Source organism: Erythranthe guttata, chromosome 8, assembly GCF_056151865.1.
Source record: "Erythranthe guttata isolate IM_541 chromosome 8, IM_541, whole genome shotgun sequence".
Classification (NCBI taxonomy): domain Eukaryota; kingdom Viridiplantae; phylum Streptophyta; class Magnoliopsida; order Lamiales; family Phrymaceae; genus Erythranthe; species Erythranthe guttata.
This window is the reverse complement of record NC_142540.1, coordinates 18,886,462-19,005,428: the sequence shown is the minus strand read 5'-3', so window position 1 is coordinate 19,005,428 and position 118,967 is coordinate 18,886,462. Positions and strand designations below refer to the sequence as shown.

Here is a 118,967-nt window from a genome sequence, read left to right as displayed (position 1 = left end):
CCACGATGGGAGCAAATGCTCCCAACGCGATACCAGCACCTGCTCCACATGTGGAGCCACCTATGGCACCACCGCCAAAATATTTCGCTCGCCAAGGGTTATCGACTCCCTGTGGGCTTACATCTGCCCCCAAAATATTTCGCTAGCCAAGGGTTATCGACTCCCTGGGGGCTTACATCTGCCCCCAAAATATTTCGCTCGCCAAGGGTTATCGACTCCCTGGGGGGTATACAGTGCCCCCAAAACATTTCGCTCGCCAAGGGTTATCGACTCCCTAGGGGCTTACATTTGCCCCCAAAATATTTCGTTCGCCAAGGGTTATCGACTCCCTGGGGGTTTATAGTGCCCCCAAAATATTTTGCTCGCCATGGGTCATCGACTCTCTGGGGGCCTACTTCCGCCCCCCCTCGAACGGTTCAGATAACCGAAGAGGACCTTCAGCGTATGATCGCCGAAACTTCAACAATATCAACTTCTATTTGCTCCTCTAACGGTTCAAATAACCGACAATGACCTTCAGCATACGACCGCGAAAACTTCAACTCGTGTTGTCACTGAAGCAACGACACAACCGTGTGCATTCACCTCAGACCATAGGTCTCGAGCGCCTCATCCTACAGTGGGTGGTTAACCCTTCCCAAGGTTGGGCATCACCCTTACCTTTCAACCCCAAGTAGGTTCACATCACATCGCAAGAGACGACTATAATCTTCTTACTAAAAAAATAGAACATCCCAAGGGGTGAACATAACCCACCAAAATAAAAAGAAAAAGACGTAAAATAATAGAAGAAAAAAGAAGAAGATGAAAAAAGAGAAGAAGAAAGAAGAAAGAAAAAAAAAAAAAAAAAAAAGGGCAAGAGGCGCGCGTGCACAGCACGCGCGCGTCAGCAGGAGAAAAAAAAAAAAAAAAAAAAAAAAAAAAGAGGAGGAGGAGGAGCGCGTGGAGTACACGCGCGCGCGTCAGCAAGTAGAAAAAAAAAAAAAAAAATTAATTGGGGCGCGCGCGCTTTCCCAAGGCGCCCTTGGACTACGCGCTCCCATTAAACCGCTCGGAACTTTCACCGCCCTCCACCAAATTGCGCATAGATTTTGACTCTCTTCACCAAATCGCACGAGAATATCAACGCGCTCCACCAAATTGCGCGAGCTCTTTAACGCACCTACCAAATTGCGTTCGCTATCAAATGGAAAAAAAAAAAAAATATATTTATCCACGTCATGCCAACGATTAACGCAAGACTACAGCACCGATCTACTCTCAATACGATCCGGTACCCCTTTCGACCTGGCTCCCACATCGTTTCGAGAGTGGGGGGCTTGCGAGACAACTCCCACGAGGAGCCAACTCGCTCAGTACTACCACCCGCAGCGAGATAACTCCCACGAAGAGCCAACTCCCTCGGGTCTCATAACCACAGCGAGATAACTTCCACGAGGAGACCACTCGCTCCGTCCTACAACCCGCAGCGAGACAACTCCCACGAGGAGCCAACTCCCTCGGGTCTACGAAACCATAGCGAGATAACTCCCACGATGAGACCACTTGCTCCGTCCTATAACCCGTTGCGAGGTAACTCCCAAAAGGAGCCAACTCCCTCGGGTCTCATAACCACAGCGATATAACTCCCACGAGGAGACCACTCGCTCCGTCCTACAACCCGCAGTGAGACAACTCCCACGAGGAGCCAACTCCCTCGGGTCTACGAAACCATAGCGAGATAACTCCTACGAGGAGACCACTCGCTCCGTCCTATAACCCGTTGCGAGGTAACTCCCACGAGGAGCCAACTCCCTCGGGTCTCATAACCAGAGCGAGATTACTCCCACGAAGAGTGTTGGATGCTAAATACCAACACGCAAGTGTACGTATCGCAAACAAGTAGTAAAGTAGACTCATGAGAGTCAGATGTCGATCCCACAGGGAATACGCAAATTATTTAATCCTAAGTACCAAATCCTACCAATTGTGATTTTTATCCAGCCTACGCAGGGTTGTCAAATTAATTAACTAAATAAATTAAACTAATTAAGAGAGCAATTAAACACGAGAAAAATATCAATATAAAACGGATCTAGGATTTTATCTTCCCCCTATGCGATAATTCTTCACCCAATTAATCTCCTATCATGCAAGTTACGATTCCCGATTATTAACACAAGACACGTAATTATTCATAACCAGCTGTCGCTGCGCTATAAACCTATTATTCATAAAAGATTCACTATATGTCTATGCAAACCTAGTATAAATAAAGCATTAAATAGCAAGTCTCGTAAACGGCTACCTAAGGTATTATCTGTATGTCTACGATAATACATGCAATTAACACACACATTCGGTGAAAAACTACTCGAAAGCTCTTCTATCCCTGTTCTAATTATTAAAACGATCTGTCAATCAATTCTAACAATAACTAATTAGCAACATAAGTTAGCTACGCTCATGCACTAAATACGATCAAAATAGAAGAAATAATCGAAGAATTAAACTTGCATAAAAGTAGAAAAATAGGTTCGAATAACCACATATGGTTCCAATAAAATCCTAGAATAAAAACTTAGCTACTCATGTTCGTTACGAAAAACATAATAAAAATACGAAAAATCATAAAAGCTATAAATAAAAATCAAAGAGGAGAACTAGGATGAAGAGTCGTCAAGTCTTCGTCTTCGTTCTTGTGCTCATTGATTGCGTGTCGAAAGATGAAAGATAAAAACTAAAAATAAAGATAAAAGGTAAAGATTCCATCTAATTGTGTGCTCTTGGCCTTTAAATAGGGTGCAAAAATATAATAGGGCGGGTTTCCTTGTGTAATTAAAATCCCTTCACTGCGCCATCACGACCATCCGGACGGCCGTGTGAAATATAAGCTAAAAAACCCGCACGGCCGCGCGGTCTTCAGTTCTTCAGAATTTTGATTATTTCACTTTTGGCCCACTTTTTCTCCGAATTTGCAGTTTTCACCCCAAAAGTTGACAATTCTTCAATTTGCACCTAAAATACAAATAATAGCCATTTTAAGCACCAATTATCATTAAAACACACCAAAAGCTTCTATTAAAAGGTATAATTAAGTGTATAAATATACACTTAACAAAGAGCTACCAACTCGCTCGGTCCGACAACCCGCAGCGAGATAATTCCCACGAGTAGCCAACTCGCTCGGCACTATAAATCCGTTGCAAGACAACACCCACGAGGAGCCAACCCCCTCGGATCTCAAAACCACAGCGAGATAACTCCCACGAGGAGACCACTCGCTCCGTCCTATAGCCCGTTGCGGGACAACTCCCACGAGGAGCCAACCCCCTCTGGTCTCAAAACTACAGCGAGAGAACTCCCACGAGGAGACCACTCGCTCCGTTCTACAACCCGTTGCGAGACAACTCCCACGAGGAGTCAACTCGCTCGGTACCACAACCCGCAGCGAGACAACTCCCACGAGGAGCCAACTCGCTCGGTACCACAACCCGCAGCGAGGTAACTCCCACGAAGAGCCAACTCGCTCGGCACTACAAATCCGTTGCAAGGCAACTCCCACGTGTAGCCACCTCGCTCGATAATAAGACTCGCCGCGAAACAACTCCCACGAGGAGACAACCCGCTCAGAACGACCTCAATACGCACACTCCTCAGTCGCGCGTCATCCAATGCTTCTACAACTTCGTTGCGAGACAACTCCCATGAGGAAACAACTCGCCCGAAATTCACTATATAATCGCAAGCTCAAGATAGCACGATTACAACCCTAGAAACACTTAGAAATATAATGATAATCTATATAGCCTGGTCAGCTTGATTACTCAAATTTATCTACTTGTTTTCGATGGGTCCTTCATTAAAACGTGGCCACGGTCCAAACATACTTACGACCCACGAGGTCTAACAAGGGGCACGATCCCCATATAAAAATCTTGAGAGCCTGATCCCCTCCTCAAGTACATCACGCACAAGGCTATATGTAAACACATATAAGCAATGCGTCAAAACATTGACAATGTCGAAAAATAACAACCCCCACGAGGAGAATACTAGCTCCGTGCTACTACATTATCGTGAGACAACTTCCACGAGGACATAACTCGATCAACTCTGTTACCCCAGAGACAACTCCCACGAGGAGATTACTTGATCCGCGCTACTACATTATCGTGAGACAACTCCAACGAGGAGATAACTCGATCAACACTATTACCCCGCGACGAGACAACTCCCACGAGGAGATAATTCGCTACTACATCGTCGCGGGACAAAACCGACGACTCAATTAACTTACATCGCGACAACTTGGTCGCGCTATGCACCAATGCGCATTCACGCCCCTCCGACACACGCTCCAACGCGTTATCGCACACCATCGACTACTACAATTTTTACTCTCGACACGATATGTCACCCATTTCAACATGGCCCCCACATCGACTCGAGAGTGGGGGGCTTAATGATATGCCTAATTGGCCCAACCCAATGGGCCTATAAATTATTTACCTACTGGGCCACGAGCCCAATATCGAAGACCACTATCACCGAGGCCCAATCACCTTCAAGCAAGGTTTGGGCCCGACAATCTCAACTAAGCTATAAATACACATTTGAACTCATTCCATAAGGTACGTCCGATTAATTGAGCAATACTATCAACTGTATTCTCTGGACTATTCCTATGATCTGCACGTCTGACTTGAGCGTCGGAGGGGTTTCCGCCGGATCAACCCCCGGCTTAGTTCATGTGTTCTATGATCGCAGGTACCTCGGGATCATCAAGTTGTCAAGCTACTGATCCGCTTTGCTCTCCCAGTTCATTTTCTACACTACCCCAGGTGATCTAAATAATTAACATCATCAATATATTATAAATTTTTTTCAAGTAAAATGTACGATATTTGATGGGTAAGGTTGGATCAAACTCCTCATATTGGACTTATTAAAAAGTATATAATAAAATATATAGGTTCCTAGAAATTTTTTTGGATCCACAGGTTCAATACGTATCAAAGGCATGACCTCTTTTAAAAGTTTGTCGAAAAAATGCTCGTTAGTACCAAACTCGATAAACAATGTCCCTAGGATATACAAGCAACAAGCTCGCTAGTCCTTTCGAAGAAGATGTGAAGATATTCTCCATAAATAGATAAAGAAAATATATACATTATGGTCGATAATTACACAATCCATGCAATCAGACCAATTAAGAGATTCTAAATTATATGTCTAACTAGAAATTATTTATACAAACGAATGTGTCAAACTCTACACATGGACAATGATTGAACATCAATAATACACTTATTTTTTCCCTTTAAAAAAAACTAGTAATTCACCCGTGCGATGCACGGGAGCGATGCACGGGATCAATTTAAAAAAAAAAAAAACATTTTGGATAAAATAAAACGAACGAAAACTTTGAATAGTTGCCATACACGTTAATGATACCCCAAAAAAAATGGTTTATTGAATCAAAATATTCATTTGTTTGTGATTTACCTTTATATTCCCTGAAAATCTTTTGTGCACACAACATTGCTCGTAATTTTAGTTATATCGCCCGATTCTGAGTTGATAAATACCTTTATCTCAACTCTACTTTTAACACTGGACATTGCGGCGTACAATTGCCTATCCACCCTAATATTAACACTAATATTACACTAACAACAACTACTACTACTAATACTAAAACCAACATTGATAATATTAATACCTATACTAACATTAATACTAAAACCGACACTAATAATACTAATATTATTACTAATCCTAATATTAATACGATGATTAATACTAATAGTCTAATACTAATATTAATATCAACACTAATATTAATAATAATAATACGCCACTTCTAATACGAATATTTAATGTTTAAACTAATACGCCAATACTAATAAGAAAACTAATACTAATACTAATAGTCTAATACTAATACTAATACTGATACTAATACTAATACTAATACTAATACTAATACTAATACTAATACTAATACTAATACTAATACTAATACTAATACTAATACTAATGCTAATGTTAATGCTAATACGCCAAGACTATTATGAATTTGAATACTAATAATGATAATAATAATAATAATAATAATAATAATAATAATAATAATAATAATAATAATAATAATAATAATAATAATAATAATAATAATAATAATAATAATAATAATAATAATAATAATAATAATAATAATAATAATAATAATAATAATAATAATAATAATAATAATAATAATAATAATAATAATAATAATAATAATAATAATAATAATAATAATAATAATAATAATAATAATAATAATAATAATAATAATAATAATAATAATAATAATAATAATAATAATAATAATAATAATAATAATAATAATAATAATAATAATAATAATAATAATAATAATAATAATAATAATAATAATAATAATAAATAATAATAATAATAATAATAATAATAATATATAATAATAATAATAATAATAATAATAATAATAATAATAATAATAATAATAATAATAATAATAATAATAATAATAATAATAATAATAATAATAATAATAATAATAATAATAATAATAATAATAATAATAATAATAATAATAATAATAATAATAATAATAATAATAATAATAATAATAATAATAATAATAATAATAATAATAATAATAATAATAATAATAATAATAATAATAATAATAATAATAATAATAATAATAATAATAATAATAATAATAATAATAATAATAATAATAATAATAATAATAATAATAATAATAATAATAATAATAATAATAATAATAATAATAATAATAATAATAATAATAATAATAATAATAATAATAATAATAATAATAATAATAATAATAATAATAATAATAATAATAATAAATAATAATAATAATAATAATAATAATAATAATAATAATAATAATAATAATAATAATAATAATAATAATAATAATAATAATAATAAATAATAATAATAATAATAATAATAATAATAATAATAATAATAATAATAATAATAATAATAATAATAATAATAATAATAATAATAATAATAATAATAATAATAATAATAATAATAATAATAATAATAATAATAATAATAATAATAATAATAATAATAATAATAATAATAATAATAATAATAATAATAATAATAATAATAATAATAATAATAATAATAATAATAATAATAATAATAATAATAATAATAATAATAATAATAATAATAATAATAATAATAATAATAATAATAATAATAATAATAATAATAATAATAATAATAATAATAATAATAATAATAATAATAATAATAATAATAATAATAAATAATAATAATAATAATATAATAATAATAATAATAATAATAATAATAATAATAATAATAATAATAATAATAATAATAATAATAATAATAATAATAATAATAATAATAATAATAATAATAATAATAATAATAATAATAATAATAATAATAATAATAATAATAATAATAATAATAATAATAATAATAATAATAATAATAATAATAATAATAATAATAATAATAATAATAATAATAATAATAATAATAATAATAATAATAATAATAATAATAATAATAATAATAATAATAATAATAATAATAATAATAATAATAATAATAATAATAATAATAATAATAATAATAATAATAATAATAATAATAATAATAATAATAATAATAATAATAATAATAATAATAATAATAATAATAATAATAATAATAATAATAATAATAATAATAATAATAATAATAATAATAATAATAATAATAATAATAATAATAATAATAATAATAATAATAATAATAATAATAATGATAATAATAATGATAATAATAATAATAATAATAATAATAATAATAATAATAATAATAATAATAATAATAATAATAATAATAATAATAATAATAATAATAATAATAATGATAATAATACTGATATTGGTATTGATACTGATACTGATATTAATATTGATACGAATATTAATACACATACTGATACACATACACATATTGATGCCGATACCGATACCGATACTGATACTAATACTATTATTAATACTAATACCAATACTAATATCAGTACTAATACTAATACTAATATTCATACAAATAGTCATACCAATACTCATATAGATATAGATATTGATACAAATATTGATACTCATACTCATACTGATACTGATACTATTGATACTCATATTAATACTAATACTAATACTAATACTAATACTAATATTAATACTAATATTGATGCTGATGGTGATACTAATATTGATGCTCATACTAATACTAATATTGATATCAATATTGATACTAATACTAATACTAATACTAATACTAATACTAATACTAATACTAATACTAATACTAATACTAATACTAATACTAATACTAATCATAATACTAATACTAATACTGATATTGATACTGATATTGATATTGATGTTGATATTGATATTGATATTGATAATGATATGGATACTGATATTGATATTATTATGATACTGATATTATACTGATACTTATAGTGATACTGATACTGATACGAATACTGATACTGATATTTATACCCATACTCATACTCATACTCATACTCATACTCATAGTGATATTGATATTGTAATTAATATTGATACTAATACTAATACTAATACTAATACTAATACTCATAGAGATCTTCCTCAAATTTCAGTTTGCAATCTCAACAAATCCGTAATCGAGACCGACTTCATAAAAATCAATCTCGTAATATTGTACGTCGATCACTACACCATATGGAGTTTTTTCTAACAGCCATATTTTATGATTTCTAACGGTCATTATCCATTAGAATTTTCTAACAGTCAAAATCCGTTAGAACTGTAATTTATCAGTTAGTATTAATAATGAGTGTTATTTAATATTTATCTAATTATTCCTAACGGTTATAATGTGTTAGTAATACATAAACTCCGCTTATATCCTTTTACTATTTATTATTATTATTATTATTATTATTATTATTATTATTATTATTATTATTATTATTATTATTATTATTATTATTATTATTATTATTATTATTATTATTATTATTATTATTATTATTATTATTATTATTATTATTATTATTATTATTATTATTATTATTATTATTATTATTATTATTATTATTATTATTATTATTATTATTATTATTATTATTATTATTATTATTATTATTATTATTATTATTATTATTATTATTATTATTATTATTATTATTATTATTATTATTATTATTATTATTATTATTATTATTATTATTATTATTATTATTATTATTATTATTATTATTATTATTATTATTATTATTATTATTATTATTATTATTATTATTATTATTATTATTATTATTATTATTATTATTATTATTATTATTATTATTATTATTATTATTATTATTATTATTATTATTATTATTATTATTATTATTATTATTATTATTATTATTATTGTTATTATTATTATTATTATTATTATTATTATTATTATTATTATTATTATTATTATTATTATTATTATTATTATTATTATTATTATTATTATTTATTAAGAATTATTCTTTTATTTATGATTAATTAAAAAACCGACCATTCCCTTGCCTTGATATTATAGTCTGGGAGAAAAGAAACGATGTTAAGAAGGTGAGAATTGAAGCATATCGCACGATGCTAGCATCGGAAGTCCGGAACGGCAATGACACCGCCAACACCGCAAAACAGGCCATCGCCCTTTCCTCCTTGACACGGCCTGACTTACATCGTCACCGATTTTGGTTCTAGGGTTTGGGTTTCTACTTTCTCTTTAACCACCGGCAACAACACACAACTCCTGTTAAAAATTTGCATATACGAACAACAGAAGTGGCTGTGATAATAACAATTGAGCGACAATTTAAGGTAATTGTGTAATTATAATTCGCATATTCTTTATATTCAAGCTTTAATTTCTCTGTAATGTATTAATTTTTCCGTACAAGAAATCTGAAAATTAGGTTTATAATTTTCATGATTATTTGATTTGTTGGAATGTTATGAAGTTGTAGATTGGAAAAAATATTATTGAGTCCTTAGGCATTGAAGTATAGACTCGGTGTGTAATTTAGTGTTTATATTTGATGCTACCATATAAAATTGTTTAATTAATAATCAATTGTGTGTTGGTTTCCTTAAGTTTCATTAACTAAAATATGATTCCTGGAATTCTTCAATTATTTGTATCTAGAAGATAAATTGTTAGCATTTATCTATGTCTCTTAGTTGTTCTTATTGTTTTTTCTTTTCAGATTTTTGCTCTGATTTGTTATTTTCCTATGGTAATACTTGCCAAGTCATTTGCATCTTTTGAAGAATGAGGTCCAAGAAATGTATGGGTGATAATTTGGTACCTTTTAATTTTCCATCATTTATTATTTGATATTCATTTTCAGTAGAGTTCTCACACTGTTGGTTAAAATTGGTTCGCTCTTCTCACTAGATTAGATGGTTCTCTTTAAAAGACGAGCAAATGTTAAGCTTTCATGGTTTTGTTTAGTGTTTTTATATGTCCTTTGCCATAAAAAATGTCAAATCTATATCAAGTTGCTTGTATTTATTCCCTTGCTTGTATTAGCCAATGTTTTATTTATGGGCAAGGATGAACATCACCTTTTGCCAGAATAAATATTTGACTCTGTTTATGGTTGTATTTTTTATAGGTGATTGTATGTATCTTTTTTTCATAAGAACCCATGGATATTTGGTAATGTTGAAGATCATACTACAAACTTTAAAGCAATCTACTGGTGAGGATGATGAGCATTTTGTTCGTGACAAAAAAATATTATTGGATACTAACCGATGATGAAGATTTAAACAAAAGGTATGTGCTATTTCAGGGATAAGTATCCATTTTATTAATGAATATAAGGCCTCGTTAAATGACAGCAAATTATGTTTTATGTTTGAGACCTTTTTGGCATACCAAATGACTATATTAATATGTTGTTCTTGAGTATGTCACGACATGTTAATCCAGTTGAAATTGTTTCTCTCTTATTCAGTATTTGAAGAATGGGGGCGAGGGGTTCTCCAAGTTCGATCTCTTTGATGATTTGTATACATGAGTATAACCACTGGATTCTGATGCATTCTTCAACAAGGTAAGATCATAGCACTGTCTTGTATTATTTTTCTCATGTGTTTTGAAGCTTGCTCAAAAGTTCTTTTGCACACAATAGTAGTTAGTTAAAGAAAACATTGCTTGATTAGTATAAATTAAACCCATTCATCCAATTAGATTTTAAGTGGAGTTTGGTTATGTTTTATATGTATTGATATTTTGTTGAATTTCAACTTAATCAATAAACTGTCACTGTCTTTGAACCGTCTAACTAAATTTGAATGGGTTGAAGTTCAAATTGTCGGTTAGTCCATATGTATGCATTTAAGTGCCTCACGAAATGATATTTAATATTGTTTAGTTTCGAATTGAGCATAGATGAGCGTTTTGATTTCTTATTTGCCTAACTTTCTCTATATAAAATTCAGGTCAAATTGCTTCAAGTACCACAATTATATGGAAAGTAGTTCACTTGATGGCTAATGGAAGCATGTTTAACAGCCTCAACTCTAGATGGTGATATTATTAACAGTTTGATATATAGTGACTATGTGATACTCTGGCCAGGCATTTGCAGGGAAATATGGGATTTGACTCGAGTTAGTATGTAATTAAGTTTATTTACTCCATTTTATTTAGTTTTTGATAAATCTTAAGGACTTGGATTTAATATGTATGAATGGTGGTGGAGGATTTATTGCGTGGAACTTTTTTGTACTTTCAGTCAATTGTAATATATGGCTATTTGACAGAATAATTTTCATTCTATTATTTATGAATAATTATTATTCGAATCATTTATATTTTCAATATTGTGATTTTTTTTTAATTTATTTCGTTAATTATTCTAACAGCCATATCCGTTAGGACATTAGGTAGAGGTGTTGCAGTAAGAACCGTTACCAATGGTATTTCTAACGCACTTAAGCGTTGGAAATGATTTCTCTCCCAACGTTTATTTTATTTTTTCTAACGGATTTTTTTAATTATTCTAACGCTTTATATCCGTTAGAAATGTTTTGGACTCTATTTCTAACGCTGATTTTTTAACGGCTTTACTCCATTGGAAATATTTTTTCTAACGGATGATAACCGTTAGAAAAGGGCCTTTTTGGTGTAGTTGATTTCTTTTCATTGGAATATCAAACCATTTTGTTTTAGGGAAAGAGATAATTTCTCTAAAATATTTTTTAATGATCCAAAGAATACACACGCATAATGTCCTCGCTGGATTGACAACATCCATTTTCACATATGTATATTTTACTATCTATTTTGCACATTATTTTTAATGTGTTTTTTCCTTCCCTGATCAATGTAGAATTTTTGCTATATAATTTATATATTTCTCTAGTTAGTATAGATTTTTCTGCAAGAGCAGTACTTCTAAATTCTAATATGCTTGCACAAACAATTATTCCTATTTCAAAACATACAAAATCAAACATTGTCACAAATACATCTAGGCACAATGTTGCTAATATATCATAATATTGGAATTAATGTGAATGAAGAAGAGTGAATCTAGTGTCATGTACATAAAGATTCAAAAAATTAATAGCAAAAAATTATTATGAACGTACAAACTAATAATATTTTACGTAAATATTAAAAAAATGATAAAAATAAAAGAATTATTACGATACGTACAAATTAATATTGTAACATGAAAATATAAAAACTAAAGAAGATTTATTTAAATATATTCAACAAATTATATAAGAATATCTATTACAAATAACGAAATACATACATGAGTTACTTTAGTATTTTTTTATTACATTATCACATTCATTTAACTCAACTTCTTCTTCATCGAAACTAAACTTACAATTGTTGAATGTATAATCAAAGATGGAAAAACAGAAGTAAAAGTTTTTAAAATTCATCCATATAATATATCTAAATCATATCTTTGCATTCTACACAACGCCACAATGCTTCTCTCTTGCGGATGTCGCCGCATATAACACACACGATGTTATCCATGGATCTGAAAATTAAAAGAAAAGCAAAACAATGATTCGTTAGATTATTATGCATACGCATACATAATAAACGTATAACGTAATAAACATTTGACGATAAATAAAATGCTTCAAAGCGAGCATGCACATCGCACAATACTGATCGCATTATGAAATTACAAAACATATTGATCGCATTATGAAATTACAAAACATAAATATGACAAAAAAAAGTTTTAAGGTGAGGGAGGACCTTGGTTTAGCATGATCATAACAAAATGTGTTGATAAAGAATGAGATAAATGAGTTTGTGTTGATGGTATTTATACTTAATTTTCACATAATAAATAAGTTAATAAAATAACTGTAAGCAAACAATATATTTTATTATTTTTTGTGTTACTCGGTTAGAACAAATCAAACAAATTCAAACAATTAGAATTAATAAGAATCTGAAATTATTAAGATGCATAATAAATAAATGCGATTGTTAGGGGTTACTAAAAAATTATTCAAATCACATGTATTGATTTGATAATAACATTAAACAGTAATGTATTAAACAGAATCAGAAATAACATAATCAAGGAAACATAACAAAAATAACCAAACAATCAAATCAATTAATCTACCTCGTAAAAATTGGCTAATGGATATAACAAAGTCAAATTAAAGATATGAAAGTATGGCTTTTAAAATATTACCATTTTTACGTGTTTATTAGGTACAAAATATTATGCTCATAATTTATTTAGCATAATACACACATTGATTTGATACAGTAATAAATAGAAACCTAAATAATATCAATTTGTATATAACAAAGGCAAACATAACAAAAAATAAATAAACAAATAAAATCAAGTGATCAGTCATATCCTTAAAATTAATACTTTTAATAAGAATATCAAACAAATCAATTCAAGTCATTAATCATATCCTTAAAATCAATACTTTTCATAAGAATATTAAACAAATCAAATCAAATTATTATTTTATATTAATGTAAGACATTATTTTTTTTCTTCTAAAGTATAAGTTGATATGCAAAATAATCATTACAAATACTTATGTTACAACATTATCCGGAAAAAAAATCATAATGAAAGATGCGAGGAAAATTAAATAAATAAAGTAATTTATATAATTAATTAAAATAATTAATTCGTAAATAAATGTAATAAAAAATAAAAATCTAGTTAATAATGCATTTTATTAACTAAATAATTCATTAAATACTTAATGGAATAATATTGAAATATATTAATACTCAACATTTCAATGTAGTTAAATGAAACAAATCAAGAAAAAAAGACGAAAACAATAAATTTCCAAAACAAAAAACGAACAGGTGATCCAACTTTACACAAATTAAAAAATGAAATATAGAAATTTTTAAATAGCGAAATTGCATATATAACCATATAATAAATGAGCTTGATGAAACAATATTAAAAATAATTACAAACATATATAAATAATAGAAAATTGTTAGTTACGTACATATCATGTTTTACATTTATCACTTCGATGACGGTCTTTTAAGGAATGAAAAAAATGAGTATTTTTTCTCGCACAATTCATATGAGATTCACGAAATTCTTTCTATTCCTTTGACGCAACCGATGTCGTCACACATAACACATAGGTCGATGTTATCCATAATATCTACAAAAATAACATGAACAAACAACAAATAACATGTTAGACTAAATACATGTATATGTGTAAATAACCATTACACACATTCATTATATCAAAATAATGAAATAAAAACATGTAAAACTATGAATATATGAACAACAAAAAAATACAACATTTCCTCTTTGCAGCCATTTCGGGAATGACCTATTTTTTTTATTTTTATGTGAGTGTAAAATTCGGGTAGAGAGTATGAGTGAATAAAATGGATTGGAATGAGGAGTATTTATACTTGGGTTTTATAAAATAAAAAAGTAAATAGTAAGTTATTATGGAAATACACATTTAATGTTATAATCTTAACCAATTATTGTTGATTAGATATTTTCCATGAATTAATTAACCATATGAATCAAAACCAATCAACTTAAATAGGTAAGAAATCAAATTATATGACATAAAATTGGGGAATTGATTGATAATTTCTAGTAAAAAAACATTTGAATTCAAAATTTGGAATCCGAAAATATAAATTTCAAAATTTAAATGTTGTTTAGTTATTAATATTTATAAAATTAAATTAATACATATAAATTATGTTGGCAAAATATTTAAACAAAAAAAATCCATGTATGATGATTAATTAATTTATTGGTATATTTATTTGAATTATTAATGATTTGTAAAAATAATAATTATTAGTATTATATTATTTTTGAATATTATTATGAAAAAAACTAAATTCGAAAATATATATCATAAAAAAATGAGTGCTCTGTTTTTTTTTATAAAAAAGACATTCGACAAATATATTTCAGAAAATTAAATTAAAACGTGCCATACAAACAATTAATTAACCGTGTATAAGTAATTAAATATAATTGTGATTATTTTGCAATTAAAAAATAGTGTGTAAAATATGATATAAACAATCGAATACTCGTTAAAAAATTGAGTGTTCTGAATTTTTAAAAAAGAACAGGCGAAAAATATAGTTCAGAAATTAAAATTATAAAACAATAAAATATTTTTAAAAATGATAGGATATTAAATTCCTGAAATATTATATATAAATATGTGGTAATTAATAAATGATTGTGTAAATGTGAAATAGGAAAGAACTTAAAAACATACCTAAATAAAAATGTCACATAATCAATTGAGGAATCCACTTCATCAATTGAACTCCAACTAAGCAATTTTGATAAATGACATCATCATTTGCCACATGTCAATCATTGAGGGCATAGATCCTCTTTTTATATTATATATAGATAATACACTTATTTATCAATTTTTCTCTCTTGTTTTTATCTTTTTTCGGTCGATTAGTTCGCCTTCGCCGGCTAAATACCGGCGCTGGACGTACTCTCCGACAAACGAAGAAGCTGGATTTAGAAGAAGATCTTGAGGATGCAAATATTGCACCATCAATAGTATTTCTTTTTTTTTTTTTTTTTTTTTTTCTTTTTTGCATGTACATAATATTTTATTCGCTAATAAGGGTAAAGGGCCATTTGAAATCATGAAAAGGGCCCATATGATATTTAAAGTGGCCCGATTTTGAATAAGTGATTGGGCTAAAATTGCTTTGACCAAAAGTTTGGCCCGATGTATTTTCGGAAATTTATGACAATTTGCATCCAATTCTCCTAAATGTTAGTTCTTCGATTATTTGTTTTTGTGCTCGGGCTCGAGCTATTTTGTGTCTCATTTTTAGTATTCTTATTTATTAATATTATTAGAATTGTATTATAAAAAATAAAATAAAAAACTCAAGCCGACTTGTGAAAAAGCTCAGTTCATTTACATCCCTAATTTTAACATAGAATTAATCGATAAATTTGTTATGTGTGAGCTCATAAATTCCACTAAATGAACTTGCGCATTATATTCGGTATACATTCATCGAGTATTCGAGTGTGGTTTACAATATTGAAGATAATAGAATTATATATAAAAAATAAATATTAAGAATTTTATTGGATTGCAACTTGCATAGCATGTGAGTGTCACGTGCCAGTGTCGATATCAATTGATTTGTATGTATTTGGATTTGAATTCCATAAAAAAGGCCATTTATTTAATTAATCAAAAGTGCATGGCAATAGTTGACCCAAAAGTCACTGTCAATTGGGAGTTTTTAATTTTATGGCTCAAATTTTCCAATAGTGAATGACTTCTACACGCGCGACGTGGTCGTGGCTCCACCCATGTTAAGTTATTCCCACACGCTCGACGAAATTTCTTTCTAATTTTAAACTATGGGTAAATTACAATCACCCCCCTGAGGTATGGTCAATTTACGAAAAAACCCCTCTTGTTTGGATAATTACATTCACCCTCTCAACTATGATTTTTTTCTTACACCTCCACCCTTATGGTGTCAAATTCAACATAATCATCTAGATTTCGTGGAATGTACTCTAGTTTGTACTCGTTTTGTTTAAAAATACAGTTTCTGATGCGTCACAATCTGATATATACAAGCCAAAAAACACATATTATGATCATTTTGCTTCGAAATGTGGAGTTCGAATAGGATAAAACGGGTACAAAAGTGATAATATTTCATATAATCTAGAAGATTCTACTAAATTTTATAGTTGAATGGGTGGTTGTAATTACCCAAACAAGAGGGGGAGTTTTGTAATTTGACCATACCTCAGGGAGTTGGTTGTTATTTGCCCTTTAAAACTATTTAATAATAAAATATGCACAAAAAAATATGATATTAAGGATAAAAATGTGCTCACTTTGTAATAGGTCAAGAGTTAACTCGTGAATTTTGTTTATTTATTATTATTATTATTATATAATACAAAATATGAGCAATAATATTACAAATAATATTAAAAAATATTAATTAAAAAATTTAAATTTAAAATGCACCAAAATATATTAATTTACACACACACACACACACACACACACATATATATATATATATATATATATATATATATATATAATACAAGTTCACAAATAAAGATAAACCAAGTAATTATTTATGTCGATGCACAAAAAAAAACAAAAAGAGTAGAAGAAATACAATAAAGGTAGGCCCCACACCAAAAGTACACAAAATCAGAGCCGCTCACACTCAAGCCACAAACCACAGCCACATTCTCTCCTCCTTTCCCCGCACTATATAAAACCCCCTTTTTTCCCCCAAACTGTGTAATTCAATTCATCCCCAATTTCAATTCCACAAAAAAAAAAAACCCTAATCCCTAAATTAATCACGGCGTTTCTCATCAATCTTCTTCCCAGTTCCATCGATTGGGGGTTAAAAACCCAGGAAGAAGAGTTGTCGACATCACGGCTTTATTAAGAGTCAATCGATCCCCGACACATGTCCGTACAATACGACGGCGTAACGACGGTGTAACTGAGAGCAATCCTTCGCCGCACGGTGGACGTGGAGCATTGCCTTCTGAAGGCGGTAGCCCCTCCGATCTCCTCTTCCTCGCCGGCGGTGGTCGTTTTTTTTTTTTCTTTTTTTCTTAGTTCCTAGCTCTGTATATATATTCGCCTAGTATTTATTCGATCGAGCAAAAAAAAAAGTTGGTTTTTTTTTTAATTTTTATAATAATTGTAAAGAGAAGAGATATCCGAAGATGATGCTGAAGATTAAGAGGGTTCCTACTGTTGTTTCCAACTACCAGAAGGATGAGGCGGAGGAAGGTGTCCGCCCTGTTACCGGCTGCGGCCGCAATTGCTTCAGAAGCTGCTGCCTTCCTGGTAATTAAATTTTAAAATTTAATCCCCCGATCAAATTAAATTCTAGGGTTTTTTCTTCTCGATTTATCTTCAGGAAATTAACTTTGTAATTTTGATTTGCTCAGGGGCCAAACTGCCTTTATATGCTTTTAAGAAGGCGAAGGATGGTGTTTGTGAAAAGGTCTCTGAGAACACAGAGCCCCCAGTGGATTTCCTTGATTCCCTTCTTATTGCTGGGGTAAGATTATTTGCTAACTAATTTATCTACTTAAACCGGAATTTCGCGATGATTATTATCTGAAATTGATTTGTTCTTGATATTAGTGGGAGGATCGCATGCAGCGAGGACTTTTCCGCTATGATGTCACTGCTTGTGATACCAAGGTCCGTTGTCTTCTCCTCCGTTGCCTGAATTTAATGTAGTTTTTTTTTTTTTGTTTAATAATTGTCTAATTATTTGTCGATGATAATGATTTGTATAGGTGATTGCTGGGAACTATGGATTCATTGCACAGCTGAATGAGGGGAGGCATCTCAAGAAGAGGCCGACGGAGTTTCGTGTGGACAAAGTCCTGCAGCCATTTGACGAGACCAAGTTCAACTTCACTAAAGTCGGACAAGAAGAAGTCCTCTTCCAATTTGAGGCTAGTGACGATAACGAAGTCCACTACTTCCCAAACGCCCCTATTGACAGTGATAACTCGCCCAGCGTTGTCGCCATTAATGTATGTTCACAACTTCAACACCCCTTTATCGACTTTTTGGAATTCATATATTCTTTAAGCTATGTAAGCATCAATTTGATAATGTTCTTGTGTATGATTTTAACAGGTTAGTCCGATTGAATACGGTCATGTGTTACTCATCCCTCGCATTCTCGAACAATTGCCCCAGAGGATTGACGGCGAGAGCTTCTTGCTCGCCCTCCACATGGCTGTAGAAACAGCGAACCCCTACTTCCGTTTGGGTTACAATAGCTTGGGAGCATTTGCAACTATCAACCACCTTCACTTCCAGGCCTACTACTTAGCGACGCCCTTCCCTATCGAAAGGGCCCCTTCGAAGAAGATAACCACTACAAGCGGTGGAGTAAAAATCTCCGACATCCTTAACTATCCTGTCAGAGGCCTTGTTTTCGAGGGCGGAAACACGCTCAAAGACTTGTCAAACATTGTCTCGAACTCGTGCATTTGTCTGCAAGAGAACAACATCCCCTACAACGTGCTCATTGCTGATTGTGGAAAACGAGTTTTCCTCTTCCCACAGGTTTGATTACACTCTCACTATCTTTGATGTTTACATATGATTTGGTTCGATTTTCTGATTGTGTGCTGGTTTTATATACAGTGCTATGCGGAGAAACAGGCACTCGGGGAAGTGAGTTCCGAGCTTTTAGACACTCAAGTTAATCCAGCGGTTTGGGAGATTAGCGGGCATATGGTATTGAAAAGAAAGGAGGACTACGAAGAGGCGTCCGAGGAAAACGCTTGGAGGCTATTGGCTGAGGTTTCACTGTCTGAGGAGAGGCTCGAGGAAGTGAAGGAGCTTATATTTGAAGCCATTTGCTGCAATGTCGAGGAGGGGGTTCTGCCCCCCATCACTGTGGAGGAATCGGACGATGCAGCTGAATCTCATGACGACGCGGATGCGCTTAAAATGCTTGCATCCTGCTACGGTGCATGTGTTGTAGAATAGCTCTCAGGTGGTGTGTTTTCTCTGTGCAGCTAAATAATGCAAAACTGCGTTTTGCGCTGTTTGTTAGATTATGTGTCTTAAACTTTTGGTGTTTGTCTTTTTTTTTTTTAATATTTTGGTTTGGTTGATTAACCCAGTGGCTTGTGCTTTTTGTGGGTTAAGTGTAGAACACCATGTGTTAATGGTCTTCTTTTGGTTTACTTGTGAATTGAATTGTTTTTTATTTTAATGGTTTTATATTATACAAATCTTGAGTTGAAACTTGAAAGTAATATTAGTTTATCCCTTCATAATTGATCCAAAAAAAAACAAAAAATAAATAAAAAATACATATTTATATTATACAATATTTTTTTTTTGATAAGAATATATTATACAATATTACATAGCCTATTTCACCCAATTTAATTGATCTTGACCATAATTTGAAGTTGTGGATAATGTAGATAAAATTGGCAATCCAACCAAACTTGTGTCACGTGAAGCATCACAACCAAACAAGATTACTACATCAAAGAATTTAGAAAAATACTTTTAAAATCACCAAGAGAAGTATTTAATATTTTTTGTGTGGAGGGATATATGACGTGAGCAATGAGATAAGCTAATTGTGTAGCCTTTTTCATGGCCATATATATATATATTGTTGTGAAATAATTCCCATTAGCTCGTTTATCGATTATACGAAATTGAATTCAATAGATATATAATATTACTCATTTGCAAGAGATGGTTATGGCTTGAGAAATGCATGATGAAATTCCCACTATGGTAAATTAATTAGAGATATATATATATAAATATAAATATAATTGTGTTAGTGGAAAAGCCTAGAAACACAATATAGAGCAAAATATTCTTTTTCATTAGATGATATATAAGTATACAATACATTTTTCTTCCTCATATTTATACACAAGAAAATGCTTAGTCACTAAGGACACATGTCCACACCTAGTTGTTCATTGCTCTAAATAGTTACACATGTAAGGACACATGTCAAAGTCATATTCTCCAATGTGCTAAAGTCCACAATATTATAATACTCCCCCTTGGACGTAGCACTATTGTATCGACTGAATTGATGCCTCATTAAAAACCTTAAGCCGGAAAACCCAGTGGGAAAAACCGATCAGAAGGAAAAAAGAGTGCATGACTAAAATCCAAGTCGTGTGCATAAGCTGCCTCGTTAAAAACCTTAGCTGGAAAACCCAATGGGATAAAAACCAGTCGTAAGGGGAAAAAGAGTGCAACGCACTATTGCTCCCCCTGAAATGAGCAATATAATCCCCCAATATGGGCTATCAATCAATTTGTAGGTTGTCTCATTAAAAACCTTGAGCTGGAAAACCCTATGGGAAAAAACCAGTCAAAAGGAAAAATAGTACAACACATCATAGCATTATGTGCTCACCCTAAAACAAATAATATAGGCCTCCAAATGGGCTATTTAATAATCATAAGTTGCCTCGTTAAAAACCTTATGTCAGAAAAACCGCATGGGAAAAAGACCGAACAAAAGGGAAAAAGAGTGCAACATATTATCACTTCGTCTTTGCTTTATGCATTTTAAATCCACAGGAGTATAACAAAATTCAGTGAACCATAAATATGACATTAGAATGTCTGTTAGATGTATGTCCATTCCCTCATGGACAACCCTAAGAAACGAAAATTGATAGTATTCATAACCAGTAAATACATCTAATATAATCATTCCCATACACTGGGAAGAATCAATATTTTTGACAAGGCACACATTATACCGAACAATTTTGTTGTCATTATTCCTCTTACGAACAAAACCCCATTTATATCCAGGGAGTTTATATTGTTCGGAGTTGGTACCATTAGTCCGTATTTATTTCGTTCCTCTATGAAAGACAATTTCGATTTAATCGCTTTCTCACATTTAGGCCAAACTCGGCTCTGCTGACATTCTATTTTTTGAACGTGATTCACTGGATTAATCATCCCGAAATTTTATAATTGTAATTGCCCTTAGTCGAGAGGTTAATCTCGACATATTTATCCAGAGCATGTTTATCATGACTCGTTTATTCAGTGGATTTAATTCATCCATATGAGTGTGAGCGTGTGCTACAAGGTACTGATATTTATCCCAAATACTGCACAAAATGTATCAAAATTATTTTGATCGAGTTTCTCCACCACTATCCATTCTCGTATGCACGGAGTATAGTAACTTGTGCAGAAAACGTGCAAAATCGTATTGCACGTACATAATAAACACACGCGAGATCATCTATAAGATGCTTCTCACAAAATCATAAATATTTAAGATATTGTTCCACTTGAAAGGTTGTATTGGTTCATAAATATTATCAACCCTTTTGCACTAAAGGTAATATAACGAGATTTCTATAAATTACAGAAATTCTCTTCGGACATAATGATCCTTATATCGTACGAATGTCCGTATTATATTCTTTAATTCAAGGCACCGTAATATTTTATGGGCGTCCCCATATTAACAAGTCAAAACCTGAATATTTCAGGATTAACCATTTTATTTGACATGGTGGTGCAGTAATTGAAAACTCGAATTAGGACACAATACAATATAAAGCTAATGCTTTTAATATCACAAGCAGAACAATTGTTTATTCCCGGAGCCATAATCTCTACGGAAAGCAATTTAGTTTTACTTCGTGCTTTGCGCAATATCACACTCAATAAAATTTAGAATATATTAAATTGTCAATTTGACTAATACATCGTCCGGGGAGATATTTAAACTCAACCTCGGGAATATATATATTTCAGGGGAGATATGTAAACTTTACTTCAGAAATATTTCATCTGAAGGAGAACTTTTAAAATTCGACCTCGTGAATATGTCACTCGAGTGAGATATGTAGATTATTATCTTAATTTCGGGAATCAGTCCGAGAAAGATATATAACTCAATTTCAAAGTTCGAAATTATAATATATAGACAATAGTCTATTATATTTGTTCACATGTACATCCATATTAAATAATATGTCAATAAAATGCTAACTCAATCTTGGGAATTTAACATCCAAGAGAGATATACAATTTCAACCTCGAGAATTTCTCGTTCGATGGTGTTTTGCAAACTGCATCCCGGGAATTTAACATCCGAGAGAGATATGTACATGTTACACAATTAGTAGACATAGTAAATTAACTTTGAAATATTACCAATATCATCAGGGTGTATAAGCTCGACCTTGGGAATATTTCTTCCAAGAGAGTTTTACTAACTTAAACTCGGGAATAAATCGTCCGAGCTAGAGAGTCGTAAATTTTTATTTGGGGAATATATAATTAAGCTCGACCTCAGGAATGTATCGTCCGAGGGAGATATGATAAACTCGATCTCGGGCATATTTCTTCCGAGAGAGATATATAAATTTTATCTTAGAAATTAGCTCAATCTCGGGAATAAAATCATCCGAGAGAAGTATTTAAATTTGACGTCATTTATATTTATCTCGAGAAAATATTATAGGCTCAACCTCGGTTATATATCGTCCGAGGGAGGTACGTTCATAAATAAATAAATTCAATCTCGAAAACCGTTACATCGAGAGAGTTATATCGTAACCATTAAAATATTATCATGCATGATCTCAAATATATAACATTTACTCATAGGACAAAATATATTTTGTAGGCAATAAACTCGTGAGTTTTAATTTATTTTGACCAAATGATTATCTAGGCGGAAATATTTGCATCCACCTTTGTCAATTTAAGAACATCTTGACGAGGACTATCTTTCACTTCGTCGTTGTAGGCATAACCACCTATTTATTTTATTATGGCCTTTCAATCGACCCGTAACAAAGATGTCCATTATTTATATGGGTACCGTACCCAATTATTTTTATTTTAATAGCCTCATTGGCCTTTTAGGGGAATCACAACCTTTAGTGACTCTACGGGCATCACACCCGGGGTTATATTTACGGCTTCTATATCGGCCATTATTGGAGACTACGATGTCTACAATATCTACGAACATTATGTTCGGAGTAATTATCATCGCCTTTTAATCGGCTCTTAATTGGGACTACTATGTCCGCCATTTATACTGGAATCAGGCCCGTAATTTGTTTTATGGCCTTTTACAAGGGCTACCATATCCACAGTCTCTACAATATTATGTCTGGAGTAATAGTGTATAGGGACCGAGCCCAAACTTATTTTCATGGAAGATTTCATCATCCAAAAATTGTCGACTTCCGTAAGGGTCACATTCACATTGTACCCAATCAAATAATTTTCATACATAAGAATCCTTAGCAACAAACTTAATTGCAAATTAACAACCTGACAGGTTGACCAATTAAGTAAAACACATATATGTAAATCCGGTTTCCAAAAACTCAAATAATAAATTGTCAAATTCAATTGACTTTAACCGGCCAAATCATTTTATTCTCATGAAAGATGCAAAATAATTTTCATGCAGCCCATTTGAAAATAATCAATTACAAGTTTCTAAATTTGCAAAATCATGCACTGCAAGTTGAAAATTCATAGCCGAGGCTAGAGATAATAACTTTTTTTTTTTTTTCTCATAAATCAACATGTACATAATTATAAATATATATCCTTCCTTTCCTCCGAAAATCGGTGGCGTATAAATGCCGTAGTATTCGCATCACCATTTGATATCAATGATCTGGATTTTATCAAATAAAATAAACAAACTTACATAACCTACCTTTTTCCGAGCAAAACCTCGTGCTGATAACGTGTTGTGAAATAATTCCCATTAGCTCGTTTATCGATTATACGAAATTGAATTCAATAGATATATAATATTACTCATTTGCAAGAGATGGTTATGGCTTGAGAAATGCATGATGAAATTCCCACTATGGTAAATTAATTAGAGATATATATATATAAATATAAATATAATTGTGTTAGTGGAAAAGCCTAGAAACACAATATAGAGCAAAATATTCTTTTTCATTAGATGATATATAAGTATACAATACATTTTTCTTCCTCATATTTATACACAAGAAAATGCTTAGTCACTAAGGACACATGTCCACACCTAGTTGTTCATTGCTCTAAATAGTTACACATGTAAGGACACATGTCAAAGTCATATTCTCCAATGTGCTAAAGTCCACAATATTATAATATATATATATATATATATATATATATATATATATATATATATATATATATATATATATATATATATATATATATATATATATATAAATGGGGGCAAATAAAAAGCTTCAAGTGGAGAGAGCAACGCCAAAATTTATGGTCCCAAGTTCATTTTTGTGGTGAGGGTTCTCTAACATATAGCTATACCAAAAAAGTAGCTTCCTTTCATACTTATCTAATCAATCGAAATGTGAACCGGGTGGGTTACCTTACCCGTTAACCCAACAATTTCGACCCAGGAACCCGGTTCTTGAACCGTGGACAGACATAATACATGTATTGTTGGGGAAGCACAATTACTTGATGCGACCCAAAATTGATCACTGGTTTCGGGTCTACATATTATTAATCGAGAAATCAGTGGCGGAACCACGATCTTATCGGGGCCAAATATACACTTAAAAAATATATTTCTAGGGGTCCGATATTTCTACCCTACACGAAAAATAATAAATTTCTAAATAAAATACTAGGTTTTTGAGAAACGGGAAATTATAACTTTAGAACCTAATGTTACTCTCAACTCTCAAGATAACTCGCCGTCGTCAATTGTTACATCTACAAATCTGCCATTACATAGTTAGATAACTATTGGCTATGGAGACGACAAAAACAGATGCAACACTATAACCATAACCATGAGGAATTGACTCTTATTTTTACGCAACATACAAAATGTTAAAAGATACTCAAGTATAATTTTTAAGGAATCGCATATCCGCATTTTTACGGAATTGCATATTACATTTCATGGATAATATAATCATTTAACCAATTCAATCAATCATATCAACATTCCCAAACGAGTCCCAAGAGTCAAAAAGCACTTCTTTCTTTGAATTAAAAAATTGCTACCAGGAAAAAAAAAAGCATCGACGAGTAAAGAGTTGATGACAGATTCTTGAGCAAGAACGTACAATTTTTACCAGCACATGAAGGCATAAAGAAACAGCAACGACAACTAATGAAGTTACTACAAGAAACGATGAAGGACGAACACTTGTATCTGCATTGAAGTGTTTCAGAAACTAAGGAGATGAAATATTATAACTTCTAAGTAAGAATTTCTTGAACTATTAAGATCGCCAATTCGATTTTCAACAGTGAGGCCATTGTCTTAAGCTATTAAGTAATCATAATAGACTAAAAAGTTCAAAATATCTAACCAATTTCAAGCTAACGAAGAACACAACATAACAGCGATTAAACTCACTGGATTCCAAATAAAAAGGATAGATGAGATCAAGTACCACATGGAAATTAAAAACAACGAGCACAAATCAGCAATGTGTCAACTCGAATAGAAAGAAACACGAAAAAAAAGGTACGAGGACAAAGCAGTAGCACCTCAATGAATTCATATATTTTCAGGCTCCTCTTCCTTCTTCTCTCCATACCGACGCTTAAACTTGGCAATCTGTCCGATGCTTTGTGCCATCTGTCGCTTTGCTCGAAAATGGTAAACTTTACCGACCTGGTGAATCTTGGTCATCGTCACATTCATCAGACGACCGCTTTGCGTCACGTATGATATCCATTGCATCTGCGGGTGAATCCCTTTCTTCATCTTTCCCTAAACAAATTCAAAATTGAATAAAAAAAACAAAAAAAAAAGCAACTTGATTAGTAATTCTTTGGGGCAAATTATCAAACAGATTGGAGGCAAATGAAATGGGACATTTATTCAAAATTGTAAAAAAAGCAACTTGATTACTTCTTTGGGGCAAATTATCAAACAGATTGGAGGCAAATGAAATGGGACATCTACTCAAAATTGTGATAAAAAAGCAACTTGATTACTTCATTGGGGCAAAATATCAAACAGATTGGAGGCAAATGAAATGGGACATCTACTCAAAATTGTGAAAAAAAGCAACTTGATTACTTCTTTGGGGCAAATTATCAAACAGATTGGAGGCAAATGAAATGGGACATCTACTCAAAATTGTGATAAAAAAGCAACTTGATTACTTCATTGGGGCAAATTGTCAAACAGATTGGAGGCAAATGAAATGGGTGATCTATTCAAAATTGTAAAAAAAACAACTTCACTACTAATTCATTGGGGCAAAATATCAAACAGATTGGAGGCAAATGAAATGGGACATCTACTCAAAATTGTAAGAAAAAAAAAAAGCAACTTGATTACTTCTTTGGGGCAAATTATCAAACAGATTGGAGGCAAATGAAATGGGTGATCTATTTAAAATTGTAAAAAAAAACAACTTCAGTATTAATTCATTGGGGCAAAATATCAAACAGATTGAAGGCAATTGAAATGCAAGATTTGCCCAAATTACGCAAATTGGAGATGGAGAATATTCAGCATTGATTGCGAAGATCAAAGTAAATGTATTTCGAGGTAAAATGAATATTAAGAATTACCTTTCTTCAGTTGGGTTTCTCTTGGCGGGGAGATCACTGTCTGGGGAAATCAATCACTAGGGTTTAAGCAGGTCTATACTAAAATCCCCTGCTATATTGGTGGTGTGCTTTTTAGGGGAAAAAAGTAAAATTTGCTATTTGCGCTCCAGAAAATACTATCTCCAGATATAATAAAGGGCATATTGCACTTCACCCCTTAAAAGCGTATTTTTTGCACTTTTCTCCCTCAAAATACAAAAATGAGAATGTCCCCATTCGATTGCACTTCGCCCCGAATATGTATTTTCGGTTTAATTCTCACCGAACGAAGGGTGTATATGTCATTTTACATCTTCCACTTGAGAATCATCCTTTCAGAGTTACTTAGGGTTCCCAAATTAACAAAATTCTCTTGCCAAATTGATGAATTTCGCTTCCAAATCAAACAAAATTTTCTTCCAGATTCGACAAAATTTGTTCTTTGTACTTCGTAATCAATGTAATGTAGGGTGGAAAAAAGGTTAAATGACATTTAAAGACTTCAAATATGAAATTAACTTCCAATTCACTCAAATCCGACAAGAATTAAACCGAAAATACACATTCAGGGCAAAGTGCACCGAGTTGTATATTTCGATTTTCGAAGGTGAACAGTCTCGTTTTTTTGTAATTTTTAGGAGGGAAAGTGCAAACAAAACATTTTTGTAGGGGGTGAAATGCAATTTATCCATTAATAAATAAATAAATAAAAAGTAAAGATATTTGGGTTTCCGCCAAAACCTATTTCTGCTACGCCACTCTACATATCCAGAGGTATTTGTGGCTTTTTCGTCTCCACTCTCAATTCAAATTTATTTTATTTTATTTTTATTTTATCAAAATTTCAGTGATTTCTGTATCGAATAATTAATATCGATACGCATTAACTCACAAATCATCGAACAAAACTCTCAGATTTTTCGGTAAGCTTCTTCCTCTGTGGTTTATTTCTTACTCAATTTAACATTTGTGTATATATATGTATGTATCTGTGTATGTATTTTGATTTTTCTGCAATTCATTTTTCGCTTGGCTTCTCTTATCTTATCCATTATTTAGGTCTCTTGAATTTAGATTATTATGCGTAAATTCTGGAAAAATAAATAAAAAATCGCATGATTTTTGGTAAATTGAGGAACAATAATTATTTTTATTCAATAATTAGAACAAAAGATTGGATCTTTATGGCTATGATTTTTGTGTGAAGATATATCTATATGTGTATGTATACTGTAAATTGGAAGATTTGATTTCAAAAGGGTTTGTTCATAGGGATTTTAACTTTTTATCGTGTATAGTTTTTGTATTATTTTTCCCTATTTTATTCAATCGAAACGCGTTTTTCTTCGACATTCTGAATCGAGTTTTTAATATTTGATTAGGTTGTTTTGTTGTTCGTAATGGCATCTTCTTCGACATATTCCGCTTGGACATTGAGTGGCACTATACTTTCTCCCAAGGCATCAACAAAGTGCAATGCCGAATTTATCTGCAATTATCGAAACAGTAATTTAAACCAAACGCTCAATTCCGTTTCCATCTCTGCATCTGCCGACACATCGCACTCTTGGCTATGCCCAAACGAGAAAGCAATCAATTCGAAAAGAGGCAAGTGGGCCCTCAAGAGTGGGGCGCTCGATTTCGAGATGGAGACCAAGGCTTCAATTTCAAAGGGGAGCAAGTTTCAGCTCGAAGACATCATCGAGGCTCAGCAATTTGACAGAAATACCCTCGGTGCAATATTCGACGTGGCACTCGAGATGGAGAAGATTGTGAAGACCACCGGTGGAAGCCAGATTCTTAAAGGGTATCTTATGGCGACGCTATTTTACGAGCCATCTACTAGAACTAGGCTTTCTTTTGAGTCGGCTATGAAACGATTGGGCGGTGAAGTTTTGACTACGGAAAATGCACGCGAGTTCTCGTCAGCTGCAAAAGGCGAGACGCTTGAAGGTATTCACTGGTTAAAGAAAAAACAAAATTAAACTTTTTTTTTTAGTTTTATATGATGAGCTTTTTCCTAATTCTTGATTTATAATTGTGTTTAGATACTATAAGAACGGTTGAAGGGTACACCGATATAATAGTGATGAGGCATTTCGAAAGTGGTGCTGCAAAAAGGGCTGCAACGACGGCTAATATCCCGATTATTAATGCTGGAGATGGACCTGGTCAACATCCAACTCAGGTCTGCAGTTTTTTTCCGTTGATAATTTAGTTCACGAGCCTGGATTTATTTTCGGCTTTTAATTATGAATTTCTTACTTGTTACAATGCCTTTACTAAGGGATTAGAATTTCTTGATCTTCTCGTACGAGAAATCTTGTACAGTTGAACCTCTATAAATTAATACAGTCGTGACTAGGGAAATTCTATTAATTTAGCGAATTATTAAATTATCGAGTTAATAATTTAACACGATTTCACGGAGTCGGGTCCGAGAGAAACTATTATTTAAGCGAGGTTATTAATTTATCGAGTATTAGTTTTATCGAGGTTCTACTGTATATTGTGTCGTTTTCAACTTAATATTTTTTCTTTTTTTACATTTTTTATTCGGAATTGAATAGGCCCTCTTGGATGTGTACACTATCCAAAGAGAGATCGGAAAACTCGACGGCATCAAAGTTGGCCTCGTTGGAGACCTTGCTTACGGAAGAACAGTCCGCTCACTCGCCTATTTGTTGGCGATGTACAAGGATGTTAAAATCTACTTTGTTTCACCCGAAGTAGTGAAAATGAAGGTGAGAGTACTAACGATTTTGTCAGCATTCTTTTTTTTTTTTTTCAATATGAAATTAAATATTAGTACGAGGTAACGAATTCTAAATTTTTGCAGGACGACATAAAAGATTATCTGACATCTAAAGGGGTAGAATGGGAAGAGAGCGCCGATTTAATTGAGGTGGCTTCTAAATGCGATGTGGTGTACCAAACGCGTATTCAACGGGAGAGATTTGGAGAGAGGATCGATTTATACGAGGAGGCTCGAGGGAAATACATTGTTGATAAGGACGTGTTGAATGCGATGCAGAAACATGCAGTTGTGATGCACCCGTTGCCGAGGCTTGACGAGGTAGGTGTTGTTTGGCGTCTTTTTTTTTTTTTTAAAATTCGAACTTTCTATTATTTATTTATTATCTATTTTTTGGACGGATTTTAGATAACGGTTGATGTGGATGACGATCCAAGGGCTGCGTATTTTAGACAAGCGAAGAATGGGCTGTATATTCGAATGGCTCTTTTGAAGCTATTGCTTCTTGGGTGGTGAGGCAGAGTGCTCCGTTTTTTGGTTGGTCGAAGATTCATTTTTTATCGACCGAGTTTTTGAGTCGATTTTTTGGTCCTTTTGAGACTTGAATTGTGGAAATTGTTGCTATATTTTTCTTAATTATGCAGAGAACAATTCTGCCATGATTTTGTTTTTTGTGGCAGTTGGAAACAAATTCTGCCAATTTTTGCTCTACTTTGCTTTAGATACTTTTTCTGAGTGATGAATTAATTTTTTTTTAATTATTTATTTATTATATATTTTTTTTAATCTTCTAGGCCTTGATATATTTCTAAGGAAGTCAATATTTCATTTGGTAATATGACAAAAGCTCATCGTTTATCATTTATGTGCAAAATGATTAAATTATTTGCTAGTAAGTAGGGGTGAAAATTAAAAATGAATCTCTGATTTCCGCCGATTCCGATTCGAAATTTTCTAATTTTAGAACAATATTTTTCAATTTGAATTCCAAGTTCTGATTTTTCTGAAATTATTTGGATTGGAATTGGAATATATATGAGATTCCGATTTACGATCTGATTTTAAGTTCCGAAAAATCCCCGATTTTTTTCCAAATATAACACTTAAAATCCTGATATTATTGTGTATTTTATATTTTAGGTGACCAAAAAATAGAAATTCTTGAATTCCGCTTATTTCCATCCAAAAATTTCCGAACAAAAGTTTTCATTCGAATTTTCGGAATTTCGATTCCGATTTTTTCTTCCAAAAAAAATCGGATTTTTTTCCGAATTGGCTTATTCCGATCCGATCCATCCGCCCCTCGTAGTAATGGACAAATAATAGTTAATATATATGGCCCATTCGATACGGGCTTCGGCCCGACAGGATAACCAAATTGCAGCCCACGAAGCCATACGACGTCGTTGCGAACTATCTACGGACTGTGGAACCCTAGACTTTCTCACTGTTCTCTGCTGAGTTTGCTTTCTCTCTCTTCTCTCTCTCTCTAAATTCATCAACCATTACCAGATTTATTATTATTCTACAGTTAGCTCGGAAAACACACACACACACACACACACACACAGAAAAAATGAGTGCTTTCAACGCGTTCAAAGCAAATGTTCCGGTAGCGTGGAGCCCTAATCTATACATAACTCTGGTGAGGGGAATTCCCGGCACCAGGCAGCTCCACCGCCGCACGTTGGAGGCCCTCCGCCTCACCAAGTGCAACCGCACCGTCATGCGCTGGAACACTCCCACCGTCCGCGGAATGATCCAGCAGGTTTCTCCAATTACTTTTTTTTTTGTTGATTTTCTCAAATTTGATGAACGGTTGAAAATTTGTTTTCAGTCATGCTCGCAAAATTGAACTGATTGATTTTTCTATTTTGTGTGTGTGTGCGTGTGTGTGTGTGTGTGTGTGTGTGTGAATTTAGGTGAAAAGGTTGGTTGTGGTTGAGACGGAGGAAATGTACAATGCTCGGAAGCAGAAGGATGCTAATCACCGAGCTCTTCGCCCACCGTTGGTTGTGAATCACCTTCCGGCCCCAATTGCCGATTCCTCTACGTAATTTGCTGTAGTAAATCAACGGTTAGCTCTCTTTTTTCCGCGGTCTCTCTAGATGAATTCGAGTTATAGTTACGAATTCAATTTGATTATGCATTTTCTGAATCTTTTGCGCAAATTCTAGTGGCATCAAGTTTAATTGTTTGTATTCTCGTTTATTTTTATTTTTATTTTTCAAGAACGTGGTGCATTGTTCTCGTGAGTACCGTGTTTGTGAATCCATCACCCCCCTTATTGTTTACTCACTACCAAATTGTTCTTATCAATAATAAGGAAAAGATATTTCAGATTATTTTACTTCTTTTGTTTGTTTTGTGGATTATTGGATCGAAGATATTCATACGTAGTCTGCATTATGTTTGATCGGTGAAGTTGACCATAAACAGATTTTTTTTCTTTTTTTTCTTTTGTGTATCTTGATAGAGATTTAGGTTGAGTATTACTCCCGTTTGTATATTGAATTTGACCTTGCCATCACAAAAGTTTAATTTAATCTCACATTAGTTCTTCAAATCACTTTCCAGCATCTTCTGCTTGAAAAGCAGTTTGGTTAAATACCATTTTAAGATAGATAGTCAAAATAGAGTTATAAAGTTGCAGTTTAGTCCCTGAATTATATGCTTTCGTATAAATTTGGAGATATGTTATATAGTTAATCATTTTATGAATTATACAATTGAAGTTCATTTAATTTCCTACAATAATATTTGCACCAAGTTGTTATTGAGATTAAAATTGATACCGTATCTTCTTATCAAACTTTTTTCGTTTGCTATAACCCTATATATAGGTCGTCTGCAAAATAAACCATCTCCTTCAACAAGTGCAGGTGGCACCCAAAAAGAAAGACTTTAAATTCTGAACTGGATGGATATGCCAAAAGTCGTCGTGTTTCATCTTCTAGAAGCTGCTATTATTATAGAACTTAATTTTGTACGATGGTAGGGGGCTTATCTTAAAACTGAAGATAAATATATTTTCTCGGAATTGGAGGGATGTGCTTTCAACTATTTGATTTGCTTATTTCAATACTATTTTTATGTCTATAGTGTCTTCTGCGCTCTTATTTTGCATCCGATTTGCTGTAACCTTTTGCATAATTTCTTTGTGATGACTTGTTAACCGGTAGAAGTATTAGATACCGATTAGGAGAGTGTGTTTGGCTGAGCTTATAAAATCTTGTCGTGATATTCGTTGCGATTACTAAATGTTACATCGGGTACATTTTCACTACTCATTCATACACAAAAACAAACATCCATATGAGATGAACAGTAAAATCTACCCTGGATTTCACCATTCGTCTACGATCCAAGATAAGTTCGTAACACAAAATTGCTATGGTATCCAAAGCATGTGCTCTGTAGTTTTGCTTTTTTATTTATAATTCGTCGCCATTTGTCTCTATTTGTTTGAAACCGTGGAATTTGAATAAACCTTTTCTAATGCGTGAAACTTGGCAAAAATCCCAACCAAAGGCGCAGTATTGTACGTGCAAGCCTCGGTTTGGGCATAGTTATCTCTCCTATCACTAAACCCATCATCTTTATCGGGCCCACCAACTAAAGCTCCGACAAGAACATTCGGGTTTGAACCCCTTCGTCCGAACCAACTATAGTACCCTTGCATGCACCCAATAAAAACCTTTGATTCTCTATACGACACGGTGGATGCTCCCCTATGGTGCACCTTCACCGGATAGGTGGGTCCATAGCCTACCATGTAGCTCACTCCCATAGGATTGGACCCCAAAATATAGTCCACTTGTGATTTCACGAAGGTGAGGATCTCGTCTGGGCCCACTTGGCCGGAATCGCAGTGGAGTGTCCGATTGGTGGAGTGGAGGTGGTTGGAGTAGACCGCGAGAGGCAACAATGCGTTGGAGATGTACTGCATGTTGTTCCAATGACGGGTGTAGAGGAGCCCACCAGGGGTGCGTTCCACGTTAGTGGAATTGTTTTTGTTTAAGCAAGCGCATATGAAGTACTCTGCTTTTGAGCGGTATTTCTGGAGGGTTTCTTTCTGTTCTTTGCTTCTTCCTTCAGTTGGCAGCTGCGAGATTAGTAACAAGGACTTGTTCATTAGTTCGTAATTGGGATTAATTAAATGATAAGTGCCATATAGCTCGATGCGAAAAATTTAAGTTTATGTCCCTAAAAGAAAAAAACAAAAAATGAAAATATTTCTATGATAATAAGTCAATAAGTGATTTACTTGTCAAGACCAATAATACATAAATATTCGATATTTTCCTCATTTATAGTTTCGCTTGTTTCGGTATGAAACCAATTGAGACACATGTCTTTGAAACTCAATAACCATTTTCTTAGATTTACTAGATTATATAAAACTCTTTTTACCAAAATATTTGTTGAATCGGACAAAATAGAGGTCCTTCCAGATCACATTAATCATCCAACAACAATAATTGTAGATTTTTATATATGGTGAAAATATATCAACCCGAATTCGATCAGATACATGTGAATGTGAGTAAAATATGAAACGATAAGAAAAGAAAATGGGTAAATTTTACCATAGGAGTGGAAAGAGGGGTAAAAAAGGCAAGAATGAATATACCATGGCTGCAATTGTCTGTACACCGGCGTACTTAACATCCCAGCTGAATTCTGTAATGGCCCAAGTGGTCCCACCAAAAGATTCCCCATTTTGAATGGCATAATCGAAGTAGCTAATATTGGCCGTTGATTTATATAGCCAGAGAGCGGCCCACAGTAACTCATCCATGTACCCGCTCACAGACGGATAATACCCCTTTGCTACATCAATGCTCGCATCATATCTCCCTCTATACTTGTCACCAAACTCAAATAACTGCAATTTACAACTACTCAATCTTCACTTTAATATTTATTTGAAAAGGAAAATAAAACACAATATTAAGTAGGGGCAAATTACGACCACTCCTGAGGTATGACCAAATTACAAAAAAAAACTTTTTTGTTTGGGTAATTACAGTCACCCCCTCCTTTTAAATATTTTAACATAAAATTTATGTAATTAAGTTATTTATCGAACCATTTATGTAATTAAGTTATTTATCGAACCAAATCGTATATTTACTTCGTCAACGGTATGAAATGTTGGCGTACCGAAATTTCGCCTCTGTTTTACCGAATTAACATCCCTAAATTTACCTCTGAAAGGGTCTTTTCGTACAATAATACATAGTTGAGGGAGTAGTTATAAATACCCAAACAGAATAGAGTTTTTATAATTTGACCAAGGGTGGCCGTAATTTGCCGAATTAATAATTAGATTAGTAATAGATCAAGATTGTGAACACTACAATGGAAAATGAGTATATATTTTTTTTATTTTTTCTTATAATCAAGACATATTTATTTTATTGACGAAACCGACTTGCCTGTTTCGCATGGACCAATAGAAGGCGAGAGTAACGTGGGTTTATTCTCCTAAACACAATAGAGGCCGCCGCCATAGCAGCCGCCGTCTCCGCCGCTACTTCCGAGCCCGGATTCTCCTCGTCCACCTTATAAGCCCGGCGAGACGTGGTCATGTCCTCGGGCCTCTGCCAGCACTGGTGGTCGGTTTCACCATCACCCACCTTTTATATACAGTTAAATCTCTATAAATTAATACAGGACTCACAAAATTCTATTAATTTAGTGAAAAAAATAAATTGTCAAACTAATAATATATTACATTTTTACCGAAACAATACTGGAATAAATTATTATCCAATGAAGTTATTAGTTTATCGAGTATTAATTTACTGAGATTCTATTATACATTGCCTTATATAATTGAGAGAGAGAGAGAGAGAGAGAGAGAGAGAGAGAGAGAGAGAGAGAGAGAGAGAGAGAGAGAGAGAGAGAGAGAGAGAGAGAGAGAGAGAGAGAGAGAGAGAGAGAGAGAGAGAGAGAGAGAGAGAGAGAGAACCTGAGCCCATAGAACATGGGGATGAGTGTGAGCTTTGATGAAATAATCAGTTCCCCATTTGATGGCGTCAAGGGCATGTCGGAGTTCGCCGGCAGCGGCGATTTGATCGTGAAATTCGGTCACACTCCAAGAAAGAAGTGTTATCGTATACGCCATTGGCAAACCGAACTTTATATTATCACCGGCATCGTAGTAGCCCCCGACTAAATCCACCTATTCCCAACAATAACACATTTTCAATAATGTCACAAATTTCTTTCGGTAAATTTTTAATTGATTTATGTTCCGAATCACAATATTAGAAAAAAAGGATACGTTTTTTTCGTAGAATTGTTAGTACATTGGTTCCTATATATTGTATCAATCATGATCGAGGCCTCAATATCGACATTCATACGTCTACTCTAATTTTTGAAAATATTTTTTTCTACATTTCATTTAAAGGTAGTTTGCTAATATTAAAAACACAAGAATTTTTTTTTTAATTTTTATTTTTGTTTTTGAGCAGTTCGATATATCAAAAGGGTATCGAATGCAATAAACTCAATAAAAAAGAATGAATTTTTTTTTCTCTATCAAAATGACTTAAAAAAAAAAGAGGTGTAAATATAATCAAAACAACTAGAAATGCATATTTGTATTATTATACATGTAACGGACCCCTTGTTCGAGGCCGTCGGTGAGGCCGGAGTGGTGGCGCCAGGTGGCTCTCTGGTTGTAAGGTAGGCGTCCCGAGCGCTGGCCCTCGAAGTAGAGGAGGCTCTTCGAGAGTGCTTCTCCATAGTCGAACGATGTAGAAATTCCAAGACTGGAAAACATAAAAAGTGTCAACACTAAAAAATGAGGGAGAAATTGTTTACGGTTTGCAAAAAGACAATATTGCCCTTTGCCAACCATTCTCTTTAGTCGAACACTATATATATTTTCTTTTTCATCTATTATTTTTTTTGCTGGCTGTTTTGATCTGCTGAATTAGCTCCACTGTTTTTTTGTTTCCTCCAAATGTATGATTCTGTCATCTCTTTATATAGCACACGATGCACGTGGCTTGGGGGGGTTTACATAATTTTTTTTATATTATTGTAATACATGATCAACGAATATGAGCTCGAAATGCCGAATCATAACTCAATTACCTAAATAGACCAATATTTGATGTATCTTTGTATGCTTCATGTGCGTAAATTGAGTTTATTAAGTAATCCTCGTTTTTTACTATATAAGCTATCACGCATAATTATCGATCTTGCAGATGCTATATCTGGTGAAATATAACGGTTAATTATTCACATTCGATTTACATTTTACACACATACACACGTGAATATGTGCAGAATATGTATATATCTATACACGTTTATATTGGGATAAATAACCCGATGAAGTCCACACATATAACGTATAATAAACCCGTAATCCTCTAATACGTAGATACATTCATACATATATACATACAAAATATTGATATATCTTGATTCAATGAATAGAAAATGCGCAAGCAATTATGGTCACTTCTTTGGCATTAAACGTAAGCACAAGGAATTATTATGTTCATTCTGGCAAAACTTTTAACTAATTTAACTCCATGTGGTTTGTTCGCCCTTTTATTCGGTAAATATTTGCTTCTACGTTAGCAAATCAGACAAAACGGTTCAAATTTTACCGTATATAACATACAAATAAAAATCAATCCATGTTAAACATATATATACAGAGGTTTTGGAAACCTTCGATTCGCAGAAAGCTGAAATTGCAAATTCTAGTCGTAACCGATTATCTACAATACGACCAATTAAAAGGTTGTGCTCGACTATTCAAATTGAGCGCAGTATACAAATTCATAACCATAACTTCCTAGGAAGGACCAAACCGTTTCGGAAAATTTGAACCGGGTTTATTGCATTAGGCATCCCTGTATTTTACCCTAATTCTAAAAAAAGCCACAATATAAATGCAAATCAACACAATGGAAAATAATCAACCGCACAAAATTCTTAAAAGACTTATAAAAATAGAACTGATTTGCATTCACATCATAATAAGATACTTAAAGCCTTGTAAAAATAGCAATAGGGTAATCGAAACATATCCGGATATTTAAGAAGTCGATAAAATACGGATATATATATACTACAATAATACTACTTCATTTCCATCCTTGCTAAGCAGTTGTGCCTCCTCCAGTCTGGTGAAGCATTGCGTCTATTTCATCACCGTCCTCCATTTCCAGCTGTAAAGCACAAGATTCGAGTGATAAGGACGAGGCAGTAATTTCACGTGTAAAAGCATATATATATATATATATATATATATATATATATATATATATATATATATATATATATATATATATATATATATATAGAGAGAGAGAGAGAGAGAGAGAGAGAGAGAGAGAGTAACCTCATCTGGAGTCTGCTCAGCTCGGAGGCGACGGCCATCAAACAGAAAAGCAATAGAATTGAAATCCACAGATTGTCGGTCACAATAAGCATTCATAAGCTTCTTCAGTTGAGTGCTTCTTTTGATCCTGAAAAACACTTCATTTCCATCCTACAACAAGGCAATCGAACTAGGTTATATTTAACGAACTTCCAAGTGTTCAACAAATTTACAGGTTGGATGACAGTTTAGAGTCGTGATAAACAAGTCATATGAAGGGCATAAAAGGATCAAAAGCTTAAAAAATACTGCCACAGACTGAAACGGAACTATATGTGCCAATCAACAGCCAAAAAAAAAAAAAAACTAAAAAGAATCGGAGGAAACATCGATGATTCTTGACTAATCCTGTCAAGGGAAGAAAATAGCTTCCATAAAATCTAAATCGAGTACCAACTCACTTAATAAGCCCATGTACGTAAATCTTCCTTTCTTACAAGTATATGCTTAACAACTGTCAAACAAGAAGAAGAGTAGAAATTGTGAATGTATTAGACATTGTGATTAAACAACAGTTTTGACCAAGGCCGTTAGTCAAGATTTGGATAACTTTATAAAACGAAAAAAAAATAATTAAAAAAAAATTGGAGATGCAAAAACACCGATGAAAAATGTGATTGTTTGGTAACAAGAGAAAATATACACCAAAAGATACGAGTTCGTTCCAGTTAAAAAAACAATTAAAAAATCAAAAGGATAATTTTCCAACCATATATCTATTAAATTGCTAAGTTACCATTAGTTCTTTCACTACTATCAATACTGTCGCCGCTTATTTTCTGGCTCATACAGAGAGTAAAGACAAGATCTCTACATCTCTCTAAACGTAAAATTGTGGTTGTACTATTACCCGAACCACGCCCAAAAAAACAAAAACAAGATTGACAAACATATATTTTGACTTTTTATAAGAACAAAATGCAGGGCATTGCTATTCCACCCAAAGGAGCAACACAAACTGGCTACTCACAGATCATCAAACAACAAGACTGAGCTATCCATATAATCGAGAGAATTATAATTTCAATAAACTGTGTATGTATATATGTATAACTATGTATAGTGTCAGCCTTAAAAAACAACATAATTTGAAAGAACAAATCATGATTAATACACAAAAACGAAATTCACGGAACCCTCACATGAACTTAAGATGCTCTACACCTTTGTGAAATACACACGGTAGTTTTTAACCTTTAATTTACACACAATCGCACACATATACAATGTTTTACACAAGCGTACGGTAAAATTCACCGGGTGTATTGTAGAACAAACCGTAAACCGAAACTCGAAAAACTTTAAAAACACAGTTAACACCACTAACTCCCCATACAAAACCACTCCACAAATCCATGAGCCACACAGACATTCTCATCAAACAAGTTATAAATCCAAAAATCACAAGTGAAAAAAAAATGAATTATCTTTTACTTAAAAGAGGGGGAAAAAAAGGCAAAACCCTAGAAAATGCATCAACAAGCAGCGATCATTTCAAAACCCTAGAATCAGATTCGTGATATATCAAACACACCAAACAACATCCAAACAACAAATTTAATACATGAAACAAAAACAAAAATAAAAAATAGACAAATCCTGTGTAATGAAATCGATCGAGGCGGAAAAGGAAAATGTGAAACCTGTCCTTTGACTTTGAGATTGATGTGCGCTCCTGTATCGGCCGGTTTCTTGTCATCCTCAACGCTCGACATTTTTTTTTACTCCGGCCGCCGATTAATCTCCGCCGCTTCAGCTGTTGCTTTTGCTTTTCAACTGTGACGCTGCTATTGGTACTGGGATTCGCCACTTCTCTCTTTACCTACCTTTTATTTGGATTTTTAATATTTATTTTTTAATAAATTAAAATTAAAATTTTGAAAAAAAAAAAAAAAAAAAAAAAAAGGGGGGGTGATGGAAAACGACGGTTCAGATGCTTTCACATTTGATCGACGGTGGAGATGATTTCACTTTGCGATGGACGGTGGAAAGTTTAAGCCAATTTAAAAACCTGCGTGTAAAACGACGTCGTTTCAGGAAAATTTTAGTCCTTGAAAGTTGAAAGAACATATACTATGCGTAGTACGTAAGCTGTCTATCTACATTCTGATTCTATTATTATTATGTATTGGAATTTGGAGGGAATATTTTCAATTTTCAATGTCAATGGATTGAATCGAACAATATTTATGTATGAGTAAGAAATTTGAATATATATTTTTGTTTGATAAATTGTGAATTTTGGGTAAATGTACATAAAATTATTTTTTTTTGTTTTTTTTTTATAATATATATTTAATTTAAAATTTTATATTAGTTCTATCGTTACACGAAAAAGTACGATTTTTTTTTTTTTTTTGATAAGAAAATTAAATATATTAAGAAGGAACCAAAAAGTCTACAATAGGATGACCAATGTCACAAAAACAAAAAATAGGAATACAATCTTCAAAAACAAAACCACTCCAGTTAGAGGCAGAGGCCCAAGATGCTAAGTTGTGGGCCGCAAAGTTTGCATTTCGGGGGCAATACTTGAATCTCCATTTCGGCCAAAGGTGCCAAAATTTGCGAATCTCATCAATGATAACTTTGGAAGACCAATGTACGACCGTATCATGATCGTTGATAAAGTGGACCGCATTGAGACAATCGGACTCGAAGATGACCTAAACAATCTTCCAATGGTTAGCAAAAAGACAAGCTTCATGAATAGCTAGAGGCTTCTAACACAAGAGAATCCGTGCTTTGATGCTGGAGAGAATGAGCGAAAACAATGGAACTGTTACGTGGTAATTTGAGCAAGAAAACATAGTTTCAAGAATTATGAAGAAATTGAGAGATATAAATTAGGAGGAGAATTAGAAGAAGAATTAGAGACGGAATTAAGAGAAGACAGAAGGAGATTAATTGATTCTTAAACTTTATAATACGTAACATTCTAATTACCCTATTTATAATACTCATAAATAATAATTAAACTACCACCCCACTAATCCCTTAACCACACTAACCCACTAATTTAATTCATGCCCACTAATAAAAAACTACCCACTAACATATAATTTGACTAATTCTAATTAAATTAAATAATAAAACATATCATTCCCGCCCACTCAAAATATCCTTGTCCTCAAGGATATAGTCTTGATACGTGTATGGGATCATTTTGCGAATTCAGTTGATCGGGTGACCCATCACATATTTGAGAGAGTTGTTCAAACTCTTCATGGTAAATGGCATCAATGAGTGTTTGTTTCATGAAACGAGTGAGGGCTTCGGAAGAATCGTCAAATTCGGTAGGGCTAAAACGGTAGAGCAACGCCTTAGTAAAATATTCCCCGGCCGACGAGCCCTTGAACCCAATTAACCGGCGATTCCGTTCCAAAGTGAGTCCTTCCAAACGAAATGAATCGAGGTGCACCTGCTGATTTTGGGCAATACTTTGAAATTCAAAATATTGCTTGGCTTGGAAAATCCATTCCGTTGCGTTATCTGCGGCGACTTTTGGGATTTGTTGTTTGAGGTTCGTATTTGGGGCAGGGTTTGGAGGGTTTGGAGTTGAGTGTGTTGTAGGGATATTTATTTTTTGCTTGACCGGTAGTGGTGTTTCTCCCACAACAAAGGGGTTGACATCATTTTTGGGTTTGGAGGAGGCTCTTAGAGCTCGAAGTTCGGTGAGAACAACTTGGAGGGTATTGTGTATTTTGTCGAAATTTGATTCGTGCCGAGCTAGGGTTTCAATAACCTCAACACGAAACTCATCATCTGATTGGTTACGTGCCTCCATGGAACGTAACGGCTCTGATACCATTGTTACGTGGTAATTTGAGCAAGAAAACATAGTTTCAAGAATTAGGAAGAAATTGAGAGATATGAATTAGGAGGAGAATTAGAAGAAGAATTAGAGACGGAATTAAGAGAAGACAGAAGGAGATTAATTGATTCTTAAACTTTATAATACGTAACATTCTAATTACCCTATTTATAATACTCATAAATAATAATTAAACTACCACCCCACTAATCCCTTAACCACACTAACCCACTAATTTAATTCATGCCCACTAATAAAAAACTACCCACTAACATATAATTTGACTAATTCTAATTAAATTAAATAATAAAACATATCAGGAACCATTGTGATTACAAACAATAAAGGCAGTGGAAGTAGAGCCATCAAAAAAGGAAGAATCGGCATTTGATCTTGAGCCAATTCAAAGGAGGCTTGGTCCAGTTATGGGAGAATGATACGATTACTACTCAATTTTTAAACTAGATATTTGCTAATGGGGTTAAATCCTACACCCTAGACAACGTAACAATTTCTTTAGTTTGAAGTAAATTACCAAATCGATAGAATATAATTAGTAGTATGATTATATTCGAAAGATCTTACAAAAGGTTGCATCGCTCAATCCGTATGTATCGATCTTCACATCATAGTTGTCTATGTGAATGAACTCAAATATTGAAAAGCGATGTTCAAATGGTGAAACGTTTGTGTAAAATCAATAAATCTTATATTTTCCTTCTTAAAAAGTGTATCAAAAGATGAAATTCCTCGCCCTCTTAAAAAAACATATATAATCAAATACATACATATACATACGATTGTTGATCCAGACAAAGAAAGAGTTCAAGAAACAACCCACACACGTGTTCGTGTATTAAATTCACTGACACCATCATCAATGGCCGAATGACTTGTGACAGGCGAAAAGGAGAAAATGATTAAGGGAACGTATGAAGGGCCATTCACTAAGAGACATGAGGCTGATTAGTCAAGAATAATTGCTCGGATACCCGGGGAAAGGTGATGACTGGCATTAGAGGTAACGGATGCGGCCGCGAGTGTATGCTCGGGCCGATTTTCGGGAAGCCTTGAGATTCGGTTGGACATACTATAAGTAAGTATGCATTCTCGCTCGTAAAGATGTACTCTTTCATATCACACGTATCTCTTAATTCGCTCACAAAATAAATATCGATCTCTTCTAACTTAACCGTTGGAGTGCTAACTCTGACTTAAGTACGAATATCTTCTTGTTAGCAATTTGGTTATATCCGAGCGATTCAAAATCCTCAACCCAGCGTAACTGCGAAAAGAACCAACCAAATAGAAGTGTTTCGCGACCGGATCATATAAAAATTAAAAAGTATATAAAATTTATATAATCTGATTAAGTTTACTGAATATTTACATCCCAAATTAAGCCTCATGTTCGTCTATTACGAACTTACCAAATCAAGTTGCAATGGTATATTTATTTAATATTTTGCTCAATGTTTTCAAATTTAAACGACCAAAAAATACCCAAGTTATTAGTTATTTATTTAGTAAAATAATAATAATAATAATCATAATTTAAACATTAATAACATCTTATTGTTTGGATTTGGCATTTTATCTCATACTATATTTCACCTTTTTTAAACATATGTATCAATGTATATGTGCTTCACTTGACACTCAAATCAACTACATAATTTCATAGAGAAAATATTCTATACATTAAATATATATGCATTCATTATGTGAAATAATTAAGTTACCATAATTCACCATTAATTACTATGATATCTATATACATTTATTATACAAAATTCAATGCATAAACATAAATAATACTAGTATTTAATATTCAAATATTCTCCACTCTTTTATTTACATTACAAAATAAAAACAATTAATCATCGTCACTCTTCTATATATCATATAATGAACAATGTGTGCAAAATATATACATACAAGATACATCTATGTATATATATAGTATATCTCATATAATGAACAAACCCTAATTACCCACTAATCACACCATTTTCCCCACTAAGTACCCACTAAACCCATAATTTATGCTAATTAACCTCTCTCTATATAAACACACTCCATTACTTCTATCCTCGTACTAAAACAAAAAACCTTAAAATTCTCATCTTCTTCTTTCATCAATGGCTTCCCATAAACAATTATTATTATCCAACTTCCTCCCGGCATTTATTTTTATTTTCGTCGTCTCTTTCGTCGTCGAAACGGTTCTCTCCGGCACAGTCGGAGTAAACTACGGCCGCCTCGCGGACAACCTCCCGCCGCCGCAGCAGGTGGTCCAGCTCCTCCAATCCCAAGGCATCGCGAGAGTAAAAATCTTCGACACGGACGCCGCCGTACTCTCCGCCCTCGGCGGCTCGGGGATCTCCGTCACCGTCGCGATGCCGAACGAGCAGCTCTCGTCGGCGGCAGCCGACCAGTCGTTCACCGACACGTGGGTACAGTCCAACATCCTACCCTACCACCCGAACACGATCGTCGACGCGATCGCCGTCGGAAACGAAGTGTTCGCCGATCCCGCAAACACGGCATTCCTCGTACCGGCGATGAAAAATGTATACGCTTCGCTCGTCAAATACGACGTCGCTTCGACGATCAAAGTCTCGTCTCCCGTAGCGATGGGGGCGCTTCAGTCATCGTACCCTCCTTCGTCCGGTTCATTTGAACCGGATCTTGTTGAACCGGTTATGAAACCGATGCTGGAATTTTTGCAGCAGACCGGATCTTTTTTCATGGCGAATGTTTACCCTTTTTTCGCGTACATTGGTAATACGGACACGATCGCGTTGGACTACGCGCTTCTACGCGATAACGGCGGTAACGTTGACGGAAACAACGGCTTGGTTTATAAGAGTTTATTTGACGCTCAGCTTGACGCCGTTTATGCAGCGATAACGGCGTTAGGGTTTCCTGAAATGAAAGTTGTGGTTGGCGAAACCGGGTGGCCGTCGATCGGCGACGAGGGGGAGGTCGGGGCGAGTGTGGAGAACGCGGCGGCGTACAACGGCAACCTTGTCCGGAGAGTTCTCACCGGCGGCGGAACTCCTCTCCGGCCGGATGTGCCGATCGACGTGTATTTGTTCGCCCTATTCAACGAGAACCAAAAGCCCGGCCCGACTTCCGAGAGGAACTACGGGCTTTTTTACCCGAACGAGGAGAAAGTTTACGACATTCCGCTGACGGCGGCGGCGCTTGGTGTTTCATCGTCTAAGGTGGCGGTGGCGGCGCGTCGGCATCACTCCGGCGAGACGTGGTGCGTGGCGAATGAGAAGGCTGGGGCGGAGAAACTGCAGGCGGCGCTGGATTATGCTTGTGGGGAGGGAGGGGCGGACTGCCGTCCGATTCAGCCGGGTGCCACGTGTCACGATCCGGACACGATTGGGGCCCACGCCTCGTTTGCGTTCAATAGCTACTACCGGAAAAATGCGCGGCGGAGTGGGAGCTGTTATTTCGGGGGTGCTGCTTACGTGGTCACTCAGCCACCTAGTAAGTAAATATTTCATTTCTATATTAATATTAATATTAATAATAAACCCAATTAATATGTCTTAATAAATAAACCAAAATTACGTATTCTTAAATTTTAATTATTTTTTTCTTTTTAGATATATGTTTATCCATTTTCACCAATTTTGCATAGAAAAAAAAAATCATTTAATATATTTCATTAATATGTGTTAAGAGTAATTAAAAAAAATTAAAATGAATGCATTAGTTGATATTCTTAATTTATGTGCATCTTATTATTAAATATATTACCAACCCTCATTAGGAGAGTTGGTACCTAGCCTTTACCAATAGGGTAACGGTCTAGGGTTCGAGTCCCCCCACCCCTATTTCCCCTTGTAATGGACTTGAATTTACTAAAAAAAAAAAAAAAATTATTAAATATATTAATCCCTCCTTTTTTAAAGTGTTATTTAAGGTAAATGCACGCACAAGTTTAGAATCCTAATAAATACTGCATTTATTTTAATTATAAAAAAATACAAAAATTATTGCATATTAAGAAATTAATAAAATGGCTTGTTTATCCATAATATTAAGTGCAGAATTGGTAATGAAATGAAAATAATGATTATTTTGAATTTTTGCAGTGTTCGGTACTTGCAATTTTGCAACGAGGGATTAAATGGACTTCGGTTGCACAAGTAATCGCATTTCGCAGTCCAAACGACAATGGTTTTGGTTTGTTGTTGGCTCACTGCTCGTGGTTCCTTGTCGAAGTTGTATTTTTTCGATATTGTTTAATTATTGCAATTTAATTATCTTTATTTATTTATTTAGAAAATAGGATGTTTAAAAAGGGGAAAAATAGATATTGGTTAGGTTCAGATGATTTTCATCACCTCTGTTTATTTTGTATCCATTCTAGTATTTAATGGCATTTGATAAGTTTTCTTGATCTTTTGTGAATTATTTTTTATTGGCTATCTGTTTGGCTACATTATAAAATAAAATAATGATCATTTAAAATAAAATCACCCAAATATTATTAGAATGATTATTGTATGAAGCATCAAATGAGTGTTTGATGACTAATATGGTGATTATAAATGCATGTACAAATGATACATTTATTAATATAAATATGTAATTTTATTATCAAGGAATACCAAATATATACTTGTTTTTCCCTAAATAATTTGATTTTAAGATTCAAATATTTATTTATCTACTATGGAAAATCAAGCTTTAACCCAATATTTATTACCAATCAAATTATGACACGTCAGCCCAAAGTTATCCATGTGGGCTTCGTCTTGTGGGTTAGCATTAATTCAGTGTAGAAAAGATATAATTTTCAGCCCATTATCGAGGATCGAATCGTAATCAATACTTTCGACAAGAAATTAATATATTTTTATCGGAAGTGAAGAACTAGTTACAATTCTGTCCAAAAATAAATTTAAAATATAATACATCAAAAATTTTAGAAAATTTGCAAAAATCAATATATTTTTTTGGGATCTAAATCGACGAATTCAGAAATTTATTTTTGTTCACCTGTATAACAAAAAGAAAAAAGAAAAAAAAAAGAAAAAAGGAAAGATGAAATTTGAACCGGGTCCAAGGAGCGACAAAGTTGACTTCAACACAATAAACCGTGTGTTGAATAAATGAACCGGTCAACGATAATGAAACTTAATATAATAGCAGAAAAAAATAATAAAAAAATAATTATATTGGATCCAATACGTGTGACGTGTCAATCAAATTGACTATCTGCTGTTTTGCACCGTCAGATAGGACCACCAGCTGTCAATTGAAACATTTGGAATCAACGTCCATCAATTCCCACTCAAAATTATTATTATTATTATTATTATTATTATTATTATTATTATTATTATGACAAATTAAAGCCACTTAAGGTGAGCTTAAATTAAAAAAGACCCTTCATGTTTAAATAATTACAATCATGCCTCTTAATTATGTATTGTCTTATAAAAAAAATTAATTCAGTAGGTAAATCTGACACGTAAAGATGGACTTTTAAAACAATACATAATTGAGGGGCATGATTGTAATTATTCAAACACGAATCATTTTTTTTTTGTAATTTAGACTTGGATCAGCGTGCCAGTAATTTATCCTTAATAATTATTAGTATTTTTATTATTATTGTTATTAAAATGTCCCCATGTGCACTTCGTTCTTCCCATGTCAGAATTCCCCATTCAATTATTGATTAAAATGTCAAAATAACCTTATCTTTAAGGATTTTTATTTTTTTTTATTTTTTTATTTCTCAAGTGTCTAATTAGCTTAATTGATGCACCAATGTATGTTTTGTGCTACATTCTTGATTTATAAATATTACAAGCACATATACACATACATATATACCTACAATTTTTACATACATTTGTATTATATGTATAATTATAATCAAATCAAAAAATTAAGGGTAAATTACAAACACCCCCCTGAGGTATGGTCAAATTACAAAAAACCCCCTCTTGTTTGGATAATTACATCTACCCCCCTCAACTATGAGTTTTTCTTACACCTCCACCCTTATGGTGCCAAATTCAACATAATCATCTAGATTCCGTGAAATGTGCTCTAGTTTGTACTCGTTTCGTGTAAAAATACAGTTTCCGATGCACCAAAAATTGATACATACAAGCTAAAAATCACATATTATGATCATCTTGCTCCATAATGTAGCGTTTGAATGAGATAAAACGGATACAAAAGTGATAATATTCCATATTATCTCGAATATTTCACTAAATTTGAGGAGTTGAGGGGGTGGTTGTAATTATCCAAACAAGAGGGGTGTTTTTGTAATTTGACCATACCTCAGGGGGGTGTTTGTAATTTACCCAAAAATTAAAATACTCGATATATTTTATTATTTTACAAGAGATGGCCATCAAATTGTGTATGAATTTGAGAAGTGAAAGTGACATCAACCCCATTAGGCAAAAGTAACACCACGTTTATTAGGCCTTGTAATTTATTAAATTACAATAATGATAATTATGAAATAGATGTTATCCTACCAAAAATATGCCTCTCATTTTATATTTTTTATATGGGAATTAATTAATTATTATTTATATCATTGACTAGTTCTAACCCACATCGAATTAGAGTTGGTGCTTTTCTAACTCATCATTTTCGGCAATTGGATCAGGCCTACTCGAAATCTGATTGTTCGGTCCAATTTTATTTGAAACGAGCCTAACAAACTATGGGTCAGGCCGAGTTTGAGTTATTTTATTAATTTTGAAAAGTTTATGAGTTGAGTTTGAGCTTAGTATAGCTCAACCCGAATAAAACCCGGTCGAACAAGAAATTTTAATATATATTAAAGTTATAGTTTGGCTATTTATTAACATTTATTTTATACAATTAACACTAATTGACAAAAATAGTCGATGATAAATGAAAATTTAAATTTACACTCATCCATTGTATGACTATAGTTGTTTTCAAGTAATTTAATGAATTATTCAAAAGTATTTTAGCAACATATATTTGTATTTTTCGGTAATTTGAATCATTTATCTCTCTTATTTGCAAATGGTTGGGGGGGAAAACTCGTCTTCATGCAATTTTACGAATATTTATACTACATAGATTGGATATATGAAATTTTATAAAATGTAGTGTTATAAGTTTAATTAGATCCTGATTTAAACCTGAAGCCGGAAATATTGTAAAAATTCGATAGTGTGTGAGTTTGAGGTTCTAATCTAAGGCCCAACGGTATTTGAGTTTCAGCCTAGCTAGGCTCGATTCACATAACCGATTGTCACCCTTATAAATGATCAATATTCAAATAAAATTTTAGGTGGAAATTTATTTATTTTTAATTTTTTATAACTCAGATTACCCAAATAAAAAACAAATTATGTAAAATAAAATTATGATACCAAAGGAAAATTCTACATAGAATTTTAGGTGGGAATTGTAGGTATATATTTAAATCAATGACTAGTGATCACCCAACTAATCTTTGAGGGTTGACTATTTTTTCTTCCTTCATTCTCATCTAAATTAATAGTCTTGTAGTGTCATATACATTTATCATTACTTATAAATAACGTTAATAAGTAAATTAAATTTGCAAAATAAAACCTATTACCTTGGAATATCAAGAAACTTAACAATTATAAGAACACGACACTCATGTAATACAGTTAAATCTCTATAAATTAATGCAGTCGGAATACTAAATTATGTAATTAATAATTTAGAAAAGTTCTTAGTGACACTACAACATCTTATTTTTTTGAAAATTTAAGAAACTACCGATCATTTTGGAAGAATTTATAAGCTTTCTTTAACAACTTATAAGTTTAGCCAAACATCCTCTTAATTGATTAACTATGACATTAACTCGAGCATCAAAGAGGTTTTACTGGACCAATCTCGCCACTTTTAATGCAAAATCGACGGAATTTTGGAGTTCAACTGGATTAATCTCGGCATTTTAATCAGAATCGACGGAATTAAAAAAATTCGTTCCAATTTCCACGCATAGTCCTTATACTATTAGAAAAGTATAATTGCAATTATCGATGAGTCAAAAGAGTAATTAGAGTATGGTGATTAGCATTAAACAGCTGTATAGCTCCTTGTTTGGTGTTTGTTGGATATTCCTGCCGATCATTCATAAACATCGGACGGCAGTTATACCAAAAGACAGATGAATCCAAACAGGGTCTTGTCCCATTAACAATTAATTAATACAATAAAACATTGATAAATTGTATCAATGTACCTCATATTCACAATATTATATAAAAAATAGATATACCAGTTATATAATCACTAAAGGTGTTAAAAAACTCGATAAATATGTACTGAATTTAGGAAAATAGATATTAATTTGTGCATGAGAGTGTTATAAGTTAATAAGGGTAGAATGGAAAAATATATAATTAATGAAGCATTGAAAATCTGAAGTGACATATTATATGGATTATTTATATGCTACATCAGGTGAATGCTACACCCTACACCGAATGAAATTTTGATCGTTGATCTACACATCAATGTAAGTGTGTGTGTGTGTGTGTGTCCGTATGTTTGTAACTATAGAATTTTAATGGTGGATTAATTACTACTCCCTCCGTTCCATTTTAATTGTCTTTTTTTAACTTCGCACAAATATTAAAATTTTCATAAAATGTGTCTTTATTTTAGAAAAATGTATATTTTTAGACTAAAATAACCTTGTCTTATAATTAATAAGACAGAAAAATTAGTTATAAAACAGAGTGCTGAAAATAGTTAATAAGGGTATAAAGTGGAAATTAAGTAATAAATGAAGTGTTAGAAATTTAAAGTGACAGATAATATGGAACAAAAAATTCTCCAAAGTGAAAGATATTTTGGAACTGAGGGAGTATTTTATTTCTTGTTTTCTTATTACTCATAACTCAACCTATAGTTAAACACATATAAATTAATACGGTTTGGGATCTTTATAATCCTATTAATTTAGTAAAATATTGAATAATTAATAAATTACTAATCTTTACTTTAATTTGTGAAATTATTGTTATTTAAAAAAACCGTATTTAAAAAAAAAATATTGACCAACTCTTCGATGGTGAAATCACTCGAGAACTGTAAAATTCAGTCAATTAACTAGATTATCGTAACAAGTAGGATGTCAAATATCTCTCGAACTATCCTGAAGAAAACAACGTAACTTCAGAGATGTTGACCGACGAACAAATAAGTGAGAGCATCATGGAAACTCGCGTAAAGAGGGTGAAGTTGAAGATGATAGTTTCTACTATAAAACCCGTTTCTCAGACGGAAACTCTTAAAATAACAATATTATTGAATATTGTTTTGTTGAGCTATAACAAAATACAAAATGTGTCCACAAAATTTAATGGTTTTATTACAAAATCAGAAGAACACGGTAAGGTTGCTACCGCATTTACTCTGCACCGCACCCCCAAAACCTAAGCAAAAAGATGGGGTGCACGAGGGAGGTACAATCACCTACGACGCGGTCCACATACACCAATCTTGCACCTGCCGTTTCACGTAAATAAATCAGTCGTAGAAAAGGACATATCCAGACACGCACTCTGACCAAAAATACCACCACCATTTAATGACCTTAATAAATAAAATAATGGGAAATTAGTGAAGAATCCAAGGGCTTTTTAGTCTTTTTGAGCAATGAATAGAGTAGTGTCGAATTACTGTTTTACCCCATGTGGGAAAAGGATTAAAGGTAAAGAAACAAAAAGAAAAAATAGAAAATCGTCAAAGATTTAGAAACATTATTGAAAAGGTATTACAAATCACAAATGGGTCCTTGACCTAATTAATATGCTCAAATGGGTCCATTTTGCATAATTTAATTTAGGGTAAATTACAATCACCCCCTGAGGTATTGTCAAATTACGAAAACTTCACTCCTATTTGGGTAATTAAAACCACCTCCTGAACTATAAATCTTCTTACACGTTCATCCTTGCGGTTTCAAATTTAGTGGAAACTTCTAGATTATATGGAATATTCTCAATTTTGGACCCGATGTATCTCATTCGAGCTCCACATTTTGAAGCTAGATGATCATAAGATGTATTTTTTGGTTTGTATATATCAGATTGTGGTGAATCAGAAACTGTATTTTTCCAAAAAACGAGTTCAAATTAGAGAACATTCCATGAAATTTAGATGATGATGTTGAATTTGACACCATAAGGGTGGAGATATAAGAAGATTTATAGTTGATGGGTAGATATAATTTACCCTTTAATTTAAAACTTTTTAGTACTTGAGACAACTTTACTAAGACCTCGTTTGGTTGTCAAGATAAAATTAATCAAAATAAGATTAAATAATTTAATGAAATCCAATTGTCTTATTGGACTTTAGAAGATCCAATAAAAAAACATGTCCAGAAAGGAAGATAAACCATAATTAATAAGTATTATTGGGTTTATACGTATTGGGCCAAAACTTATTTAGGTATTTTAATTTTATTAATAGGTCTCCTTCAAATTCAAATAGTGAAAAGAAAAGTGATATTACGGTTATCAACTCTCCTAAGGAGAGTTGGTTCATAATCATAATTTTGGCTAGAATAAATATTTTATTTATGAACGTAAATAAATTCGAATCCACGACTCTAATTTTTGTTATTTATGAGATAACACTAATTTACTAGGTAAAGTGTATTAAAGAAAAAGCCATCTTTTTTTCATAACTACATTCACCCCTTAAATTTATAGATTTTTTACATTAACATCTTTTTATAGGAGTATTTGAGATGCTACACCTGATGAAATATACTGTGTAATTATTGAAAGTTGATGCGGTGAAATAACTTCTCACTAAGGTGGTGTTTGCAAATGCTTTTTGAAAGTGATTATGCGGTTTTTTTTGCTCATAATCTGTTTTTAGGTGTTTGCAAAATCAACTTTTGCTTTTGCTTCTCTTAAAATAATCTGCTTTAAGCTATTTTTTTAAAAGCACCCCTAACCCTGCTTTTTCAATTTTAGTTTATTTTCCGAATTTTTTGCAAACACCCCCAACTTTTAAAAATAAGCACTTAAAACTAACTTAAATCACAATCACTAACTTCTACTTTTAAATAATCATTTGCAAACACCACCTAAGTACACATACACATGGGTGTGTGTGATTGTGTGCAGATCAACGGTTAACAATCACCTGGTGCATTTCACCGGGTATAGCATCAAACAAACCCTTTTGTAGGGGAGTGAATGTAAGAAATTTACAAAGCACAGGGGTTGATGTAATTTCTCAACAATAAGGGGTGTTATTGTAATTATACCCTATATAATTTATTTATTTTTATATTTATTAATTAGAAAAGTAGGGAAAAGGGAAGGAAAAAGAAAGGAAGAGAGGGGCAAAATCTATCAATTCAAGGAGTGCAGTCGGTTGGTTTGTGGGGGCGCGTGAGAAGGTAAGAGAAAATCTATAAAGCAAATTCGGCCCCCTAACCCACCCCCTTCAAATTTCCCAATAAAATAAGATAATTAATTAATTTATTTATTTTTAAATAAAATAAAAAAAAACAAAAATCAGAACATAAAAAAATAATAACGCTCGCCCCTCAATACCTCTCCTTTTCACGCAAACACAACACACAGTATAGAGAGAGAAAAAAGAGGAGAGAGAAACAAAAAGAAAAAAATTAGATTATATCACAAATCTCATCTCTTTCTCTGTCTGTGGCTTTGTTTGGTCCCTCTGTACATATGTGTTCATCTTAGCCATTTGATTTCTCTCTCTTCTTTTTTTTTTTATAATTTTTTTCTTCCGTTTTTTTTTCTCTCTTTGTATTTTTCGATTTTTTTTTTCAATAAATTTTGGTGGTTCATATTTTTAATTCGGGCGATGCGGAAAGGAAGAACAGCGGCGGCGGCGGCGGTTCAGGGTGGGGGAGAAGCTAATGGATCTGGAGGATCTAAAGAGATCAGATTCCGCGGCGTGAGAAAGAGGCCGTGGGGTAGATACGCGGCGGAGATCAGAGACCCTTGGAAGAAGACGCGCGTCTGGCTCGGCACCTTCGACTCGGCGGAGGACGCCGCACGCGCCTACGACGCCGCCGCCCGGTCGCTCCGTGGGCCCAAGGCGAGGACGAACTTCCCCCCGCCGCCAAACGCCGCCGTTTTCCCCGATTTCAACCCCCGAAACCCTAATCAACCGCACATAAACAGTAACCCTAACGATCCGTTAATGGACTCCCGGTATTACACACAGGACCAGCAATTAATTGCGCAGCAGCGGCCGACCACCAGCGGCATGAGCAGCACCGTCGAGTCATTTAGTGGTCCCCGAGCACCTCCGCCGCCGCGGCCGTTAATTCCGCAGCAGCAGAGGCGGCATCCGCGGTCGCCGCCGGTGGTGCCGGACGATTGTCGCAGCGACTGCGATTCGTCCTCCTCCGTGGTGGATGATGCAGAGTGTGATATTGCATCATCCTCTTGTAAAAAGCCTCTTGCTTTTGACCTAAATATGCCGCCGCCGCCGCCTACTCCGATGGACGCCGCCGCATCTGACCTGGATGAACTCGCCTGCACGGCTCTCCGGCTTTGATGGCGGCGTTTTTTTCTTTCCTCCTGATGGACTCTTTATCATTTGGCAAAAAAGAATCCACCAATTTGGTTAAATTACTCCATTTTTCTTTTTTTCTTTTTTTTTTTTTCTTTTTCTTTTTTATGTGGAAAAATTTAAGAAAAAAAAACAAAAAGAGGGAAGAATGCTCATAGGAGATGATGTTTGATGTCATAAAAACTCGAAAAAAAGACTGTCTTCTATGAGCAAATGTTGTTTGAAGGGAAATTTTTACCTTTTCTTATATTTATAACCTCTGATGTTATCTGATAATGGAGGATTTTATGATTGATTTAAGTGTTTTTTTTTTTCTAATCAAAACTGTGCAAAATTTGAAATCTTAATCCGTATTAACTGCTGAGTGCTGGCCTTTTGGAATTTTATTATTCGAAATTGACGATGAATTGTGTTTTATTTTAGACTGAAGCTGTAGGGATTGACGATAAATTGTATTTAGAGTGAAGCTGTATTTTGACTAAAGTTGCATCTGAAACGGGATCATTTGTTCTCTCTTATTAGTGTGATGAAATTTTGTTTGTATTTAGACTGAAGCTGCATTTAGACTAAAGTTGCATTTGAAACGGGATGATTTGTTCACTCTTATTAGTGTGATGAAATTTTGTTTGGATTTAGACTGAAGCGCATTTAGACTAAAGATGAAATTTTGTTCGGATTGTTTTCTTCATGTCTTCAATAGCATATGGTGAAAGTAGACACCATTTTCTAGTGCTATGTTGATTGTACTTTTTAGCTTGTACTTCTTATGTTAACTATTTTCATTTTCTTTTGCAGTTTTGAGTTCGTTCTCTATAGCTTGTACTTCTCATGTTAACTATTTTCATTTTCTTTTGCTTCTAGTTTTGTGTTCATTCTATACTTGTTATCGGTTTGTGTAGCTTATTGGAGCACAATCAAAGATCATGACGTGAAAATTGTGAATATTTTATGTAATCACGAGTTATTTGACAATACTCCGCTCACGGCTTATTTAACCACTCCGGCTCTTGCATTGCTTATTTGACAATGCATAGCTCACTTCTTGTTTAACTACTTCGGCTCTTGCATTGCTCTTTCTTGGTTGATTTACAAATAATATCATGTTTTTATTTATATCATCCCAGCTGGCTAGTTGATGGTGGAGATTGATTTAATTTCATAGTCGGCGGTGCTTTTCTAAGATAAAGACAATTTAGAGTTTTATGAAGAGTTCCTATAAATTTCTACAAGTTGATGAAATTCATTAATTTCTCTTTTAGGGCAGCCGCTCCTAATTCCTCCAAGTTGATGAAATTTCCTAATTTCTCTTTTAGGGCAGCCGCTCCTAATTCCTCTTTTAGGGCAACCGTACAAAATATCGCGTAATGTATCACCGTTATCGAAATTTTGGTATTGCAATATTTTATTATTGCTCTACAAAAGAATTGGTAGGGTACAATTGTAATAGCTATTAATAATTTATATTGGACAATTATTTGGTTAAATTTTAATATATTTTGTTTTAATACAATTGAAGTTGTAAAATCGAAATAATCATTTAATTATTTTCGGTATCTTATTATGTGAAGGGCTTAGTTTACGTAAATGTTAATCAAGCCCAATTTGGTAACCTTATTTGGGCTCAAATTGAGTGCTGCGATGAGCATAGCTCATTTTTTTGACATTTATGCCCTTGTCATTTTTATTTACCAATCTCTAATGAGATTTTTTTTTTAAATTAAAGCTTATTCTGCACTCATTAACTTACAAATTAAAAAGTTTCAATCAAACGTCTAGAAATACACAGTTATTCCAAATTTCTTTCAATACTATTTTTTTTGGGTAAATACGAAAATCCCCCTGTACTTGAGGTAAATTACGAAAAACGCATCCACCTATCAGTAATTACCAAAACTCTCGACATTTGTTTTCAGCTTACATCAAGCCCTTATGGTGTTATTTTTCACGGAATTTTCTCTTTTAGTTCCAGGGAATATTTCCTGAAATGTCAATTCTACTCTTCCACTGACGTTTCTTTGTGCTACTATTCTTAGGTAAAATTTACCCTCAAGTGGGCCTTTACAATTTACACATAATATTTATTCTTCTATCACAAATGATTATTTTTTTATTCTTCTTAAATAACACCTTCATATTTTTTTATTATTACCATTACATCTTCTGAGGATAATTTTTGTCTTTAAAAAGTAATCCACGTTTGCAGGGCTAGAATTGGTATTTTTGGGAAAATATTACCTAGAACTAAAAAGATGCTTTAAAAATCACACCGTAAGAGAGCATGTTTAAGACAAGAACAGGAGTCGGGGATTTTGGTAATCGGATAGGTGAGGGTAACTTTTCATAATTCAGCCTAACTTCAGGGGGTTTTCCGTAATTTGTTTTTTTTTTGGGCGTACACCAGGCAATAAGCTAGTGGCTACACAATCTTTTCTTCCCGATTCCCTCCTACAGCTGCTACATCTTTTAGCAAATAAATAAAATAATAAATTCATTAATAAATAATAAAAACAATAAAATAATGGCGTGGTTGAAGAAATTCAACTTTTTTAGTGCATGCAAAAGGGGATGGCCAATTAATTTGTCACAAGCAATCCACAACTTCTTCTTTTTGATACAGTTGAGGCGTGAACTAGTGAAAATGGACAAGGTGTCAAATTCGAATTAATTAGATCAATCAACGTAAATTACAAACCGCCCCCTGATGTAAGGTCTATTTACAAAAATACCTTAAATGTTTTCATAATTACATCCACCCTCTGTAATGTGTAGATTTCTTGCATTAACATCATTTTATGGGGTGACTGCAAGAAATTTACAAAATGCAAGAGAATGAATATAATTTCTAAAAGATAAGAATTTTTTTTATAATAGATTTACTTCAGGAAGATGGTCGTAATTTACATGTAACATTTTAATATTTGTATCAAAAGGGGGGTAAATTAGTCATCATATCATGTGGGGTGGCACTGGTATTGGCAGGTTGGCCACTTCCTAGATTGAAGATCTAACTGTACATGTTGCTTTATTTATTATATTTTTTTTTATATTGTATTTCTTATTATTATTATTATTATTATTTTTAATATTTGATTTCAATTATTTATTGATGTAACAAGGGTAGAATTGAAAATTGTATGATTAATGCAGTATTCAAATTGTAAAGTAATATAAATGCAGAACACAATGTTCTTCAAAAGTAATAGATACTTTGCAACGAAGAAAACATAACTGATGAAAGACTAACGTTCAAGTGTGAGACGAAAACTAAAAAATAAATCGAAACATACAATGAAATACTATTATTTAAATTAATAGTGGTGTCTACAAAAGGAGAAATAAAAAAAGATAATTATATTTAATATATAAAATATTATATAAACAATATTCTATTATTTTTAAGCTATGGAATTCTAGGTATAAACACATATAGTACCAATTTTTTTATAGATATAATGCTAGTGTTGTTTGTAGATTGGATCTCAACTATCATCACCTCACATTATTGAGTTATAGACTTATAGTCGTATATATCAAAATATTAATAAAAATATAGCATAAATATATAAAATGAATTGGAATATATTAAGCTGCTTTTTGTATAAGAATATGCTCGAATTTTTCCTTTGCTTTTGCTTTGACTTATATTAAGCAAAGAACTAGATTCCCTACTTCAAAATAAACTTCTTTCATCCACTTGGCACAATCCCATTGGTTGTAGGAGCAATCACCCCAAAATTTTCTTTTCAGTTAACGGCAAGTTACGAAAAAATTCTTTATATTTGGTCAATTACAACCACCACTCAAATATTAATTTACTTGCACGTCGACCTTTGTAGTGTCAAATTCAGTGAAATATTCTAGATTATGTGAAATATTCTCCAGTTTGTACACGTTTTACACCATTTGAGCTCCACATTTTGAAACAAGATGTGTCTATTGACCTGTAAATATCAGATTGTGGTGCATCAGAAATTGCATTTTTTGCACAAACGAGTACAAACTAGAGAACATAATCTAGAAAATTATGTCGAATTTGACTCCATAAGAGTGGACATAGAAGAATATTCATAGTTGAGGGGCTAATTGTAATTATCCTAATATGATGAGATTTTTTCATAATTTAACCTTAATTCATGGATGACCGTAATTTACCCATCTAATTATTGTTTTTAGCCGAACCATACTATTGTTTAAATCAACATTTTTTTTATATTTGTTATTAAAATATAAAATAATAAAAATTAAAAGTTTTCACTTTAAATAAATATCTACATTTTCTTGTGATCACTTCTATAAAAATCACACGCCATCCCAAAAATTCAAAAAGAAAAATAAAAATAAATCATACTCACAATATCGTAAATTCTGGGCTGATGGGAGATGCAAGAGTTGCACTTCTAAACCACGAAAACAACAATCGAAGAGCGTTTTCGCGGTCGCAGTCGCACGCGCACGACGAGCTCCGCGTATTCCGGCGGTGGCTCAAATGCCTGTGCGTCGACCAGTCGGACCGCCGGACCGCTTGCCTCTCGTGGCTCGTATTCTTCGTGCTGACCGTCGTGGTTCCCGCGGTCTCACATTTCGTCTTCGCCTGCGGAGGCCGCGGCGACGACTGCGACAGCCTCCACAGCAGGCCGTACGACGCGGTGGCGCAGCTGTCGCTAAGCGGCATCGCCGCCCTCTCCTTCATTTGCCTGTCGGAGTTCGTGAGGAAGTTCGGCCTCCGGCGATTCCTTTTCTTCGATAAGCTCTGCGACGAGAGCGAAACCGTCAGAAAGGGATACACCAAACAATTTAATGTACACTTCTTCTTCTCTTGATTTATTATTAATGTTGTTTTCGTTTTTGAAGTACATATCGGAATTGGCGGAATTCAGAATTTGGATAATATTAATATTTACATCGTAGTTTTTTTAAGAAAAAAAAAATCTAAATTTTCGGAAATATTTTCAAAAATTATAACCGAATCATAACATGTATTTCAATTAAGTTCTAAAGAAAACCGAGACAATATGAAAATTGGAATTTTCGAAATCGATTGAACTGAAAAAATTCGTTACAATTTCCACCCCTATTATATACAAATATTAAAATCATGCACAAATAGTAAAATTATTACAATATATATAGTAAAATTTTCATTTCATTTCATCTCATCAAATTCTTGTACTAAATTAACATTTGTCTCTAAATTAAAAAAAAAAAATCCAGAGATCAATGAAGCTCTTATTCATCTTCGTGCTCCCCTGCTTCGCGGCCGAGGGTGCATACAAGATATGGTGGTACACCTCCGGCGGGACCCGCATTCCGTTCCTAGGCAACACCGTAATCAGCAACACGGTCGCGTGTGCCCTCGAGCTGTGCTCGTGGTTCTACAGAACGGTCGTTTTTTTCCTCGTATGCATACTATTCCGTCTTATATGCTGCCTTCAAATTCTTCGGCTACAAGATTTCGCGCAGGTGTTTGTCCAGGTGGACTCGAACGTCGAATCGGTCCTAAAAGAACATTTGAGAATTCGGAGGCATTTAAGGATCATAAGCCATAGATATAGATTGTTTATATTGTGGGCTCTCGTTTTTATTACCGCTAGCCAATTCGCGTCGCTCTTTGTCACCACTCGTAATGCCGACGTCAATATATATCACACCGGCGAACTAGCGGTACGTATGTATACTAGTCGAAAATTCCGATTCGAATTTCCAAAATTTCGACTTTTTTTTTAAATTATATTTATAATTGTATCAATACTTTATATTATATGGTAAATTACAACCCCCCTGAGGTAATGTCTGTTTACGACAAACCCCTGTAATTTGTAGATTTTTTACATTAACAACTTTTTGTAGGGGTGGAGGTAAGAAATTTACAAATTATAAGGGGCTGGATGTAATTTCTCAAAAGTAACGGGTTTATTTTGTTATTATACTTTACCTGAGGGAGATGGTTGTAATTTTGGTCTAATCATAACAAAATAATTGCCTACATTGATGCACAGGTTTGTTCAGTGAGCCTTCTAGCAGGGCTACTGATTTTATTACGGAGCGCTACTAAAATCACCCACAAGGCACAGGCTGTGACGTGTCTTGCCGCCAAGTGGCACGTGTGTGCTACCATTGACTCGTTTGACCATACTGCTGATCAAGCCCATACTACTCCGGTGGGCTGCGTAGCAGACGAGCATCTCTTCACCGTGACTTCTGATGGACCGTCGGATCAAGATGACGTGGGCGATGAAGAGGATGAATTGGATAATACCCAATTTGTCCCTTCGTACGCCTACAGCACTATCTCATTCCAGAAACGACAAGCATTGGGTAAGTTGATATTTACTTTTAGTCCATTAATATTGGTTTAATTTCATTGAGAACCCCTTTGTTTTACTCTTAATTGTTAACAGAGCATTGTGTTTTAAATTTAAGCAAAACGCCCCTATGATTCAATTTTATTAGCAAATTACCCCTTGAAGTACATTTTTAGCAAAGATTTAGGCCCCCGTTAGGCTAATCTTATTTTAAACAGTTGATAAACTCTTACATCTGATAAGTTATTTTAAGAACTGATAAGTTGTTACATCTTATTTTTAGAATTATTTTTCAAGTGTTCGTATAATGATCTTATAAGCTATTTTTTACTACTTATTATAAGATCTTAATTAAAAAAATTAAAAAGTGGAGTAGATGTATTTAAAGAAAAAAAAACTTATTTGATTTCCAATATCTTATTTTTTGAATTTATAAAAAAAATTACGAGACACTTTTGAAGAGTTTATAAGCTCTTAAACATCTTATATACTTAGTCAAACACATGAATTTTTTTAACGATTGGATGTAACACAAATGTGTTGAATGCGCGATAAATTAAACTCTATTACATAGTCTGTGTTTACTAACGTTTGATTTTAATTTTATTTCAATTTTTGTAGTAAATTACTTTGAGAACAATAGAGCTGGAATTACGATATTTGGGTTCATGCTAGACAGAAGTTCTCTTCATACAATATTCGGGATAGAGTTGTCATTAGTACTGTGGCTGCTCGGAAAGACAATCGGCATTTCTTGATTTGAAGTTTTGCAGATGCTACACTCGATGAAATATTCTGAATGATCTCGTACCATCGATCGACACATAATAACACATACTTATGTATATGTGTACTTTAGTGGATGATTATTTATATATATATAGATTAATAGTTGGTGTGTCACACCGACACACGAGACGTAACATCTCATGGACCTTGATTTGGATAGTTACATATATTCCACTATATTAATTAGTGATACAAATTAAATACAATGGCAAATTTTTTTTCTTCAATATATTATATCATGTATTGTCATTTATAAAGATTAATCTTCAAATTTTAATTTATTTGATTATGGGTGCATAAAATGAACAAGATATTGCTCGTGCATGTTTTGAATCTTTAATTCAATTTTACAATTATTGCTTCTTTTTTATTAATTACACTTTATTTTTTTTTCTATTCTAATTAATGATTCTAAATTTTTCAAAAGTTGATGGAATCAGTAATTAGAATAGAAACTCAATTTTCTTTTTTTACTTTAGTGAGGCAAAATTAAAATCAAATAATAATTAAAAAAAAAAAGATTATAATAATATTTAAATAGGATAAATTACAAACACCCCTATGGTGTCAAATTCAGCATATTCGTCTAGATTTCGTGAAATGTGCTCTAGTTTGTACTCATTTTGTGTAAACATACAGTTTCTGATGCACCACAATCTGATATATACAAGCGAAAAAACACATATTATGATCATCCTGCTTCAAAATGTAGAGCTCGAATGGGATAAAACGGGCACAAAAGTGATAATATTCCATCTAATCTCGAAGACTCCACTAAATTCGAGGAGTTGAGGGGGTAGTTATAATATTATCCAAACAAGAGGGGGGTTTTCGTAATTTGACCATACCACAGGGGTGTGGTTGTAATTTAGCCTATTAAAATATGAATTTCATTTGAAGCTCTCTAACAAAGAACGTAGTAGGGAGTTTGTTGATGCATGAGAAACTAGTGGTTGAACACCCAAATCGGAGCATCTCCATCTGCGACGCCACCACCCTGAAACGACGGCGTTTATCTCTCTCTCTTTCTCTCTCTAGACTCTCTCTCTCTTCATTCCTATATAACACTCTCAACAACAATTTCCCGATAAACATGACCGGCGAAATCTGAAATAAGAAGACCCCCAAAAAATCAAACCGGCTCAATCTCCACCATATTTATTTTTTTGTTTTTGGTTTGGATAATCAAACGAATGAACAACTAAAAAAATGGAGATTGGCTCGGCGCGCATCGGTCGGTGCTCCAAGGAGCACCAGAAGATCTACCAATCGTGGTTTTCTTACGTTGATTCAGGTTCGTGTTTCGAATTTCGAAATTATGAAGAATTTTTTCTGCTTTAATTTTGTTTTTTTTTTTTTTTTAGCAAAATTGATTGTGATTTTTTTGGTGAATTCATGATTCGCTCAGATGGCGATGGCCGTCTCACGGCGAACGATGCTTCCAAATTCTTCACCATGTCTAATTTGTCCCGTCAGGATCTCAAACAGGTTCGGCAATATTTAATTTTTTTTTGTAGGTTTTGCTGAATTGGGGATTTTTAATGAAGTTAGGGTTTTCATGCTAATTTTGTAGCTTCTCATTATTACATATCTGTAGAATGAGCATGTGGGAGAATACTATTTCAATGATCCTATAAAAACATGTCAAATTATTTTTTTGAATTTTATTCGATTTCATCTAGGTTTGGGCAATTGCGGATATGAAAAGGCAAGGGTTTCTCGGATTCAACGAATTCGTTGCAGCAATGCAGGTTCTGATCGTCCTTGTTTATTCGTTTTTGTGCTTTGGAAAATTGTCGAAACATTACCACACTGATCTCTCTAAATGTCTGCGTTATGTAGTTAGTATCTTTGGCGCAAGCAGGGCATAATCTCACGAGCGATATTTTGAAATCCGAAGGTAATTAAATTCTTTTGCTTCTTAATGTTTTGTCCTGAATTGAAGTTCATCATAATATAGTAAGTTGCTTTAATTAAATTACATTATCTACAGTTGACTTTGAAAACTTGCAACCTCCTGCTATGGAAGGTCTTGACGCACTCCTACCCGTGAGTATTTCGGTGCTTTAGACTTTGGTATTGATTTTTTCTTTGATCGAATCAAATTGATTTTTTTTTTTGTAATGCAGAAGAAGAAGCGTTCTAGTGGATCCGAACAGAACGGTAAGATGGACGATGATTTTATGCTCTAGAAGATTCCTACTTAGTTTTTTAGGCTGACTTTTGATGATTCAGGCAGTCAAATGCAATTGGCAGCTAATTGGTTTTCTTCTTCTTCAAAATCTGCAAAGGTAACGTGGCGGCATAGTTTTTGGAAAATCTAATACGTATTCTGTTTGGATTGTTATTCGCTAAATCTTCTTCCGGTTCTTTCCTATTGTGTTGCATGTTTCGTTCATGCTAATTAGGTATCTTCGACCCCTGTCACTTCAATTGTCGACGGTTTGAAGAAATTGTATCTTAAGAAGCTGAAGCCCCTGGAAACTACCTACAAATTTAACGACTTTGTTTCTCCCTCGCTAGTAAGTATTCTATTCACCTTAACTTTTATTAACGTGCAAACTGCAAACAAAATATATATACACATTTATTAATTTTGTCGTGGACTTCGAGTTGACCTTTTCTCCTGGTAATTCATTGTATGTTAATGTCGGAAGATAAACAGCGACTTTGATGCTAAACCAATGGTGATGCTACTGGGGCAGTACTCGACTGGGAAGACAACATTTATTAAACATTTGCTGGGAAGTGGTTATCCAGGTAATTTAGCAACTTGGTAACGAACACTTCATACCTTCGTTTTATGGTATTATTTTAATATATTTTTTTGTTTCCTATTTCATATCACAGGATCTCACATTGGACCAGAGCCTACCACAGATAGATTTGTCGTTGTCATGGTATATTTTTCTATAACTCTGTATCTTTTATTTGTCGGCATTCATGCTTATGAGTTATGAGTTACGACCAATTACCTTTTTGTTTTTTTTTTAATTACTACAGAATGGGCCTGATGAGAGAAGTGTTCCAGGGAACACTGTTGCTGTTCAAGCAGATATGCCGTTTAACGGCCTAACAACTTTCGGAACTGCATTTTTGTCGAAATTTGAGTGTTCACAAATGCCACATCCTGTGAGTTGCATTTTTTTTTTGTTTTAATTTATCGTTTTTCAATAAAGAAAAGAAAGAGAAGAAAAGTAGAAAACTATTGATTTGCTCATCCATTTTTGTGTTCCGAATGCTAAAAAGCTTCTTGAGCATATATCATTTGTGGACACACCTGGAGTTTTATCGGGCGAAAAGCAAAGGACACAGAGAAGCTACGACTTTACAGGCGTAATTTCTTGGTTTGCGGCTAAGTGTGATCTAATTCTCCTTCTATTTGATCCTCACAAACTTGATATAAGTGACGAATTCAAACGAGTGATTGAATCTCTTCGTGGGCATGATGATAAAATACGCGTGGTTTTGAACAAGGCCGACCAAGTCGATACACAGCAAGTACGAGATATTGGAAACTTTTTGTACACCTCATTTTATGTCTCCGTTTTCAGGAAAGAAAAAAAAAACGAAAACTATTTATTCACTGATAAATTAACTCTACTGGTTTTGCCTCTCACTTTAGCTTATGCGAGTTTATGGAGCATTGATGTGGTCCCTCGGGAAAGTGTTGAATACTCCTGAAGTTAATCGTGTTTATATCGGGTAATCTTTTTGTTCTTTTCTACATTTATTATCTCGTGATTTTGTGAAAATTGAAATGTTTTGGTTCTCGCAATGCCATCACAATATTTTCGATTTGTTTCCAGCTCGTTCAATGATAAGCCAATAAACGAAGCCTCGGCTGGTCCCCTTGGTTTAGAGCTTTTCGAGAGAGAACAAGATGACCTTCTCAATGATTTGAAAGACATACCAAAGAAGGCTTGTGATCGTCGTGTAAGTATTATACCTACATATATTTTATTGGCATGTGGAAAACATGGAATCGAAGAGAGGTGTTAATGTTTTCTACACAAATCCTTGCAGATAAACGAATTCGTAAAACGTGCAAGGGCAGCTAAAATACACGCGTACATCATGAGTCATCTGAAAAACGAGATGCCCTCAATGATGGGGAAGGCCAAGGCGCAGCAGAAACTCATAGACAATCTTGCTGATGAATTTGCCAAGGTTCTCTCTCTCTCTCTCTCTCTCTCTCTCTCTCTCTCTCTCTCTCATCCCTTATTCGAATTCAAATTCTCAGGTACAACGGGAGCACCATTTACCGGCGGGAGATTTTCCTAACGTGGAACAGTTCAAGGATAAACTGAATGGATACAGCATAGATAAGTTTGAGAGGATGAAACCGAAGATGATACAATCTGTAGACGACATGCTTGCGTACGACATACCTCAACTTCTCAAGAATTTCCGCAATCCTTACGACTAGAATGATTTTATCCCAATTTTTCTTCTTTGCTTTTTGGGATGGATATTTGGAAGATAGTTTTTTTTTTGTTTTTTTGGTTTGTTTTCCGATGTTCAAGAATCCTTCGAAGTAATTAAGAGAAGAAACGTTTGTATATTGTCACATGTATATGTATATTATATTATATATGCTTTTGAGCATAAAATTTTGTTGCAAATAAATAGTAAATAATCATCATTATACTAAAAATAAAAAAAGATTAAATTTAAATAAAATGTGAATAATATACATGTTAAAGAGTTTAAAATTTAACAATGTTATGTAAGAAATAGGGTAAATTACAACCACCTCCCTGAGGTAAAGTGTAATTACGAAAACCCCCTTATTTATGAGAAATTACATCCACCCCTACAAAAGAGCCCTCAGGGGTTATTACTGTAATTTAACCCAAAAAAAAACAAAAAAATGGGCTCAGATGCGCGTTATTCGTCCGAATATTCAGACTATGCGGATAACCCGACCCGCTTTGAGCGCAAGAAATCATCACAGCACCATATTTGCTGCACCAGCCGGGAATCGAACCCGGGTCTGTACCGTGGCAGGGTACTATTCTACCACTAGACCACTGGTGCTTTGTTGTTGGATTAATACCAACAAATTTATTGATTTACTACAAATCTCAAGTAAAATAATAAAAAGACATTAATACCCTTTTCGCCGTTCACAATTTATGCCTGCAAACAGTGTATTTTCTTCATATGAATTGAGGGATAATTTCGGCAAACAATTTACAGTTCCAACTTTCTAGAGCATATATTTCTTCTTCCCCAAGCCCAAAATCTCTCCTAAAACCCCTGCCTTCATTCGCCCCTCCACCGCCACCCACCCACCCACCATCTTCACCATCTCCATATTTATATATATATATAGAATCCCCTCCGGTAATTTGCACAGAGAAAAACCATGTCACTCAGCAGAATAGCTACTCGGTTCACAAGGTCCGTGTTGACCCGCCGCCGCAATCCGGCGCTCATCTCCGGCCTCCGTGAAAGCAAACGCCTCCACACTTTATCCAATTACTTAGTTTCCTCACGCGGGCACAATGATATGGTACTGTATTTTATTTGTTTTCGAGATTAGGGTTTTCTTCTTTAGATACTTCTGTTTATTGTACGATCGATTTGATTTCTGGTTGAAATTCTTTTAATTTGTGGCAAAAGGATATGCCTTTTAATTTCTATTCGGTGGTGTTCTAATGGCGAGCGTGATTTTTTTTGTGAATTCATATTTGAGCTAAAATTATATAAAACAACAAGGCGATTAAAAAAAAAATTGAATCTTTACACTTTATTAAATCAAGTCAAGAAATTCATATTTGAGCTAAATTAGATTTGGGAATTGCGATTTCATCTGGTCCATTAAATTCTTAGGTTTTCAAGCTTCTGCTACTTCAGAAATTTCGGTGACTTGTAAAAATGTGTAATTTTTTTTGCCTTGTAATGCACGTATATAACGCCACCGGTATCTAATTCTGTTGTAGAAAGGCGGTACCGGATGATTTCATTTGCCGACTTTGTTAAATTCCTTTTATGCCCTGTTCATTTTCAAGGGGTAGCTTTACTTTCAGTCCGATTGAGTCGTTTTTTCAGAATCTTGCTGAGTAAAGAAACTATCTTGGGAAATATCGTCGGATTGTTTTGTCGGAAAGACATCTGGCATTTACATTCGAATGCATTGTATAGAAAGAGCTACAGTTACAGCCGCTTCCTTTTCCGATTGCCTTTTTTTTGGGATGTTTTACATAGCCTGAGAATTAGTCGTATTAAAGAGGCACGCGTTTTCATTTATTTATTTTCCTGTGTAGGCGGTTTCTGGCCAGATGTCGTTGCTACATCATTCGGCACTGAGCTCGTCATCCTTTCAATGGTTCGGTTTCACATCATCTGCATCTCCACAGTCGAACGATAAGGAGGCAGCTCAATCGAGAGAAAATAAGGATGCTACTCATCAAACCGAAGCTCCCGTCGCAGATGGGAAAGCTGAATCAGGTTTTTTTGACATACCTCACCGTACTATGTGTGGGATTGTCGAAAAGGCGAATAGGTACTAATCGAATTAACATATTTTTTTTTTAAATTCCGATTCAGATTCGGATGTGGAATGCGACCTCTCGAGGGATGAGCTGATGAAACTCGTGGTGGAGAAGGAACAACTTCTCGAGACAAAGCAAGAAGAACTCGAGAAAATGAAGGATAAGGTCTTGAGGACTTATGCAGAGATGGAGAATGTCAAGGAGCGCACTAGGCGCGAATCGGAAAACGCTAAGAAATTTGCGATTCAGGTTTTTTTCGATTTTCGTGCTCTTATTCCTTACTTGGCCGTTTGTGCGATTTTTTATCTTATTATTTGTTTGATTTGCAGAACTTCGCTAAAGGATTATTGGACGTGGCGGATAATTTGAGCAGGGCTTCTTCTGCTGCAAAAGATAGTTTCTCCAAAATTGATGAATCTAAAGGTGCAGCTGGATCTGTTCAACAACTTAAAACACTGCTCGATGGTGTTGAAATGACCGAAAAACAATTGTCAGCGGTACTATAAATTAACTTATGCTGTGCTTTTTTTTTTTTTATTGAAGATTAGGCTATATTAGCAATTATATTGTTGACTAATACTCGTCGGTTTTTTAATATACAGGTATTTAAAAATTTCGGGCTTGAGAAATATGTACCCACAGACGAAGAATTTGACCCGAACAGGCATAATGCAGTTTTCCAAGTACCGGACGCTTCAAAGCCACCTGGTCATGTTGGAGTTGTTCTAAAGGTAACCATTTTAGTATATATTTGATCAAGGCGAAAAAAAACATTTAGGACAGGATTTCAGCTATAACTTTTTTGATATAATATTAAGGGAAAATTACGGCCTCCCCTGAGTTACGGTCAAATTACGAACCCCCCCCCCACTCCTGTTTGGGTAATTTGGGTAATTACAGCCACCCCTCAACTATGTATTACCTTACGAAAAAATCCCTCCAGAGGTAAATTTAGGGATGTTAAATCGGTAAAACCGAACCGAAATTTAGGTATGCCAACATTTCATACCGTTTACCGAACTGAATATACGATTATGTTCTGTAAATAACCGAATTACATAAATTTTATGTAAAAATATTTAAAAGGAGGGGGTGGCTGTAATTACCCAAACAAGAGCCTCATGGGTGGCCGTAATTTGATCTAATATTAATGATTAATTTTTTATTTAAAAAAAAACTCGATCTTTCAGGCTGGATACATGCTTCATGATCGAGTTGTAAGGCCGGCTGAAGTTGGTGTAACAGTAGCAGTGGACAACGAGGAATCTTGAAAATGAGTCTGTGCTCGTGTACAATTTTCAAGTGCTTTAACTAGAGAAAAAAATGTACGAATGAATTTACAATGTGTATCGTATTTTGATACGCTATATTTATTGTTTCAGCTACAGAAGATAGGACTCTTTTAATCTTAACTTTTACGTTTTTTTTTATCTATTTGTTTTTTTCTTTTCGAGAAGATACGTTCTTATCGGAATTTTGGTTGTGGAGAGTCGTAACTAAAAAGGGTTGATTTGTTACCATTCTTGGGTGCCGTCGAGGTTCTGTACTAATAAAGGTTTGCACGTTATATTGAACCCATAAATTCCATGAAGTTGCTTCATGTGGGAGATCACTATAATTTGATTCATAAGCTTATAATTAATATCGTATCTTTTGATTTCGAATGTGATTTTGACTATTTTTTTGTCTGATTTTTGGCAAAATTCAAACATCAAAGTTGTAGTATTTTGAGTTGGCTTTTAAATTGAATTTGAATTGCCAGTAGTATGCGTAAATCGGTAAGATTTTGACGTTTAGATAACTCAAAACATTAAACTTGTGAGAAGTGTTCATTGACTTAGCATATATTTATCACTTGAAATCCAGTATTGGTGATTCAAGCTCGATTAGAAAGCTAATTCAAAAAACTACAAATTCAATGTTTTGAGTTTTACTAGATTCAGATTCGAAAATGGTTAAAATCACGTGTAAAGTCGAAAAGTACCTCGACACCTTGAGTCTTGGAAACCTTTTGCCTACTGTTTAATATCGTCGAAAATGTTACCGGTAAACGGTAAATCGTACGATAACTCCCTTCACCTTCAACAACACCAACAATAATGCTCGAGTCACTCTCCTTAACAATTCGATTCCCCAACATTTTTGAAAATTAGAAATGAGCTCCTAGATTTTTTTTTATCAACTTATGCACTTTAATCACAAACTAAAACAATTGGCTTATTGCTAATGATGATCTATTTGAACCCTAGGATTATTTATTAGCTAATTTTCCCAATTATATATATTGTGTCTTCAAAACGACGTCGTATACTGCTCCGTCTGCTATAGTACACATTTTTTTATTTTTTCAATTTTTTTGTTTCTTCCACTCTCACAAACCGCGGCATAAAACTGTAACAAGTGGCTAATCGGATCCGAATCCGAATCCCCTGAAGCCCGACCCGTAAAACCACCCCCTCCTGTAAGAATTTATTTAGGGTTGCAGCTTCTTCTTCTTCTTTTTTTTTTTTTTTTTTTTAATTGATAAAATAAGAATGTGTTTGTGCTACTGAGTGAAAGTGTCGAGTTGCTATGTTTTTTTTTTTGGCACGGAAAATATTGTTTGATTTTGATTGGAATTGTTACGTATGGATTACAGTATACTGCATTTCATGTGAGATGTTTACAATTGTGTATTTGGTGCTGTTTCTTTGTGAAAATTCGAGTTTTTTTTTTTTTTTTTTTTTTTTTTTTTTTTTGATTTTTTAAATTGGTTTTTTAATTGTATCGTATTTTGCTGTTCTGAATTAACATATTGAAGAGGAAGTGTCGTATTGGATGAAGATTATTGCTTTTCTCGATTTTTAGGGTTGATGGAATTTTGCTTTTTTATTACTTGTGTTAGTAAATGATTTCGATTTCCGGGTGGTGACTATTTGACAATTTTATGTAAACAATTACAAGATAAAATGATCGTTGTTCATATTGGACGAAGATTATTGCTTCTCTTGATTTCTAGGGTTGATCGAATTTTGCTTTTTTACTAATTGTGTTAGTAAATGAGTTCGCTTTCTGGGTGGTGACTCTTTGAAAGTTTTATGTAAAAAAATTACGAGATAATATGATCGTTGTTAGGCGATCTGTCTGTCGTGGTCTTGCCCATGATATGTGCAAGTGATAATTGGTCGTATAGAAATTACGACGAGACTGAAATTTTATCGATTCACAGGTTCGTTTTAAACAACAGTGGAATGGAAACAGGAGAATCTGCAAATCCTGTCATCGGAAAAATTACATGCGGGTCTTTATTGCAGCAGTTGCAGGCAACAATTCTTGATACTATCACTTCCCAGCTCGTGCTATTTGTTTTCGATTACCTTAAAAATCGTGGTATACTGACAGAAACCGATCCTTTTTTTTAATGCAGCAAATCTGGGATGAAGTCGGTGAAGCTGACGAGGAAAGAGACAAAATGATCCTTCAGTTGGAGCAGGAGTGCTTGGATTTATACAAGAGAAAAGTCGACAAAGCCGTCAAATCTAGGGCACAATTGCTCCAGACTTTGGCGGATGCTAGAGTTGAACTCGCTGACCTCCTATTAGCCTTTGGAGAGAAGAATTGCGTCGGAATTGTGCGTAATAATTGTTCGATTTTTATCTGAATTGGAGTTTTCGCAAAATATGCCGTTTTTATTTGTGGGTTCTTTTTTTCGCAGCCCGAGAATACATCGGGAACAATAAAGGAACAGCTTGCAGTTATAGCCCCTGCACTGGAAAAGCTATGGAAACTAAAGGACGACAGGATAAAAGAGTTCGCCGATATTCAATCTCGAATCCACGAAATACGCACAGAAATCGATGGAACCAACGAGCAGGTGGAGAGTCCTTTAGTCGACGAGTCGGATCTATCGACGAAGAAATTAGATAAATTTCATGCTGAGCTCGAAAACCTTCAAAAAGAAAAAGTGAAGTCCTTTAACTTCCATATATCAGCTGTTATTCGACTCTTCCCGTTCAATAAATTACTCACGTTTTTTTTTTCTCTTGATCTTGCAGAACGAGAGGTTGCACAAAGTTCTTGAATTTGTGAGCTCTGCACGTAATCTTTGTGCTGTTCTTGGTGCGGATTTCTTTACTACTGTCACAGAAGTACATCCGAGCCTAAACGACAACCGTGGTGTACAATTAATAAGCATAAGCAACGATACGCTATCGAGATTGGATAAGGCCGTTTCAGCACTACAAGAAGATAAGAAGACGAGATTACAGAAGGTAATGACGATCTACGAAGAGTTTGAAGTCATGGAGTTATATTCTTTAGCACAGCTGTACTATATTTGCGCTGCTAACTTTATCTTGACTTATGTCTACAGATTCAAGAACTGGCGACTCGGCTAATCGACCTTTGGAATTTGACGGACACGCCTGCAGAAAATCGCAGCCTATTCGATTTGGTGACTTGTAATTTGTCAGCTTCAGTGGATGAAGTTATTGTTCCTGGGGCTCTTGCTAAAGATCTCATCGAACATGTATGTAGTTCTTCACCTTATAATTAAATTTGTATATATATATATATATATATATATATATATATATATATATATATATATATATATATATATATATATATATATATATATATATATATAATCACAAATTAAATCGACCTTCGTTTTTTAAGGCTAGAGTGGAAGTTGAGAGGCTTAGTCAGCTAAAAGCTGGCAGAACGAAGGAACTTGCTGCAAAGAGGCAAGCTGAGCTCAGAAAGATGTTTGCTGATGCTCGCATAGAGATTGATACGAAACCTGCTCGAGAAACAATTCGGTCACCTATCGATGCGGGAAATGTCGAGCCTGCAGAGTTCTCGGCGGACATTGACGATCAAATAGTAAAAGAAAACGGAGAGTTTTCAAATGGGAAGGACATATTGGACAACGTTGAAAAATTGATGTCAGCATGTAAGGAAGAAATCTGTGAAGACGACTACGACATGGTAATTTATTTATTGTTATTGCATTTCACGTATTTCCCTCCTTGCTCAATTCGTGGCGTAAAAAGAAAATCTGCGAATTCACGCACATTTTATTTATCTGTGAGAATGCATTCCTCGAATTACGATCTATTTCGTTGAAGTTTCTCTGTGAGAATGCAACAGTTGACTTTTTTTTTCTTGATTTTTTTTTAGACCGATACACCAAACAAGTGCAATAGTGTTCCCGACGACGAATTAGTGACGGATGATTACTCCAACGAGTTCAAAAAGAATGATAAATTCGACACAAGAGAAGACCTGATGACGTGGGTTCGTCAAGTGAGCAAACGGCATGGCATGGTTTTGACAACCAAAGCTTCCAACAACGGGAACGGCAGGCGTAGGCGGCCGTACATTATACTTGTATGCGAGCGTGGCGGAAATTATTATCCGAAATTTGGTGTGGGTGGAAAACGCAAACGTGCGAGTAGTTCAAAAAAATGCGGATGCCCCTTCGAATTGAAGGGTATGAAGTTAGGTAAGGACGACGACCAAGTAGGGTGGGAGTTGACTGTTGTTTGTGGCACTCACAATCATTCCAACTCCGAGAAGATGCAGCGGAGTTCGTACGCAGGTCGACTTTCTGCCGAAGAAATAATTCTAGTCGAAGACATGTTAAAAAGGTCAGTCAAGCCTCGGGACATCCTAGCGGCACTGAAAGAACGGGATGAAACAAAAGAAACCACCTTGAAAACAGTGTACAACGCTTGTCAAACGATTAGATTCAAAGAGCACGCCGACAGATGGCAACTGAAACTTCTCATGGGAAAGTTGACCGAAAGTAGTTACATCGTGAGGCATAGATTATGTGAAACGACGAACGAGGTCACGGATATGCTATGGATACATCCAACTAGCGTTAGCTTGATGGGTAACTTTCCGAACGTGCTCGTCATGGATTGCACCCGCAGAACGAACTTTTGCCGTTTTCCGCTTCTTGAAATTGCGGGCATTACATCCACAAACACGACGTTTACTATTGCATTCGCGTACTTGAGATCCGACAAAGCGGAGAACTACGAGTGGGCGTTGGATAATTTTCGAATAGTCATGGAATGGTGTCCAATGCCGAGTGTGATTGTTACGGATCGAGACTTGGAGTTGATGAAGGCTGTAGAGGTTCGATATCCCAATAGTCGACATATGTTATGTCGGTCGCGTATTCGGAACGACGTAATGGCTAGCTGTAAGAAATTATTCGAGGACGAGTCTAAGTGGGCGCAATTTGAGTTGGAGTGGGGGTTTCTTGTTGAACAAGAAACCGAAGAGATGTTTAACATCAAATTGTCTTCCATTAAAAATCTCTTTTCCGACTGTCCCGTCGTCTTGGCCTACATTCAAGAAACATGGTTGGACCCTTACAAAGATCGGTTCGTGTCTGCATGGACCGATACGTGCAAGCACCTTGGAGTTTACGCTACGTCAAACATGTTAAAACGCCAGCTGGAATCTTCACAAGGAACCTTCTCCGCGAACTGGGCCGAAATTAATAAATTGCTGCTACTCCAACACACCGAGATCGACGAGTCGTTTCAGAAAAGCAGGAACGATTACCAACACGATGATTTTACGACTTCCGTCTTCAAAGAGCTTCGCGGGTTCGTGTCTCTGTTTGCCCTCGAAAAGATTAGTGCCGAGTCGAAGAGAGCAAATAGTGTTTCGACCGACCCGTGCAAATGCAGTGTGCGCACGACGCATGGGTTGCCGTGCGCCCACGAAATGCACGACTTTCAGACGAAAGGGACGCCTATTCCACTCTCGAGTGTCGACCCTCATTGGAGGATTTTAAGTATGGAGTCTCAATCTACTACCACCCCTGCCGATGATTCGGGAGAAGACGATACGGACGATAGTTACACCGAGTGCATGCAAGAACTTCGCAATATTTTGAATGGACCCGACGAAGAACGACGACGAGATGTCATTGCTAAGATGCGAAATCTAGTCGGGTCCGATCGTTTCATGGAATCGTCGTCACAAAACAGCTGTGACTAATTTTTTTATTTTTTTTTCTTCATGAATTAATTAAATAGATTATTTAATTATTTTGACTAAATTTAATTAGATTTTGCTAAGTCTTAATTTTGAATTAATATATATTGATTAATGTTTACCTGTTATGCATTGATACGCGGTTAAGGAAAAGAATAATTCAAGGTGACAAAACGACGTCGTATTAGTACTTTGCAGACTGCAATACCTGCTAAACTAATTTAAAAAAAATTCCATCTTGCTCGGCCGTTCTGACTTCTGCGATGACGAGCGAAAATGAACCGGCGAAGCTGCTTCTCCCTTACCTTCAGCGCGCCGATGAGTTGCAGAAGCACGAGCCGCTCGTCGCCTACTACTGTAACTTCAATCTTCGACTTTTCCCTTTTTTTTTTTTTTTTTTGATCGTCGATCAAACCCTAGCTCTGAGAGCGCACTGGTTATGGCAGACCTCTGAATGATTTGTAGGTTAAGCGTTCAGAATTCCGTTTTGTTTTTACTTTTTTTAATTTTAATTTTTTTTAACGTTTCGATTTCGGTTTCGGTTTCGGTTATGGTAGACCTCGAATGATTTCGGTTATGGTAGACCTCAGAATTCCGTTTTGTTTCATTTCTACTTTTTCTAATTTTAATTTTTTTTTTTTTTTTTTTTTTTTTTTTTTGGGTTATAGTAGACCTCGATTGATTTGTAGGTTAAGCATTTGAATACCGTTTTGTTTCATTTCTACTTTTTTTAATCTTAATTTTTTTTTTTTTTTATGTTTCGATTTCGGTTTCGGTTTCGGTTATATAGTAGACCTCGAATGATTTGTAGGTTAAGCGTTCGAATTCCGTTTTGTTTCTCCTTTTTTTAATTTTAATTTTAATTTTTTGATGTCGAATCATTGAACAGGTCGATTGTACGCGATGGAACGAGGATTGAAGTTTCCTCAGAAGGAGCGTACCAAAACCACCAATGCCCTCCTCGTTTCCCTCATCAAACAGCTTGAAAAGGTTTCTTTTTTTTTTTATAATTTTTATATCGTCTTGTTAGATTATCGACGTCTAATTACGAAAGCGACTATATCGAGTAGTTGATTTTGCTTGAACAATCAACAAATATATACATGATGACTTGTATATATATATGACGTGGCCGAAATACTAGTGATGGGAGAATACTCCTTTATGCCTTATCTTCGTCCGTAATTTGTTTTGTAGGATAAGAAGTCGTTGCAGTTGGGGCCAGATGATCATTTACATGTAGAGGGATTTGCGTTAAATGTCTTTACAAAGGCCGACAAGCAAGACAGAGCTGGCCGGTCCGATTTGTATGTAACTTTTTCCTGTACCTGTATAAATAGTTACAGATTGGAAATTTTACGTCGGTTTAACCTTCGTATACTGATACAATGTGACTGCTGAAAACATAGTATTTCAAGCTCTGTCAGTAACTGTTGGTCGTTCCGTTATTTTGTTTGTGATTAACTGTCGCAAGTTATCGATATATTATGCATCGGACTCGGTGGGTTCTGTGTGCTCTGAGTTCTTCGCCCCTAAAATCGATATTATCGTAGTGTTTGCAATTTTGGTCCTAATTGATAAATCGTCTCTGTTTAATTTACAGGAATACTGCGAAAACCTTTTATGCTGCGAGCATTTTCTTTGAGATCCTGTATCAGTTTGGTGAACTTCAGCCCGATGTAAGTTTCGCACTCGTATTTCAAATCCCCACAATTATTGGTTACTGTCCTTTTTAAGTTTTTTTTTTTTACTTGCTTTCGCATTTTGAGTCTCGTTTATTTTAATTTTGTGCAACTTGTCTTAATTTCTCTTGTTATTACAACAGCTCGAGCAGAAACAGAAATATGCAGCATGGAAAGCAGTGGATATAAGGAGAGCTTTGAAAGAAGGAAGGACGCCAAATCCAGGTCCTCCCGGTAGTGAGAAAGATTACGGTGATGAATACGTACGATATTTCGAGCCAAAAATCTCTTTCATAATACCCTCTTTTTTTTTTTTTTTTTTTTTTTTTTTTTGTCGTTTGATTGGAAATGAAGATGCCGATGTTTTTACCCGTCTTTTCTTAATTTTCTAATAGGTTTTTAATGTTTTATTTGCAGGATCTTGAACCCGTCGGACCTAATTCAAGCAGAGTAGATCCTTCCACAACAACTGCACCAGATTCAGATCAGACGTACGGCGATAATGTTACTTTCCAAAATCCGACTGATATCTCGCCACAATCTTCCGATATTACCCCTCCAAATATTTCGACCCCACAAAACAATCCTACCGATGATTACCCGTCCGACAGTTTTCATCAGCCTTTGCCCCAAACCCATCCTTTTCAAAATTATCCAAATTACAAATCCGACCCTAACTTTACCGAGAGTTACCTTCCTACGGCTCCGTCACATGTTCCTTCCTACTATCAAGGCTCCGATCCTCAGTATTCAAATTTGCCACCTCCAAATACATCTCAATTCGTTTCCGTTGCGAGGAGTGGTAATGTTCTAGAAGCTTCTTCACCGAGTACTACGCGGAAATACGAGTACGACAGTAGCTATGAGCCCTCGCCGGAGCAAATATCTGAAGCCCAAAAGGCTGCTAGGTTTGCTGTCGGTGCTCTGGCGTTTGACGATGTTTGTGTCGCGGTTGACCATCTTAAGAAGTCTCTCGAATTGTTGACTAAGCCACCAGTCGGCAAGTGAATTCGATGCTAAAAAACATTTTACTAGGTGAATTTTTACATGATTTGATTTCTAAAGATATTTGATTGGCTTCACTGGAATATTCGTTTGTGCAAATTACCAGGTGATTTTATCATACTCCTTTGATTCTTATGTGCAGTTTGTTTTTCCATTTATGTTTTTGTATGCTACTGTCTAATGTAATGGAGTGTGGAAATAGTGTTACTTTTTTTGTAACCAAAATGCCACGTGGCGCAAAATTATTGGCTCTTTTTTTTCGATTTACATTTTCGTTGAACTAGTAGGCAAAGGGATCTTTTTTTGCCTATAGAAACATAATAAAAACAAATCTTTAGGAGAGAAACAAGATAAAAACACAAGAATATAAGAGAAAATACAAAAATTGAATCTAGTTTTCGACGATATTAACGATGATTAACTAGATTTAGCAAATGGATTCGAGTTAAACTCCTCTCTTAAGTAAGTGACAAACATACATTAATTAAGATGTAATGCTTCCTAGTCCAGCTTTTAGAAAAAGTTTTCCTTTATAATCTTAATCACTTCCACACTAAACTTATCCATTCAGCTTACTCATTGATTCTTTGTTTTCTCACTCCTAAGAGAGAGAGAGAGAGAGAGAGAGAGAGAGAGAGAGAGAGAGAGAGAGGAAATAATGGGAGCATATATATGTTGTATCCGAAACCCTAGACCACAACCCAATCAAGATTCGACTAAAGTGACCCGTAGAGGTACGAAAGTCGCGAACATTAGAAGCTTATTGACCGCCATGAAAACAAGAAAGCAGCAAATTTGTCCACAAGAAACTAACCAGGAGATGCTGCAGGTTTGTAAGAACAACAACACGTGCAGTATTAAGGGGTTGTCGTCGACTTTGGAAGATTTGATTACGTCGTCACCAGGTTTCAATATGGGTGAATCTAATAATCTGCTGCACGTGCCGAGACAATCTTCCAAGAGAATCCATCCATCGTTCGATGGTGACTGCAAGTTATCACAAGTGGAGATGTTAATGAAAGAAACTCGAAATGGGGAGTCGAAAAAGTCGCTAGAAAATCGGAAAATGAAGAAGAAGGTTAGCTTCCGGTCGCCGGAAGTGGCGGAGATATTCGTGCTGGATTCTCCGGTGATGTATGTTGTCGGAGTTTGAGTTTGGAATGTTTGGTAATCGAACATGGAGAAAGCATTTACGTGTATGTCGTACGAGTTTAACTGAATCCTTATTTAAATGAATGAATAAATTACGTTTTAAATATATATATACAAATTATATACATTTCCGAAAAATAGTATATTGCACCCGACGAACTTCACTACATTATATCCCATCGTACACACATATACATAGGGTTGAAAAGTTGAGAGAAAAAAAAAATGATTCGATATTCGGCATCCTAAAAGAAATACAACTAAAAGGACGAAATTGCCCTCATTTAAAAAAAATCAATCTAGGGTCCCTTGTAATGCTGTGTTTCGAGGGTGAAAAGGGCTATTTAAATTTTTTGAGGGTGCAAAATGCCAAAATAATATATTTGAAGGGTGTAAAATGGAATTAAGCCTTTGCATTGATGTACAAAATACACGTGTCTATTTAGTAGAATCTGTATGGTTCAAAATTACTTTACAACAAAACCAATAAATTACAGATGGATTTATTACCTAATAACTAAATATCTAACTAATATCTCACAAAATACATCAATGAAATAGTGTACATTATTGAGCTTTAATAACAACCCACCTCTCTGTGTGCATTTTGCAAACCATTTGATCGATCGATCGAGGCCACACCAAATAATTACAATGGGGGTGTCTGCAGAGGATTGAGGCACCTTTTAAGCTCACATAGATAGAAAACCGGGAAGATTTTGAACTGCTTCGACAGATGCTACATCACTGCATATCACAATCCAAGAGTCTTCGGAGAGTAATTGTGGGTCCCGAAGCTCGTAACCGTGGAAAGACGGAATCTCGATTCCTTTGCTGAGTTTTAAGTTTATGTATGGCAATACCACAGTCTTCAATGTGGTCGACATTAATGTCTGCAAAAAAAACAAAAAAAAAATAAAAAAATTAATAATAATATTGGAGTGTGACATATTTTGTCGTAATAGTTATACGAAGTTATAATAAATAAAAAATTAATAAAAATGAATTTTCGATTGAAACGAGTACCTGGATTAGACGCATATGGAAGTCGCCGATATTGCTCCACTTAAGTGACATGGTGAAGTCGTTTAATTTCACACTACCAGAAATAGTATTCCCCGATATTTCAGCAGATACAGAAGTACTAATCACCTGCATCGAACCATATTTGTTACTAATTATATCTCTGTATCTATTCTATATCTATATATATATAAACAGTAGTTTAACTAAGCTTACGATGGAAATGCATGCAACGGGTATTACTTCATCCGCATCCAAAACATCAATCACCACATCCAAAGGAATTTTCCCTCTGATCTGCTGTTTTTCAACTTCGATAATCGGTGGAGAAAACGCAGAAAGATTCATATTCATATCACGATTTGGGTACTTCTTGTATAACTGGGGAATAATAAACCTCCATCCAGCTGTGTTCAACAGAGATTGGTCCGGTACGTTATCAACAATCCAATGCATTTTGCTCGCCTAATAGAAAAAAGAAAAAAAAATCGTTTTGTTAATTCGCTATAAGATGAAATAATTATGTCGCACGATCTTAATTAAAGTAATTAAGAACTCACTCACCTCAAAGTAGACAGATGAAGCTGATTTAAGCACATCTTCGTGCAACGAGATTGCAACCATCTTATCTGCTTCTTTGCAAGAAAATGAATCTTGTATAAATCTATGTCGTTTGTTTGTGGAAAGAAGTGAAACTTCGTTCTTGGCAGAGAATAGCCCGTCGATTTCTAAGTCGAGCGATGAATTACTCAACAATGGGTCGTTCACAAATGTCACATTCAGTGATGCGATATCGGTTACGGGTACTTCTTTAGGTAAAGTTTGCAATAAATTGTCGAGCTTTACAATCGCGTCTTTTATTTTACTAGGAACAGCGTCTTCAACAGCCGAACCGATTTTATCCTCAAAAGCATCTAGCAACCTGAAATTAAAAATAAAAACGAAATTAAAAAAAAAAATTGATGACTATGATAAACACAAAATGGAGGTATGAAGTACCATCCAATTTTGTGAAATAAACTTTCCTGCACAGGTCCAAAATCAGTCGATGAACCAATTTTATCCTCAAATTCTGATGTCGTAAATAAAAATCCATAAAAAGAGGAAGACTCGACTCGACAGTTTATTCATTCGGGATAAACTTTTTTTTAAAATGCATCATTATTAGACTCCTAGATTTGACATAGAATCTGTATACAAATTCAATAAACCAATAAATAGATTCACAGTTCCTCAAACGGAAAACACACACACACACACACACACACACACATATGCATTTCAGTAAATAGATTCACAGTTTCTCAAACGGAAAAAACACACACGCGTGCGCCCGCGCATACACACACACATATGAGAAACGATACCATTGATAAAGCCAAGAAGCTCCTCCATCCAACTTTATCGAGATATCATTCACATAGCATCCACATTCCAAGAGAGACAGCTTTAGAGATCCTTCGACAGTCTTTAAACTTAGTGTAAGCCCAATTTCCAATCCTTCCACCTTAAAAAAAATTAGCAAACTTTATATAAGTAAAAAATTGAATTAACATATGATAACTGCAATTAGAACAGTTTACACCATTGTTAATAAATTCTCAATTTCTTCAACATATACACCAATGGCGTCTAATTTGGTACCTGAATAGTAGCCCTTCCCTTATCGGAGACCGAAATCGGAAGCAACCAAGTATTGTACGAATACTTCCAATCCATACTCAAATTCGCGGTGGCGCCGGAAACATCAATAACAATTCCGGTGTCCCCACTTTTCACGGTGGATGACGTCACGTGAATGGTTTCGATTGTGATGTTGGAAAGCACCATTTGAACGTTGCCTACAACCGGAATTTTCGCGGATTTCGTAATCACAGGCAGCTCGAGCGGGACTAACGAAGACTCCGCCTTTTCCACCAGCAAATTCTTCAGAAAATCGAGGCCGCTGTTTGATACTTCCGCCGCGATGCAGCCATGTTCTTCGTTTGATTGGGCGTGGATACATTGAATTGCGAATAGAAAGAGGAGCAGAAAATGGGGAATCGAGGTCGCCATGGAATTGAATTAAATTAGGGTTTTTGAATCAAATTGGGGGATTTTTTTGAATCATTGGAATTGGATTGAAAATGAGAAACTAGGGTTTGTAGTTGTTGGATTTGTGAAGTGAAAGCAACAATTGAGAAGAGAAAACATTATCAGATTATAATTGCGTGATGGAGTTGAATTGCTTAGGTAGAAGAGTTCTGTATATATTATGCTGCAGTAGTAAGAAATGTTGAGACTTCTTATTTTATGGTAAATTACAACTACGTCCCTGAGGTAAGGACTATTTACGAAAACCCCCTTTATGTTTTAAAATTTATATTCTGCCCCCAGAAGTTTGTAAATTTCTTACATTTGTGGTTCTCCCACCTAGAAAAGGGTATCAATGTACTTGTGGGAAAATGATGGGGTTTTCTGATTCCTTTTTTTTTTTCTAATCGGAAATTTGAACGACGAAATTGATTGAAATGTTAAACGTCGTTTCAGTTCTATTAATATCGTTTTAACTTTGAACCTGATTTTGACATATTTCTATTTTGATTTTGACAAAATTTGAAACACGAAAACTGTAGTCCTTTGGGTTAGTTTTCTAATTCAACTTAAATCCGCTAGATTGGATGCCCGTGTGACATAGTTATGCATGAATGAGTCACAATTTGAATTTTAGATACCTCAATACATCAAAGTTGTAGGCATTATCCATTAATTCATGTATATCTTTCTCGTCCGACATCCAATTTTGGTGATTCAAGTTGGATTAGAAAACTAACTCAGAATACTACAAATCCTATTTTTCGGGTTTTGCAAATTTTGAAATAAAAAATAATCAAAATCACGTTTGAAGTCGAAACGGATTATTAAAGCTCGAACGACGTTTATCACACCCCTTGGAAAAATAGAAAATTTTCGGATCGGAATCACATAAATCGAAAATTCTATATTTTTATACATTCCTAATATAAAAAGATAATAGTATCTTTATGTCATAAGTGTAATTTTCAAATGAAAATATTAGTATATGATGAGCCTAGACTTAAAATTATTCCATATTAATAATACTATCACTAATATAATATAATAATATTAGCATATAATGAGCCTAAGCTTAAAATTATTCCACAACTCAATACAGTTAAACCATATAAATTAATACGAGATTAATAAAAATTTATTAATTTAACGAGATATTAAATTATTAAACTAATAATTTAGTACAATTGTTTTATCGAGTCGGGATTAGAAGAAATTATTATTTAAGCAATATTATTAATTAATGAAGTATCAATTTATCCATGTTTTACTGTAATCTTAACTGGAAACGGTCTAATTATTGTAAATTAGTACTCTATCTGTTCCACAAGCACTGTGTCTTTTTTAAAATATTTTTTTTCTATATTATCTGTCACTTTAGATTTCCAATACTTTATTAAATGCATTTTTACTGTTTTAACTTTATTAATGAAACTCTATTCATTAATTTTCTCTTATAAATCATTAAATAATAAAAGTTGTTTTAGTCATTTTTATATGATTTTTTCTAAAATCAATATATAATTATTTAATTTTTTAATCTTTGTGAAAAGTGACAATTATTTAGTAATGGAGGGAGTAAATAAAAAATAATTTAGTAAATCAAAATTAGTTTTTCTTATTTATAATTTTCGTGATATATAATAATAAAAATGTAAATTCTCCAAATAAAAAAAAAGAAAAAAAAAAAAAAAAACCCCTACAACTTAGTTTTATAGTGACAAGTTTGCTTAACGCCCCGGCTGGCCAAATGGATTTCCAGATCACAGGCGGCGTACGCCACCGCCGGAACTCCGACGAGCATCTGCACTTTCCCCGGAAGTCTGACGTCAGTCCTCAACGCCAGCGTCCCGGCGACGACGTCGGTGAAGAAATGCGAGTCCCCGACAAGCCGATCCGCCATCAGCGTCAGCGTCATGTTCATGCCGCGGGCGGCGCCGCCGCCGATCTCGCCGGCGGGGATGGGTGCCTGCCCGACTTCCTTGCCTCTGTACGTGAGCAAAGCGGAGGAGTTCGCGTACTTGAATCCGACCACGTTAGGGTTAGTGACGGTGACGGCGGTCTCGATAACGGCCGTTAAGTGGACCGTTGGTTTGCGTACGTCAACGGAGAAGTCAAGGTCTTTGAGGGCGACGGAGTCGACGGTGGTGATTGGGTCCTTCGCCTTGAAAACCGTGACGCCGAGGATTAGGAATATCACGGCCACCGCCGCAATCACGGCGGCGACTGACAGGCAGATGGTGGTTGTTCTTTTCGTCATTGCAACGGCGCGTGGTGGTTATATAGTAATTAAATATTGTGATATTTTCTAATGATTTGTGATTTGATTTATTTTGTGTGGGATTTTTATAATAAGAAGTGAGTACCATTTATTGAAGGAAAGCCCATTTAATTGAGCATTTTTTATTGCCAAATTAATTGAAAATTATTTAATTAAATTGATTAATTAAGGGGTAATTAACATTTAAGATACTTGATTAGTAGCAATCTCGAGATTTGTTAGGAAGTAGCATTAACCAAAATACCTAATCATATAATTCAGGCTAAATTACGGCCACCCCTTAAGTAATGTTAAATTATGAAACAACCCCTCATGTTTGGGTAATTACAACCACCTCCTCAACAATGAATCTGCTTACACGTCCACCTTTGCAGTATCAAATTTAGTTAAATCTTCTCGATTATGTAAAAAAATCTCCAGTTTGTACCCGTTTTATCCAATTCGAGCTCCACGTTTTGAAACAATATGATCATAAGATGTGTGTTTGACTTGTAAATATCAGATTCTGGTGCATCATAAACTGCATTTTTGCACAAAAAAAGTATAAACTAGATAATATTCCACGAAATTTAGAAGATTCTATTGAATTTAACACCATAAGGGTGGACATGTAAGAAAATTCATAGTTGAAGGATGTGATTTGAATTACCCATACATTAGGGTTTTTTTTCGTAATTTGACATTACCACATGGGTGACCTTAATTTACACTATGATTTATATAAAATAATTAAAAAAAAAATTCCTCTTCGTTTAACAACATTATAATTACATTAACCAAGAAAATAAATACAATAGGAAGTTCTAACTTTTAATAATGCATACATATTTATCATAAAATCACAAGTATTTTTTCATAATATATACAATGGCAATCAAAACAATAATCCCTATAACCGATAAAACGAGGCACGGGCACGAGCATCGATCCGTGTTCCGCTTGTTCAACAGTGCAAGCTTCCTCTGCACTTGCTCTTCCCCCGTTAGAATGAAGAAGAAAAATATATATAAAAAAATCACGTTGCACGTATTATTTTCAATGTAACTATTTATTTTACTCGTAAAGATTAAGTTAATCTACAATGACCGTAATTATTAAGATCACAAGTTACGCAAAATTTATTATGATATGAGAAAATGTAACCTGTAGTCTGGAGTTTGTAACCTCAACGTGCTCGTTCGCAGTGTAATCCTGCACGTCAATACTTTCGTTTGGTTTGTAAGCTAAGTCGTGATTAATTAATTAATTAATTAATTATAATTAGATCTTAATTCAACAAGAAAACGCACAACTAGTCTCGTGTGAAGACTAAGCTCTTCGTTGACCGCTAGTGCAATGTGCCTTGTGCTTATCATTGTCGCCGCCAATTTCCCGAGACCTTCATCTTGTTCTGCACGGAAATCGAAATATAATTATATGTATAAACGAAAAAACAAAAAAATCGAAAACAAAAAATTCGAAAACGAAAAAAAAAAAAAAAAAAAATCGGTGAACTAGCCTCTCATGATTTGTCTTTGAAGATCAACAATGCCTTGGTTATCGAGGCCGATTGTTCGGCTTATGGCATCAGAATCCGGCTCGAGTGATCGGTCTCGATTAGCAAAGTTCGACATGTTTAATGCATAATTAATCTCGTTTACGTTTAACCTCAATTTAGTAACCATGTCTTTGCGAATTTTCATTTCTTCCGCGGTCCTTCAATAAAAAAAAAAAAAAAAAAATCTTGGCATCGTAAATATAAAAAATATCTTTCCATCGAACGGCAATTTCAAGATTTTATAATAAGAAGCAATTAAAAAACTTACGAAGATTCGTTAAGCGCTGACGGAAGAGAGTGTTGTAGGCTTTCGAGCATGGTTCCTAAAATGACGATTTTAGCCCTTATGGCAGATAAATGCTGCTGTGATTCTGTGCTTGAATTTGGCATCGAACTCCTTTCGGATATCATATTACTGATTTCATTAGCAAGTCGTTCTGCTTCGTCGCATTCCTTTGTCCATGAATCCACCGAAGCTGCCATTATCTGATTTTATTTTTTTTATTTAAAAAGAAAAAGAAAAAAGAGTTCCCCTTTACTGATTCACCTTTGCCAGCAGATCAACAGATTAATTTTCTGAATTAACAAAAAAAAAAGAAAAAAAAAAACTACGAATTGAATCATAACAGAGCTGTAGTAGAGTGATCGGATATTTAACTGCATTAACAACTACAGTATCATCAAACTGCATGATAATTGAAGGATTATTAATTAGGGGTTGTAAACGAGCTGAGCCGCTCGTGAGCTCGATGAGTCGGCTCGAGAAAAGCTCGAACTCAAAATTTTCGAGCTTGTCGAGCTCAAACTTTCTGACGAGTCGAGTTTTTTTATTTTTATATATTATTTTTTATTTAAATAATGTATAATAATAAAAAAATTATAGAAATAATATAAACATAACATAAAAATATTAAAAAATATATATACTTACAGTTTATTGTTTATTTTGATTTTTTTTTTATTTTAATCTAAATATTCTTTAATAAAAAAAAAGCTAATAATTAAAAAAAAAAAAAAAAAAAAAAAAAAAAAAAAAACTCAAAATGAGATTGGACTCCAGCTTGAGCCGGAAAAGAAGAAAAAAAAAAAACTCGACGAGAGCTGGACAAAATGAACTCGAACTCGAGCTCGAGCCTGCCAAAACAGGCGAGCTCGGCTCGTTCACATCCCTACTATTAAATCAAAAGCCTCTCTAAATTCAGGATAATCGAAGAGATTACTAATTTATTATTATTATTATTATTATTATTATTATTATTATTATTATTATTATTATTATCATACCTTTCTCAATCGGTATCGGCTATAAGAACTGTGGAACCGCGTCGAAAAACCGGCGCCGCTAGCAAACGGCGGAATTTGTACTAGTAGTCGTCGTCGTCTCCGGCGATCACATTCAAAAACAGAGAGCAATAATTCATGTATGCATTTCGTACCGATGGGCTTAAAACGTCAACGTCTGTTCAACTAATATTTCTTTTTTTTATATGTTTGATTTGAAATAGTCAGAATTCGTAATTTAAAATTATAGGAACGAGTTTTTATTTATTTTTTTATTATTTTAATTTTTTTCCGCCAATTGGATTCAAACCAGAGAACAAATTATTCATTTCTGATGAGTGGGTAAAACGATGACGTTTCGTCTTTTACTTTGGAGCCAGCTAACGCAAGGTCCACGTTGTTTCTCTGATTTTCTTTTTTTGTATGACGAATGTACCCTCCATTTACTTTGTCAAATCTGAGATTACTAAATTACCCCTACCTCCGGTTTTTATATTATATAAAAGGGTTAAATTCAGTTTACACCCCTAAAGTATGTCCTATGTAACTCTTACCCCTTAAAAGTATTATTTATAACACTTACCCCTCTCAAGCATAATTTAGTTTATATTTTAAATTCTAATACCTTCAAATTTTCTTTTTTTCTTCAAAGAAATTACTAAAAGAATAATTAAATCATACAATGAAAAATAATGTTGAAAAATGCAATATTTAAATTTTATTCTTTTATTGTGATGGGACATATTTAATAAATAACATTTAATTGTTGTTGGCCCAATTAATAGAATATATTCGATAAATTTTAAGAAATCAATACATAACTAATAGTAATCTTAAGTATTTAAATTTATTTTAGTTCATTAATTTCTTAAAAATATATTTTCATTCAATATTATACAATATATATTACTCATTAATTCTTTTCCAATAATTTAATTTTAATTGGTTTTCAATTCGATACGATCGAATAATTATTAGATTGTTATGGTCATTGTGTTTTAAATTTTAAAATATAAAATAATTGATGTCGAGGGGTAATTGTTACAAATGATACTTTAAGAGGTAAGTGTTACATAAACTATACTTCAGGGGTGTAAACTGTATTTAACCCAATATCAAATCATAATTCCTGATTAATTTGGAGGGTCAAACAGAAACATTTGCTGTATATAGACCCAAAAACCGAATAAGGCAAGAAATAAGGGGAGGAAATCAAAAATTCCCAAACTTTTAAGTACGAATTTGCGAAACCCCAGCGCCAGCTAGAGAGAGAGAGAGAGTAGAGAGAGAGTAGAGAGAGAGAGTCCAAAAGAGGAAGCAGTGAACCTCACCACTGCCTGCGTCAGTCAATTACACTCCATCACGAAGAAGAAGCAGCTCAATCCAATTGCTTTGATGAGGAATCGCAGTATATTCTGCTGAATTCGAAAAAAGGAATTCGATTTGCGCGGTAAAAAAAAAGGGGTTTTTTTTGTGGGAGGGGGTTTGAATCTGGAGTGATGTCAGACCTAGACCGGCAGATAGAGCAGCTGAAGAGATGCGAACCGCTCAAGGAATCCGAGGTGAAGAATCTGTGCCTCAAAGCCATGGAAATCCTCGTCGAAGAGAGTAATGTTCAGCGCGTCGATGCTCCAGTCACCGTAAGTCTCGTCGAAGAGTAAACTTTTATTTACTAGCTCTGATTTTTTCTTATTCTTCTTCTTATTTGTGTTGGTTTACTGTGTTGTGTGTTTGAATTGAGTTTTGGTTTTGATTTTGTGTTTGTTGTGATTCTTTTTTGGGTGATTGGTTGTTTAGGGAATCTAGGTTTGGTTTTTGATTGGAGGTTTTATGAGAGCTATGGGGAAGATATTTGGGGTTTTTCTGTACTTGTTCAACGATTCCCTCACCGAAAGTTATGGAGAGATTATTTGTCAATTACTGAGACATTGGAAATATGTTTAGTGGTAGAACTGAAATTATTGGCAATTTTGGAAGAAAATCAAAAAGGGGTTTCAATGTAGATTTGAATATTTGTTGTTTCAGAAGTGTTGGAAGAGATAAAATACTACTAATGCATCGGTAAAACTGTTTATTTTCGTTTTCTGTAGCGTGATATGGGGGTAGGGGTGGTATGGTTAGTTTGATCGATTGGTTTGCGGAAAGAACAAGAAGCCAAGTGAAGTGACGTCAAGCATTCGAGACAAATAAGTTTTAAAATGAATTCGAGTGCTTTAATACTATCATACATTTGACTATTTATTCGACCATTAAGTGGTGTCCGTTGAAACCTCATAAAAGGCAAGGGCTGGTATACAGAATATATATGCTATTTTGCAGTCCCGTTAATTTTGGGAAACGTAGATTTACAGTAATTGTAGATGCCGTTTTAGTAACCAGTGTACATGTTTTACCCCTCGTGTGGATCTACTATTGTTGTTAACTTTTTTTGTTGTCCGTTTTGGCGAAGAAAGCAAAGGCTCTTAATAAAATGCTACTCCAGCCATTACTAAGCTAATTCGTAGTTGTCTAGGAAACAGATGAAAGAACTTGGCTGATTTCTTTGTGAATTTTGTCATCAGTGTTTCGTGTGAAGAAATTTATGAGGCAGGAAATATCATCAATCATCACCCAATAAGTTTTTACGCCTCTTGGTGTTTTTCCTCTTATTTCCAGTTGTATACTTTGATCTAAATGGGAGGTATATCTGAGTTGATTAATCGAATTGAATAAATAAAAAAGTTCCAATTTAGACCTTTATTTGCCCGTTTTACTTGATTGTTTAAGTTGATGAACTGTTTTACCATATTTTATTCTTTGGTGCTGCCTGTTCAGCTCAAGGCATTTCATCTAATTTGATTAATCAAATAAACTGAAAGATGGAAGAAAGAAAAATATCAATTTAGGCCTTTCTTCCTGTTTCGCTAATCAATTAGAAATGCAGAACGAGTTTATATTATAACTCGTAGCTATGGCTATCCAGATATGAAGATATTTCATCTTAAATAAATGGCTTTGATATGCTGTTCTCGGTTCTAATACCCCTTTTCCCATGGTTATATAGATATGTGGTGACATACATGGGCAGTTCTATGACATGAAAGAGCTTTTTAAAGTAGGAGGTGATTGCCCGAAGACAAATTACTTATTCCTCGGAGATTTTGTTGATCGGGGATTTTACTCCGTTGAGACATTCCTGCTTTTACTTGCCCTGAAGGTAATTTGATTGCCAAATTACTCGCATATAAATGGTCCTTCATTTTAGATAATACCCAATTTTCTAGACATCATGAAAAGTACAAACGCAGAAAGACTGTTAAGTAACCTGCTAACTCAACTAACAGTTGGTGAATTGACAGGTAAGGTATCCTGACAGGATAACTCTCATCAGGGGAAACCATGAGAGCCGACAGATAACACAGGTTTAATCTTCATATCTATCTATCTATCTATCTATCTATCTATCTATATATATATATATATATATATATATATATATATATATATATATATATATATATGTATGTATATATAAATTTGTGTATTTTTTCTTAGGTATAATTTCTCATCAAGTAATTACTAGCCTTTTCTTCTTCCAGGTTTATGGTTTCTATGACGAGTGCCTACGGAAATATGGTTCTATCAACGTTTGGAGATATTGCACAGAAATTTTTGATTACCTAAGGTTGATCTTCGAAGATACTTGAGTTTGATATGGACTTGTACAAAATAAATAATATATACACATAGTTTTTAGTTCGATGAAAACTTATATGCTTTTTTGGGTAAAATCTTGTGTTTACCGTCTCTTGCAGCCTGTCCGCACTCATCGAGAACAAAATATTTTGCGTTCATGGCGGTTTATCTCCTGCAATTTCCACGCTAGACCAGGTCTAAGAACTGTAAAGAATCAATAGTTTTGCTGTTTACTTTGTCTTTGTTTTGATAAATATTGAAATCATTTGGTATATCAGATTCGGACAATCGATCGAAAGCAAGAAGTTCCTCACGATGGTGCAATGTGTGATCTGCTATGGTCGGATCCAGAAGACATTGTTGATGGGTGGGGTCTTAGTCCACGTGGCGCAGGGTTCTTATTTGGCGGCAGTGTCGTCACTACATTTAACCATTCGAACAATATCGACTACATATGCCGTGCCCATCAGCTGGTAATGGAAGGTTACAAGTGGATGTTTAACGAACAGATAGTTACAGTCTGGTCCGCTCCAAATTACTGTTACAGGTACAGAAAAAAAATATATATTATCGCCTTATCGGTGATGGGTTTTTCTTTCTCTCGTCTTTCTTGAATTTTGGTTAAGAATTTTTTAATTGTGGTGCAGATGTGGGAATGTAGCTGCGATTCTCGAGCTAAATGAGAATCTTGAAAAGCAGTTTCGTGTATTTGAAGCAGCACCGCAGGTACTTTTGCGTAATTCTAACCCACTCTCTTTCACACACACACACACACACACACACGAAATCACACAATGTGCCTGTCGTGAAAGACGTGAAATATATACTTAGAATGATGAAATGCAGGAACAGAGAGGAGCACCGATGAGGAAGCCACCTCCAGATTACTTTTTATAGGAAAAACTTTACGGGATATATAGTGATTAGAATTCTTGTTAAAAAATTGAGCAAATCTCATAATCATACTGTGAAATTGTGAATGCTCTCTCCGATATGGTTAGACGAAGAAAGAAGAAGATTGTGGCTTGAACTGCATTGGTTTAAACTTTGATGGTTTTGGTGGTTGCGTTCGTAACACATTTTGATTCTTTTGTATGTTGTTTATGTTTGTGTTGACGGTGTGTGTTAATTGCGGATGCACTCTTTCCTGTATACGAATGAGCAAAATCTTGTCGTTGAGTTGTACCACTTATATTTTTGCGATGAGGTTTTAAATGTGTATGAAGTTCAATTCTGAACTATCAATCTAATTTAGCTTCATATGAAGTAAATTAGCTAGATAAGATCTAATACGAGTGCAATATGCACCCGATTTAGTCCATATACGTATTCCTTCGTTTCATAGCACAGTAACAACTATCGAGCATGGTCTTGTGTATAGGAAAATATTAACAGATGAATGCAATGCTTTGAGGAAACTTGGAAATTCGGGTATTACTACAGTAGAAGAAACTGATTTCATGTACATCAATCATGAAAGCCGAAGGGCTTAAACTGAAATTACATCGACAAATTGGATCGAGGAATTGGGAGAGAAAAAAAATCCAGAAACGAAAAAAGAAAAAGCTAATCAGACGAGAAAAAAACCTAGAAAAAGAGGAAAAAAACCTAGAAAAAGAGCCTCCTAGTAGGCATTTGAGTAGTGGCACGTGTGGAAGATGAACCGAGTGTGGCGGGGGATTTATTTCCGTCTATTTTCCCAGAGGACTTATCGTTTAGCTTTACTCCCCTCGGATCAGTCAGAAGATTCTTCTGAAACGACTGTGTAAAACCAGTTGCTATGATCGTAACATGAATCTCCCCATTGTACCTCTCGTCCACAACCGCACCAAATATAATATTCGCAGACGGATCTGCTAAACTCGTCACAACCTATACAAAATCGAGGAAAGAAAAAGAAAATCTTAATTTGAAAATAATAAAAGGTGAAAAAGACGGAGAAAAAGGTACTGCAATCAATTACCTGTGAGACTCTATTTACTTCTTGCAGTGTTATATCCTTTCCTCCGGTAATATTATACACAACTCCGGTGGCGGATTGGATAGACGAGCCGATGAGTGGGGCCAGAGTTGCTTGTTCGGCCGCTTCTTCGGCTCGGTTTTTGCTAGAGGAAACTCCTACTCCAAGCATAGCAGTACCTGAATCTTTCATTACTGCCTTAACATCCGCAAAATCCACATTCACCAAACCAGGTATCTGCCAAAAAAAGAAAAGAAAAAAACGAGCGTCGATTTGAAAGGTTTTAGATTTTATTTAAATATGAGAATATGTAAAATTCAGTATTTTGCATGGCACTTACCGTGATTATATCAGATATCCCTTGGACACCTTGACGGAGCACATCATCTGCTAGAAGGAAAGCATCTTGTAGTGGAGTATGTTCGTCGGCAATATCTAGGAGACGGTCATTTGGAATCACTATAAGTGTGTCCACGTTTTTCTGGAGCTTTTCTATTGCTTCAAGAGCCTGAAAATGAATCAGATGCAGATTAAAACAAATTTTGGGACCGAAAGACCACAGTTTTCAAGAAACCGTCCAATAAACATTAATTACATTTCTCGCTAAATGAATTAATGCATCAACACTGTTTGGCTAATATAAAACACCCATTCTCCTCATGATGCCAATATCGACAAATCAAAAATCAAAAATTGAACTTCGCAAAGTTTAATTTACAAGAACAAATACAACATAGAAAAAGGAAAGCAATCGAGCAAACCTCAGCCCCTAACCAACAAAGACATAATAAGCGTACTCGACGGATTTGTATCCTATTGATAGCAAATTCTGTTCAACGCATTTCCCCGTTAAAGCTTAGCAAAAAGACAATGGAATCAGTATCTAGATACTTCTGAATTTTGTCCGATGTCTTTTCGGGATATTCTTAGCTTGGTTAACGGTGTGTTCCCTATGCAATTCTCATCCTTTGAATCAGTATAATTGTGATTTTTTTAGAACAAAATGAGAGGTAGCTAACCAACTTCTAGGAGAGACATAATTGACTGCATTAATCTCGGTGGCTACGCCACCCACAGAATTTAAAGAACGAGACCTATGTAGTTCTTTATCCAATTTAGGGGAAGCTCTGTAAGAAAAAGGAAATAGCAGATACCTGCAAAGATCTTTTACGGCCTTCAAAGCTGAAAGGGTAGGTAACAACACCAACAGTGAGGTAGCCAGCTTCCTTTGCTATTTGTGCGACAATAGGAGCAGCACCAGAACCTGTACCACCACCCATTCCAGCTGTTATAAACACCATATCCGATCCCTTGAGAGCATTGGCAATCGATTCCTTCGATTCCTCTGCAGCCTGTTCCCCTAATAGTGGATTGCCACCTGTACCTGCATTCCAGCAAGTGGTAAATTTATACAAACAGTTAGCAATCTGAAGCAGTTAGTTAAACCAGAGAATCAAGGATGACTAGTTAGATGGATAAGTAAACATCAAATTATGCAAATCAAAGCTGATGCCGTTCTTTTCGTTTATAGTATGTATAGCGATGGGAAGTTTCAAATTTCAGAACCGAAAAAGAAAAACGTGGCAAGTCGAAAGATGCTAACCAAGTCCACGAGTCAAAAGCTCTCCAATCTGAATAGGGTTCTCAGCAACAGATTGCAATAGAGCCTGAGCATCCGTGTTCACGGCATAGAAGTCCACTCCCTATCACGTAACACAGACAGGAATTTATATTATCAGGAAAGATGAGATGAAAATGCATTAAACAATAGTGTAACGATATGTCTAAGAAAGAAGTAATTGCTGTTTGATTTATTACGAAGAAGACAACACAATAATTATATAAAGTGTCTGGAAAACGAATTGCATTGGAACATTAAAACGAGGGGGAGTTTACATGCGCATAAGAAGAAAATTAAAGTAACTTTCTAAAGCTTATTATATTCAAAGCACAAAACCGATAAACGTGTTGATATGGATGTGAGCGAAAACGAGAAATGGCAATCACATAAAGAAAGGAAACATCTTCGCATAATTTTAGAAAGAACATATTTCTTAAATTTTGGGAAGAAATTGCTGACATTTATCAGCATTCATTAACAGTATTCAAATTTAGCATCTTTTTCAACCACAAATTCTCTTTAAATAAGCAAATTTTTGTAATGGCACTAAGACTAGCTAATTCCAATTTCCAAGTACACTTACTCTACCTCATTGCATTACAGAAGTAAGGAAGAACACAAACGCATAATTTAAACAAAAAAAAAAAGCACTAGGGTTGAAGGAAGAATTGGAGGCAACCTGTAATCCGCTGCCAATCATGCGATTAACGGCATTGTTACCACCACCGCCGACTCCGATGACCTTAATCCTGGCAGTATCCATAGGTATAAACGAGCAATAAACCCCACCATTACGCCGCCGTTTGTCACTGCCAAAACTCTTCCGGCGACACCTGGAGAAGGAGACGCCGCGGCGTGCATTTTTGGATAGCAATGGGGAAAATCCGACGGCAATGGAGGCCGTAGAAGAGGTTAATTCGGACGCCGCGCCGGAAAATCTGAGCGTCGCCATTAACGCAGAGCTTTGCTGGTTGGTGTGTAGAAAGGAAAATGAGTGAATTTGGTACTTTTTGTCTTTTGCTCCGATTGGACTGTGAGGGGCTGAGAGAAAAATAAAAGTTTTTTAGGGTTTTAAATATAAATAAATAAAATATTGAAATTCTGTTTTTTTATTTGATTTTCACAAGTCACATATGTATGTGGGACCCATCTCCTGCTGTCTCGATCGAGTTGAATAAATTAATTTTTATTATTTAATTTGCGAGTTATTATACGAGAGAGTGTAATTTACTTATTGAACATATATAAATAATGTTGCGGATGAACTTTAAGTGAATCGAAATCGAGTAGCTTATTTTTTTTTTCTTTCTAAAAGAGCTAGAGCAAAACTTCATAGTTTATCGAAAAAAAATACATTGCTTAATTATTATTTATCGAGATAAAATTTAGTTAAACTTCATATATTATCAAAAATTGTAAGGTGTGGATGTAAAAAAATTACAAACTGCCGGGTGGATGTAATTTCTCAAAAAAATGAAGGGTTTTTTTGTAAATAGCCTTACCTCAGGGAGGTGGTTGTAATTTACTCTTTTCTTTTTGGAAAAAAATAAAACATAAAATATCATAACAAGAAACTTTTTACAGGAAAGGTGATAGAGCACATTATAAAACACGCAAGTAATATAAATCACTCTCCAATTTTTCGATTCACAAACAATAATTTAGCCTCCGAAGTGGGAACGAACGCACATGCTTTCTCGTAAACCAAAACATATCACTCCGCATCGTTCAAAATCGGAACAATTAGCGGATTCATCTGCGCTAAATACACTATTGCCCACCTGCACACGAAGAATAAGAAGAAGAAAAAACATGGGGAATTAACGAAAGATAGCTACCAAATCTTTTATCCAGAAGGAAAAAAAAAATCGAACGTCAAATTAAGTACCCAAAGCTCGATAGAAGGATAGACATACTCACTATCAGATTTAGAGCAAGGTTCGGAAAAATAAGTGTATAGTAAAATTTAGTGCAACCTTAAAAAAAATATGCATATGACATGATTCTTAACCAAATTTGAGTCGAGTGAAAAACATCATTGACAAGATTCTTAACAAAATTTCAGGACAGTATTTTCATGGTTATATCGAGTGAAAAACGAGATTATTAAACAAATTTCACAACACTATTTCTGTGGTAATATCAAGTGTGAAACATCACCAATTCTTTAACGAATACTACGAGGGCAATCGTTTTTGTGCAGTGTATTTGCATATTCGATACTTAAAACAACGGGGAAAAACGACTTACATCATCCAACAGCATACCGTTGCAGTAATAATCAAAGTAAGGTGTAACCTGCATCGCAAAAAACGAATTAGCTACATGAGAATAAATGACTTGACTTGATATCAAATTGTACTTCTTTTTTGACCATATTTCTCGTAATACTTCGTATCTAACTCAAGTACTCAACTATCGAATAATATGTGTATACACATTTACAAACTACGACAATCAACAAATAACCCACGGGTTTACTCTACTCTTTCATAAAACATTTAACATCCCATGAAATAAATATATGGTAAATTACGGCCACTCCTGAGGTAAGGTCAAGTTATGAAAAAACACACGTTCACCATTCCGGTGTCAAATTTAGTGGAATTTTCTAGATTATATGGAATATTCTCCAATTTCTACTCATTTTACCCCATTTGACCTCCACACTTTGAAGCAAGATGATCATGAGATGTGTTTTTTGGCTTGTATATATCAGATTATGGTGCATCAGAAACTGCATTTTTGCACAAAACGAGTACAAACTAGAGAACATTCCACGGAATCTAGAAAATTATGTTGAATTTGACACCGTAAAGGTAGACGACTGGATGTGTAAGAAAATTAATAGTTGAGGGGATAGTTGTAATTACCCAAACATGAGGGGTTTTTTTGTAATTTAACCTTACCTCAGGGGTGGCCGTAATTTACCCGATAAATATATGCAAGTTTCAATAACTACGAACAACTGATCAAGCAAATATAAATCTTGGATGTGATTTCCTTCACATTTCAGATAACACACACACACACACTAGAAAAACAACAGCTTGAAACTCTTCTTATATGTTGATTCTCATGGACAAAAGATAGTTAGATTAGGAATATAATTAATGAAGTTAATGAAATGATGGTTTAGTTAGAAGAAAAATAAAAAATAAAAATCGAAACTTTTCGACAATATAAAACATACAAATTAGCAGAAGGTCCTCTGTTGAAGCAGATTCTGGCGCAAAGGGATGCAATAATCCCAACCACCACGAAGATGAGGGTTGTTATCAAGAACCCCATCCCCAATTTTCTCCCCCCCCCCCCGGCCACAATACGGTGACGTTTTACCTGCCACGATGAAATTTGAGCCGCCAAAAATAAATAAATAAAAAATCAGTATTCGAGATCCATAATTCTAAAATCCAATTATATTTTGCAGCACCCAAGAGAATTACTGGAAAATTCATGATAGGAGAATCGATACGTTGAGATATAGAAGAGTACCCCCAAAATTACGGCCACCGGCGACGGTCTAGATAGGCGTAGAAGCTGCTTGATGCGACGTCGTTTCGTCTGGATTCAATGTTTTGTCTCTCAGCAGGATCAATTATTAAATTGAAAGAAGAAAAAAAAAAAAAAAAAAGGTTAAATTACAACCAGCACCCTGATGTATAGTCAAATTACGAAAAAAAACCATCATTTTTGGATAATTATAACTACCCCATTAACTATGAATCTTCTTACACGTCCACTCTTATGGTGTCAAATTCAACGTAATCTTCCAGATTTCGTGGAATGTTCTTTCGTTTATACTCGTTTTGTAAAAATGCAGTTTTCTGATTCACCATAATCTAATAATTACAAGCCAAGAGACATATCTTATAATCATTTTACTTCAAAATGTGAAGGTCGAATGGGATAAAGCGGGTACAAAATAAAGAATATTTCATATAATCTAGAAGTTTTCACTAAGTTTGACATCGCAAGGATGGATGTGTAAGAAGATTTATACTTGATGTATGATTGTAGACTTGTAGTTACTCAAACATGAGGGTTTTTTCGTAATTTGACCCTATTTTAAGGTGTAATTATAATTTACCCAATAAAAAAGATTCACAATTAAGAGAAAAAAAAAAAGGGAAAAATACGTGTTAGTCGCTCAAATTAACACCGATTTCACATTTGGTCTCTCAAGTTCACAAAAAACATATTTGATTCCTCATATTTTAAAAATTCAACACTTCTAGTTATTTCCGTCAAATTTTCGTTAAAACTAATGGAATCAAGAATGTGCACATAAATGACTTAACTGACGAACTAAAGGTAAATTAACGGAAACTGACAAACAAACGGTAAATTGACGGAAATGATCAAAAGCGTTATATTATTGAAACATGAGGGACCAAATGTGTTTTTTTGTGAACATAGAGAACCAAATGTGAGATAGGTGCAAACTTGAGGGGTGAAAAATATAATTTTCAAAAAGAAATTGTTGAAAAGCGCTTTTTTGCCGGAAAAGCACTTTTAGGGAATTGCCGGTAACCGGTCACCAATCCAACGCACCAAAAACGAGTACTCGTCAATCGCCTTTAAATCCAGCCCACTCCTAATCACCTGCGGGAAAAACAGCCACCCACTGGTAACCGCCGCAAACCCCACCGTCAGCGGCCCTGAAACCGCCCTATGCAGCCGCCATCCACGGCGGAGCGCGGCCTTCTTCATCCCCACCTCCACGGCGACGCAAACCCCGTGCAGGACGAAGAACCACGTCACCTCCCACGTGGGGACCGCACGCGTCAGGTAGTAGTAAACCACCTCGTGCATCAATCCGGAGACCAAAAACGTGGCGGCGATCGCCGCCGCCTGGGACCACCTCCCTCCGACGACGCGGCGCACGGGGTGGTACACGGTGTGGCGCAGGATAGCGCTGACCATGAGGTTCCACCTCCGCCCCCAGAAATCCTGTAGCGAGGTCGCCAAATACGGCTCGTCGAACTGCGGCTCGATCTCCAAGCCGAGGACGGCTCGCACCGGCGCGGCGGTCACGGCCAGCATCAGCTCCACGCCGAGGTACACGTGGCAGCAGTACAGAACTAAAATCAAATACGGATGTATAATTTCCCTGTAATTATACGAATAAACAACCCCTGCTAAAAGCACGCATTTCACCAGAAGAAGAAGAATCCGCCTTTCTGAATTGGGGGTTAGGGTTAGGGTTTGCTTGGGTTTGATCGGGAAGAGGCCGATGGAGACGAAATGGAGGAGCGACAATGGCGGATTCGAGACGAGTGGGCCTTGATTGAAGGAGAAGAGGAGGAGCTTGAAATTGCCGAGCCAGACGAGGTAGAACACGGTGGGGCCGCCGAGGTGGACGGAGTTGAGGCGGAGGGGGAGGGCGGTGAAGATGTAGATCACGGGGAGCACGGAGAGGAGCCTGGCGGCGCCGCCGGGGATTCGGGCGGCGATCTGGTGGCAGAAGATTAGAGATGCGGTGGCTGTTAACCAGATCGTGATGAAGTTTTGGATTTCAATCTCCATTGATTTTTTTTGATCTCTCTCGGAAAAATTAATTTGAATTTAATTACATGATCTTCATTAAGTGGCCAATTTTTAGTATTTATTTTTTTGAGCTGCCATTTTTTTAATTATTTTATTAGCTTTAGTCCAACTGTAAGTGGGGCTCTTCTTCTCTCTCTAAAATATCTTTAGTCAAAGTTGACTGCTGAAATACAAATCTAACGAATCAGATCCAATATTATTTATTTATTTTTTCAAGTGAAAAATTAATTTTATTTATTTATGTTTTTCTTTTTTGAAAAAAATTGAGAACCCGAATTGAATTTGGGTTGAGAAAATATGTTTCCAAATCGAAAATTTTAGAGTCGATTTAATGGAAATGAAAGAACTATATTCCGACGACAAAGATTTAGTGTAAAATATCTTTCTCTCCACAGTGTATGAGATGTGGAATTGGGGTTGAATCAGCATTACATGTTCTCCTATCTTGTCGAGATGTGGGCGATATTTGGATCTGTCCGCCGTTTGATCAACTAAAACTGCATTCAATTCAATCTCATTTGCAATTATTTGAGCTTCTAGTAACCAGCCTGGACAAGGATTCGCTAAACTTGGCCACTACGGTTATGTGGAAGTGTTGGGACCAACGGAACAAAGAAATGCACGGGAAGAACAGTCTACAAGCGGTCGCAATCTTGAGTTGGTATAAAGACTACCTCAAGGAGCATTCAGAACATCAACTGCGTTCGTCTCTTACACAACCTCAACGACTCCCTACGAAGTGGAAGTCACCGAACGACGGAGTGATCAAAATTAATGTGAATGCAAGCTTTCCGCGAGGTGAGGCGTATTATGCTACTTCACTTGTCGCTCGCAATTCTAGAGGTGAGTGTGTGTTTTGGATGGTTCACAAGTTCGCCGGTCGGCCAACGGTGGTAGATGGAGAAGCCCATGCTATTCTCAGGGGATTAATCACAGTACAAGAAAATGAGTGGCCGAACATTATTGTGGAAGGGGACAATTTACAGGTGATAACAGCGCTTCAGGACAAGAATCATTCGGTTCTTCCGTTTGGAGCATTCATTGAACAAAGTCTGTCTTTATCTAGAATCTTTGTATCTTGTACGTTTGATTTTATTAGACGATCTGGTAATAAATTGGCACATATGTTAGTGTCGATCTATGGTCATTCTTGTCTTGTAGCGAGGGAGCAACCCTTCCTTCGGACTTGGCGGATATCGCCCAATAATATTGATCGATTCTTCTCAAAAAAAAAAAAAAGAAAGAACTATATTCATGTGAGGGATAATTACCGCCTTTATCCCTCGTGTTTGCATTGATATCACATTTGGTCCATTGTGTTCATAAAATACACATTTGATCCTTTATCTTTCAATAATTTATCATTTTTCGACATTTCCGACTATTTACCATTAGACACACGCTTGATTCCGTTAGTTTTGATGGAAAATTGACATGAAGGACTAAAAAAGTTGAATTTTTGAAACATGAGGGATCAAATGTGTTTTTTTTAACATGAGAGACCAAATGTGAAATTAGTACAAACTTGAGTGATAAACACTGTATTTTACCATTTTTGTGACGTATAATATAATATGTAATAAAGTTGATATTATAACTTTAATTTTTTGAACTAGTTTCAAAAACTAAGTCGGAACAAAATTCGAAATTTTATATAACTGAATTGGCAAAAATGAGTCTTTTAGTCGTGTAATTTTTACTTGTTGGGAGTTTTAATCCACCACATTTCAAAATTATAGTTTTAGTCCTCCAAGTTACAATTTTTGAGAGTTTTGATCCTATAACCTGCTATAACAGGTAATGCAATGGTTGGTTGAATGAGTTGGCATTTATGAATTAACAAAAAAAAAAAAATATAGTCATAGTTTTATTAAATTAAATGTACCAAAAATCATTCTAGAGCATCCAAACATAAATAACGTTATCAACCATGAATAACATTATCAACCATGAATAACAAATATCCATAACGAATAATAACTTATAGTTCATTACTATTTTTATAAATCGAAAACTATAAAATATTAATAAACAAATTAGCTACCAAAAAATGTTTATTTCCTTCATCAAATAAAAAATAATTTGATGGTATATTTTATTTCCCTTCAAAATCGTCCAACTCATCAACCACATCATCTAGTTTATTTTTAATCTATTTATCTTATATATAAAAGAAAGAAACGTTGGACAACCCTAACAAACCCTAATGGCACTTCTGTAATTATTTATTTTTAATATTTTTCCTCTACTAATTATTTTCTAATTATAATTTTCAACAATTATTAATCTCCTATTTTTCATCAATATATCTCAAATCGTATGAGATAAAGATAGAAATTCGATTTGTTAAATGTTAATCTATTTATTTGGATTATAAATCTTAATATGTAAGATTTAAAAAAAAAACTTATGTTGTATAAAATATGAATAATACTACATTATTAAATTTTACTATGTTATAGTATACTATATTATCTTATTACGTATTAAATTAATTTTTTTTTTTGAAATAATATCCCGTGCATCGCACGGGGAAAAATGCTAGTTTTTATAAATTAAATTTCAACTCATTGTCACATTCAATCAACTATTGCATTACCTGTTATAGCAGGTCATATGACCAAAATTCTCAACTTTTATAACTTACACGATTGAAATTCTAATTGTGAGATGTGATAGACTAAAACTCGCAATTAATAAACTTACGGGACTAAAAAACTCATTTTAGCAACTGAATTTCATCATTTTAAATTTTATTCCAATTTTCATCTCTAATAGATGCAATCATAATTGGAATATATGTATCAATTTCACACATAAGTTTCAATCACATGATTATATGTTCGTGAGGAGTAAATCAAGAATTACATTATCAAATATCAAAGTAACAGAAAAACAAAAAATATTCAAATTAAAAACAGAAAAAAAAAAAAAGAATCTGCAAGTTTCTCGCACTTTTTTATTCGTTACTTGCAGATATATATAGTACGACTTAGTACAATATTTTTTACACCGAATACAATAAAATTTGAAATAAAACCAAATCGAAACTCTTATAAACAATTCCACATCTTCTAACTTCGAAACTATTTTTCTCCCCCAAACTTCAACTTCTAGCTCAAACTATACTTCTGAAAAAATACTCAAAACTACAAAAAAATAAATAAATAAAATCACCATATCATAAAAATTGATAATAATAAAAGAAAATTGCAGGATAATATAATTATTTTATAGAAAAAAAAATACCAAATTAAATCCGCATCATTTGCAGAAAAAATTTTGAGGCTATGTGGAGGGCCAATCTTTCTGGATATCGAAAGTGTAGTTAATCTCCAGGTAGCACTTGTTGTCGTCATCAACGAACTAAAAACGTAACGAAAAAAACATCACAATCGGTTATTAATATTTAATTTCCAATTTCTCTAAAATAAAAATGATTAATTAATTAAAAAATATGAAATAAAAAACCTTAGTTCTTGCAGAATAAGATCCTCTAGCAAAAATTCCAGAAGGGGTAGTCTCTTCTTCCATTACATGTGTGTATGGTTCAGCTTGTGGGCTAAATGTTCCCAGCATTTGTTTTGAGCTGTCAACTGTTTTGTAATAATACATTTCAAATATCAATATTATTTTTTTTTATTATTATTATTAAAAAATAAAATAATAAATCGATCACCGCGGAAGCAAAATTCAGGATCCATGCCGTTTTATTATAGTTTATAATATAGGAAATAATACGGTAAATTATGAAAATTCGTCAAGACAGCTAAATTGCGAAATAGCTTGTTTTTTTAACAGTATGTAAAATGTCTAAATTGCCCCTAAATTAAAAATATAAAAAAGAATAATATAAATTACTACACTAAATGAAAATTCAACATTTTCTAATGAAAATTGTAAAATATCTATATTACCCTAGAAAAAAAAAATTAGAATGTTTCGAAAATTCGGCTCGTTACATGTGTTACTTTTTGTTTTACGAGGGTAAAAATTGAAATTATCGGTGGAGTATATTTATCGGAATCTAAAAGATTTTATTATTATTTATTAATATCAATATTAATTATTATTATTATTATACTAAATGTAATTATATATATTAAAAAAAAAAAAAAAAAAAAAAAACCTTTGATGCCAGTCTTCCAAACGGTGTTAATGTACTTGAGGCCACAAACAATGTCATTGCTGATCTTAACGGAAAATCTGAGACGGTAACGGCTGCCTTCTTTGAGAGTGAACCATAATCCTTTAGGGTTACCAGATTCTGGTATTGGAAGCATCAAATCTGGTCTCTCTGGGGACAGTATTGTAAGACTTATTATCTTTACATCTGGTTCTTGATTCTCTATATTTAAAAATAAAAAAAATAAAAATAATTAAAAAATAAATAAAAAAACGCTCGAGTTTAATTAATCTGATGAAAATTCAATCGTATTATCGAACTATAGGGAGGTCCGATAAATAATCTACATAAAAGACAAGATAGGTCATGCATGCATATACAGTAATATTTCTGAGTCGACACGAAAAGCTATTGGATTTACTAAATATCGAACAAAGTCTGATTATTTAATTAATCATGGCTGATCTTACTAACCAAACGAGGGCTTAAACAATTGAATTTTGCTTTCATAAGATTGTGTAATCATATGTTTGTTAATTTTATTTTTATATTAACTAAATAAAGCCCTATGTTTTCGAATATTTCAAATTATAAAAATAAAATAAACAATAAACAAAGTTCGTTTATTTCAATTAAACTATGGCTGATCTCACTAACCAAACGAGGCCTTTACACAATTATCATAGGGGATTGTATAATCATATCTTCGTTAATTTTATCTTAACAACTAAATAAAGCCGTACATTTTTCGAATATCAACAACCGAGTACCATGTAAATTCGATCTCCTACGAAATTCCTAAATTATAAAATTAAATAAATAAAAAATAAAAATTACCCTCAACAGCACTAGCATCCACACTTCCAAGAAGCTGCTCTTTCCACCTCCTCAAGCTCTCATCATCCTGGAATTGTAATAATTTTTATATAATCCGAGGAATAATTAAAATGTAATTAATGATCAATTAATTAATTAATTAATTAAATTAAAATAAATAGGACCTTATCTTTCTCAAGATGCTCCTTAATAGTCATCTTAGGACCCAACTGAATGTTAGCCAAATCTTCATCATCTTCAGTAGCATAGCAAGATGACTGGCTCGGCTGTCGGCTTATCTTCCCTTCCGAATCCGAAGCTATGTCCGGATCGTGCGCGTTACTATTTCGGTTCGTCTCGTTGTCCGAATCTTCCATTTTCTCCTTCATTTTTCCGTTCGACTCCATTTTTCTCTTACCTCCTCAATATCCCCCAGAATCCTGTCCAATTTATTACATTTAATAAATAAATAATAACACAAGAAATGCAGTTATTTCTATACTACATCCGGCGAAGGTTACATCAGGTGATTTTACCGTCGATCTACACATACTAATATCAGTGAGTGTGCGTTTTTGTGTGTATATGAATAGTGAAGATCTACCCAGTATATTTCACTCGATATAGCATAGTATAAATGCAAGAAATACAATGTTCACTATATTGGATCGAGTGGGAAAGCCAGCATAGGGCCAATAAGGGTCCGGGCCGGCCCTCACGATTTCTGAAATCACTAGTATTTTGTATACAAAATTCAATATTTTTTCTAATGCATTATGTGCCTCGTGTAAATAAAATTCTGGCTCCGCTACTGATCTGATCTTACTTCATAAAACGGAAAAATAATATTTAAAGTAAAGGGAAGAAGAATTGAATACCTGAAAACAAAAGCTGGGAAAATTGAGACACTGATTGTAAGCATAAGATTTGGAATTTTTTTTGTTCATGCAATATTTTTTTAGTGTACTAAAAGAGAGAGAGGAAATGAAATAGAGAGCAAGTAATACTTTTTATTTATTTATTTATTTGTTGGTTTTTAGGTGGTGATAAAATGATGTGCTAATTTGTGGTGATCCGATAAATATGTTAGAAATTTAGAGCTAAAAATAAATGAATTTGATTAAAGAGTTTGGTAATTAGAGCCACATGTAGGCCAATTATTGCGGCCTTTTACTCTTTTCTCGAGAGTTTTTTGTTTCGCCGTTGGAAATTAGTAAGTCCGTTATTGGAGTGAATGAATTGAGTCGAGTCGAACTGAAGTTTGAGTTTTTGTTTAAAGTAGCAATCGAATGATATATCAAACACAAATCCAATTCGAGTTATAACTTGAACTTTTTATATATATTTTTTTTGTTTAAAAAAATAATTAACGGAATGGAACACAATTTCATCAACCAACGAAAAACATTCTTCTAGAAAATCGCACCAATTGATTTGAGCGATTGTTCCTTGCGACGTAGGGTATTATTATATTTAATCTTGTAAGTAATCCCATACTTTACGTCAAATTACATATTTAGGAGTTGGGAATCGATAATCCACACTTACGTCTAGGGCTGTGCGTTGGTTGGTTTGGTTAAAAACCAGTCATAAAACCAACCCAACCCATCCAACCAACTTTAGTAAATATTGGAAACCGTTATCGACCCAACTTACATGGGTTGGGTGATGGTTGAAAACCAATTTAATGGGTTGGTTGGTGGTTTGGTTGATGGGTCATCCATCTAAATATTTTTTATTTTTTTTTAATATTTTATTACTTGTTACAACGCTATATCTTTTATAAATTAAATGCGACTAGTTCAATTATATTGAAATAAAAGATTAAAAACATTACGGGCATATATATTACAATTAAACATAAATAGTTCAACAAGTAATAATCGTCCAAATATTTAGACTATATGTCTTAAAATTAAAATAGTTCAAATTAGATAATTTAGTTAGATTTATTGTTTTTAAAATTTTGGTCAATATTAAACAATTTAATAAATGTGATATAAAATAGAAATTTGAAATTAAAAATATTAAATATTTTAATTAAATTTAATAAATAATAAATTAATGAATAAAGTTGGTTGGCCGATATTAACCAACTAACCAACTTTTTAGCATATTAGAAACCATTATCGACCCAACTATACATGGGTTGGTTGACATTATCGACCCAACTTAAATGGGTCGGTTGATGGTTGATTAACCATCACAAATTGTGGGTCGAAAATGGGTTGGTTGGTGGTTAAAACCGATCCATGCACAACCCTACTTACATCCGTCATTTATTAATATATATTTATTACGCGTATGAATTAATCATATTTTCGAATATATATATTTTCGATATAGATAATGTAATCTACAATCACTTGAAATACATTGAATAAATTTCTTTATCGAGTTAAACGACATCGTACACTCTTCTACTCCATCAATTACTCCAATTGGTGCACTTGAAATACACATTCAAAAAAATTATGATAACCTTTCAATATAAATGTGCAATGCAAAATTTTGAATTAAAAATTGGAAGAGAAAATAATTAAATAAAACATTTCTTAAACTCTCCCAAATTTCAAGTTACCTATAGTCTTTATATATGTTGACAAAAAAGGCCACATATGTTTCGGCAAAGAAAATGCTCTTTACGGGTTAATAACTGCTATTTACCGTTCAAAGTAAAAAACAGTTTATCTCTCTAAAACCCCTAAAATTCGAAATTCTCTCCAATTACCCCCCATTCCAAAAATTTCAGAAAATTTTTTTTTTTTCGAAAAATTTCGAAATCAACCAAAATCGAGCTTGGGCTTCGATTTTTTCAGGTAATTTCAACACCTACATGTGTTATATGCAATGGGTAACTCGATTTTGCAACCAATTTCATGTTTAAAAGCCCTACAAATCGATTTGTAGGGCTTTTGAATTTTTCGGAAGTTAGAGCCAAACGCCCAAACCGGGCGCTGGCTGCATGAACCGACGCCCAAAGCGGGCGTCCGTTCATGCTGCCAGCGCCCGGTTTGGGCGTGAAATGAGTGTTTGCACGCCCGGTTTGGGCGTTTCCCGGGCGAACCGGCGCCCGGTCCAGGCGTCGGTTCGGCCGGGAAACGCCCAAACCGGGCATTCGATTTAATATATATATATATTTTTTTTTTTCTGATTTAAAAGAAATATTTTTTTTCTGAATTAAAATAAGTTAGAAAATTATAATAATTTTATGTTTACAGGATGTCTAATTGGGCGAAAAAATTCGGACTGGGAAAAGGGAAAGGACTCCTGATTCGTCCTCCTGCAGATCCGGTGGAGGAGAATACTGCGGAACGGGAGGGAAGGACACATAATAGAAATGTTACCGGTTCTAAACGTCGTGGGGAACGCACTGGTGCTTTTGTACCCCCACGTACGATGATTCAGGAGGAGACAGAGACAGAGGCCGATCAGGAGATGGATGCACCCATGGATGCATATATGCAGCCGCAGGAGTACGAGTACGATCCACAACTACGCTTTCAGCAGAAGTATCAGTTTCCGGTGCCGGATTTTCCATCCGATGACGATTACGAGGATGTTCGGACTCCGACTCCGCCTCCTGTCCCGATGGGTGGTACTTTCGATGGTTCTAATCCTGTCAAGTACTGTCAAGTAGTAATACGTACGGAAACTTACTTAACAATTCGACAGATTGAGGGTGAGTCCACATCAAATCAGTAATTGCATGTGTTGTTTCATCAGTACGGAACCACTTGTAATAGTTATGCTCCTCAAGCAACCCAATCAAATGTTGCATCACTGTGCGGTCACCCCTAGATAGTCTTTTCAATTTCGCCTTCTCATTGTATATTTGTTTCGAATAAGCATCGAGACCCAAACCATTTTGTCTCAAGTTAGCCAAAATCTTCTTGGGCGGCACATGACTTTGTGACAGATCACTAATGATCTTCGCCTCCTCCTGAGACAATGCACTCATCCCATGCCCGGACTTGTATATCGGAACATGATTATGCTTCCCGTATATTACTCTGACCCCCCATCTATCATCCCATCGTAGTTCTCCGACAATATGAAAACCACAACCTATTTTTTTGCTACCGGTCCTTCTCGGACGCGCGTCTGGATTAGTTGATGGACATTCTCGTTTTTCCCCGAATAGGTCACAAGTCAAAAAAATCTTTTTTTTAGGACTGCTGCTTTTTACTATTTTCACAAAAAGACCTCTTGCAACGAACCTCACCCAAACCACTACCTCATCCTTCGAGTCAAACAACTGAGTAGTGGTAAAATAATCGGTATGATCAACTTCAAATGTAGTCGTATCGTCCTGAAAAAAACATAAAATAATTGATTTAAAAAAAAAAAAAAAAAAAAAAAAGGTTTAAAATTCAAAAGCCCAAGTCGGGCGCCCGGCAGTGCAGTGCACGCCCATGTTGGGCGTGCAGTTGGCCTACAAACGCCCATAATGGGCGTGTAACAGCCAACTGCACGCCCAACATGGGCGTGCACTGCACTGTCGGGCGCCCAAGTTGGGCTTTTGAATGTTTAGCCCAGTTTTTTCGATCGAAAAGACGGAATTTTTACCTCGCTGTGTTCGCTATCCCGATCTTCATTCGATAAATTCATTTATGTTCGTATATCACACCAATAAGAATGATTTGTGAAGAAATTGTCTTGAGAGCAATTTTTTTTAGAGAGAGAGAGAGAGAGTTTTTTTGAACGGTAAATAGCCTTTTTCAAACGGTAAAAAGCAAATCCCTTCGGTAAATATCAAATCCAAGCCCAAACATAAAGAAGCCTATAAGCCCAATAATAATCTAAGTTGAATTTGACTGTCACCCACACGCGGGTTAACTGCAACACGTGTCATTGTGTCATTGGCTTTCACAAGACACTGCGTGCCCACGCCTGTCACCCAATCCCTTGGGCAGGGCTAATTTCGTCATTTACGTTTATATAAGATAGAGATAGGGATAGAGATAGAGAGAGAAAGGTAGAAGAAGAGAGAGAGAGAGAGAGAAACATCAGAGAGAAAGTGAGAAAAAGCGTAGAGAGAGAAAGGGAGAGCGAGAGAGAGAGAGAGAGAGAGAGAGAGAGAGAGGGGGGGTTAGTTAATATTTTTTGCTGCTGTAAAAAAAACAACGGCAACTGCGTGGGAGTGGCGAATTGGAAAATTTAAATGAGTGATAGAGGTCCAGCAGCGCCGCCGCCGCCTCCGCCGCCGGGAATGGCGGTGACGGAGCAGCAGCTTGCGGAGGCGCTGGAGTCCGTCCTCCGCGACGGAGGCAACGCGTTCACCTCCGTACACGGCGTCGTTCAGCAGCTCGAATCGAAATTGGGTGTCAATTTGAGCAACAAAATCGACTTCATCCACAGCCAGATCCACCGTTTCCTCCTCCTTCGTTCCCAGCCCCAGAATTTCATTCCCCAACACCACCACCACCAGCAGAAGGACCATTTTGCCCTCCACCAAAACCCCAATTTCCTCCCCTCCAATTCCCCGCATTTGCCCCCAAATTTCACCGGACATCTTCCCGCAGAGAGTTACGGCTTCCGCCCGACCCAGCCACCTCAGCCGCAGTTGTCTCATCCCCCTCCGGTTCCACCGGTGGTGGTCACTGCACCCGCACCCAGTGTTGCCGGTGCCGGCGCCTCCGCCAAAGAGAGGTGGGTTTTTATTTTCCTTAAAACGAGTTATCTTGTGAAGGGGGTTGTGAATTCCGTGTCTTTATGCTGAACAATTAGGGTTTAAATTTTGCATTTGTCTAACTATTAAACATTAGCAGGATCAGTGTAATATATTTCTCGATAACTCAATCTTCGATTATGCCTCCATTTTGATTGGATTTAACTACCTGCAAAGATATGCCGCACCTAAAACCGAGCGAGCAACTTTAGGGCTCTAGGTGTTAATGCCATGTGCGATGCTCGTAGAAAAACACTTTCTTTTGCAATGAAAAGAATGTCCCTTTTCCCATGTGATAAGAGACTGAAGTACCGTATAAACACATAGCAAATTTCATGATAGTGCTATTCGTTTATTTTCCACTCATCTTTCTCGCTAAAACTTTGCAGTACATTCCATTCATGAAATTTCCTTTTACAATTTACGTATGCTAAGATATGTAATGATGTGGCATAATTAACCCTGATTGGGCGTTGTTGACCCATTTGACGTGAAATGGAAATATCTACGTCGTTAAACAACAAAAGGAACTTTCGTTATGAAAATCTTAGTTATTGGGCATGTTGCTCATACTGCCTTTTCCCCGAGCAGAATAAGTCGGAAAATGATGGGCTGAGGGTAAACAAATGGACCTTTCGATTTCTCATTTGTATCCATCAGTTAAGGCACCCTGTCGATTGTTGATGTAGAAACCATACAATAGCCAGCTCTAACAAGGATAGTAGATTCTCAAAAATCTTTAACTAAACGTTCTTTAGATACTGCCTTTCGGCTTTATATTCTCTTTATGCACGTTTTTTGCAGTGCTCCGCCAAGGAAAAAAAGAAGAGGTGGACCCGGTGGTCTAAACAAACTCTGTGGCGTTTCTCCCGAGCTTCAAGCCATTGTGGGTCACCCAACTTTACCGAGAACTGAGGTTTGTGAAACTATTTTCTCTTTGCTTCGATTTGTATTTATTTTAGAATCCTATTCCTCGTAAAATAAGCACTTTTGTTTTTGCAGATAGTGAAACAGTTGTGGATTTACATAAGGAAAAACAATCTTCAAGACCCAAACAACAAAAGGAAGATAATTTGCAACGACGAGCTCCGTTTGGTATTCGAGACTGATTGTACCGACATGTTCAAGATGAATAAATTACTAGCTAAGCATATAATTGCGCTCGAGCCCACAAGTACGTATCCGAGTGTCATATAATGATTTTTCATTCTCCGTCTGGTACTACTTCACTTCATGAATTTGGCGAATATATTATATGAATTATGTTTTGTTTTTTTTCTTGCAGAAGAAAGACCTAAAAGTACTAAGAAACTGAAGGCTGACGCAGAATCGGGGAGTAAAAGTGAAGAACCCGTTCCAATTGTGGTGATATCTGAAGAACTTGCGAGTTTCTTGGAAGCTGATGAGAGAGAGATGTCACAAGCAGAAGTGTTGAGGCAGATGTGGGAGTACATAAAGGTTCATCAACTTGAGGTACGTAACTGTTAATAATTTTGTTTTTTGTGTTCCGGTCGAAAGAGGGTACGTAAAGTTTAAACCTTTTTTTTCAATTCATTTTCTTAAAATTATATGGGAGCTTACGATAGATGGTTGGCAGCATGACCGAAAGGTCAATACAGTGCGAATACGACCACTGAGAACTTGATCTCTCGTTTGTTTGTTCTGAGTTATATTCTGATAAAAAAAAAAAAAACTGCAGGTGTTACATAATTTACGAAGAAATTTCATTTTGTTCAGCACTTTTACCATCCAACACTTTTACGCATCGTTGAGTTTGTTTTCTTTGTCGACTTATTTTTTGGTGTTTACAAGCTTCATTTTTCTAGTCGCCTCATTTCTTCAAATCGTATAATTTATTATGTTCTGAGTGCTGACCAAACGTCCTAATGCATTGTAATAAAACTCTATGGCACTAACTATTTTCTTCTTTGACCCCGAAGATTATTCTGTCACTATGAGTCAAAGCTAATATACATTCAGTATTTTTTTTTTTTTTTTTTTGCGGGTGTATTAGTTTTCAGATTTATGCTTCAAATTGTCTCTATGTTCTGCTGTTTTAGGATCCTTTGAATTCGACAACCATCCTATGTGATACAAAATTGCAAGAGCTTCTCGGGTGTGAAAGTGTTCCAGCATTAGGGATACCAGAGATGTTGGCACAACGCCATTTATTCAAGAAACCGTGACAGATACACACTGACTGGTAAGTCAAAGCTTATTAATAACACCTGCCAAGTTTAATTGTTCGTTGATTTGAGAATAAATACTGAGTTAATAATGACAGAGATCGTAATACTGGAACAATTATCTGCCGGGATATTTGATATTTATTGAAATTTGTTATCCCATTTCACCCATTAATTGTTCTCTTATCTCCTTTGTACTTTTCTTCGTATTCCCTTATTTGACAAATTTACCCATTTTTGTCTTTCTTATTTTCATTTTACCGTTAAGTCGGACAAAAACAGATTTTGCAGAAAAAATAGTATTTCACCAGACTCGATTTGCATCTGATGAACTTTCTTGCATTTTGCAGATTAAATGATGTTAATGCTAACTTACCGTATTCTGACATCATCATCATCATCATCAAACGCTCCGTGGGAAAAAAGATTTTAATCGCCTTTGTTCTTTCATATATGCTTAGGATTGCGACTATGGTGCTGTTAAACGAAAACCCGAATTATTTAGGTAGGTAAAATTATTAATAGACTGCTATTCTCTTGGCTAACTGCAAAGTATATATATATATGTATCTATATATATATATATATATATATTGTGGCTAAACTATATTATATATATTTCCAAGAGGTGTTCATTATTTGTTTGTGGAATTGTAATTTGCTCACTGTAGAGTAACAGGTTTTTCAGACAAGAAGATTGTAGTCTAATGTTTATTATGGTTTGTGTAGTAAATTATATATCATTTTAGCTGCAATATATATATTATGTATATGCTTTTATAAAAGATTCTTTTTTTTTTTTTTTTTAAATTTTATTTTATTTATTTATTTTGTCACTATGAATAAATGGGATGCATGTGTGCCCACCTGGAAATATTCTCACAACTTCACGGGTTCGAATAAAAAGTAATTAATTTTATTATTATATATTAAAAATTCGATTTAACCTATAAACTACATATACAAAAATCCAAATATATTTACCAAACTGCCACCCTGTGCTTCACAAATTTAATTAAAATCAGCTAACACTCCTCCACTATAAATAAACCAAATAACACTGCATATTTGCAATCAAGAAAACAAGAAAATGGCAAATACAAGAAGTACACGTGTCCTAATCATCTTCGCCTTAGCATCGGCCATCTTAGCAGCGGCGGTTAGCGGAGATGCGGTGGCGGCCACCACCATCTGCAACGTCAGATTCTCGGAGCTGGCGGAGTGCATTCCGGCGATCACCGGAAAGAACCCCGCGTGGCCCACCGGAGTGTGCTGCTCCGTGATGTGCAAAGCCGATTTGCATTGCTTCTGTAAGTACAAATCCGAGTTTGAAAAATTTGGAGTCGATCCTGCTAATGCTTTGGCGTTGCCCACAAAGTGTGGTCTCGAACTTCCACGGGGATGTAAGAATATGTAGTTGCGTTTAAAATTCGGGTTTTCGGTCGTTTTTTCGGTACTTGTATTTTTATTTTTATTTTTTTTTAATTTTGTTTGTTTAATTTATTTCTTGATGAGGGGATTTATTAGACCTTGTTGTATTGGTTTAGTGGATGTTTTGTATTTTTATGTTTCAGAAATTTTATTTTTTTTCCTAGTAGTTATTTTTGGATTGTCTTAAATTGGGGTTTATTTTGTACCATTTGTGTTACATATTATGGGAAAATTACGGAAACCCCCTGCTGTAAGGTTAAATTACGAAAAAATCCCCTCATGTTTGGGTAATTACAACCACCGCCTTAACTATGTATCGTCTTAAATATGGTGTCAAATTTACCTATTGAATGAGTGGTTTTTTTTTGTATTTACCCGAACACGATGGATCTTTTCGTAATTTGACACTACCTCATAGGCGGTCGTAATATGCCCTTAATTAAGGGGATTGACTATAAATTAAATTAATCATGGTCCACGAATTTGACAGTGATATAAGACAAATTTGAGAAAAATGCATTTAATATGTCACTGAAATTATAAGGTGACAAATAATTTGAGACTAAGACAAATTAATAAAAAAAAAAATATTTGGTACACAATTGTTTTATTAAAAAGGAAGTATTATATGTTCTTCCCAAAATAAAGATTTAGACAATATTTTATAATGATGGCCGGCTGTTGTTTTTATGTATGACATTTTGAAACCTTAAGATGTGTTGGATAATATTTGTATTACTTATATAATTCATGGAATGTGATATGCCTATTGGGCCAGCCCAATAGACCCATATTTACTGGGCCACAGGCCCAAATTAATAGTTATTTATACGAAGGCCCAATCATACCCAAAGAAGGTTGGGTCCGATAAATTGATCTCGGCTCAATCAATAAAGTATAAATACAACTTAAATTCATTTTATAAAGGTACGTTATTATTATTCCCTCAATTCTTCTATTGGAATTCTCTCCACAATTACCAACTATCTTCACGTCTGACTTGAGCGTCGGAGGGGTTTCCGCCGGATCAACCCCCGGCTTAGAGTACGTGTTTTCTGTTCGCAGGATCCTAGAGTAAATTAAAGTTCTCAGGACTATCTAGCTCGTGAGCACGTGACCTACTTTGCTCTCCCAGCTTCAACACACTAGGTGATTTATTTTTTACGTCATCATTTTGGCGCCGTCTGTGGGAATGCAGACCAGATCACGTAGCCAGCAAGATCCTCCTGAGTCCACTCGGAGAGAGAATGACACAGCTAACAACCTCCCAGTTCGAGGAGGCTCTGGCTTGCCACCTCCTCCACGTGCTTCGGATCCACCACGCGAGGTTCAGGCGATTCCCCCTCGGGACCCACCACTCGCCGATCCTCCACTACAGGCTCCACCTCTACCTGCTTCTCGAACGGTTCAAATAACCGAGGAGGCACTCCAACGAATGATAACAGAAGTTTCTACTCGCGCCGCCACTGATGCGGTGGCGCAATACATCGCCACGATGGCAGCAAACGCTCCCCCCGCGATCCCAGCTAACGCTCTCCCGTGATCCCAGCTAATGCTCCACCCGCAATGCCACCCAGGGTACAGCAACCAGCCCATAACAATGACGATCGGATAAGTGTATCCTCATCCACCTCAGATCCAAGATCCCGGATGCAGCTATCTACTAATCACAGGGAGCCACAACCCAGACAACAACGCCACCATTCACTCCAACGGGGTGATGCGTCTCTACGAAGAGCTCATATCTTTAATGAAGGGGAAGACGAGATAAATAGTAGAGTATCTCGCCAAAACCAGTTCCCCAGATTGCACAACCCAATTGACGGAGGAGCACCAATCCCAACAAGGCGCAGTCCTTTCACCTTGAACATCCTCAACGAGGTATTGCCTCAAGGAGTGAAAGTATCAGGCTTACCTCAGTTCGAAGGAACTACCGACCCGCAGGAACACATAGAGAAGTTCCACGCTATGGCAGATTTATATGGCCCAACAGATGCAGCAATGTGCAAGATGTTCCGCACCACTCTTTCCAAGAGAGCCATGAATTGGTTCAATGCTCTGCCCACAGGATCAATTGACACTTTCGCTCAGTTATCATTGCGCTTCACCAACCAATTCGCCATCAATAAGCAATATGCTAAAACTCCAGCACATCTCTTCTCTATCGTACAGAGAGACAATGAAACACTCCGCAACTACATCAGGCGTTTCGTGGAGGCTGTTCATGAAGTTCCCAATGTAGGACAAGATATGCTCTCAGGGATTATGCAGCAAAACCTGAAATCGGGTAGGTTCAAAGAATCTATCGCAGGAAGACCTCATGGCAACTTAGATGAGTTGTTAAATTGAGCTGAAAAGTACATACGCATAGAGGAAGCTTCTGCCAATGCTCCTCCCAAGAGGAAGAGAGAAGATGACCGCCCGGATATTAGGAGACGGGATGATTGTTAAGTGTATATTTTTACACTTTATCGTATCTGTTTATTTGAGCTTTTTTGTGTGAATTAACGATAATTGGTGCTTAAAAATATGATTTATTGTATTTTAGGTATAAATTGAAGAATTGGAAAAGTTTGGGGTCAAAACTGCAAATTTGGAGAAAATATGGGCCAAAAGTGAAATAATCAAAAATATGCTGAAATTGGCTGAAAATAGGCCCGCACGGCCGTGCCAAAATTAGCCTATTTTTGGCACGGCCGTGCCAAATGCAGAATTTGGGCAGAAGGTTCGGCCATTCTCGCGCGGCCGTGCGAGAATTGCACTGATTTTCGCGCGGCCGCGCCAACACCCGCTAGACACAATTTTGGACTTTTAAACACACAAGGAAACCTAGAATCATCTACCAAGTTGGGACATCTATTTAAGCCCAAACCAAGCACGAATCAAAGAACTTTGGACACAATCTTGAAGCGAGAGGATCGAGAGAACGAAGAATCGAAGACGGAGAATTGACAACTCTTCATCATAATTCTTCTTTCACCTATCTTTTCTTAATCTATGACTTTTATTACTTTTATTATGTTTTTCGTTATGAGTAGCTAAGTTTTTAATCTAGGATTTTGTTGGAACCCTATGTGGGGATTGTGAACCCGTTTTCTTGAGATTATGCAATTATGATTTTTTGATTATTTCTTCTATTTGTTATGATTGTTAGTGCATGAACTTGATCAATTTATGTGCTTTATCTGTGATTATTGGGATTGACTCGACATAGCTATTTTGATAATTAGACGGTAAGTAGAAGAACCTTCGAGTAGTTTTCACCGGATGAGTGTGTCAATTGCATGTGGTGTCGTAGACATACAGATATCACCTTAGGTAGCCATTTACGAGACTTGTTAGTTAATGCTTTATTTATAATTGGTTTGCATAGACATATAGTGAATCGTTTATGAATAATAGACTCATAATACACGCGACAGCGGGTTATGAGTAAATTAGTGTCTCGGGTTAATAATCATGAATCATAAATTTCATAATTGAGGGAATTTGGGTGAGCAATTCTTGCGTAGGGGGAAGATAAAATCCTAGGTCTGTTTTAATTGATATTTTCCCGTGTTATTTGCTTTCTTAATTAGTTTAGTTGTTTAATTGATTTAATTTGACAAACTTGCGTAGGCTGGATAAAAATCATAATTGTTAGAATTTGGTACTTAGGATTAGGTAATTTGCGTATTCCCTGTGGGATCGACATCCGACTCTCACGAGTCCACTTTATTACTTGTTTGCGATACGTGCACTTGCGTGTTGGTATTTAGCACCCAACAAGTTTTTGGCGCCGTTGCCGGGGAATACGGCTAAATTATCTATTTATTCTAATATCAAATTTGAACAATTTTTCTTACTTCAGCCATTTAATTTTTTTTTTTTTTTAATTTTTTTTTTTTTTTTGTTGTTTTTGTTTCATGTCAGGTTACAATGTACGGCCACCTCAAACGGGATATGAATGGCT

The 118,967-nt window shown here is 34.6% G+C and overlaps 25 protein-coding genes, 1 long non-coding RNA gene and 1 other non-coding gene across 30 annotated transcripts; 15 read left to right on the top strand and 12 right to left on the bottom strand.

The window, feature by feature from the left end:
- The first annotated feature begins 9,658 nt into the window (after positions 1 to 9,658).
- LOC148768720 (uncharacterized) lies at positions 9,659 to 11,961 on the top strand. Its single transcript, XR_016032890.1, has 6 exons — positions 9,659 to 9,953; positions 10,340 to 10,426; positions 10,751 to 10,914; positions 11,096 to 11,194; positions 11,583 to 11,646; positions 11,722 to 11,961. It is a non-coding gene; the product is annotated as an uncharacterized LOC148768720 (long non-coding RNA).
- Positions 11,962 to 17,851: 5,890 nt separating this feature from the next.
- VTC5 (GDP-L-galactose phosphorylase VITAMIN C DEFECTIVE 5 (VTC5)) lies at positions 17,852 to 20,428 on the top strand. Its single transcript, XM_012986314.2, has 6 exons — positions 17,852 to 18,506; positions 18,611 to 18,723; positions 18,810 to 18,869; positions 18,968 to 19,210; positions 19,317 to 19,751; positions 19,833 to 20,428. Exons 1-6 carry the CDS (start codon positions 18,383 to 18,385, stop codon positions 20,178 to 20,180), a joined length of 1,323 nt encoding a protein of 440 aa, XP_012841768.2. The 5' UTR covers positions 17,852 to 18,382; the 3' UTR covers positions 20,181 to 20,428.
- A 6,136-nt stretch (positions 20,429 to 26,564) lies between these two features.
- LOC105961944 (Ribosomal protein L31) lies at positions 26,565 to 27,896 on the bottom strand. Its single transcript, XM_012986204.2, has 2 exons — positions 27,756 to 27,896; positions 26,565 to 26,943 (listed from the first exon to the last, which is right to left on the bottom strand). Exon 2 carries the CDS (start codon positions 26,935 to 26,937, stop codon positions 26,728 to 26,730), a length of 210 nt encoding a protein of 69 aa, XP_012841658.2. The 5' UTR covers positions 26,938 to 26,943; positions 27,756 to 27,896; the 3' UTR covers positions 26,565 to 26,727.
- Positions 27,897 to 28,504: 608 nt separating this feature from the next.
- PYRB (PYRIMIDINE B) lies at positions 28,505 to 31,314 on the top strand. 2 transcript variants are annotated; one of them, XM_012986316.2, is made up of 6 exons: positions 28,505 to 28,547; positions 29,156 to 29,726; positions 29,822 to 29,961; positions 30,344 to 30,517; positions 30,613 to 30,849; positions 30,937 to 31,314. In XM_012986316.2, exons 2-6 carry the CDS (start codon positions 29,174 to 29,176, stop codon positions 31,042 to 31,044), a joined length of 1,212 nt encoding a protein of 403 aa, XP_012841770.1. In that variant the 5' UTR covers positions 28,505 to 28,547; positions 29,156 to 29,173; the 3' UTR covers positions 31,045 to 31,314. The 2 variants fall into 2 exon arrangements, with proteins under 2 accessions (XP_012841770.1, XP_012841769.1); XM_012986315.2 differs by lacking the exon at positions 28,505 to 28,547 and adding an exon at positions 28,560 to 28,696.
- Positions 31,315 to 31,966: 652 nt separating this feature from the next.
- Positions 31,967 to 33,627, top strand: LOC148768719 (ribosomal protein L30 family protein). 2 transcript variants are annotated; one of them, XM_088822215.1, is made up of 3 exons: positions 31,967 to 32,296; positions 32,451 to 32,605; positions 33,411 to 33,627. In XM_088822215.1, the coding sequence occupies exons 1-2, from the start codon at positions 32,105 to 32,107 to the stop codon at positions 32,583 to 32,585; spliced, it is 327 nt and encodes a 108-aa protein (XP_088678341.1). In that variant the 5' UTR covers positions 31,967 to 32,104; the 3' UTR covers positions 32,586 to 32,605; positions 33,411 to 33,627. The 2 variants fall into 2 exon arrangements, with proteins under 2 accessions (XP_088678341.1, XP_088678340.1); XM_088822214.1 differs by having other exon boundaries at positions 33,372 to 33,627.
- Positions 33,628 to 33,739: 112 nt separating this feature from the next.
- Positions 33,740 to 37,504, bottom strand: LOC105962047 (endoglucanase 11). Its single transcript, XM_012986318.2, has 5 exons — positions 37,166 to 37,504; positions 36,506 to 36,718; positions 35,970 to 36,170; positions 35,162 to 35,416; positions 33,740 to 34,633 (listed from the first exon to the last, which is right to left on the bottom strand). The coding sequence occupies exons 1-5, from the start codon at positions 37,400 to 37,402 to the stop codon at positions 33,986 to 33,988; spliced, it is 1,554 nt and encodes a 517-aa protein (XP_012841772.1). The 5' UTR covers positions 37,403 to 37,504; the 3' UTR covers positions 33,740 to 33,985.
- A 992-nt stretch (positions 37,505 to 38,496) lies between these two features.
- LOC105962048 (small ubiquitin-related modifier 2) lies at positions 38,497 to 40,813 on the bottom strand. Its single transcript, XM_012986319.2, has 3 exons — positions 40,591 to 40,813; positions 38,909 to 39,058; positions 38,497 to 38,735 (listed from the first exon to the last, which is right to left on the bottom strand). The coding sequence occupies exons 1-3, from the start codon at positions 40,660 to 40,662 to the stop codon at positions 38,667 to 38,669; spliced, it is 291 nt and encodes a 96-aa protein (XP_012841773.1). The 5' UTR covers positions 40,663 to 40,813; the 3' UTR covers positions 38,497 to 38,666.
- Positions 40,814 to 44,590: 3,777 nt separating this feature from the next.
- LOC105961866 (glucan endo-1,3-beta-glucosidase 13) lies at positions 44,591 to 47,186 on the top strand. The gene is made up of 2 exons (XM_012986129.2): positions 44,591 to 46,265; positions 46,877 to 47,186. Exons 1-2 carry the CDS (start codon positions 44,903 to 44,905, stop codon positions 46,909 to 46,911), a joined length of 1,398 nt encoding a protein of 465 aa, XP_012841583.2. The 5' UTR covers positions 44,591 to 44,902; the 3' UTR covers positions 46,912 to 47,186.
- Positions 47,187 to 54,264: 7,078 nt separating this feature from the next.
- Positions 54,265 to 55,647, top strand: LOC105962049 (ethylene-responsive transcription factor 3). Its single transcript, XM_012986320.2, has one exon. The coding sequence runs from the start codon at positions 54,636 to 54,638 to the stop codon at positions 55,335 to 55,337; it is 702 nt and encodes a 233-aa protein (XP_012841774.2). The 5' UTR covers positions 54,265 to 54,635; the 3' UTR covers positions 55,338 to 55,647.
- A 4,000-nt stretch (positions 55,648 to 59,647) lies between these two features.
- LOC105962050 (uncharacterized) lies at positions 59,648 to 62,553 on the top strand. Its single transcript, XM_012986321.2, has 4 exons — positions 59,648 to 60,151; positions 60,564 to 61,013; positions 61,349 to 61,667; positions 62,276 to 62,553. The coding sequence occupies exons 1-4, from the start codon at positions 59,726 to 59,728 to the stop codon at positions 62,410 to 62,412; spliced, it is 1,332 nt and encodes a 443-aa protein (XP_012841775.2). The 5' UTR covers positions 59,648 to 59,725; the 3' UTR covers positions 62,413 to 62,553.
- An 808-nt stretch (positions 62,554 to 63,361) lies between these two features.
- Positions 63,362 to 67,056, top strand: LOC105962051 (EH domain-containing protein 1). The gene is made up of 16 exons (XM_012986322.2): positions 63,362 to 63,737; positions 63,852 to 63,931; positions 64,126 to 64,194; positions 64,286 to 64,343; positions 64,437 to 64,492; positions 64,573 to 64,606; positions 64,679 to 64,734; positions 64,852 to 64,965; positions 65,101 to 65,203; positions 65,294 to 65,343; positions 65,447 to 65,575; positions 65,693 to 65,944; positions 66,069 to 66,148; positions 66,253 to 66,379; positions 66,470 to 66,613; positions 66,687 to 67,056. The coding sequence occupies exons 1-16, from the start codon at positions 63,653 to 63,655 to the stop codon at positions 66,870 to 66,872; spliced, it is 1,623 nt and encodes a 540-aa protein (XP_012841776.2). The 5' UTR covers positions 63,362 to 63,652; the 3' UTR covers positions 66,873 to 67,056.
- Positions 67,057 to 67,412: 356 nt separating this feature from the next.
- TRNAG-GCC (transfer RNA glycine (anticodon GCC)) lies at positions 67,413 to 67,483 on the bottom strand. Its single transcript has one exon. It is a non-coding gene; the product is annotated as a tRNA-Gly (tRNA).
- Positions 67,484 to 67,588: 105 nt separating this feature from the next.
- On the top strand, positions 67,589 to 70,517 carry LOC105962052 (grpE protein homolog 2, mitochondrial). Its single transcript, XM_012986323.2, has 6 exons — positions 67,589 to 67,961; positions 68,716 to 68,899; positions 68,999 to 69,192; positions 69,273 to 69,440; positions 69,546 to 69,674; positions 70,134 to 70,517. Exons 1-6 carry the CDS (start codon positions 67,815 to 67,817, stop codon positions 70,212 to 70,214), a joined length of 903 nt encoding a protein of 300 aa, XP_012841777.2. The 5' UTR covers positions 67,589 to 67,814; the 3' UTR covers positions 70,215 to 70,517.
- A 645-nt stretch (positions 70,518 to 71,162) lies between these two features.
- On the top strand, positions 71,163 to 76,028 carry LOC105962053 (uncharacterized). The gene is made up of 8 exons (XM_012986324.2): positions 71,163 to 71,404; positions 72,152 to 72,245; positions 72,350 to 72,553; positions 72,638 to 72,886; positions 72,978 to 73,193; positions 73,295 to 73,450; positions 73,603 to 73,914; positions 74,107 to 76,028. Exons 2-8 carry the CDS (start codon positions 72,174 to 72,176, stop codon positions 75,946 to 75,948), a joined length of 3,051 nt encoding a protein of 1,016 aa, XP_012841778.2. The 5' UTR covers positions 71,163 to 71,404; positions 72,152 to 72,173; the 3' UTR covers positions 75,949 to 76,028.
- A 5-nt stretch (positions 76,029 to 76,033) lies between these two features.
- LOC105962054 (protein HOMOLOG OF MAMMALIAN LYST-INTERACTING PROTEIN 5) lies at positions 76,034 to 78,874 on the top strand. Its single transcript, XM_012986327.2, has 6 exons — positions 76,034 to 76,302; positions 76,835 to 76,935; positions 77,143 to 77,252; positions 77,549 to 77,624; positions 77,771 to 77,890; positions 78,045 to 78,874. The coding sequence occupies exons 1-6, from the start codon at positions 76,209 to 76,211 to the stop codon at positions 78,633 to 78,635; spliced, it is 1,092 nt and encodes a 363-aa protein (XP_012841781.1). The 5' UTR covers positions 76,034 to 76,208; the 3' UTR covers positions 78,636 to 78,874.
- Positions 78,875 to 80,166: 1,292 nt separating this feature from the next.
- On the bottom strand, positions 80,167 to 83,068 carry LOC105962055 (putative BPI/LBP family protein At1g04970). Its single transcript, XM_012986328.2, has 6 exons — positions 82,452 to 83,068; positions 82,175 to 82,314; positions 81,372 to 81,729; positions 81,024 to 81,272; positions 80,811 to 80,936; positions 80,167 to 80,677 (listed from the first exon to the last, which is right to left on the bottom strand). The coding sequence occupies exons 1-6, from the start codon at positions 82,860 to 82,862 to the stop codon at positions 80,477 to 80,479; spliced, it is 1,485 nt and encodes a 494-aa protein (XP_012841782.1). The 5' UTR covers positions 82,863 to 83,068; the 3' UTR covers positions 80,167 to 80,476.
- A 1,511-nt stretch (positions 83,069 to 84,579) lies between these two features.
- On the bottom strand, positions 84,580 to 85,140 carry LOC105961867 (uncharacterized). Its single transcript, XM_012986131.2, has one exon. The coding sequence runs from the start codon at positions 85,138 to 85,140 to the stop codon at positions 84,580 to 84,582; it is 561 nt and encodes a 186-aa protein (XP_012841585.1).
- Positions 85,141 to 85,890: 750 nt separating this feature from the next.
- Positions 85,891 to 88,201, bottom strand: LOC105961945 (syntaxin-51). Of its 2 annotated transcripts, none has more exons than XM_012986205.2 (6): positions 87,983 to 88,201; positions 86,967 to 87,184; positions 86,660 to 86,856; positions 86,451 to 86,551; positions 86,305 to 86,352; positions 85,891 to 86,123 (listed from the first exon to the last, which is right to left on the bottom strand). In XM_012986205.2, the coding sequence occupies exons 2-6, from the start codon at positions 87,179 to 87,181 to the stop codon at positions 86,001 to 86,003; spliced, it is 684 nt and encodes a 227-aa protein (XP_012841659.1). In that variant the 5' UTR covers positions 87,182 to 87,184; positions 87,983 to 88,201; the 3' UTR covers positions 85,891 to 86,000. The 2 variants fall into 2 exon arrangements, with proteins under 2 accessions (XP_012841659.1, XP_088678334.1); XM_088822208.1 differs by having other exon boundaries at positions 86,967 to 87,174; positions 87,983 to 88,191.
- Positions 88,202 to 89,174: 973 nt separating this feature from the next.
- PPX2 (protein phosphatase X 2) lies at positions 89,175 to 92,833 on the top strand. The gene is made up of 8 exons (XM_012986330.2): positions 89,175 to 89,619; positions 91,023 to 91,175; positions 91,318 to 91,380; positions 91,558 to 91,643; positions 91,774 to 91,849; positions 91,933 to 92,201; positions 92,302 to 92,380; positions 92,501 to 92,833. Exons 1-8 carry the CDS (start codon positions 89,479 to 89,481, stop codon positions 92,549 to 92,551), a joined length of 918 nt encoding a protein of 305 aa, XP_012841784.1. The 5' UTR covers positions 89,175 to 89,478; the 3' UTR covers positions 92,552 to 92,833.
- A 229-nt stretch (positions 92,834 to 93,062) lies between these two features.
- On the bottom strand, positions 93,063 to 96,322 carry LOC105962056 (cell division protein FtsZ homolog 1, chloroplastic-like). Its single transcript, XM_012986329.2, has 6 exons — positions 95,915 to 96,322; positions 95,218 to 95,317; positions 94,769 to 94,998; positions 93,955 to 94,122; positions 93,618 to 93,851; positions 93,063 to 93,526 (listed from the first exon to the last, which is right to left on the bottom strand). The coding sequence occupies exons 1-6, from the start codon at positions 96,185 to 96,187 to the stop codon at positions 93,263 to 93,265; spliced, it is 1,269 nt and encodes a 422-aa protein (XP_012841783.2). The 5' UTR covers positions 96,188 to 96,322; the 3' UTR covers positions 93,063 to 93,262.
- Positions 96,323 to 96,763: 441 nt separating this feature from the next.
- LOC105961946 (V-type proton ATPase subunit e1) lies at positions 96,764 to 98,860 on the bottom strand. The gene is made up of 4 exons (XM_012986206.2): positions 98,731 to 98,860; positions 98,429 to 98,574; positions 97,486 to 97,533; positions 96,764 to 97,016 (listed from the first exon to the last, which is right to left on the bottom strand). The coding sequence occupies exons 2-4, from the start codon at positions 98,524 to 98,526 to the stop codon at positions 96,950 to 96,952; spliced, it is 213 nt and encodes a 70-aa protein (XP_012841660.1). The 5' UTR covers positions 98,527 to 98,574; positions 98,731 to 98,860; the 3' UTR covers positions 96,764 to 96,949.
- A 733-nt stretch (positions 98,861 to 99,593) lies between these two features.
- LOC105962058 (long-chain-alcohol O-fatty-acyltransferase) lies at positions 99,594 to 101,132 on the bottom strand. The gene has a single exon (XM_012986331.2). It carries the CDS (start codon positions 100,762 to 100,764, stop codon positions 99,751 to 99,753), a length of 1,014 nt encoding a protein of 337 aa, XP_012841785.2. The 5' UTR covers positions 100,765 to 101,132; the 3' UTR covers positions 99,594 to 99,750.
- A 51-nt stretch (positions 101,133 to 101,183) lies between these two features.
- Positions 101,184 to 102,602, top strand: LOC148768717 (uncharacterized). Its single transcript, XM_088821329.1, has 2 exons — positions 101,184 to 101,835; positions 102,583 to 102,602. The coding sequence occupies exons 1-2, from the start codon at positions 101,184 to 101,186 to the stop codon at positions 102,600 to 102,602; spliced, it is 672 nt and encodes a 223-aa protein (XP_088677455.1).
- A 991-nt stretch (positions 102,603 to 103,593) lies between these two features.
- On the bottom strand, positions 103,594 to 106,755 carry LOC105961947 (rho GDP-dissociation inhibitor 1). The gene is made up of 7 exons (XM_012986208.2): positions 106,606 to 106,755; positions 105,913 to 106,167; positions 105,749 to 105,815; positions 104,915 to 105,133; positions 104,257 to 104,381; positions 104,035 to 104,151; positions 103,594 to 103,934 (listed from the first exon to the last, which is right to left on the bottom strand). Exons 2-6 carry the CDS (start codon positions 106,132 to 106,134, stop codon positions 104,074 to 104,076), a joined length of 711 nt encoding a protein of 236 aa, XP_012841662.1. The 5' UTR covers positions 106,135 to 106,167; positions 106,606 to 106,755; the 3' UTR covers positions 103,594 to 103,934; positions 104,035 to 104,073.
- A 2,594-nt stretch (positions 106,756 to 109,349) lies between these two features.
- Positions 109,350 to 110,338, bottom strand: LOC148768716 (uncharacterized). Its single transcript, XM_088821328.1, has 3 exons — positions 110,297 to 110,338; positions 109,948 to 110,039; positions 109,350 to 109,752 (listed from the first exon to the last, which is right to left on the bottom strand). Exons 1-3 carry the CDS (start codon positions 110,336 to 110,338, stop codon positions 109,350 to 109,352), a joined length of 537 nt encoding a protein of 178 aa, XP_088677454.1.
- Positions 110,339 to 110,684: 346 nt separating this feature from the next.
- Positions 110,685 to 114,369, top strand: LOC105962059 (uncharacterized). Its single transcript, XM_012986332.2, has 6 exons — positions 110,685 to 111,379; positions 112,203 to 112,314; positions 112,401 to 112,572; positions 112,684 to 112,871; positions 113,459 to 113,601; positions 113,935 to 114,369. Exons 1-5 carry the CDS (start codon positions 110,892 to 110,894, stop codon positions 113,582 to 113,584), a joined length of 1,086 nt encoding a protein of 361 aa, XP_012841786.2. The 5' UTR covers positions 110,685 to 110,891; the 3' UTR covers positions 113,585 to 113,601; positions 113,935 to 114,369.
- A 247-nt stretch (positions 114,370 to 114,616) lies between these two features.
- On the top strand, positions 114,617 to 115,203 carry LOC105961949 (putative lipid-transfer protein DIR1). Its single transcript, XM_012986209.2, has one exon. The coding sequence runs from the start codon at positions 114,675 to 114,677 to the stop codon at positions 114,999 to 115,001; it is 327 nt and encodes a 108-aa protein (XP_012841663.2). The 5' UTR covers positions 114,617 to 114,674; the 3' UTR covers positions 115,002 to 115,203.
- Positions 115,204 to 118,967: the final 3,764 nt, after the last annotated feature.

Excerpts from the sequence above, each read along its gene's own strand:
- VTC5 (XM_012986314.2), top strand. The coding sequence starts at position 18,383 with ATGATGCTGAAGATTAAGAGGGTTCCTACTGTTGTTTCCAACTACCAG. Across the intron at positions 18,507-18,610 it reads CAGAAGCTGCTGCCTTCCTG|GGGCCAAACTGCCTTTATAT; the intron begins GTAATTAAATTT and ends TGATTTGCTCAG. Across the intron at positions 18,724-18,809 it reads ATTCCCTTCTTATTGCTGGG|TGGGAGGATCGCATGCAGCG; the intron begins GTAAGATTATTT and ends TCTTGATATTAG.
- LOC105961944 (XM_012986204.2), bottom strand. The coding sequence starts at position 26,937 with ATGAAGAAAGGGATTCACCCGCAGATGCAATGGATATCATACGTGACG.
- PYRB (XM_012986316.2), top strand. The coding sequence starts at position 29,174 with ATGGCATCTTCTTCGACATATTCCGCTTGGACATTGAGTGGCACTATA. Across the intron at positions 29,727-29,821 it reads AAAAGGCGAGACGCTTGAAG|ATACTATAAGAACGGTTGAA; the intron begins GTATTCACTGGT and ends AATTGTGTTTAG. Across the intron at positions 29,962-30,343 it reads CTGGTCAACATCCAACTCAG|GCCCTCTTGGATGTGTACAC; the intron begins GTCTGCAGTTTT and ends GGAATTGAATAG.
- LOC148768719 (XM_088822215.1), top strand. The coding sequence starts at position 32,105 with ATGAGTGCTTTCAACGCGTTCAAAGCAAATGTTCCGGTAGCGTGGAGC. Across the intron at positions 32,297-32,450 it reads TCCGCGGAATGATCCAGCAG|GTGAAAAGGTTGGTTGTGGT; the intron begins GTTTCTCCAATT and ends GTGTGAATTTAG.
- LOC105962047 (XM_012986318.2), bottom strand. The coding sequence starts at position 37,402 with ATGGTTGGCAAAGGGCAATATTGTCTTTTTGCAAACCGTAAACAATTT. Across the intron at positions 35,417-35,969 it reads TATTGGTCCATGCGAAACAG|TTATTTGAGTTTGGTGACAA; the intron begins GCAAGTCGGTTT and ends TGTAAATTGCAG. Across the intron at positions 34,634-35,161 it reads TACAGACAATTGCAGCCATG|CTGCCAACTGAAGGAAGAAG; the intron begins GTATATTCATTC and ends CTAATCTCGCAG.
- LOC105962048 (XM_012986319.2), bottom strand. The coding sequence starts at position 40,662 with ATGTCGAGCGTTGAGGATGACAAGAAACCGGCCGATACAGGAGCGCAC. Across the intron at positions 39,059-40,590 it reads ATCTCAAAGTCAAAGGACAG|GATGGAAATGAAGTGTTTTT; the intron begins GTTTCACATTTT and ends GCCTTGTTGTAG. Across the intron at positions 38,736-38,908 it reads CTGAGCAGACTCCAGATGAG|CTGGAAATGGAGGACGGTGA; the intron begins GTTACTCTCTCT and ends TGTGCTTTACAG.
- LOC105961866 (XM_012986129.2), top strand. The coding sequence starts at position 44,903 with ATGGCTTCCCATAAACAATTATTATTATCCAACTTCCTCCCGGCATTT. Across the intron at positions 46,266-46,876 it reads CGTGGTCACTCAGCCACCTA|TGTTCGGTACTTGCAATTTT; the intron begins GTAAGTAAATAT and ends GAATTTTTGCAG.
- LOC105962049 (XM_012986320.2), top strand. The coding sequence starts at position 54,636 with ATGCGGAAAGGAAGAACAGCGGCGGCGGCGGCGGTTCAGGGTGGGGGA.
- LOC105962050 (XM_012986321.2), top strand. The coding sequence starts at position 59,726 with ATGGGAGATGCAAGAGTTGCACTTCTAAACCACGAAAACAACAATCGA. Across the intron at positions 60,152-60,563 it reads GATACACCAAACAATTTAAT|AGATCAATGAAGCTCTTATT; the intron begins GTACACTTCTTC and ends AAAAAAATCCAG. Across the intron at positions 61,014-61,348 it reads ATCACACCGGCGAACTAGCG|GTTTGTTCAGTGAGCCTTCT; the intron begins GTACGTATGTAT and ends ATTGATGCACAG.
- LOC105962051 (XM_012986322.2), top strand. The coding sequence starts at position 63,653 with ATGGAGATTGGCTCGGCGCGCATCGGTCGGTGCTCCAAGGAGCACCAG. Across the intron at positions 64,607-64,678 it reads TAGTGGATCCGAACAGAACG|GCAGTCAAATGCAATTGGCA; the intron begins GTAAGATGGACG and ends TTGATGATTCAG. Across the intron at positions 66,149-66,252 it reads GTTAATCGTGTTTATATCGG|CTCGTTCAATGATAAGCCAA; the intron begins GTAATCTTTTTG and ends ATTTGTTTCCAG.
- LOC105962052 (XM_012986323.2), top strand. The coding sequence starts at position 67,815 with ATGTCACTCAGCAGAATAGCTACTCGGTTCACAAGGTCCGTGTTGACC. Across the intron at positions 69,193-69,272 it reads CTAAGAAATTTGCGATTCAG|AACTTCGCTAAAGGATTATT; the intron begins GTTTTTTTCGAT and ends TTTGATTTGCAG. Across the intron at positions 69,675-70,133 it reads ATGTTGGAGTTGTTCTAAAG|GCTGGATACATGCTTCATGA; the intron begins GTAACCATTTTA and ends TCGATCTTTCAG.
- LOC105962053 (XM_012986324.2), top strand. The coding sequence starts at position 72,174 with ATGGAAACAGGAGAATCTGCAAATCCTGTCATCGGAAAAATTACATGC. Across the intron at positions 72,246-72,349 it reads CTTTATTGCAGCAGTTGCAG|CAAATCTGGGATGAAGTCGG; the intron begins GCAACAATTCTT and ends TTTTTAATGCAG. Across the intron at positions 73,915-74,106 it reads GTGAAGACGACTACGACATG|ACCGATACACCAAACAAGTG; the intron begins GTAATTTATTTA and ends ATTTTTTTTTAG.
- LOC105962054 (XM_012986327.2), top strand. The coding sequence starts at position 76,209 with ATGACGAGCGAAAATGAACCGGCGAAGCTGCTTCTCCCTTACCTTCAG. Across the intron at positions 76,936-77,142 it reads TCATCAAACAGCTTGAAAAG|GATAAGAAGTCGTTGCAGTT; the intron begins GTTTCTTTTTTT and ends TTTGTTTTGTAG. Across the intron at positions 77,625-77,770 it reads TTGGTGAACTTCAGCCCGAT|CTCGAGCAGAAACAGAAATA; the intron begins GTAAGTTTCGCA and ends TTATTACAACAG.
- LOC105962055 (XM_012986328.2), bottom strand. The coding sequence starts at position 82,862 with ATGGCGACCTCGATTCCCCATTTTCTGCTCCTCTTTCTATTCGCAATT. Across the intron at positions 81,730-82,174 it reads GCTTCTTGGCTTTATCAATG|GTTGCTAGATGCTTTTGAGG; the intron begins GTATCGTTTCTC and ends TTTTAATTTCAG. Across the intron at positions 80,678-80,810 it reads TCCATATGCGTCTAATCCAG|ACATTAATGTCGACCACATT; the intron begins GTACTCGTTTCA and ends TTTTTTTTGCAG.
- LOC105961867 (XM_012986131.2), bottom strand. The coding sequence starts at position 85,140 with ATGACGAAAAGAACAACCACCATCTGCCTGTCAGTCGCCGCCGTGATT.
- LOC105961945 (XM_012986205.2), bottom strand. The coding sequence starts at position 87,181 with ATGGCAGCTTCGGTGGATTCATGGACAAAGGAATGCGACGAAGCAGAA. Across the intron at positions 86,857-86,966 it reads TCAGCGCTTAACGAATCTTC|GACCGCGGAAGAAATGAAAA; the intron begins GTAAGTTTTTTA and ends TTTTTATTGAAG. Across the intron at positions 86,124-86,304 it reads TTACAAACTCCAGACTACAG|AGGAAGCTTGCACTGTTGAA; the intron begins GTTACATTTTCT and ends GAGCAAGTGCAG.
- PPX2 (XM_012986330.2), top strand. The coding sequence starts at position 89,479 with ATGTCAGACCTAGACCGGCAGATAGAGCAGCTGAAGAGATGCGAACCG. Across the intron at positions 91,644-91,773 it reads GAAATTTTTGATTACCTAAG|CCTGTCCGCACTCATCGAGA; the intron begins GTTGATCTTCGA and ends CGTCTCTTGCAG. Across the intron at positions 92,381-92,500 it reads TATTTGAAGCAGCACCGCAG|GAACAGAGAGGAGCACCGAT; the intron begins GTACTTTTGCGT and ends GATGAAATGCAG.
- LOC105962056 (XM_012986329.2), bottom strand. The coding sequence starts at position 96,187 with ATGGCGACGCTCAGATTTTCCGGCGCGGCGTCCGAATTAACCTCTTCT. Across the intron at positions 94,999-95,217 it reads GCTTTTGACTCGTGGACTTG|GTACAGGTGGCAATCCACTA; the intron begins GTTAGCATCTTT and ends GCTGGAATGCAG. Across the intron at positions 94,123-94,768 it reads GCCGTAAAAGATCTTTGCAG|GCTCTTGAAGCAATAGAAAA; the intron begins GTATCTGCTATT and ends ATTCATTTTCAG.
- LOC105961946 (XM_012986206.2), bottom strand. The coding sequence starts at position 98,526 with ATGGGGTTCTTGATAACAACCCTCATCTTCGTGGTGGTTGGGATTATT. Across the intron at positions 97,534-98,428 it reads AGAGGACCTTCTGCTAATTT|GTTACACCTTACTTTGATTA; the intron begins GTATGTTTTATA and ends TTTGCGATGCAG. Across the intron at positions 97,017-97,485 it reads ACGGTATGCTGTTGGATGAT|GTGGGCAATAGTGTATTTAG; the intron begins GTAAGTCGTTTT and ends CTTCGTGTGCAG.
- LOC105962058 (XM_012986331.2), bottom strand. The coding sequence starts at position 100,764 with ATGGAGATTGAAATCCAAAACTTCATCACGATCTGGTTAACAGCCACC.
- LOC148768717 (XM_088821329.1), top strand. The coding sequence starts at position 101,184 with ATGAGATGTGGAATTGGGGTTGAATCAGCATTACATGTTCTCCTATCT. Across the intron at positions 101,836-102,582 it reads TGGAGCATTCATTGAACAAA|GTAATGCAATGGTTGGTTGA; the intron begins GTCTGTCTTTAT and ends CTGCTATAACAG.
- LOC105961947 (XM_012986208.2), bottom strand. The coding sequence starts at position 106,134 with ATGGAGTCGAACGGAAAAATGAAGGAGAAAATGGAAGATTCGGACAAC. Across the intron at positions 105,134-105,748 it reads GGATGCTAGTGCTGTTGAGG|AGAATCAAGAACCAGATGTA; the intron begins GTAATTTTTATT and ends TTTTAAATATAG. Across the intron at positions 104,152-104,256 it reads CTTATTCTGCAAGAACTAAG|TTCGTTGATGACGACAACAA; the intron begins GTTTTTTATTTC and ends TTACGTTTTTAG.
- LOC148768716 (XM_088821328.1), bottom strand. The coding sequence starts at position 110,338 with ATGAATTTATCGAATGAAGATCGGGATAGCGAACACAGCGAG. Across the intron at positions 110,040-110,296 it reads GGGATAGCGAACACAGCGAG|GACGATACGACTACATTTGA; the intron begins GTAAAAATTCCG and ends TGTTTTTTTCAG. Across the intron at positions 109,753-109,947 it reads GAGGTAGTGGTTTGGGTGAG|ATGGGGGGTCAGAGTAATAT; the intron begins GTTCGTTGCAAG and ends ATGGGATGATAG.
- LOC105962059 (XM_012986332.2), top strand. The coding sequence starts at position 110,892 with ATGAGTGATAGAGGTCCAGCAGCGCCGCCGCCGCCTCCGCCGCCGGGA. Across the intron at positions 112,573-112,683 it reads AATTGCGCTCGAGCCCACAA|AAGAAAGACCTAAAAGTACT; the intron begins GTACGTATCCGA and ends TTTTTCTTGCAG. Across the intron at positions 112,872-113,458 it reads TAAAGGTTCATCAACTTGAG|GATCCTTTGAATTCGACAAC; the intron begins GTACGTAACTGT and ends CTGCTGTTTTAG.
- LOC105961949 (XM_012986209.2), top strand. The coding sequence starts at position 114,675 with ATGGCAAATACAAGAAGTACACGTGTCCTAATCATCTTCGCCTTAGCA.